Source organism: Scaptodrosophila lebanonensis, unplaced genomic scaffold, assembly GCF_003285725.1.
Source record: "Scaptodrosophila lebanonensis strain 11010-0011.00,11010-0021.00 unplaced genomic scaffold, SlebRS2 tig00000024-arrow-pilon, whole genome shotgun sequence".
NCBI lineage: Eukaryota > Metazoa > Arthropoda > Insecta > Diptera > Drosophilidae > Scaptodrosophila > Scaptodrosophila lebanonensis.
In genome coordinates, this window is record NW_022060538.1 from 16,585,061 (window position 1) to 16,726,722 (window position 141,662).

Below are 141,662 nucleotides of genomic sequence, written 5' to 3' on the forward strand. Positions count from 1 at the left end.
AACTACTTGGGCAGCAACTTTTGACTGTGCTTCAATCCCCCACTAAAGGTGCAGAACCCGCTCCCCACACTTTTTCTCATTGTTGCGGACGAACTTTAAAAAGTTCGAGTGCATTTGCCTTGCGCTTTACGCACGCACCAGCGCCCCTGCCAGAGTTAGAGTCAGGGAGTGCGATCCCCGCCCCGGACCGTCTGCCCAGAGCTTCAGAGTCAAGTTGACTTTGAGTGGCTTTTGGTGTCTTTAATCTACTTCAGTCTGTTTGTCCGTCGCGTCGGTCTGTCTGTACGCTAACTAGCTGGCTGCCTTGCTTCGCCTCGCCTCGACATAATCATTTTGCATACTCGACGTTGCTGAGTTAATAAGTGCTCAAGTTTATTCCCTTTTTATTTTCAGCTCTCCCTCCTCCTCTCTTTGCTGGGACTGGCTAAAAGCTTTAAGTGCGGAAATCGCCAACTGTACGCAAATTAAAGTTGGCTAGCTGACAGCCTGGCTGTGCTGTTTGCATTTTAAATATTGCACATTTGTGTCCCGTTCTCTCAACTTTGTATTTTGTGAGCCTTTGGCAGACTACAGAATATGCAATTAGGGACTTATGCATGGCTCTGTACTTGTAAACATAACCAGACTAAGATAGAATTACAGATTTGCCGACCTATTTGGTACCAAAATAATTATCAGGCAAGTAGTAGGTTGACCCGAAATGCGTTGAAACAAATTGATTTAGATATCTTGCAATTGTCACATTCATTTCATTTTATTTCAGCTTTAATAACAATTGTGTATTGATTTTCATGAAATTGGAAAAGCGTCAAATGTCAGACGGGCATTGAGTATTGAGTCTCGTAAATGCTGTGCTAGCAGATAATTCCCATTTGTATTTGCTGTGCAATGTGTGATGGCTCAAGTGGATACAGCATTAAAAAGAACATGGGCTAGCGTCTCCATAACTGAAGATATAAAAGCTAATTGTCCATAGGGAGCCATAAAACCTCAGACAGGCACATTTGTGTCAATTAAATTATATGGTCGCAAATTATGAACAAAACAAGATTATCAGTTTCATATTCGAAATAATCTGCCCAGCTGTTGTGCTCCCTAATCGTACTTAAATAATTTTTCGGATGTGAATTTTTGGCCTTAGACCCTCAATAAAATTTTCTACAAGTCCCACTTAATCTTTAACTTGTCTCCGTTGAACTCTAGAAACTTAATGATTTGAACTCTGTACACCACATGTGATGTTTGCTTTTGACATTTTAACTGTGGGAGACGTATTAATTGACTGCCTCAGGGGGAATTGTCACGACCGCCATATATACGTACGAGTATGTACAAGTATATATGCGAATGGCATGAGGTAGCCACAAGGCGGAGTGTGTTGCATTTGGGGCGTGGGCGCTCTCATATAACGACAGTCGAAGAAGGTCAAGCAAGAGTTTAATTTGAATGATGCTTATCGGAGAACAAGCGTTTCTCATACGCAGTCTCTTATCTTGGCCGTATCACACATACGCTCGTTCTGCAGCTGGCAGTATAGGTAAAAACCTAATTAAAAGCCCTTTTGTTAAACATAAAAGTAGCTCAATAAGAACTGAAAACACTATGTAGAAATTAGAATTTTAATGTTGTGTAAAATGATAAAAACAACGGCAACAAATGCAGGGATTACAGCAAATACAGCACACTAGCAATGCTGAGTAATCAAATATTTATGACATTTTCGCAACAAAGAATATCTAACTGATGCAAATAAATACTTGCAGGCATGAACATATTATGAAATGCAATCGAAGCGTTCAGACACATATAGACACACACGGCAACGTACACACGTGTACCTGCACGTGATGGCCCAGAGGACAATGCGAACGGGCAGGCAAGGCCAACGAAATGAAGACTCCGACATTGTCCTTAGATATTTACCTGTGATATTCTAGAAAATGCCGAAGGAAAACAAAACTTCGCCATAGTTTGGTCACCAGAGAGGCACACGGGGGAACATACACACACACACATACACACTCTGATACACATGTGTACTCTTACGTATACTCGTATACTATATAAGAGGGATTATGGGTCCCAGGGGTTATGCAAGCAAGCTTCCGTTGTAAATTGATTTTGTAACGTACGTGTGCAGGCCGGACATAACGAGGCACACTCACACAGGTACATAAATTGAAAAGCATTTTATCAACTTATTGTTGAAGGGTCGATGGTTACACACAACCGCACACACCTGAAGGAACTGCACATGCCTAGAGACAGATATACTCATATATATATATGTGTGTGGGTGTGTGTGTGTGGCTGCTTAGTTTACACAAAAGCTAACGAATTTTATGTATGTCAGCAGCTGACATGTTTTTGCCGCTCATTGCCTTTTGGGCAACACAGCTGGAATTGCTTTGAAAATAACTAACGACAACTGACGTAGTTGTGAATCCAGAATATATATATATACACACACATACGTCTCTATACACAAAGATTTTCATGTGTATTTAGCTGGACAATATGGGTGGCTTCCGGCACTGCCTCTTATTGAAGCATAAAAATATTTCTAATTTCGCACAAAGCCTTGGTTTTCATTCCGATTTTGATTTGTCAACAGCAATGAAGCCTGCATAAACAATCGAAGCGTAAAAAAGGATAAGCAAGTTCGGTTATCTGTTCCTTTTTTCTGAATGATTTGCATGTGGCGCCTCAACAGGCTCCCTTTTTGATGACCAGACCCAGCAGCAGCCACACAGCATCTGACAATCTTCCGCTTTGTTCATTTGACATTTGCTTGCTGGCTGGCTGGACACAACTTCTACTCCCCCCACTCCTCTCCACCATCACCACCAGAATACAGAGTCCGCAATCTAGTAGCCGTATTCGCCTGCGATTGATATTGATGGCCTTTGAAGTGTTTGCAATTAGTTTGCATTTCGTTTGTCTCTGCTGTATTTTTTCCTCCATTCGGGCTGCTTCCTGGTAAAAAGTCTATAAAATGCAGCAAATGGTCGACTTGCTGACGGCATATTAATAAAACCTGATACATGTTAGCCGGCAATCGTGCCAGCCTGTTCCCAGTCATTTGGGCAGGAACTGTTGTTGACATAGCGTCAGCTGCTAATTGAACATACGGCCGCTGTTCCGACTCACTTGGGCCCGAAATGAGCGCAAAATGGATGTGATACCAAGAATGGAAAGCTAGAGTCATGCGAGCACGACCTTCGAAAACCCTATTCTCACTTAAAAGAAAAAGTTCATTAATTTCAACTAAATTGCTTAAACAACAATTTTATACATTTGCATAGGCGTTTGTGTCTAATATAAGGAGCAACGACTATAGCTGCTGGAACAGATGGACTGATGGGCATAGCTATATCGATTCATATCTTCATAGATTTCAAAAACATACTATATAGTCTGTGGGGTCTATCCCGTCTGTTTCTGAATGTCACAAACATTCGTACTAAAGTACCTTGCTACCGTTAGTGTACAGGGTATTAAAAGCAGTCGCATATTTAGACCAAATTGACATTTGCAGGTAGCTTAGCTGGGCAGCCGGCTAACAGCTATTTGCCGAGCGACATGCTGCCAGTGTTCGACATTAATCCCCAGCTTTTTGCATATGTCAGCAGCGCTTCACTTTCAGGAGAACAAAATGTGCACGAAGCTCTCAACCAATGCTTGTAAGGGATATTCAATATTTGTTTGGACTCATTTCCACTTGACACCAAATATTTATAACATCTAATTTCCAATTTTCTAGTTTACATCTCTCCCCAGATAGCTGCTGGCAGCAAGAAGGACAAGTCAAATAAATTGTCAACTAAACTTTCTGAGAAGTCTCACTTATACTCTTATGACACCATTCCAATCAAGATTAAAACTTAATTTAAGTAATAGCAACTATCGAATTTTTTTGCTGGCCAAACAGATCAACAATTTTTTTCTGGCAGGTGCTAAGAAAAGCTTTCACTTAGCCCTCAAATAAAAACTTGTCTATACTTTGGAAGGAGTGTATGTTTGCAACATATATATAGATAGATGGATATCACTAATTGGATTATTTTACCATTTTCCTTCAATTTTTATAAGATAGAAATAGAATTGAAGGGCTCTTTTCCTCTCCTTCTCTCAACGCGTCTGCTCGAACTGTTTATATACATTTTGTTTGTTTCCACAATTTCGTCCCTTAAATATGCCGAATATGTTTGATCTAATGGAAAGTGCAGAATGATAACGCAGAATGATACACTTAATACGTATTGGGGTAAGATTTGTTTTCAAATTTCTTTTCCAAACCAATAACAAATTATTAGGCATTTGAATTCGACTTGAACTCAAATCCACATTGCAAAATATAAATACTATCTTTTTGTATATTCCATCATATTCGGGGTTTACTTTAAAATGTTTACTCATCAATTTCAATGGAGTATTTTTCACCGGTGCAACGCACACATGGCGCATCCCAGAACACTGTTCATACACAGGAGATTTCCAGTAACAACAACGGATGCTTAACCCTTCGCAATAACAAAGGCACACACATATATATCCACATGCGCAGCAGTATAGAGTAAGTCTTTGCCTGTCAAATTAATATCGTACTTTATGCGCCGCGGGGTGTCTTCCTCTATGCTTAAAAAACGTTGCATGAAGCGCAGTATGGTGTCCTTTTTTTATGGAACTGGGACGTCCTGCCAAATTAAAGTAGCTGCATATTTTACGGCGAACAAGTTGTAGCCGCGACAAGCTGCCTACATCTATTCCCGGACATTATAATTCTACTCAACTGCAGTAAAATAACAACAACAACAACAATGGTATTTGTAAAGTAGCCCATGGTAACGGAGCCAAAAAGTTCACACAAAAAGTTGTTGGCGCGAAATTTGAATAAAGCGCGCAAATTGAATGAAAAGGCCACCACAGCTCAAGCAGAAAAAATGCCGGCCGTGATAAAATCATGATGGCTTTTTCTCTTTTTTCCCTTCTTCGCATTTTTCACGTTTGTGTTGTTCGTGTATGTATTGTTGTCGCTGTTTTTGTTGCTCCTCGCTTTGTTCGTATTTTGCGATCTATGGCCAAGTGGCGAGCGGATGGTCGGCTGCAATGCGGCTAGCTGAAAATAAATTTTTATTGCACGAACGATTTCAATAAGGGGCCGGGCGGCTTGGGAGCTTGAAGTATGGCGTACATTTCTTAATTAAACAACTTTTGGTTTCTGTTTTGCTTAGGCAATAAAGAAAAGTTTAAATAGGAGAGGCTCAGTGTTTGTTTATTTTAAAGCCAAGAGCAATCAGTTTTCCACCTCTCTGTGATATTGTTTTAGTTGCAATTGAACGTACACGAATAACTTCCTTAACGACATCTGAGTATTTACCGCAGTTTATATAAGCAAGCAAACATTCATAAATACATATTACTCATACGCACCATCTATACTGATTTCTATGCGCGTATTTTTATTAACAGCACGCCCAATCCAGTTTGGCTTATTTAATGCAATTTATGTAAATTTATGGCATCAATTGTAGCGTAAAAATTTCCAGCCGGCAAGCCACAGCCACCCAGGCAGCAACAAAAGCATTACATTAAATCAAATTTGAATGCATTGACCACACAACGCATTACGCAAACATAATGCGCCCGATAGAAGATTGTCTATGTATGAGTGTGTATGTGTACTATACCCATACAATGTAAGTATATGTATACATGCATGCTTTATCAATGAGAATTGAATTAAACTTTATGCATTTGCTGAATAAGGGCATAAATTATGATAAAAACATAAAATAAGTGGGCGTCGGAGCTAAAGCAAACTAAAACGGAAGTTCAAGTTAATTAAGCTGCATGGCCGAGCAGAGAAAACGGAACTGTGGAGTGAGGAGAAAGAAGCAGAACGATGCTGAGAATCGAGGCAGGCACAATTCACGCTACGCTGAACTATTTCTTTCCTTTTAACGAAGCCAAGCACCTTAAAGTCTCATCTGAGGCATCCAGATTCTCCTAGGTCAGAGCAAGGACGAATTTATTTTATTTTTTGGATAGTTGCGGAAATGTAAGACATATAGACTACAATTAGTTTTGCAAATAGTTCACATTCAAGATTTGTATTACTCTAGTGTAAAAGGGTATTATACTTATTTAAATACGCATGAATGTAATTATTGACTAGTGTCAAGACCGATCTCAGAAAGAATAAGAGCTAGATATGTCTGAGCAAAGTCGCTAAAAAGCGTAACAAAATTGGTTTTTGTAATGGTCGCTTGCATTAAAATTGAATTTTCTACATTTATCGCAGCTCGGTGCTACAAAATTTTAACCGTGGCTATAAAAAGGGCTAATATTTGTCCCAAAGCTTCAGGCCGTTATCAGCTGTATTACTCCGAAAGCTTTTGGTTGTACAACTCTGGCTTTTGGTTGGAATACAAAGCGCAACCGACTTTACGTATTTCCCTAGAATCAGACTATAAAAGGCCTGCTCGTGCTTCAAACTCCCTCTTTTGATCGACATACTTCAGGCCTATAACCACGCCGTATCCACGCCCGCAACCAAAATCAATTCCAATGGGAACCAACCTTCACTGCGGCTGGTCCTTCTATTTGCAACACGAGGTTCCAGCGCTGCGTATTCACAGAAGGCATCTGGGACTAAAATTTCTATATATATAACTTATAATTATATTTCAAGCATTATTAACTGATATGGTATAACTTTATATATATATACCTGCAATGTATATAAATATATTGTAAATTATATTTCCACATTGATTCGCTGATAGTTGCCAGTAAACTCTTTAAAATTTTTTTTTTTTTACGATCTTTTGCTAGTTGTATAAGCTCCGATATAAATAATACCCGTTATTAAATAGTTGGAATCCAGATTCTCCTAGGTCCGAGAAAGGACGAGTTTATTTCATTTTTTGGATCCTCCCCCTTATATTTTTATTACTAGTTTCATTACTGTTTTCTTCAGAAAAAATATTTTAGTATTATCTCCGAACTTTGATATATAGTATTTGTTTACTAAGGTACTTATAACGCCGGGAGTAATTTTGTTTATATTTGAAGGACTGTCCCTCATTGAACTGAAAAATTTTTGCTTTCAAAATAAATATGCTCTTTCAGTTCCCCTTTTCAAGTACATAGATAACACTAGTTAACAAAATTGTTCACAATAACTTAAGGGGTATACTAGACCCACTAAGTTCTCGAATATTCATGACCAGTCTGGCGAGATGCGATTTCTCCTGTTTCCGACAGAACACAACGATGTATAAATAAAGCCCACTCCGTAATTCTTTGAATTTCAACCTAAAAGTTTTAAAATATTTAAGAGTATTTTGTTTTTGTTGTGTTAGTTTATAATGACGTCCTGGCGACCATCACAGGGTGTTCAGCCGCGATGGAATACAGTCGCTTAGACTAGGTTCTAGGTTCTATCCAGGGCCACTGAAGGCCAACCACCATTAAAAATGCAACATTAAGACATAACTTCATTCTATTTCTTGAACCCAAACCTTTAATTTTGAAGCGACTCTGCCCGGCGAAAATACCCAGGCCAGAACTACGTTACAAGTTTGTAAGACCCAGAAGGTGGCCCACAGATATATCTATGATGGAAATGGCGAGTCCAAATCGCGCTTTTCGTCTTAATAAAAACTTCTCCCACCGTCTTTTTGGAAGCGGCCATGTCGTCTATACATTAGAGACAATGTGATTTTGAAATAGTTTTTATATGAAATCCATTTTGTTTTTCACGATATCAGAGAATGTGTTGTTAATAAATGTATTGCAGTGCATGGTGACCATTTGGTGACCAAATTCAAAGTAAATTTTAGAAAATGCTTTCTCCACCCACCAATAATAGTTATGACTGTACTCTAAAAAATTAATTGTAATTAATTAAATAAAAATATTAGATGAAGATTTGCCTGCTCGATAAGATAATTCATGCATACCCCTTAGGCATGGAGGGATGACGTTTTTATGGTAATGCACAGTGAAGAGTTTCAAGATTGGTAACTCCTCCAGGTGAGTAACTCCTTGCTCGTTTCACTTGTTTCATTGAAGAGAAAGTTTTTGTGAGCAGTCCTAGCAGTCCAACAGCAATGTTTTAAATATTTACAAAGTAGATTTCGATATAAATTTCAGTTAAAAAATCAATAGTGCACAATCTTTTGTTGTTATTTTCTATTTCCGTCCTCTTAGTCATGGCACTGATCTACTACGACTTAACCATTGGCAATGCCTACGAGCTCGTGCTTTCGGGTCTCCGTGAATCCAGCAAGGCCACCACAATTTTGGAACTGGGCCATTTTATTACCAACAAGACGGACTTTCCAGCTGGCGTCTGCTATAAAATCATCATGGAAGCTCTAGCCGAGGGTATAAAGCGCAAAACTATTCGGCAAGTGGGCGAACGCTATGCTGCAGTGCCGCCAAATCCAGTCAAATTGTCCAGAACTGTCAAATAAGTGGGCGAATGGCTGCGAGCTGCCATGTAATCTGATCTGGATGCGAGCACCCGGCTGTGATAATTAATTCATAACTCCAAGAGCAGCAGCAGCTTGAGTGTAGCAGAAGTGCAGCGCAAACACTTTATTAAAATTAAAATTTATATAAATTGCGGCGGCAAGCCATTTTGTCATCATACCATATACCGAGCACTTTAACAACTTCAGGCGACGCTAACGACGTCCACGTCCGCGTCGACAATGACAAAGGCGCATGATTTAAGCACAAAAGCTGAAGTAAAGTGACTGGGAGCGAGCAGCTTTTGTTGTTGTTGTTGTTGTTTTTGTTGAGGATGTTGATGTTGTTGCTGATACTCACCGCATCAAGTCTGACTGTCAGTCAGTCAGTCAGTCAAACGTCAGCATCTTCATCTTCATCTTCGTCTGCAGCTGCAGCAGCAACAGCAGCTGCCTTAGCGGCTTGTTGAGCGCTTTAGCATTGCTTAAGCACAAGAAATTGAAAGCTTGTCGCGCTTTGTGCCGCAGAGTGGCTTGTGAGAGGCACACACACACACACACACGCACACACACGAATATACAAACACATAAACAGACACCTGGAAAAATATAGAATGCAAAGGCGCATATTCAATGTGTCACTTTGATTTATTACTTTTGACAGCTCGTCTCCTTCTTCTCCTCCGCTTTCTTTTCTATGCTACTGCACTTCAATTTGCGCCACTGTGCATCTGGCATAAATCACACAATGTGCATCTGTCGAGAGTGTGTGAGTGTGTGTGTTGGGGAGTGCCTGCATGATAAGTGTGTGGTTAGCAGACATCAGACAGCCAAGCAACTCATGCACAATTTTTCATTTCCTTGGCATTTTTTTCGCCTTCCTTTGCCTGAGCACTTCACATTTTTATCTCATTTATTTATTTTACAATTAGACAAAGTGAAGTGCACTTGCAGGCAGCTTATGGGGCGCTCCATGCATCGACCGACAGCAGATGCAGCGCCAGAGGGTTGCACGCTTTCCATCGGGGTAGAGGCCTCAATGTGTGTGGCAAGCCAAGGACGAGGCATATTGAATAACAAAAAACTTTGCCACATCAAATGGTATAGCAGCTTTAAATCACAAGCTAAGACGTTTCCGCACTCAACATATTTGGGCCCGCAAAAATGCTTTAAATTACCATTAAGCAGCATTGAATACTAAGAATAGACGCCCACACACGCACACACACACACACACACACACACACACATACACACACAATCACAAAGATACCTAGGCAGGCTTAAAGGCAGCAATGGCACAAAGCAATAATCATAAAAGTAGCCTGCACGCTTGCACGTCCTGCTGTCTGGACCGCCTTTCACAGCCATTCGCCGCCCCTCTGATATCCTGCCACTGCTGCCTGCTGCTACCTTTGCCTTAAAAAGTTTTCACATTGCCTTCATGCTGGAATGTTGTGCCAAAACAAATGGCAAACGGCTCAGGCGAAAACACTTAAGCGCAAGGTAAGTGAAAACTCAAATAAAAAAGCTGAGCGCAGAAAACTTTTACAATGCGGACAACGACACGCTTTAAGTTTCAAAAGTAACTTGAAGGCTATCTTTTAAATTTGTATGTATGTGTGCATACGGTGGATCCTATTCCAAATGAAACAAATATGGCCTAACAGCTAAAATTCTAAAAGAATAACATATGATTAGAATTTATCTATATATGTATGTATTAAATTATACAAGTATCATAAATAGCTGTCAATTGTCAAATATTCTTGCCTGCTTCTTATGTACTTTAGGTGCCCCATAAGACCAGAAAGAGGACTGTGGCCTGGCACTTGCGCTTCTCAGTAACACATGTTTTGGCATTGAAACCATATACTTTACTTTTCCTTCAACCCAGGTTAAAGATCGTGAATGCTATAGTAAAATGTTTATCATCGAATATTAAAAGAAATGAATTGGCGACCTAAAAGGGTTCATAATGAGTTGATATATAATTTTTCAGTTCATTAAAAAACGATTATAAATATTAATTATAAAACAAGAAACTACCTCTAGCCCTAAACAAAATAAAGTCAATACTATTCTCCAGTATTTAATAAAATCAAATAAAAGGGCCCAAAAAATAAAAGTTCTCGAATTATCAAGACAGTTCTATAAAGTACCCAACACTAATAGTTAAAACAAGATTTTTAAGCCTAATAGCATTATTTTGGAAAAAAATATGTATAGGACATCTTAAGAAATTGAAATGAATTGTAAATATATCACTAAGGCTACAATTTATCATTCTAGTGGACTTAAGGGACTTATACTGTACGGATCCACTTCGTATCTGGAGTGACTGAGCAAAGTGTGAGAAAAATCTGCAATATCTAAATGAGAAAAAATTCAATAAATCGCAAAAACTTTTAAAGCAACCTCAGCATTACCATTACATCGTATTTAATTTCGATTCGCTTTGCGTTCAGCTTTGAACCGTTTGCTTGCGCCTGCGGGTATGCAGCGCATTTTTTCAGCTGCTGCTCTTTTAACTCGTTTGATGGTTTGCAAAAGCCACTGGCCTGCAGTTTGACAATTATTGTCTGCAGCTCGTTGCGCAATTAGAGTGCGGTGAACTGTAGAATCACTGAAAGGTTTTCCAGCTTTGTGCTCTGCCTTTAAATTGTTGGCATTTGCGACCATGAATGTAATAAACAAAATATTTATCATATGTAGTAGCTACACATTGGTTAGATTAGTTTCAGAATGGTATGCAAATAAAGTGTTTCAGTGGTCTAAATATTGCTAATGTGTGTGTGGGGACCTGCTACCTTGTTTGCGACCATATTTGTGAGCAGACGCATCTATTTACTTTCATAATTATATACAAAGAGCATGAACGTTAATACAATTCCATTGCATTATGCAGACACTAATTAGGTTTTCCCATGTCACAGAATGGCCCACCGAGAACGTTGACCAGGTATATGGTGTTCGAGCGTATTGGACAACAATGTGTTTATTAGGCACATGGTTGTGCTCGCTGTCCAGCTGCTCAACAACTCTTGGCCTTTAACTAACAGGCTCTAGTCCAGCTTAAAGTCCAAAATTTGGGTCAAGCCTGAAACAGAATGCAGCTCGACAACTTTTTCGCTGTCCGCCTCCATGCAAGCTTGAAATGTCAACGAAAAGTCACAAACAACAAGCTGACAAACAGAGACGTAACGGCGGGCTTGTGGATTGGCAACAGAGACAGTGGAATTTTTCTTCGTTACAGAAATCACATATCCTAGACAAAAAATAATGCATTGGGAATAAATTTTCCCCTGCTGGTAAATGGTTGAATTTATCAAAACCCCTATTTTTTAATTAGTTCAAATTAGTGTATAGTATTTATTATAAGAAACAATCGAAACTATTAATTTATAGAGAACTTATAGTTTTAAAACATACGCTCCTTAGTTTTAGAATAACCAAGCATTTTGTAGATGACATTTATTGATTGAATTAATGATATTTTGAAAGTTTTTTTTTATTATGAATATTAATTGGACTATTTATTTATAGAGAACATATAGTTTAAAAACATGCGCTCCTTAGTTTTAGAATAACCAAGCATTTTATAGATGACATTTATTGATTGAATTAATGATAATTTAAAAGTTTTTTTTCATTATGAATATTAATTGGACAGACCTATTTTACTCGGTAGCTTTAACTGGTGCTGACCAAATTTGTCGTAGCTTATTTATTATTATTATTAGTATTAGACGTTTTTGAATGCTTCCACCTGCTTTAACCAATTTAGTAGTAAAAAGTATAGCACTGAGCTGGAATACAATGAATTGTTTATCCTTCCCTTTCTTTTTCTCTTCATTCAGCTAGATTTTCTGCAATTAGCAATATGTGATCAACAATTTCGTTTCATCTTAAAGTGGTATGCGATTATTCGCAGTTTGAGGCAAAAAAATGTAGACATGGCTGACATTTCTAGAATCAGTTCAAACTGAGTCACTGTGCATTACTGCCGCCTGTCCAAAAATTTGAAATTCGACCCAATTTGCTCTGCAATCGTAACATGGCACATTTCGACACATATCTGCACCTACGGCACGACTGAAGGACTGGAAGCAGACATATTGCCGAGCTCGGCACATTCCACATATGCAATGTTGTCAGTCAGCCGTGCACAGAAGCCCCCTGTCCCTCTCTCCGTCCCGATACTCTGTTGGCCCAGTTAATCCTTCGTTGCTATAGGCCGACTAACCAATTTATGTGGAATGGGGGTATTTGCCATTTTTCAGCCTTGTCATCATTAGAGGCTTATTTGCTAATTAACAAGAGTCCGTTCCGGTTCTGCGTGGAACATTTTTTGTTGGTCGAGCTGCTAAATGAAGTTTATTGCTTTAATTGAGTGTCCAGCAATAGAGTGCATTAAAAAAGTAAACCGAATTGCATTTTTTTGTATTATTTAATTTTGTGGCATTATATAAATCGACACCATTTTGCATAAAAGTTTAAAAGCGGTTTATTTATTTTACAATTAAATCACAGTAAGCGTACAAAAAATGTCAGGGAATTGCCAACGTTGATGTTCAAAAATGTTCAATTGAAATAAAAAGCTGCTTTTGATATTTTTATTGATGCTCGCTTCCATGGTCGGTCCATTTAGCAATTCGTTTTCAAAAGAGTGTGAATGTTTGCGTATTCATTAACGCGTATTAAATAAAACTAGCAAGTGTAAAAATGTATACCATCTATGAATAAGCTGATAAACGTATCTATTACTACGAATACTCAAAGAGTCTCTGCACAATTTCAAATTGCTTTAAGCATATATATAATTTAAATTTAAAGCCTAAAGTATAGGTTTCTGTTATAGGCTTATATGCTTAAAGGTAAATAGTGACGAGATATATTTTAGACTTACGATATGTTGCAAAAATAATGTACATAAATACAAAAAGTTCTAACGCATGAGGAAACAAGTAAAAAAGCTAAAGTCGGGTGTCCCGACTTTGAAATACTCTGTACATATGTTTACAATAATTATAGAAAAAAAAAAGAAAATTTTAAAAAATTTGATCGATTTTACCTTTCTCAGTATTCGGTATACAAAGCAATCGCATTTGCGGGGGAGAGGGGGGAGGGAGGGAAATTCCAAAATATACATTTTCTGCGTATTCACACAAGGCATCTGGGACTAAAATTTTGTGTTCCTAGGTCTTATAGTCTCCGAGATATAGGCGATTATACGAATGGAAAATCGGGAAAACCCCCATAGGGGGGAAGTGGGGGGAAAATCAAAAAAATAAAACAAACTCGTATAGCGTACACACATAAGGCATCTTTGTGCAAAATTTGGTGTCTCTAGGTCTTATAGTCTCTGAGATCTAGGTGATCATACGGACGGACGGACAGACGGACAGACAGACAGACAGGGCTAAATCGATTCGTCTTGTCATGCTGATCAAGAATATATATACTTTGTGGGGTCTACCACGCCTCCTTCTGCCTGTTACATTTTTCAGCTCGCGCAAACCTAATATACTCTTGTACATTTCATGTACAGAGTATAAAAACCAATTACGTACTATACTTATGTACATTGTATGCTTCCGAAGAAGTTGTTTTATGAATTTTTAATACGTACGAATATTATCATAAATTTATAAAATTGAACACTTGCCAATATAACTTGAACAACAAATACAACCACACTGCAACCGATATGCCATTCATGCGGGAGGTGTAATTAAATAATAAACAAAAGCGTCATGTAGCTAAGTGTAATACTATTTAAATGAGTGGATGATAAATGGAGAGAGTGCACGGCAAAGTAAACGGCGGCATTAAGAGGATTTCTGTTGCATTGGCGTAGGTCTGGGTGTGAGTGCGAGTGTTGGAGTGGGCGAATGAGAGTGTGGATGAGGTGGATAAGTTGGGAGGTTCATGACCATATACATATATGTGCCCACAAAGCTGCCACTTAAGCTGCGCTACGTGAGCCAAGAATGCAGACAACAGATACTCAAACAAATGTACAGACAAACACACATATTCCTGCATATCTGCGGGGTAGCTTTTAATTATCTCGTTATTTTTTAATTTCCACCATTTTACTGATTTTTTCTTTTTAAAGGAAGTGACAGACAGGCAGGCGACAGGCGGCAGATGGTCGGGGAAAATGGCGATAGAGAATTAACCGACGACGCCTTTACGGCATAAAATGAACCGGCAAGATGAGACTTTAAGTTGCAACTAATTCTTGGCCAGCGATTGCATTGCGTTCTAATGACCCCAGAAGCGTCAAGATGTCTTTGAAAGCCCCACAAACGCACCGGTGTTAGGTTCAGTGAAAATCAATTAAGTTATTCAACAGTGGAAACACCCCGGCACATTAAGGTTAAGTTAGTTTAAGGATTAACACGCATTTACACCCCACCGGAAAATTCTTAATCCTGCGCTAAATTACGCATTCGACATGTTCTTTTTGTTATTGCCTTTGTCGGGGTTGTTGTTGTTCCAATTTAGTTTTGGGTGGGTGGCTTTGTTGCTGCCAGTGAGGCGTGAAAAAGGCTTAGAGCTACTAATTATGGGGCGCCTATTTTTGGCTCAATTTTAAATTAAATAGTTTATTATTAACAACTAATTGAGCAGAGGAGCGAACAGAGCGCTTTCTCTTAATTGATTTGCCTTTTTGATGATGATGGCTTTAAAACAACACTCATTGAGAATGTGACGCTTAAAGAGGGCATACGGCCATCCGTCCAAGCTCATGGAACGTGACTTGCAACAAAGTGCAAAGCTGGCTAAGCAATCTTATTGAATTCGTGTTATTTATTTAAATAATGTTCTGTCTGTTTAACTGCTTGAGCCACCTGGCAAAGTTTTGCGCTTCTACTGCTCACCAAATAGGCTTCATTATGCTTTTGGCATGTTTTCTGCTGCGATGCCATGGTCTTGCAGCTGAAATCAGTGACACAGAATTGATATTCTATTTCAAAATGTAATGCTTACGTGACTGAAATATGGGAGGACCGACCACAAATAAGACACGGACACTTTATTATATTTCTTACTCCAAAAGTAGAGAGGAATAAATTGTAGTTGATTGTTGGCATGTAATTTGTTTAAAAATAACACTCATTATTCATTGCTCAATCAAGAATTATTGGAAGTAAAAGTATCAGTGAGTACCTGTAGACCATTAATATACGTTATGGGGCTACGAATATTTCGTAAAAACTCTTTATCGCAAAGTATTTAAGTGATTATTGCGTACTTAACAATTTACGATTATTTTTTTTTAATTTTTTAATTGTAGGTAGAACTAAGTTTATTCAAAAAGTAACCACAAAGGAGATAACCTTTGACTGCAGCCTCTCTAAACAAAAGAATCACTGCATTGCTTGGATATAATTGCATTGTTTGGGAGCAAGCTTCAAATTGAAAGTAACCGGCACGGCTTAAAATAAAAGTTTCTGTCGAAAATACAAAATACAAATTGCAAAACTGTTCACTCCGAATGAAAGTTTTTTCGCCAACGCTATCGTTGCTCGCATTGATTTCGATATCGAAGTTTATTTGTCCATACTTTTAATGTGGTTTCAGTCCGGTATTGAAACAACACACTCACGAACTCCATTCAACGGCCAACGTGCCTCACTAACTTAAATTTAAACTTAACAGCGGTTTTCAGTAAAATATAAAAACGGATTTACGCGTTATTACATAATTTAACTGTTATGATGTTTTTTTTTGTTTCTTGAATTAGTTAACCGTAGTAGTTTAAACCATAATTTATTTTAATTAATTTTTGCTTTGCCGATATCACGGGAAAGAAATGTTGGTGGGGATGTAAGAACGCAACTGCAAAGTTAAGAGTGTCTGTTAAACATAAATATATCTAAACTCAAAATGAACTTGAAAGCATTTGTTTCAATTTATAAATCTCTTCTGATATTGTTAGAAAATAACACACACCTTAAATGTTTGAGGAATTTATAATCGAAATAAACAAGTAAATTTTTTCTTAACGATTTTAAAATTGTCAAAGCAAACCATTAACATGCACTACCTAGTGAGGGCTTTTTAAAAAAGCTTTGTACTAAAGCTCTCTTCAAAACACTGCCACATCGTTGCTTTTTGTAAAGTACTGCTTTTAGCTTAAAAAATTGAGAAAGCAGTTTAATCAAGCAGTGCAGACTGCAACTTTTAAAACCAGGTTTTGCAGTTGTGTATATTTTGTAAAATTTGTAAATAAAATCGTTTATTTCGTGTACCTAAACGGTAAGTATAAGAGGAATTGAATAATTAGAATACGAGTATTCTGACATAATTTAAAAAGTATGATCAATGTCTTTTTTACACGGTTTATTCTTACACGACTTTTTTGGGAACCAATCTACCGTAACAGAATTAGGTGTATATTCTTCTATTGTATTTTTTCGATTATCTGTCTGTATGAGTGTAAGGATCATCGAAAGAAAACCTCGTTAGGCAGGCTCCCCTGAGTCCGGGAAAGGACAAGTTAATTCTCTAATTATTGGAATTAAATTTTATTTGTTTTGTTTGTTTGTTTGTTTATTAATTCCTAGTACGACAAGAAGATTTCTTAACAGCACAACTGCAAAAGAAATCTTAATCCACAAAGTAATCTCTACCCATGCTTTGCCAGTCGCTCTTGTTGTTGTAATACAAGAAGGTTTAATGCAGTTGGTGAAGAGTGTGTAATATCCACGCTTCTGGAGTAGGGCAGCTCTGATGTGTATGTTATTGGTTTTTTGTTACCGAACTTAACAATTTTTGGATAAACAAAAAATTGTAGCTTGGTTCGGTAAAGACAACTCGGAGCACTGGTTGAATCAGAAACTACATTTCGCAAAACAAGGAATAAAGGACATGCCGGAGTACTAATTAACATATAAATTCGAACAGTTGTACCACAGTACCACAGTACATACTATATGTGCAGAATAGTCACACCAAACTCAACTCCTCTTGCGCTGGTCATGTGGTAACTTGATTTCCGCTTCAAATTTGTAATCTGAGCCAAAACGAACTCCAGAGTAAGGCCGCACACAAGGCGCAGTTAAACTGGATAAGTAACATAGCCTGCGTACCGCTGAGAAAATCACTTAAGAAAGTGCCACTGGTTCTGAACGGAAGTGAGTTTGGTTTATTCAATTAGGTGTCGCCGAGATACACGTAAAGTGATTAATTTGCACGCAAAACTCAACAGGCCGCTTGGCAACGCACATTTGTATAAATACAACAAGAACTTTGCAGTCCAACAACAGTCGCTCTAGAACCAGTTTTCAGCAAACAAACATCCACTGTCTTTGATTTGGCAGGCAGTAACCGCTCAAGACGTCCGCACCTTCGTCCTCGCCCACGCTATCGTCCACAGCGCCGCTCCAACTGTTGCTGAGAGCCATCAAGCCCAACTACCGGTAAGTCTCGAGTGCTTTTCATGTACGTCATCAAGTCACTTAACCAAACTCACAGACGCCACAAGTGGCACGCCCACAAATTTTTTGTGACGTATTCGCCCCGTAGTCCGCTTAAGGCACGTTACTCATTGGCGCGTGTTGGCAATTAGTTGAACGGTTTGTTTTTGCCATTTATTCGCTGATGCATAAAATTTACATAACTTTTGCATTTTCACACGCTTTGCAAACAGTTGACTTGTCATTGGTTTCTCGAACTTTATTGATATACTTCCATTTGATATAAAATGCAAACTCGTAAACTACTATGCATAATATTAGTTTTATTGAGGGTTTCAGCAAAGTGATTGTGCTTCATTGCAATTATAAGTCGGTCTGCAGTGGAAGTCAAAAATATATAAATTTTACATTTATTGTTTTAATTGCAATATTAAAAATATTTAAACACATGTTTTCTTACACTTAATTCAGCGCAATAGTCTGATTCGGGCGATTCTGACAGAATAATGATGAATTGCAGTACAGCCCTACTGTAATGAGTTTACGAGTTAATACAAAAGGAAATAGGTGAAAAGATAGGTCGAGCGAATATCTTATTTAATCTATAAAAACTTATACCTAAAGTTGTTTTTATACTCTCTACATTAAATGTTCAGAAGTATATTAGATTTGCGCGAGCTGAAAAATATAACAGGCAGAAGGAGGCGTGGCAGACCCCACAAAGTACATATATATATGTCTGTCTGTTTGTCCGTCTGTCAGTATGTCCGTCCATATGAACACCTGGATCTCACAGACTATAAGAGGTAGAGACACCAAACTTTGCACAAAGATGCCCTATGTATGTACGCTATGCAAGTTTGTTTTATTTTTTTCATTTTTCTTTCCCACTTCCCCCTTATGGGGGTTTTCCCGATTTTCCATTCATATAATCGCCTATATCTAGGAGACTGTAAGACTAAATTTTAGTCCCAGATGCCTTATGTGAATACGCAGAAAATGTATATTTTGGAATTTCCCTCCCTCCCCCCTCTCCCACGCAAATCGTAACTCCTGTAACTCTTGGAATTTCGAACTCAAATTTGGGAAATACCCCCGTTAATTATTATGTGTCCGTATGCCAATTTTCACTATGATAGACCGATTCAACAAGAAGTAATAGCCATAAATATATTTGCAGCTGCAGCGCTGCCCACAGCTGTTGTTGATGCTGGTGCTTTGGTTGACTGCAAACATGTTTTCACATACACGAATAGACGCGCACATACATACATACACTCAGATAGACGCAATTGCTTTGTATACATATGTGCAATTATACACCCTTTACGTGAGTTCGAATACCGAGAGAGGTCAAATCGATCCAAATTTTTTTTTAATTTTCTTAATTTTTTTATTTCTATAACTATTCTTAACATATGTACAGAGTATTTCAAAGTCGGGACATCCGACTTTAGCTTTTCACTTGTTTTTTTAATCCGTAATGAATAAAAATTCAAACTATTTTAAAACTTCAGAGCAAAATAACATAATTTCTTAAATTATTTTTGAAAATACGTCTCCGAACTAGACTGTTAAATCAGCCCAAACAATTTTTTGATCGACATATATTCGAGTCCGCTGCGAGAGGAAACTGGAAAATTGTTAAGCCAGTTTTAAACTGTAGCCATGCTGAAGGATAGCCGATTTTAACCAAAAACAAGATAGAACGCTACAGTCGAGCAAGCCCGACAGTAAAATAGCCTGGAGTCTCCACAAAAAGGAAAAATTAAAAAAAATTCAAAAACAATTAAATTATTTAAAAAAAATTAAATTAATTTATTAAATTAATTAAGAAAATTTATTTACATTCACATCACTTGTCTATGCTTGTTTACATACGTGTATATATAAGCAACAACAATAACAGCTGCGAGCAGCGCTGCAAGCAAAGCATGGGCAGCGATGTTATTTATGGCTATAACTTTCTTCAGAATTGACCTATCATGATGAAACTTGGCATACGGACACATAAGCACTAACTGGACGTAATTACTAAAACTGAATTGCGGGACTTATTGAAAAAAACACGAATTGCGGGGGAGTGGGGGGTGTATCAGAATAAAAAAATAAAGTTGACCTGCCTAGGGCTTAGGGGAATCTGGATACCAGGTTTGGTAATTCTAGCTCTTGTGCCTTCTGAGATCCTTGCTCTCATACAGACGGACAGACGGACATGGCTTCTGTGTGTTACATACATTCGCACAAAACTAGTATAGCCTTTCACCCTTTGGGGTGAACATATTAGACACATTGTTTTAAGACAGTCGGTTTCAGTAAGCTACCGATTCTGTCGGGTCTTTTTTATCCAAACTCCTTCGTTACTAGATGTAATGTAGACATGAAGAGACAGAAATATAGTACTATAGCTCGCGTATTCGTATCTAGCCTTTTTTCGAAGGGTATAACTAAGCAGCCAGACAAAGTGTAATTCGTAAACCAGTCACAAGCGTGCCGTGTCCGGCTTGAGGTTGTTCCAGACAAAAGAAAACCACGCGTTTTATTTCTGCTATTTGCGGGACTTGCCCCCCCAACTTTGTTTTACGCTTTACAATTTTGACTGCATTTATAGCGCCTTTTATTAATGACCGGCCGGCCGACACATTGCCGCATACAATTAACATTAATTATAATTTTGATACGATACTTCGGCAGCAGTTCGGCTGCGTCAGTTTTGTTTTGCTATGCATGTTCATTCACTCATTTACACGTATATATCTCATATATACTTCCTGCTGCTACTTTTGCGCGCCTTTTCCTAAAAAGCTTAATCAACTTTCTTCTCGTAGGCGGGGAGTTTTCGTCATGGAAAGATTTTGTGATCTTGGAACGCGGGGAATTTTTTCGTTACAATAAGAAAAAGTTGAAAAGTGTTCAGAAATAAGAAAATATTCACTATTTTATCCATTTTATACTGTTTTTATTATCATAAGAAATGCATTCTTTTTCTTTTGGAATTATTAAACTGGCTTAAGTAATACAGCAGCTAAAATTTAAAAATTGACACGAAGTAATTAGATTTTTTTAATTGATTAAAACTTTGACTTCCAATTCGCCTGCTGTATACCCTGTAGCTATTCAAAGAATAATTTGTATGCCACGTGCCATTTATTTCACCATAAATATCAGATGTTTCCTCAATGCAGATGGTAAGCCGATCAAAAAATTTGTTTGTTTATTACTCCAACATTTGAAATAATAAATTAATTAAATTAGAATATGTTGTGAGCTACTAGCACCCAAGTAGTCAAAATCCTTAATTTCCATATGAATTGAATTATCGGATCATTATCTGGTATTTATAAATTATTTATTTCTCTCTAATATATTCAAACAGTGTCTCACAGTTGTCAATATAAGCACCATAAAATCGTTCAACAAGATAATCATGCCAAACAAAATAAAGCAGCTAACACGACGCTCACTAATAATTGATTTCTGCGTTCCGCTCAATAAAAATAATTTGCATATCAACGGCGAATAAAACATTTTATTACGTTTATTGGTTTGCCGCGTTGCGCGCCTTTTCAGTTGAATCTCCCAGAGACCGGCTTTGGGTACTTTTTTTGTTGTTGTTCGCTGCTTCTTTCGCTTCGTTTTTTAGTTAAAGCTTTCGCATCTGGATTTTGGCGCGGTATATAATCAAGAGTCAAACGTGCGTGCTTAATTATTTTAGCCATACACTTGCCAACGGCGGACGTGCCGCCAGAGAGCCATAACCTTTACAAATATAATACCGGTATCCCTTTTTGCAGCCATGATGGTTACGCTTAAGCCTTTCTTGATCCTTGCGCTTATACTGAATGCGTTGGGCTTTTTGCAGTTCGGCCACGCCTTGCCATCCATCGGACACTATGGCAAGCGATTTGGTGAGTTTGTCGAAAATTATTTACCTCGCTCCCAGACTCATGTCAGCTCTCTGTGCATAATGCAGACCCAATAGCCGGCATTGACTTCATACAGATATGTCTGAACAATTGTGCGCAGTGCAAGCAAATGCTGGGCGACTACTTCCAGGGCCAAAGTTGCGCCGAGTCCTGCCTAAAGTTCAAAGGTAAAGCGATACCCGACTGCCAAGACATCGCCTCCATAGCGCCGTTCCTCAATGCACTCGAGTAGCGGCGGCACAGAAGCTAATAATATCCAAAGCCGAAGATGGTATTGATGGCGTGTGTATGTGTGTGTATGTATTTTTATGGCCTGTGACTCAGGCACGTACTCGTATTTGGGTCAATGCGATGCTCGACACGATCTTGGCAGACGCCGACGAAGATGCAGACGATGACAATGATGATGATGACGACCACGACCACAACGACTGTGAAATTGCCTTTTGCGATATAATTTTAATGCCTCCATATGAGATAAGCTTTGGGTTTCCAGCAAACCCATTTATCGTTTTGCTAACCGACTTATCCGTAGTGCTTTATAGCCAAAAATGTTCCTATAATATTTATGCGCGTACTTTAAGAAATATATAGAATAAACATCAGCTTCGATATAACTTTGTATTTTTTTGTTTTTATTTTATTTAAAAAATAGTTGCATATACAAAACTTACTACAAAATATATTAAAACCTTTTTAGTTTCCATTTGTTGTTTTGTTTACGGCTTTTGTTTGTTTCATTTTTAACTTACGCGCTGTATTTTTGCTATTAAATAATAATATGTACACGAAATTTTAGAATGATGCATGAAAATGTAAAAATCGTTGGAAAACTGCGGTGAAAACTTTGTAGCAAAAATGGCAGTGTCAGAACTAATGACTGGCTTTTCGAGCTAACGAAGGCACTGTGGCAGAGTACGAGTAAGAGGGAAATAGACTAGTAAAAGAGACTATAGAGCAGTGGGGGAAAAGAGGAAAATGCAAAGCTTAAATATGTTTGTGTGCGGACGACGACTTCTTGTAGCTGAAACTCCAAAGAACACGAGTAGGTATGCGTACCAGTTAAGCAATACAAAATGGCAATTACTTTCTAAAGTTGAGCAGTGTGTCGGGAATTTCATTAATGTAGTTCTGCGAAAAGTAAATTAATTTGTAGTTACAGTTCAAGTATAGTGTATAGTGTGCCGAATACTTACGAAGGCCGACGAGTCCAAGCCATGGCCGCCGAAGTCCGCCCATTTGCTCAAATCAATGGAGGGTATTACGCCGCTCTTGCAAGGAACGCGTGGATTTCTAGAATCAAATAAAGGTATGGTTAGAATAGAGTGCTTATAGAGTATGTACCCATCAATCGACTTACATTTCGTGATCGGGCAGGACCATGGGATAGATTTGTACGGTATCGATCAAATCGGTATTGTCGCATATCAGACGCGATAATTTCGCCTTTCGTATCTCCTGCAGCTGCTCGGGTGTAAAGGACGATGGCTGATTGGGCAACTCATACCAGAAGCGGTCGCCGCGACGCAAGTAGCTCATCTGTGTGGCAATAACGCAAGCGAAAGTGGGTCCCAGCATGGATCCAGGCAACGACTTTTCCGAAACTCCGCCAGACCACAAATCAATATCGGCAGGATGTCTGTAAGAATTTATAAAATGAAAATGAATAATCCGGTGGGATAAAGATATTTAAATGACTTGCAATATGCGAACACATTGTTGAATCCTCCATATTATTCAGCTATTTATATATTTTCTAGATTGAAATCTTTAAGGAGTCTGATTAGGTTACTGTTAATAGCGATTGAAAAACAGCCCAAAGGAGGATCAAATGGTAAATGAGTGATGAGAATGTAGGAAAAATATATTTGCTATTCAAATACAGAAAAAATGTTAACTATCATTGCTATTTCTTTATTAGAAACCAGGAATTCCGATTTGTAACTTCAATTCATGTGGCTGAAGACACTAAATGAATTTAAAAAATCCTTTAAATCCTCCTTTAAATCGGTCCAGTAGTTTTGAAGCGTTTTCAATTCAAATAAACAAACAAACAATCAAATCTTTCCTATTTATAGTATTAGTATAGATACATTTTATAGCTAGGAAGGATCCACCAAACGTACTTAATTCTTCCTAATCTATTTAAAAACTTTTTACAAAAACTGTTATGAAATTCATAATAGTTTTACAATCTTTCCTTACTCGAATATACTGCCATATCGCAATACTGTCTCATTCGGCATAGAGCCATACATCTCATCCCATGTGTTTGAGGTTGGCAGGCCACAGAATTTACGGAACTCCATGTAGCCGGGTATGCCGAATTCGCGACCCCTCTGCATATTGAAGGAGACCAGGTCCATGCCAAAGCGCGCACCCTCCTTCTTGAACAAGTGATTGGTGACTTCCTGCGTGATTGAGTCGTCCATAGCCTGTGCGACCTGATTCATCAGACCCATAAAGTATTCATCTAGTACACCAGCGCGATACAGATCGTAGGGGCGACGAATCAAGTCAGACAAACGCTTCGAGGCAATGAACTTATGCGCCTTGGACCAGCGTTCCACGGCCGTGGGCAGCAGCGAGTGACCAAAACGGAATGCAGCGCCAGCAAAAGAGTCAATGATGCCAGGATTCACATTCGAGTCGTAGCCATCCCAATAGCCATCCTTTTGCAGCACCAAACCGAATTTCTCCATAACCTCCTTACCCAGCAGTATGGGCAGGAACTCGTTGAAGGTTACGTGTTGCACAATGGCGATGTTGATGCGACGTGCTTCCTGGAACAACGTCTCATCATCCCAGTGTTTGTTAATGTGTGCCAGGCCCGTGGCCAGTCGATTGTGCTCTCGTGCCAGCAACGTATGCATGCAGGTCAGCACCAACTGCTCGTTGACTCGAATTTCGCCGGCTTCGAAGCAGTACATGCTTTTGTTGGGGCGCGTGCAGCCCTCGTCCGGAATGTCCAACTTAAGCGGTAGCAGGTCCTTTAGGCCGTACTCCTGGAAAACTGGATTCATCCGCAACAATCCTCCATAGCCGGTACGCAGTTTGCGTGAGAAGCCTTCCTTTACACCGTACACAGTATTGGCATCAATAACTCCCGTCAGCGTGTTGAATTGTTGTCTCGAACCTGCAAGACGAGTGGGAGAAGTCTGTCAATTTTATTGTTATAGAATCGGAAATATAGTATAGTATATATAGTTTGCCTAGGTCTATTTTATATTCAGGATGGGGTTGCCAAAAATTAAATACAAGATATATCTGTTGGGGAGATCAATGGGGTGCGATTTTCTCAGCCTCCTCACCAACCTGACAGTTTTACTGTTATACAATCTGCAATATAGTACAGTATACTTGTAGTATCTCTATGTATTTACGGGTATGTGTGCCGTACAGAATTGCAACAAAGCAGCAAAAACAAAACCATGTACTGGAGAGATTGGCCATTTATGGCTATAATTTCATTTAATGTTGATTAGTGTGTCAGACTAAGTTTGGTTTTCGTAGCTCTTCATGCAGATGGCACAAACGCTTAACCCTTTATATCCCAACTGCTCGGATTTAAATAAGCTTAATTTTTGTGACACCAGTCTAAACCCTAAACTCATGAGTAGGCTAGATTGTAGAAGATAAAAATTTGAATTCAGACGAGAAAAATAAATTCAACAAACGTTCTTTTACTTGTATGTCAGCCTGTGATAAGGTCATTGGCTTCTTTGTCTAAGCTGGTGAGTTATGTGCTTAAGCTACTGATATTGTTTTTATCTCAAGACCATCTTCACGGGACATAGTCGTGGAATCAATCAGATGCAACTGAAACCGTCTGCGTCGCTCAGATTTCAGATGCTGGCGACTGACAACAGTTGGTGTTAACTCACCCAAGCGACAACCAGGCCGAGGCGATGGGAAACCACGCACGAAATCGATGCACTTGACATTAAAGAGGCGGTAGAAGTAATCGTCATCGGGCACCCGAATCTCATTGCAGTATGGATGCTTCAGATGCAAAGGCCGCTTGCAGCACTCCTCCGGATCGTTGCGGTTGACGGGGTCTTTAGGAAGATATCAGTATATTAGACAACAGTAGACACCAAAAAGGTCGTCCAATGCTTACCCAGTGGCGTGCCTGTCAACGTGAAATCGTGATCCATGAACTGACCCCAAGCGATGACCATAACAGTGCCGGCATGATCGTGATAGCCGTCGTCGGGATGCATGGTGCGTGAGACGACACGTGAGAAGGGCAAGTCGCGACCGGTAACAGAAATGCGAGGCGCATTAATTCCATCGGCATAGAGTGGTCCAATCAGGCGCTGGAAAGGTGAGTTCGCCGCACCCCACGTCGGATGCTCAATGTTGTTGCATAGACCGTCAAAGCGGCGGTACTTGCCCGGCCGGCACTCGACGCCCGCAAAGAAGGGCGGACATATCTCTCGTATCAAAGTCTTTGAGGTGTCAATGGTGGGCAGACCCTTTTCGATTTCCTCATACGACAGCCCATATCTGTAAAAAGAGAACAAGCATGAGCATGTTTTAAGTCACATTCGTGTATATTCAAGTATTGACCAAAACCAGTCTTGTCTGAGGCATTGCGATTAGACACGCTCACAACCAGCGGATATCGCTCAACTTGGCGTTTTCCTGTCTGTCAACGTCTCAATTCTTACTTAAATGATATTTTCTCATTTTAAGAAATTACCAACTGCACGAATTAGTCCAAGCGATTAGATCTGTGTGAGTGTGTGACGTGTTGCCAACATGTGCGGGCCGAGCAATAGCGTGTTGCCATTTTCTTGGCCGGGCCGGAGCTACCTTTCCTTTTCCATTTTCGCTGCTTGCAACGATAAGTTTTTGTGTTTATGGTTATGCAGCTGCCTTCAAGCCAGAAAATATTGCCACTGTGCTGTGGGCTACGTCATAAATTTAAGTTGGCACTTCCTCAAGTGCACAAGGGAAAGGAAAAGGGCGACGAAAAGTGCTTTGACTTGGGCGCAACAATTGCGAGAGCCGTGAAGATGGTGCGATAGTGCACAAAAAACTCGTGGCTTTCGACTAAAAAACTTCACAGTCAATTGAGCTAATGTGAAAGAGGTCACGTGACTGGGGCTTGTGTCAGCCAGAGGCAACAATATGGGAGGCATGACTGTTATTGATCTACTATTTATATACTATTGACCACATGCTAAGCCATGGTACATTGAACATTACCTCCAGCTTCATATTTTCTGTTAAATAAAATGAGAGAAGGAAAAATAGGTCTTCAAGAAAATCAAGAATACACACAACTGGGTGCACATTTAAAGTTTGTTGGTGAAAGGCTGACATGCATTTTTATTATTTTTGGTTTCCTTGGGAGCGTCTACTCCAACTATTTACAATATATGTATACATACAAGTATGTAATAAAAAGCATTTCTACAGATTATCAGAATTTTATTTTTGCAACTTCTAATACTTTCATTTAATTTCATTTTTTCAATTAGGAGTTCATGAAAATGCCAAGTTGATATTTGTTGGTGAAAGGCTGACATGCATTTTTAATAATTTTGGTTTTCTTGGATGTGTCTTCTTAAACTACAAGTATGTACAATATGTACGAGTTTGTCTAACAACAAAAATTATTGGATATCAGAATTTAAAATTTAAATATGTCTAGTATTTTTGAACACCATTTCTTTTTTTGAACGTTAATTTTCAATGAACCAACAAGCTGCCTTCATCCAGGTGCATTACCACCTAAATCTAATTTATTAATACTTTATACTAAGCTTAAACCTTTTAGCGAAGCTGCAGAAAAGCAGACATGACGGGTAATTCAAGAAATGAAGTCCATAAGCAATAAGTTTTTTTTAATTATTTCGAAGTACGTGTTTGCTGGTCATAGTACTCGTATGACACTATTGTGAGGTAATACATGCAATTGTTACCAAATGGTTCTCAATTCCATACCGATTTGAAATGTCATTGCTTAAGTATTTTTGTTATTTCCAACCCAAAGCCTGATAGAGGTTAATACTCAAATGCAATTTTGAACCCGCTCTGAGAAAAATAATGAAACAGAGATAAATATGCCATCAATCTAAATATGTGCAATTAACTAACTTGACAAATAGGCAATATTGATTTGAGGATGGCCGGATTGCAAAAATGTCTTCAATGAGCTGGAAGTTTTTTTGTTGTAATGATATTTGCTTCGTTTTATAATGGCTCTATTAGCTTATAAGATTTTATTTTAGCATTTCTAATTTATCAACTATGTATGTACTTATCAACTCATGTTATCATGAAACAAAAAACAAAGTCGGCGTCTCAGCTAATTATCCAAACATTTGATTTTAATTTAAAATACTTCCGAAATATTAAACAAAGTTAATTGAAACGTTGTGTTTTCTCTTGTCTTCTAATGCATTACGATTGCCAGTTTTTCGTGAAATATTGCATTTTGTATTTGTTTTAAGACTATCATTTAAATTTATAATATCAAACATTAAATTAATCATTACGTTTTAATCTAAAAACTATTCAGAAGAAATTTGAAAACATTTCATATTAAATGTTCATAAAAGTATGATGGTATATACCTAGTTGTCGGTGTGTAAGATTTCAGAAATACTTATAGCAAAGAAAGGCAGACCAAAGATGGGTAATTTAATGTAAAAGTTAAGAAACAAATAACAAACATTCTGGTGTTGAACAAATCTAAGTGTGGCATTTAAATTTGTACCTGTGGCTTTTTCAGGCAATTCATGAGACTTTTATCTGGAAATTTGCTTAAATTTGTGAGTCGCTACATATTTAAGAAACCCCTCTAACTGACCTACCGGTACATATTTATGTGTGTGATATTCAAAACCCGTTCACTGTTTTACAGAATGCCATAAAAGAAACTCAAATTTGCATGGCATAAAACTTTAACAACTATAATTATCATTCGTAAAGACGGTCGCAATTCAGCGATTATACAACTGTAATCGAGGCCCGCGCAGCTCTCGGCCGGCAGCTGTTTCCAAGGCTTGCATTAGATGAGCAGACGCAGAAGTGTGCCGCAAGTGAAAGTCGTGCAGAGGATGGTAAGCTTTTAAGCACAGGCTGGCCAAGTGACTCGACAACCCGCTTACCCACATTTTGATTCAACCACCCTGGGCAGCCCCCCTCCTTGCGGATCAGTCGCATCAGTTGCAACAAACCACCCAGTTGGCCAACCACACTGCACTGCACGCAACCACAAGAAACTGGAAATGTTGTGTGGCTGAGCAGCATCCTCGGCAACAAGTTGCATCTTTTTAGCGGCGCTGTTGCCAATGTTGGCAATGTTGTTGCTGCCGTTGCTGCCGTTGCTGCTGCTGTTGTTGTTTTGGTTGCTATTTTTTGTTGCTGCTATTGAAGGGGGCAGGAACGCGTCACGCGCACTCTCACTGACTGTCTGAGCGGCGATTGCATAATGCATTTGTTTACATTTTGCACTGCGAGCTCAACAAATATTGTGGCTCTGCATTTGACTGCTTAACATCGGATGGCTTCACCAAAAATGCCGTCTTGCCAGTTTGCAAGAAGCGCCAACAACAATTCCAGCTCTCCGAACAGCAGTCCCTCCACCTTCCCTCCACCTTCCCACCAGCACCACCACCAGCACCACCACCTGCTCCACCGCCTGTCATGTCAAAGTGATTTCGACTGCTAGACATCACTCACAGCCAGCGGCAAATTTTGCGTTGCAATTAGCATTTGCATGTGCCAAACTTTCAAATCCATACATAGATACAGCTACAGATACAGATACATGCACTCTTTCTATACCAAAAACTGACACATAGAACCTTGAAGGCACAATCTACTGCATCTCATATGCACTCGTACCGCTACATACTCGTACATACTCGTAAGTAGTAATGGCTGCAGGCGTCTGGCACGACTTCAGCGCCATGTCATGCGTTATTTGGCAATTCGATTTTTTGAGCGGTGGGCGTGCCTTGGCAACTTTCAAATGCGTTTAACATAAATTTCGGCAACGTTTACTTACGTCCGCGCCAGCTGAATGGATATGTCGAGCAATAGTTCGCCAACGGTGGCCAGCTCCTCAGGCTTCCAGTCCGACTTTGGTTGGGCCACATCTGCAAACAATACAACATCAATATAGACATGCGGAGACAATTCTTAACTACGAAATGTCGCTGATGAAATTATACAAATTATCATCGACATTAAAGAAAATTTATTTACTTGAAGCCCAATATTGTGTTTCAGGTGAAATCTTTTTAGGTGCATAAGAATATATTTAATTCTGAATATGTTAAAAAGACGGACTGGATTGACTGACAAAGAAGTCGGTAAGAACCTGTACAGCCTATTTGTACCTTCATCTTCACCACCATCTTTTAACAGCCAATAAACTATATTACAATTTTTACTCTCCACCCTTAAAAAAATATAAATACAGAAAACGACACAGAACTCCTCCTTGCTAGTTGAATGTGCTGTGATTCCTCTAACTAAAAATATATACTACTATTTTGTAGATGTGCTTGAACAATAGGTTCAGCTCTTTTTTTTTTGTTTTATATTTTAAACATTTATAGTATAGTATAGTATTAGTATAGGTAGGGCAAGGAACAGTTGGCGAATAAATTTGTTTGTTTTCTCAGTATCGCAGTTCTTACTTGTGCCCATAATTATATTTATTTTGTATTTAATTTAAAGATTACTTTAAAACCTGTTGTCTACATGGTTGAAGACCTGTAAAAGCAACGAACATTTCAAGAATAAGAAAAGTTGTTAGGATGTTCAGAGAGGTAGATTGACGAAGTTTAGGACGCATAGAAACTTTATGCAGTGTTCAATCAAAACCTTAGTAGATATTATACTTATTTTTAATTGGGAAATATACTGGAACGCACTTTATATTTCTCTAAAAAGCATTACTGCTGGTATTTTTAAAGTAAGCATATTCAACTAAGTTTATCATAGATTCAGATATTTACGATTTCATATTGTCTACATTTCTTCGACAAACCTGCACTCTTTATTTATTTTTTATTATTTAGTAGCCAGCTCCCAACTCAACGAAAAAAAGACTTACGTATACGCTTGCGAGCATCCAAATAGGCCGCATTGATGGCATCATAGGTAATGCAAGTGCTGGAGCCGCTGTTGTAGGGGTTTCTGCAAACAGATGGAAACAAAGAAGTGTTGAAAGAGTGTAATAGAAATTGGCAATAACAAGCAATTTGTCGCTTATCACATGCGTCCCACGCAACAGCCTGCGCACATAAGGATAATCAAATTATTGCCAGGCGAACGCTTAAGGCGCCACAGCAGCCCGAGCAGCTCGAGCCAAAGCTTGTCCTGAACCAGGGCACAGTTAATGGAAGAACGTTGAGCTGGAAACATGGAAGAGGCACGCAGCAGGCTAACCAAAATATTGAAAGGTCAGAAAATAAGCTGCATGGATAAGGCACGTGAATTGGTGGCTAAAAACTGCAGCAGTTGGCAGAAAATGCAAAAGTTTGCAAAATGGATCAAAGTCCTATTGCTAGCCATTGCCGTTCTATATGCACTATATTTTTACTACGAGGAGCTCCAAAGTCAAGTGAGTTTAAACAAAATTTCTATAACTACAAATGAGAATAAAATGTAAAATGACAAAATAATATTTTGAAGCCAATAAAATATTACATCAGTGAGTATTTAATTCAACTTTGTATCTTAAGCCAAAAAGGTACATTGATTCTGATTTAAAGAATACATTGAAATATAATCATATTCGCAATGATTTTCGGTAAAATATTGATTTTTAGTTCGACCTCGAAATTGTATACTCTAAACATGTCTTAGTTTAGTCAATTTGCTGAAACCGATTTCAGACTTTTAGAAATTAAACAATAACAAATATTCACTGGCATAATTTTTGTAATCCATAATTTGTAACAAGATGCTTACTATTTGCACAAAAAAAGTGCTTATCCAAATTATTATAATTTTAAATACAAAGTACAGCAATGGTAAAGTAGGAGCTAAACAAAATCTTTTGCCGTTATGTTTTATTTCAATAACACACATGGAAGAATATTATATGATCAGTCATCACGTTCCCCGCACTCTTGTTTTCCACAAGCTCAGAGCTATCGCTTTGAAACTTAAAAACGAAGAAATTTTTTAAGATACCGATAATACATGAGAGAAGCTGTATGATTCATAAAGGGATTTTTTCGAAAATATATATTTGTTTATTTATAAAGGTATTGGAAACAATTGTGTTGCATTATTCTTGTGTCCCAAATGGTGAACATAGGAAACTCAATGTAAAATAAGTAAAAAAGCTTTCTTCTAAATAAATTCTATGAACGGGTACCGGAATATAAAACGCGATCTTCACCATTTAAAAATGTTGATGGACATTATGAGACATAAAACCAATATTTTTCGAGTAAGGTTTCGATTTTATCCAATCCGACTGTAATTAAAAATAAAAATAGCATTTGCTTAGTTAGTTTTTTTTAGTTACTTTTATTCTTAAAACATTCAGACGGGCGAGAGCTAAATAATCCAATTCATTTTTTCCAAGCGCTGTGCTCTGACCCTGCCACGCCCCCTGCGTTATGCAATGCGCCCGCCGGAGCGTTGCGACTTCTGCGCAAAGATCAACGAAGTGCCACGCCTTCGAGACATTAGTCCCGCCGACTTCGAGGCCAAGTATGCGTACAGTGGCGCGCCCATCATTGTCAGCGATGCTACACAAAATTGGACAGCTCCGACAGTAAGTCCGCACCGGTGGTCGTATAACTCATTGGACTCATTCTTGTGCCTTTGTGGCAGCTTTTCAACTACTGGTATTTTCGCAATGTGTATCACAAAGCTAAGCACAAGGAGCGGATACGTGACTGTCAGTTTCTGCCATATAAAACGGGGTTCCGCGACATTTACGAGGCACTGGACATGTCTGTGGAGCGAGTCGAGTTAAAGGAGGGCTCGTCGCCCTGGTACTTTGGCTGGAGCAACTGTCATGCCGAAACGGCTGAGGAGTTTCGGCGCCACTATGGCAGACCCTACTTCCTGCCTGAGAGCTCTGAAAACAATGCAGTGGATTGGTTCTTCATTGGCACTGCCGGACTGGGTGCTCAAATGCATGTGAGTAGGGACAGAATGGGAGCTGCATGTGTCGACTGATGTCAGCTTATCAATATAATCGTAGATTGACAATGTTCGGTTGCCATCATGGCAAGCCCAGCTAGCGGGCAGTAAACGCTGGCTCTTGGTACCACCCCCAGAATGCTACTTTCGTTGCAGGAGACTTGATGTTGTTGTACAACAGGGCGATATCAGTAAGTAGAAGCACATTAATGATAATCAATTAAGAACCTATTAAACTGTTAAATGGCCTATATTTAAAAGGGATTATCAAGTTTCTAATCATCAAGTCGCAAAAAAGGGTTCCAAAATATTGCTTTATAGTTATAATTAAAATTAATAAACTACAAATTTTTGTAGTAGTGGTTGAAGTATATTGGAAACACCATATACGGTGTATTTATTGTATTCATCTACAATATGATCGGTTTGATGTATTTAGAAATTTTATATATCTAAGACATTTATGGAAATATGAATTGATTTATACGTTACTCTTGTTGTTTTTAAAGTTTTATTCAATTTTATTTTAAGCCTGTTTACTCAGTACCCAAAGAAACTTCCAACGCTATGTATAAAAAAGAAGATTAATAAAATTGAGAAAAAGATAAGCACGTGTTGCCTAGAAATTAGGAGAGTCTACATAAAAGTTAGGTCAATTGGGATTCAATCGTTTCCGAAATCCAGGAGTTCATCTATGTTGGTCATCATGTGATCAATCAAATATACTTTATCGGGTGGGAGATGCTTTCTTTTTTCTATTAGCGTACTATATGTACGCTTTCACAGTTCTAATATTGCTTTATACTTACAGTATTTGATAATTTAGTTGATCCTACTACTCTCATCTTAAAAATCTTCTTTCAGTTGTCTTGGACACAAACAAGTGGTATCATCAAACATTTGTGCAGCCTGGCGTCGTGAGTCTGACGATTGGCGCGGAATATGACTAATCAGAGCTATAGCTATCTGAAAAGTTGGCGAATCTACAACAGGAAATCGCTGACTGCTGCATTAGGCAGGCTGCGACTTTAATTTAACATTGCATTTTGTAGCCGGTTGTTTAATTAAAAAAAGCCCAAAGCACTCAAATGTTTGTTGTTGTTTTGATGCAGCTGGGGGGGGGCTAGGAAGGAAAAAATGGTGTCTCCCAAAAAAGGGGGGCGTACTTAGCTGACACGCAACTGCAACTTCCTCAAATGGCTTGGCGTTTTGGCGTGGCATGTAAACGGGTGTCAGGCGACAACGACGCATGTTAACAATGCGTAAGTATTAAGTAATTACAACAAAACAAGAGCAGCAGTAATTACAACAACAACAGCAGCAGCAGCTGCTGCAACACGTTGCCAAGCACGCAACGCCAACGACAATATGTGAGCGACATTTTTCACGAACTTGCGCGTTGCGATTTCAATTTTTCTATTTATTTAATACATTTTTCGCTCGTCGGTATTTGTTTTGTTGGAAAATTTGTCAAATGCAAAATTGCGGAGCATATTGCCCGCATTTGGCATTCGAGGCATTAACTGGTCTGCCGATTTATATCGCTTTATTTATTGCGTGTGGAAAGTTCAATGTGCGCATAGCTGCTGCGTGGACCCGATTCAACGTCGCCTTCGACTATATTTTGAGGCAGGGACTCGAGTCAAGTTCAACTAGAAAGTGGCTCGACAGACGTTTGCATGCGGCACGCACTGCCGGCAATGGCTATGGCATCGACAGCGACGACAACAACGACTTGTTATCCTGATTGCCGCGCCAAGTACTTGTGTTGTGGGTAAGTAAAAAATAATGTTATGAAGTTGCATCGAAATCGATACATGCGTGGCACAAGTGCCCAACGCCAACACTTCCTGAAGCTGCTGCTCTTACTGCTGCTGTTACTGTTACTGGTACTGTTACTGCCGTTGCTACTGCTGGCAGAAAAGTGAAACTGTATTAAGTTGCTGCATGGCGTATGCGCAATATTTCAACTTTGTGTGTGAATAATTGCAAAAGCGTGTCGTAAATTCAGACAAGTATTCAAATAACACTTATCTATGCGTATATGAAATTGTCTGCCCCATGGCATAAGCGATTGTACACTCAGAAAAATTCAAGTAATACTTTTTACATTTTTAGTGTAATGGTTGGGATAGTACAAAATAATAAGCTTCGAGGAACAACATGTTTTCTTTAACAAAGAAAATACAATATTTTAACTCTTCCAATATCTCTTTATAAACTTTTAAGCAAAACGGCATAAAGCTTTGTTTAATGTTTCCCTGAGTGTAGACTGCGGACAGCGAAGTCAAAGCTGCCGCTCCCCTGGCTACTTCGCTACGCACAAGTCAAAATTCCAGTTGAAAGTAAAACTGCAAACCTGTATTTATCTTTTAAGTAGGCTGGAGTTGATTTATTTTTACATTCAAATTTGTTGGCCACAAAGTTCAATAGCCAAATATTTGCGAAGTTGCTCACGATTCTTTTATTGCTGCTGCACTTGGGTCAGTCCACCACTACTGCTGGCATTCTGCCATTCTGGCGGCCACAGAAATTACTTAAACTTTTGGTGACCCCCACCAAAATTTGTATGCCACATTTTTTCAATGGCTGCTGGCGGCTGCCGGCTTGCGGCCGGCTGCTTGGATGGCGTGTGACATTTGAAAATTTATCTGACAGATATGCAACTGCCTTTGCCGAAGTTCAGGCATTGTGTCTGGCAACAATGTTTCAAAGTCACTTTTCGAAATCATTTCAAAACAAAAGTTTGCCATCAATAGCAAAAGGCAATCGGAGCTGCCAGCTTTCCGTTGGCAGTTGGTTGCTCAGGTGTCTTTTTTTTCACGCTGCATGTGTTGTAATGCTATTTGTTTGCCTTTTTGTAAATGCACTTGTTATTGCTGTTGTTGTTGTTGTGGTTGTCGCTGCTGATGTGGCTTTTTGTGTGTGGTTAGCATTGCTTGCAGTATTTATGCCATACACAACGTTTTTATAAAAATAAATCGAAAAAGTTAGTCATGTGACGAGTCGTGGTAGTTATTGTTGTTGTTGTTGCTATTGCTGTTTATGTTGTTTTGGCTGTTTTTGTCGTCTGCACCTCAAGTTGACGTTGACTCCATCAAGCCGCATCACATGACGCCGCCAGCCGCCAGCCGGCAACCACCAAACGTCACCAACCTCCGTTAATCGCCGAGGCCAGAATCCACATGCTGATTGCTGCTAACGAGCCGCGCGTCAACGTGCCACACATTGTGGCAAGCAGCAAGTGAAGCGTTAAATTTAGACATCGTGCCTTTGTTTAATGCACTTCTTATAATATGAATTAAATCTTTATTAGGCAGCACACACAAAAGGCGGCCAGCGCTGTCAAGCAGTCGTTGAAACACATGTTTTGATTCCATTCAATGCCTTCAGCAGTTGGCGATGATAAAAGATCGTCATGTGTGACCCATTAAACGATTCTGACACCGATGCCTATAAAAGCCGCACCCGGAACCTATTGCGCCCACACCCACTATCCCAGTCGCGTCGCCAACATGAAGTCTCTCACTGTTCTGCTCATTGTTGTCCTCGCCTTCTGCGCCATTAGCGAAGCCAATCGTGCTCCTCGCTGCCGAAGGGCTTGCAATAGAGCGTACATACCAGTCTGTGGCGAATTAATTCGGGGCAAAGCAATTCGATGCACGTTCTCTAACAAATGCATCCTGGAAGTTACAGCTTGTGTAAACAGACAAGGTATATATAGCGAGAAATCATTGCTGTAGATCACTGATATAAACCTTTTAATTACTTGCAGATTGGCGAATAGTCCGTGAGGAGGCATGTAAGAATCCTTCCCCCCGCTGCTCAGAACTATTACGCCTTTAGAAATGAGGAAATGCTTTCACAAATGCTGCCTTTTTATGTATGTGTACTTCTTATATATTAATTATTCCACACAAAAATGCAAAAATAAAATCTATATAATTATAATCCATACCTTATTTATCCTGGTATGACAAAACTATAGTAATTCAATTGGTGTAATATAGGCTGTGGTTATTTAAGTATATGTATCAAGAGCTTTATCCGCTGCTTTGTGAGTTCCGCTCGCTTCAAGTTTCTCAAACAAGACACTATTTGCTGCGATTGGGCGAAATGGATAAGAAATCATTTTCCGACAGCCTGTGTAGCAGTGTTGGATGATTTCCGTTTCACTTTAGCCAGGAAAAACGGTTTTTATTTAGCGCATTTTTCGCTTACTTTAGCACATTTTTATTAGCGATTGCGCCAGAAAATATAATGGGTTTTCCAATAGAAATATCAGAAATATTAAAAACTCAGCTGATCACTGACCTGCTGGCTGTGAGATTGACGATTTCCTAACGGGAACCCATTAGTGAAAATTAGAGTGAAACCGCAACAGGACAGGAAAACAAATGTACCAATATGTATCATAAATAAATGTAAGTTTTTCGTTTTGGGTATGGAAAGATAAGTTTTGACTGGGGACTTTTATACCCCAACTCCCATGGCTTTGTGAAAAACAACATGTAAAAGAATAGTGTCCGACCTAACATTACCACACGAAGCAAGGTGTGGTATTCAATAGATATAATTATTTAGATTACAATTATTTTTTTTTTTCTAACAAAAAGAACAGCATCTCTCCCAGTAAAATTGCTTGAATATCCCCATTCGATAAATAAATTTTCATTCACATTCTTAAAATTACATTTTAAATACTCCCATTTTTTAAGGGGCCATTGGCCCCCCTACAAAAATGTTGCCATATAAAGTCGACCACACGTTCATTATTATGACGCACTATTTCGCCGTAAAATGGTTCTGAGTTTGATTTGTTGAAGTTTTTTCATTGATCATATGCATAACCAAATTTTAATTTTTTGGTCCCCCCTTTGGTAAAAGCTGCCTACGCCGTTGTTTTCTTAGGTCTGAGAAAGGATGATTTTATTTATTCTTTGGAATTTTCCCCCTGTCCACAAGCTACATAAACCAAACTTTGCACACTCAATCTATTGAATAGATTATATATTCGCTGAAAAGGGAAGGGCTCAGTAGGAGTAAAGTAAAAGACAATAGTCGCGGACCGCCGTGCGTCTGTTCGCTTTAGAGTTTTATTGGAGACTGACACTTTTGCTATACATATTCTTTATGCTTACATTCGTATGCAACAGTGACAGATAACTTGTAGATAACATAAGATTATTATCTGCTTATATTAACATGCGTGCATTGGTACTTATGTTTGTATTGATTTTCAACACCCTTCCTCAATGCAAACATGTTTTACAAAAATTTTCAAATCAAATTTAACAGCTTTGTAAAATGAACATGCTTCGCTTTAGGGAGATTTTTCGTTAAAATATCAGCTATCATTTCATTGGTTGATGTATACTGTAAAACAATTTGTTCTTCGTTTACAACCTGTCTTGCAAAATGATATCTAATATCAATATGCTTTGTTCTTTCATGGTGTACAGGATTCTTAGCTAATTGTTGAGCACTTAAATTATCGCCATGAAGAATAGTTGGAGTACTCGAGTCACCGCAGCCAATCTCCACTATAAGACGCCGTAGGTATATGGCCTCCTTACACGCAGTTGAAAGAGCCATATACTCCGCCTCCGTGCTGCTAAGTGCCACGCTGCGTTGCTTTTCAGATCGCCAGGATATGGGTCCTCCAGCCAAGTAGTATACATAGCCAGTATACGACTTGCGATCGATGCGGTCGCCACCCCAGTCTGCATCCACATAGCCGGTAAGGGGTTGTCCACACTCTTTGTAGTGCAACTTCAGGTCCACAGTTGACGCCAGGTATCGAAGCACATGTTTTACACCCACTAGGTGCTCTGCATGCGGATCTTGATTCCGTTGAGCTAACTTGGCAACGGAATGCAATATGTCTGGCCTTGTTGTAAGCGCCAGCCACATTAACTCGCCAATTGAAGACTGGTAGGATGCAATGTCAACCTTTTGACAATGCCCGCTGGTACATATCACTTGGAAACCAGCATCCAGTGGGGTCGCTGTAGGTCTACAGGTCTCGCATCCATGTTCACGCAATATGTCTTTGATGTATTGCGAATTGCTTAGCGAAATTTCGCCAAGCTCACCGTCGCGCTGCACTTCCATGCCAAGGAACAAATGCAGCTCTCCCTTGTCAACACATTCAAACGATGTTGTAATGGCTGACTTGATGTTGGCCAAGTCCTCTTTTGATCGGCATGCTATAATTATATCATCAACATAAACAAGGATTAATGATAAGTCACCTCTTCCGTTCCTTTTGTAAAGACACGGTTCATTTTCACATGCTACAAAATCTATGCCTTGTAGTACACAATCGAGCTTGGAGTTCCACTCGCGCCCCGACTGCTTCAATCCATATATTGCCTTTTTAAGCAATAAAGCCTTACTTGGATTATTGGGATCTGTGTATCCCTGTGGCTGCTTCATATAAACAGTTTCATGCAGGTCGCTATTCAAATAGGCGGTACACACATCTATCTGGTGAAGGTACAGCTTCAATTCCGCTGCTAACGCCAAAATAAACCGCACGGTTTCCAATCTGCAAACGGGTGAGAACGTCTCTACATAGTTCACGCCATACTTCTGGGAGCACCCTTTAGCAACGAGTCGTGCCTTGAAACGTTCGACTTTTCCATCAGAGTCACGTTTCAGGCTGTATACCCACTTGCAACCAACTGCTCGCTGATCTTTTGGTAAATCAGCCATCTGCCAGGTTTCGTTTGATTGTAGTGCCTGATATTCCTTTTGCATCGCCTCTTGCCAGAATACTGCATGTGTGCTACCAACGGCCTGATCATAGGATGTCGGAACCATTACGTCACTAGCAACCAATGCTCCAAGCACATTGTATTGCTTTCTTGGACGACCAGGTTTACCATTTCGAACAATTTTAGGCCGGCCTGGCCCAATCTTCACAGTATCCTCGTCAGAGTCTTCTTTTTCGACTGCACTCTCATATGCGTTGGAGCTGCTGTCGTCAGAACTGTGCTCACTGTCATCGTCGTCGATGCTTCTGTCACCATCCGTGTGAGTGACATGCTCTTGAACCTCGCATGCAGGAAAATCTACCGTAACGGTATCTTCATTGGTATGACCACCACAACGCTCATCAAATAGAATGTCTCGTTTTTCGACAATCGTCCTCGTCTCTGGGTCGTATAACCGATAGCCTTTGGCTGCTACCGAATACCCAACCATACGGTACTCATGCCCTTTGGGTTTGAATTTGCCTTTACGGGGACCCTTTGCAAGTGCAACTGCAATGGAACCAAAAACTTTTAGATGGCTAACACAGGGTTTCTTACCTGTCCACGCTTCCATTGGAGTCAGGTTGTTCAGTGCACTGGTAGGTGATCTGTTTCTTATGTATACTGCTGTGTTGACTGCTTCGGCCCACAAAGACTCGCCTAGGCCCGACTGCACCAATAAGCATCTGGACATCTCCGTTAATGTCCGGTTTGCTCTTTCCGCCACGCCGTTCTGCTGCGGAGTATAAGCCACGGTCAATTGCCTTGCAATACCATGGTGTTTCAGGAAACCGTTGAATGTTGTGTTGACAAACTCGCCTCCATTGTCGGTTCGAATACATTTGAGCTTTTTATCTGTTTGCCGTTCAACCAAGTTTTTAAATTCGACGAACTTACTGAACACTTCATCTTTCTTCCGCAAAAAATAAACAAATATACGCCTGGACTTGTCATCGATGAAGGTCAGAAAGTATTTGGATCCAGCAAGTGACTTCGTGTCGAATGGGCCGCATACATCAGCATGAACCAGTTCCAACAGCTCTTCGGCACGGTTAGTGCTTACCTTTGGGAATGGCTGTACATGTATTTTGCTTAGCATACACGTTTTGCAATTCAAGTTGTCTGGGAAAAAAACCTTTCCAATACCACGCACTAGCTCTTTGCTGATCACTTCCTTCAGACTGGTAAAATTTAAATGGCCATAACGCTTATGCCACAATGTACCATCTGATTCAGTTGCGGAATAACACCTATTTTGTTTGCCTTGAAACATATAAAGGTTCCCAACTTTATTCGCTTTCAGTATACACTCGCCGTTTTGTATAACTTTAGCAAAATGTGGCCCAAAATGTATAACATTGTTCTTTTGCACTGACCGGCTGACGGACATAAAGTTGCCATTCATTTTCGGTACATACAGTACATCTGACAACACCAAGGTACAAAGTTCTGTCTGTAACTTCACCTCTCCTCTGCCTTCGGCCTTCAGGAAACCAGCGTCAGCTAAACCGATCATTTCAGTGTGCGCAATAAATTTTGAAAATAACGTCTTATCGCAACACATATGGCTTGTTGCTCCGCTGTCCAGACACCACATGTTGTTCTCTATCTTTCCAACGTCCAACGCATTTAACAAGCTGCTCTGCTTTTCCATCTCTTTCTTTGTCGATTGCTTTTTCCCTTCACCGCGAATTTTCTCACGCTTGCACTGTGCCTTGTAGTGCCCTTTTTCGCCGCAGTTGTAGCAAACGACGATTTTTGAATTCCTTTTTGAATTCGCTTTGGAATGCGCGACGATCTGCTGCGTAGCTATAAATGCTCTTGCATTCTCGCTCTCTCCATCTGCATTGCCTCTGCGCTCTCCCTCTTCCATCAGCTTGATACATAACACATCAAATGACGGTAAATTGTCACGCGTCTCAATGGCGACGACAAAATTTTCGTATGGTTCGGGCAAGCTTGACAACAACACGATTGTTTTTAACTCATCATTTAATTCGATGCCAACTGTACACAAACCATCCAGAATTTCGTTAAATTCGTGTATGTAACTTGAAATGCTTTGGCCTTGAAACATGCGTTTGCCTAGCAATTTCTTGTACAGCGACACTTTCCGTACAGGTCCACTCGGCTGATGAACGTCCTTTAACTTTTTCCATGCCTCGTACGAAGTGTTGCAATTTTTAATGAAGCCCAATTGTGAAGCTTTTACACTTAGCGTTATAATTGCTAATGCCTTTTCATCTTTTGGCCTTGAACTCTCAGTATTACTAGGTTCAGCACCTGATGCCACACTCCACAATTCCGCGTGCACTAAGACAGATCGCATCTGTATGCTCCATGAGTCATAGTTATGCTCTTCCAATTTGTCTATTTGATATAGCGCACTCATTTTTTAAATGTTATATTTCTTGAGTCACCAAACGATTACTATTTCACAATACTTTGAACTTCTCCTATGAGCCTATATGCCCTGGGCCCATAACCTATTGAATAGATTATATATTCGCTGAAAAGGGAAGGGCTCAGTAGGAGTAAAGTAAAAGACAATAGTCGCGGACCGCCGTGCGTCTGTTCGCTTTAGAGTTTTATTGGAGACTGACACTTTTGCTATACATATTCTTTATGCTTACATTCGTATGCAACAGTGACAGATAACTTGTAGATAACATAAGATTATTATCTGCTTATATTAACATGCGTGCATTGGTACTTATGTTTGTATTGATTTTCAACACAATCTATGTATGTTACCTACTTTAGTTTAAAATCTTATACAATTCGGTCAATTCTAAGAAAAGTTATTAGCGAAGCAAATTCTCTCCAGTTGTACTGGAGCACCAAGTACGCTCTTCTTCCTTCTCTTTTTGCTTCTGCTATGGGCGCATATAACTCAGTGACGGAAGTTTGTCTGTCGGGCTTGCTCGAATTTAGCGTTCTCTCTTGTTTTTATAAATTTTTAATATGCATAAGATATGTATATCTTTTGTTTACTCTCTCCTTCCCTAGAATTTACATGTATGCAAGACTCCATAGCATTAACGATATAACATCGTCAGAGACCAACGTCCTATTCACAACATATTTCATCTAAAACTATTGATTACAATATTGGCCAGCTGTTCAGAACTGGATAAAATCGATAAAATAGATGCACGTGTTTTGAAAAGGGCATATGTGACCTATATAAGTAGTATGAGTAAGCAGCAGGGTATATAAGGTAAATTTTTATTTAACTTTTTCTTATTCCCGGACAATGAAATCGGTGTATATTCCATTTATTATTGCTATTGCCGTCATCGCAATCAGTGACTTCGTTTCGTGTCAGCGCATTCCTATTTGTCCCAGATGCAGCAGAGTCCTTGCCCCCATCTGTGCCGAACTAAATGTAGCAAGAAGAAGGACCCGTTGCACGTTCACCAACAGATGCCTTTTACGATTTACTAATTGCGCCAATGCCCAAGGTAAGTACTTAATGTTGACTTCCGGTAAAATATTGATTCTTATTGCCTAAAAAATATTATTAACTCATTTCAGATTGGCGTGAAATTCATCCAGTTGCCTGCAAGCTTCCCTCAACCCGATGCAGAGCACTGCAACGAACTTAATAAAATGCAGACAACTAATCGAAATGGTTTCTAATTAGGAATCAGATTAAATCGAAAATAAACATATACATATGTAAACACAAATTTATTAAAAATTAAGATTTTGTTGTTTTTATATTTGCAAGGTTTTGACAATTTACTAATGTAATATTTTAAAGGTAGTAGTAGGTAGGTATGTAGGTAATATACCTACCTGTTTTCTTCAATCTCTAGTTAAGGAATAAAATAATTAATTTCTTCAGTACTTAATTCACTTATACTTAAATCCATGTGACTACTGATGCTATTGGTTACATATTATAAAGGCTTTCGTCAATTTCTGATATATTCTTGAATATGATTTGGAAAGCAAACAAGTACATTGATATCCTAGATTTAAAATGGTTTGTAAAGCAAAATTAATATTACCTATAATGTTCTCTCTAGGGACCATCTTACTTCATTTTATTTTTTGATATACTTGACGCTGAGCGATGGAAGAACACTTTAAAAGAAAACTTATCAGTTAAGTAATTGAAGATCAACAACAACAAACAAATCTTAAGAATCGGATTTGTTGAGTGAATTTATTTATGCCCGATAAACAGATAGCAATATTACTATATTTTATAAAATATACATTATTATTTCCATAAGCTTATTTCTGACGAGATAATGTCAGCTTTATCGACTATATGCAGTTTTCGCTTGGTATCTCGCAATTACTTTCTTACGAATGCATTGTCATTGCAATTTGAAAGGAAGGCCTCATTACTTTCTGAATGCCACCCCCTTGTACCATTCCTGTCTCATATGATCTTGACACATTTTTTAGACATTCTTCGCCAGCAAAACCCTATTCAAAAGATTTCACTTGCTACCGAACTGTGTCAGGTGTTTTCTACGTATTTTCTAACCAAACTCTGTCCAACTATACAAGTAGACACCTTTCACGCATGCGTAAATGTTTGAGGTACCCCACTCCTATGTTCTCACAAAACCACAGCTTCGTCAAGAGGTAATGACACATCCGTTACTTGCGGCTGCGTTGTCAGCTGCCAAGTACCAAAGCCAACAGCTTTGCCCCCCTTTGCCAATTTAGCAGCGACAACATTTCAAGCGTAGCACCGCGTCGCATGTATGTCTTTTGTTGCCGGGGCTAATGATTAGCTCAAAGTTGTGCTGTCGTAGGTGTAGAGAATCGGCAGGCGGCGCATGTTGCCACTGCCACAACAGCAACGATGAAGATTTATGGCTGTCAGCATGCAGTTACGAGTATTGACAGCGAATGCTGCAGCACGCTGTCGACTGGCAAATATTTGCGGGCACACATAACCCAGTCAGCTATGTGCTCGTAAATGGTATCTATGTCAGCTTCCTTTGCATATTTTCTATTTGTACTTACAGCGTGCCACGGAACAGATTCACATTGTAGTCGTAGACGGATGAGCGACCCGGTCCGGCGAGCAGCAGCGCGCAGTCCGACCCATGAGACGTCTGAAGCTGCTCCCCAAAGTGATGATACTGGGCCTGTGCCTGCGCCTGCGAGGCGATCAGAATGGCCAGCAGAAATATTCTGTGAATGAAGCAAAGAATGAGAAACTGTTGAATTAAATGTTCGGCTTTTTTATCCATGCGAGTGTGGTAGACAACACGCCTTTGTGAGTGAAGTAAATACGCCTCGAGGCGCGCATGCGCGCATTAATCAAAAGCTGGCCCCCGGCCAGGGTAGACATCAGCGCTGCTACAACAACTACGGCAGCAGCAGCTGCTGTCGAATAGCTCCTGATTGAATGTTTCAACTGCATTGAGTTTGAGTTTTTTCTTTGCTTTGTTTTCGTTTTGTATTTATTGGTTTGGTCTGTCTGGTCGGGTCCATTGTCTTTGCTGGCTGCTCTTACATGACAGCTGGCAACCTTGCTTTTATTTTCGCCTTAAATGCCCACAAATTTATGAGTCTTGTGGCCGTGTTAATCGCTTGTTAGCTTTTGTCGCCTGCCACTCTTTTTGTTTTTTGGCCTGCCAGCACCAAGTCGCTCAAAATATAAAAACGAACTCGTATTTTGTTCGATCTTTTGTTTGTGGCTTTATTGAGCTTTTAATAATTATTTATTGTTATTGATTTTCTATGGCGCACAGTGAAAGTGTTTTCCTTTTGTTGCAATATCTTTTCAGTTGTGCTTGTGTTTGCCTTTACCTTGACGGTTTCTTCCTACACTTTATTTATGGCTTGCATTGTTACTTTTGATTAAAGAGCTTTTCGCGTAGACCCAAAGGGCAATGCTACCAGGGCGCTTATGTAAATCCTTTCACTTTCAGCCTGACATTCAACAATTCGCTAAGGGCCTTTGTAGCTACAGACAGACTTTCTTTCTTCAAATGCGATACATAGTCCGCTCATATCGTATTACACAGTTGCAAGAGTGCACTCTCGTCTTACATGCTCGAAGTAGAGCTGCGATATTAGCTTCACACTTCAGGTCGCGGCCAATGCAGTGCTTAAAATTTAACGGCCCCTTAAAAGTAACGACCCCTTCTCAGTTGCCAAAAACAACTGACAAATGCATGTGGTTCAAGGTTGTGCATAAATTTTGTTTGCAACTAAGTTATGAGCTGACCATTTAACGGCAATTGCGTAAATCAAACAAAGCGTGCGACTCGCTTGATTGAAACGCTAACAAAGTGCACGCTTAGTTCATTAGATCAGTCGCATATAGCGAGTGACGCCCATGACAAGGCAATTAGAACGCATGCGCCCACACTTCGTATGCAACACGCACGGGGGCCAGAGCCCAGTGGCCGAACGTCCAAGTGTCCACGAATTGGTATTTCAAGTGCCTTGCCAAGTGGCTTGGACTTTTAATTCGCTTTCGACAAAGCGACCACGCCTTTGGCATGCGCGCATACAAAACGAACTCAAGCCCAAGACAAGCAGCGTGGCCAAATTGAATGTGGGCCAATATCTGGTGCGGCCTATAGAGCCGTATAGGCCGTATAGCAGTACATATATTCGTATTAGCCACGCTCGGTTGCTGGGGCTGCGCTGTGACTGCTGCGTATGTCAATTAATTGTTGCTCGCCTTTGGGGCGACAACTTTGTGAAAGGCAGCAGCCATGCGTCCTTCTGGCCGCAGGCAGTGCCAAAACAATTTATGCACGCAGTCGACGATATACACGCAAAGCTTTACACCTGTCTGCAAGAGCCAATTAATTTTTGCAAACTACTTTTACATAAAGCTGGGCCTCTGAGCGCTTGGCTTATCAAATGCAAAGGAATTTGCATGACATCAAGATCTTGAGGTTGCTGCTTTGACTGTTTGTGGCTTCGCAAGAGATACCTTTATTTTGCAGATTGGTATTTTTATTATATAATGAAAGCAATTAAATTTGAACAATAATTACTTATGTATTTAAGAGATTTGTGTTGCCAAAAATAAGGAAGAGAATAAATATCTCATTCATAAAACAAGTAGAGAAGCTAAAGTAAGACGGGTACCCCGACTTTGGAATACTCTTTACATATGTGTAGAATAATGATGCATGTATGTGTGTGTTTGTGTGTGTCTGTGTATGTCTCCTGTGCCTGAGCAGAGCAAAAACAACAACAACAGCTGCGGGCACTTCTTGGTCTTATGTACATATATGGCTATAACTTCCTGTTAAATCGGCCTATCATTTTGAAACTGGGCCTTTGGACTTATGTATAATGACAAACTGGAGGTATTTGCCAAGTTTGAGTTCGAAATTCCTAGAATTACGGGAGTTGCGATTTGCGGAGGAGAGGGGGGGAGGAAGAGAATTTCCTACGTATTCACAAAAGGCATCTGGGACTAAAATTTTGTGTCCATAGGTCTTATAGTCTCCGACCTATAGGCGATAATACGAATGGAAAATCGGGAAAATGCCCATAGGGGGGAGGGGGGGGGGGGGGGGGGGAATGGTGGAAAATCCAAAAAATAAAACAAACTCTTTGTGCAAAATTTGGTGTCTCTATCTCTTATAGTCTCTGAGATCCAGGTGTTCATACGGACAGACGGACGGACAGACGGACGGACAGACTGACAGACGGACGGACAGACGGGGCTAGATCGAGTCGTCTTGTCACGCTGATCAAGAATATATATACTTTGTGGGGTCTGCCACGCCCCGTTCTGCCTGTTACATTTTTCAGCTCGCGCAAACCTAACATACTTGTACTATTGTACATTTCATGTACAGAATATAAATAGGATATTTCTGGAATGAAGAATGAATATTGTCAAAAAACAACAATAATATGTGTCTTTAGATTTTTTAAGTCCCCTCACAGCATCCTATTACTAAGATATTAATTTTCCAAGTTCTTTTCCAAATACTTAATAAGCCAACATGCTTATTATGATTATTATACGCAACTCAATTTATATAAACCTTATATATTCGTTTGATTTATACAAAATCTTGGTTGTGTGTTAAGTAATAAAAAACTGCAGGAAGACTAGAATAACTAAACGTTTCTTTGCATCTTGTGGCCCACAGTAATATTCACGTTTTTACATTTATTTTAAATTGATTTTCATACGGTATCTCTTTATGGAGAATCAATTATTTAGTTAATAATAAAAAGCTAACACCGGCTATTAATCGAACACAATGATGACACACAAAAGCACGACTGCCGAGCACTGCACACATTTGGTAATTGGGTGAGTTTATTTTAATATGATTTGGCTTACAATGCCGTCAAAAAATATTCGACATACATGCTGTATGCACACCCAGCAGCCAGACCTTTTGGTCGTGCCGGGCCATGCATAACTAACGAACTGCGACCACAATCCATAAACAATATCTTTGGACCCACTTCTGGCAAGTTGCGGCGCCCTGCCGTGCAGCCGTCGCAGAGCAGACGCTCAAATTGCATATTTGGCTTTCAACATGGTCGAGATAAGTCCAATTATAACTGCGGAATATACGGCTATTTCTCGTGGCATGGCTCTGGTTGCCTTTGTGCAATGCGAAGTGATGCCACTTCACTCGACACGACGCTTCGGTGAAATTTGGCGGCTAATTTGGGCATCTGGTATTAAAAGCGCGTTGACATTTGCTTGGAACATAATCTTAAAGACTATACGACATGCAGTTGCTTTTGTTCATTGTTTGGCGACGAGGCATAAAGCTGCTGATTTGTATCGCCAGCCAGCTAGCTACTTATGTCATCTGCCTGTCTGCCTACCCTGTAATACTGTAGAGAAGGGCGTGCCAAGTGCATAGGACGACTATTGTTCAGTTTGTGTTTTTTCCCCTTTTTGCTGACGCTGTTTGCCACATCGCTCGCATTGTCTGCAACAGTTCATTTCATATACATAGGTGGTGGCATGTAAATAGCTTTTCTTGGATGGCTGACTGGTCGTTGCGCTTCTTTGTAAACAGCCTCATCAGCATCGACGTCATCAAATCCATAGTGTTGAAATATATCGGGCCATGCAGTGCACTTAATTAATATGAATTTATGAGTTAGGCATTTCAGTTTTAATATGCCTTGCAAAATCGACGAAGCTTCGCATCATGCTCTAAGGTCATTATATAGTATACCTGAATACACTCAGCAGAAAATGTGAACTTATTAAGTTATTCCAAATTAATTTCAAATATAACATACATTTTATTGCTGCAGATGCATTCATTTCCAAACAGCTTAGTTTTTTAAAATATTAAATAAATAAACCCAAAACATAGTGTAGTAAAAAGTGCAAGCATCGTTAGCTCAAATCTCGCAACATCGACGTTTTCTGTTGTAGCGATATACGATATGACGTCATATTAGCATTTATGCACTTTGTTGTTTTCCAAGTGTGTACAAAACACATTAGTGCCTGCTTGCTGTTTTAATTGTCGTACAACTGAACGATTAGTTTTTCACAATTTTCGCCGGCTCGCCGTACCTGGCAATGTTTAATTGATTCTCGCTTTAAGTAGTAGCGATTCAAAGGCAGCCGGAGACAGAGCACCTGTCTTAACATCCGCTTGGCATTTGAAATGTGGTCAGAAGCTGTTACACTTACAGCCCACTGGCAACTGCCAGTGCCGAGCAGTTGCAACATCGCACGGCATCAAGTGCATAAACGTACGCAAGAGACGAAAATCAAATCAATAGCGCACACTCGGCGTATGCTTAATAATTCGAAACGATTGCCACATAGTGTGGCACAAATGTGTATTTATGTGGCATTAATGTTGTTTTTATGGAGCCATAAATTGGGCCCCATTTGGGCCGCATTTACGAGGAGCAGCGGCTATGATAAGCTGCAGCAGCCAAATGCTCATACTTGTAGAAATACTTATATCGCGCAAACATCTACAAGATACATCTAGCATGTGAAGGGTTGATGTTGATATATCACCCATAGTCCCATAGCCGCAATACACGCGACTGGCAATGTGCAAGCAACTGGCTGGCAGGTGCATGCCAACGAGCCTAAGTGTTGGCGCGATAAGCATCGGACAAGGCTTTCGTGCATTTTATAAGCAAAGGCGTCTAGGGTATCCACCGACTGTGCTGAATGAAATAGAATGCGAGCAGCTGCCAGGCTTCACATGTGACCCAGTCGCGCTGATTTTTATCGCCGACTAGGCACGGAGACAGGCACGCATTCAATCTTAGTCGCGTTGCGCATACGCCGTGTGGTGCGTGATAAGTGCACGAAAAATAGTTCTCACATTTTTTGCCGCCTTAACGGCTTATTAATGAAGGCGGCAACAATTTGCTGCCCACTAGCCGTTGATTTATATTAGCCGAGTGGCTACTAATTGCATACAAATTGAAACGCCAACCGCTGCAGTTTCAATGCCATATTATTAGCCAAAATGATTGGGCATCATGAAAAGCGGCAAGTGCAGCTTTTGGCCAGTCTCAGTCCCAGCCTCTGCCGAATATTGCATGCATATACAGATAAATCAAATTTAGCGGCAAAGCAACTTTGCGCTCGATGCTGATTTTTATTTTGATTTGTTTTTTCTTCTATTCAAGATTTCAACAACCGAACTGCCTTGACTTTCTTGGCCAAGCAGCAAGCAAAATCCGACAGATAGCCAGCCAACGAATCAACAAGTCAGAAAGACAGCCAGCCAAGCTGTCGGCTTCTGGGTCCCACAAAGTATCCTCTCCACTTCTGCGCACATCAGCGACTTTGTGCACAAGTCGATGGTCGATTGCTGATTACTTACGACGACACCTTTCACGAAAAGCTGCGTGTTTTCTTCGCGCATTTGCCCGCTTTTTTATTCCCAATTCAAAAATGCCAAATTGTTTGGTGTTTGCTTTGCACGCGCAACATTAGATGACCACTGTTGGCACATCGTCGAGTATTCGATGATGCAATCGCCACTCCACTTGCCTACAAATGAGCGAGTGATTATCGACTCTTGCGTAGGCTAGTTATAACTCAGTGCAGTTGGCACACTTTATTTAAATAGTTTTCCAAAAATTGTCTGTTGCATGAGTCTAGTTGTATTGCACTTGCTGCGGCAGCGGCAGCGGCAGCTTATGTGTCCCTGCTTATGTCTACAACATGCTACATAGTTTTGCTCTTAGTTGCTGCAACAGCCTCAGACCACATAATTTTGACGAGCGCGCATAAAAAACAGACTGCACGCTATTTGGGTTAGTGTGGCTCTCACGATTTATTGCTGTTGTTGTTGCTCGGCGTCGCTTCATTCACTTTGTTGTTATAGTTGTTGCTGTTGTTACTTTTGTTGACTGACTGCCGACAACTTCTGCATTTTAATTAAGCCTTCAGGCTAAGTTTGCGTACAAAAAAAAAACAATTTCACTTTCTCACGCTTATAGGAACAGCAAAGGTTCAGGTTTACTAACACATATCCATATCGATGTAGGTGGATATCGAAAGAGTTTATTGTCGCTCATTCAATTAAAAGCCGACTCGGCAATCAGGTAAAATACGTTAATCTATTAGACTGAGATAGGCAAATTATTTGCACGTGGAAAAATGTCAAGTCTATTGCAATAGAAAACAATCCTTTTGTACAAAAAAGTTGAAGGTTAAATGACTGTTTCCTTAGCTAGTTAACAAGAAGGCCTTATTTATTAGAACCTTTAGTAGAACACTGTACAAATTAACTTAGTTAAATCAAGCTGCACACTTTTATTTAAAACAAAATTTTTTCAAACAAATCGAACATTGGCAAAGCAACAGGTTCATCATTATTTCCTATTGAATTTTCCGATCACAATTAATAAACTAAAATGTATAGAGGTACTAATAGCTCTTTTTCTTCCGCAAAGTTTACATCCTGCATTTAGACCCAGCTATGTGCTCATCCAATAAATTATTAATTAAATTATCAAACACTTGTAAGATATTTGCGAATCGTATTATTCTTATTTGAAAAATCCACACCAGACTCCTAATCCAACGGGTTTGCTAAGCTGATCAACAGAAATCAAAGAATAGGAGTGCTTAGACGATTCTATATATTTTTTTACAATATATACATACGTGTTAAATTAGCAATAAAACTTGAGATCAAAAAGAATGGTTTTATTTCAAATTTATAGTTTGAAATTTATATCTCACACATAGTTCCTTATTTAATTAGTCGGTTGCTCCTGTCTATTATTAGAAGCTTTAATAACTTTCCTTAATTAAATGTAACAATGTTATCATTGTCTTCATAAATCTTCAACAAAAACACAATCTCAGGCACGTATTTTTGGGAAAATTTAGCAAACAGTCCTTAACGAAGCAAAACATACAATTATAAAAGTGATGTAAAATGCAAGGTACCTATTATCTTTTTTAAAAGTGAATTTGTTCCGCAAACTGTTGTTGTGGTATAGTAGTCGTACTCATGAATATGCAATTTGTGGTTGATAACTCATTGAAAAGTAACAAATGAATGCATTCACACTACACCAATTGTGAACATCTTCCCATTAGCGCTTATTGTAATGTAATGTATGTTGGCTGTTGGTTGCCGTTGGCCCTCAGCCTCAGGCCAGCTAAGCCTCGAAAAGGGCAAATAATTCATTAGACAGGCATGCGAAAATGTGTTCAATTACTCAATCATCTGGCCAACCAACTGACAGACCGGCCATTTATTGAGGACTTATTATGATCCATGCTTGTTCAACTTTCTTTTGTTACCAAATAAATTCAATGATGTACAAAAAACGCGCAAAATTTAAAAAAAAAAAAACTAATTAAAGAAAAATAGAAAACAAATTCGGACCAAAAAAAAACGGGGTCGTGGGTAGCTGACGTATTGCTGTTGTTGTTTTTTTGTTTTGCTTTTTTTTTTTTTAAAGTGAAACGATTTAAAGTAATTTGACTTTATGTAGCACATTATGGCGCATCATCTTTGAGAAACTGTTGGCGCATCGCACAGATAAGCGCAAAGCCCAAAAGTGAATGTTGTGTATTGACCAACGTTCACTTTGTGAAAAAATTTAAAAATCGAGCAGCCAGACAAGTACTTCAAGTTGTTACAATAATGAAAAATAAATTGTTTTAATATATAGGTACATACATATATATTTGTTGTTTTTTTTTTTTATTTTGTGCCACCGTCGTTAAATAAGAAACCGTCACGTGGTTTGTTGCCTAAGTCTTTTGATTTGCGGCTGCTGCTGCAAGATTACATGTAATTGTAGCAAACACATTGAGCGCGCATTATGTAGACAGAAATAGACGTACGTATGACCAAAAACAACAAAATCCACAATACTGCCACAATTCATGGCTGTCGTCTTATGTCTGTGAATTAATCACGTGAACCTTGTAAGACATTTTATATAACAGAAAGCGAAGCGAAGTGGCGTCTTTTCGCTGTCAGGCAGTCTTTGTTTTAGTTACCTGCGAATCCAATCCAGCTCATATAAGTATGTACATATACAAAATAAATGATATTTACAAATCACACAAGCAAACACACATACAATACTTACTCGTATATTGTCAATCCTATATGGCTCGCATTCAAAGTAGTTGCCTCATTAATAGGCTATACAGCTCGCTCGGCGTATTCGCATTCAACTTATCGGTACCCCTCGATCTGCACTCACGATCGCCCCAAAATGTGCGTGCCCGCTTTCCAATTTTGCACCCGACAATCGACAGACTTTACTGATTTACGAGGTACGACCAATGTAAGGTGCAACGAGGAGTACAAAGCGCATGCAAATTGGCAGCAGAGACAGTACCACCAATCTGATGTGCCACAGCAGCACCACCACTAGCAGTGGCAGCAGAGGCAGTGGCAGCCTTGACACAAATTCACGCTGCTCAGTCACCACCATCTAGATGTCTTCCGCCTTGCTGGCCAAAAGTTGTTCAGCCCGTTGCCATTTCACTCGCAATCCACAACTACAATTATGTCTTCATTTTATAACATTTACCCAAACCGGATTTCTAGCGTCTGTCCAGACAATCGAGGCGGTCCAGTCCAGTCTGCCGGTCACGCGGCAGATGCAGCCAAAGGCGGCACGGCCAAATGCTTGGGGCACACTCACATCAACAACTGGAGCTAAGCTCAGGCTCTGGCAGTGGCAATTGTAGCAGGAAATCAACAAAAGTCAACTTGTTATTTCTGTTTTGCTTGTCGTCTTCTACTTTTAAGGAGAAAGTAAAATACCCAGACAATTGTACTCGTACATGGCCACAACTGCAGCCGGTTGAACATGAAGTTCAATTCAAACAGGCATCACCAGAGCCAAACATTTTCAGCAATTATGTAACAGACGAAATGAACTGCATTGGGCACGAAATGTTAATGACCTCGTTAACACCCCTCCAAGTTCTCAATTGCTCACTCGTTCTCTGCACAGCTTATAACTTTATTTTATGACAGACTAACAAAACAAATCAGCGAATGGGCGACCCCATAGACCTCACACAACTAACAACTAAGCGGTAGTTTCAGACCCGCAGCTATCGGTTGGCCGATCGACGATTGCTGACTTCCATGTTTATGCTTATTGCATCCGTTATTGAGGTGTGAATGCTGCCGTCTACCGCTAAAAGCTTTCAGCAACAGACAAAGTTGCTTTTGTTGTTAGCAGAACAACCAGTTCGCCAATTGCCATAAACCTGGCCTGTACTCGTAAATCAACCGACCCAGCCCAGGACAGGCTAGTTAATAGTTAAGCAGTCTGCCCGGAATTGTCATGATTCGACATCGCTGCAACGCCCCACGCCCCTGGCCTTGAACAACTGCAAAGCTGCCGCAGATCTGCTTAGCAATTATGCCAAAGCCACATCATTGTCAATACCGAGCACCGTGACGATCCTAGGCAGTGCATTGTTGCTTCTGATTTAGTTTTGGGTGCGAAGCAAAATCTAAACAAAGCAGAGTTCCTGGTTTCCAAAGTTTCCGTTCACAACATTTTCTTTTATACGCTCTATTGCTTTTGGTTAAACACGCGATGCTAATTTGTACTATACAAGTATATTGCCGAAAAATAAAAGCAGTTTTCCTTCATATATTATAAATAATAAACAAGTAGAACATGAGAGTCGCGCGAGCCCAACTTTTTATACTCTGTACCTGCTTCTGTCTTCCTCAACCAGGGTCAATTAATATTCTAAGACTTGCTGCATCATCCGATTACAATAAAACTTTGGACAATAGTAAACTAAGAAATCTTAATAAACAAAAATGCTTATAGCGAATGTTCCTATGTAGATGGGCTTGAAAACAAAGAAATTTCAGTTCATCCACTGCATCGGCATCTCAACCAAACCTTTATAATGGAAATCTTTATCAGTATTATTTGGTTCATATTTTTGTTAATCCACACATTAATATGTGTTCGGGATCCAAATCGATTCAGTAGATATTGGTGCTCCATACATTTTCTAAGAATTTATGGAATTGACTTTATGTTGTTGCTCGGAAGAATTGTATTAAACAAAAATCTATGTTTTCTCAAAGTGTACACATTAATTGCAATCCCTTTCGCTTTAAGGCTTTGGCACTTTTCTTCTCCGATCAATTTAAGCAATCGTCTCTACCATAACCTAATGGAATTTTTTTGTAGCTTATTTCAAAGTACACAGCTGTGCAAGTCTTGAGCAGTTGCATCAAATGCTAATTGATTATTCATAATTAAAAGCAGCACTCTTTTCATTCTGACTTCCGCAAATGTTAGATAACATCACATAAAACTAAGTTTCATTGTTTAATGAGCTTGTTATAATATCGTTATTATTAATTTCAATCATGAAATAGAATTAAATGTTGTAATAAATACTCATTAAAGCGAACACAGCATAAATTTAATAACTTAGCGTTTTCCGGGCTAAGCTCACTACAAATTTTTTCTTGCTTCTTAAAAGATTAAAGAAAGAATTTAAAAACTTAATTGACTTTGAAAACGAAACTAGCGTCAGTTTTAAAATCTATTTGGGGTGTGAATGTTTGAGATTTGGACGTTTATAAATCAAGCGCCGGAAGCTGTGATAAGCTGCTTAAGCACACGCCAAGAGCGTGACCTAAACGCTCATTAATACTGCCACTGAACTACGAGCCTGCTGAGCAAAGCTTAGGCTTAGACGGCAACACAGATTGCGGCTATAAGCTGTCTTAGCTTGCCTTCGATGATTTGCTTTGCAGTTAATTATAGACAGTAACACGATCGTTAACATTTGTTTGTCTTGGCCAGAGGCCAGCACGTGGCCAGAGAAAGTGGCAAGATGTGTTTATAGACAATTATAAAGAGTTGCATGCGATTGCCCAATGCCTTTGCAGGAAGGCCATAAAAGCGCAGCAAAGAAATGTTTAGTATGTGGCAACATGCTACGGCAATTTCTAGCTAAATACAACCTGAATATAAATTAAATAATCAAGCCACAAATATGGCGCAGAAGAGCCGTACAATAAAAAAACAAGCACGGTCAGTGGAAAAGAACGCACAAAAATTTCTGTGTCAGCGCACACCTTTTAGGCAGACGCCAAGTCAGAGTCCAAGAAGTACGAGTCACGATACATACACAAAAATTGGTGAAATGCCAACAGAAAGTTGTCATAACGTGAAGAACCAAGAACCCAGATAGAAATTACATAAACCAACAAGAACCAGTTGGTAGCGTTTTATGGCACCTGCCACAAACCCACACACACACATGCATGCATGTTGTGTCAATAAAGCTGAAATTCAACGGGTGGGCTTAAATTAACTTAAAAAATGTAAAGACATAGCGGCACTTTGTGCACAAAGAGACCAAAATCATTTGTCGCCGGACCAAAAAATAGGCAGTGGGCAAAAATGAAAACGAAAATGAAAATGCAGCTCATTAGCGTGGCTGAGAAATGAACAAATGTACAAAAAAAACAAATGGAATGAGCAAAATTGCCAAGCAACATACCTTATAATCATTTTGTTGACGTTGCACGTTGCCACTTGAACGTTGGCCGCTGCAATCGTTTTGGCTGCTGAGTCTCTGGCAGTGTTAATGACTTCTTTAAATGCGTTTTTGCGAATATTTTCGCGCGCACACACTAACACACACTCTCGGATAAACACACAGACAAACAGGCACTAACAGCCACAAATTAATCCAATTATGGCCGTTCCAAAGTAGAGCAAAACAGCGCGACTTCGAATTTGTCGGCTTCTTCGTCTGCGGCGTGGGTTAATGGCCCGAAAAGTCGGACGATGACAGCAACCGTAACTTGTTGTTAGTTTTAATGATAATTTTCAACTTGGCCTCAATTATTGCGGCCTGTCAACTGGCCAGAGTGCAACAGTAAGGTAGCTCAAGAGTTCATAGAAGTCACGTCGAGCCCGCTGCCTGAGTCTTTCGTATTGGAACGCTCCTTCTGCACTTCACTTTTTCATTGCTTTCCCGATATTTTTGAAATTTGTAGAAAATAAATGTAAAATTTCACTCTTTGTCACTTTACTTAAATCGAATTTTTTGTCAACTCTTTACTGCACTTGTTGGCAGTGACGCTTCCTGCTTCACACAGACACATGAACACAAAGGCTATTATCTTTCAAGTAAACACTCGGTGTACTAGTACCGTTAGCCGCATGCACAACCGCCTCGGAGTGTGTCCAACAATTAACTGAACACTGCGACTCAATGCTGCCACAGAAAAACCAAAAAACTTGCCGGCTTTACAGCTGCGACGCAGCAGCGCCAGTCTCCCATTTAGCTCGTTCTCAACGGCTTTGGTTATCAGTACGGTGGCCACTAACGGCACCGACCTGGCTGAGCCGAGAAGCGAAGAGGAGAAGGTGTTTAATGTTGAGTATGCTTTGCGTGATCATCGGGTTTCGAGTAAAACTTTGAGTGCCTTTTGCATTGGATTCGAGTGGTTGTGGTGAGGTGCGCTTGCTACTGGTGTGGTGAGTAATGACAGGTTTGTGTCTTAAGTCTTTTGTTTGGCCCTGTTCACAGCTATTTAAGAAATCCGATTGCAATTTAGGATAAACAAATATTAAAGCGAAATGCTTAATGTAAGTGTATTTTCTTACGATTTAAATGTTGACAATTTCATAAAAATTTTACTGAGAGTTGGAAGCGAAAATCACATACATAGCATAAACTAATTAAATAGATAATTTGTTCACTTTAAAAATCACCCTTTATTATAATTCAAGAAAATTAATTCTAGTTTTGAGAAAGCTTCTTTCTAAAAACAAGTGTTATTTGTTTATTAAGTACAGCCCCCCTGGGAAATAAGAAAGCATTTTCTAAATTTTTTAAGAATAATTATTAATTATCGATGTTTCCAGACTGAAGTTATTGAAAATATTGTACTAGTATTAAAATAGTATACCATATGTATGTATATGAATTGTAACTACTTTCTCTGTTAATAAATAAGCCTTCTTTGTCCCCTGGTTTTGGACTTTCTATTATATATTACATATCTCGCATCCAAGATTTAAAACGATCTATGGCATGAATCAATCGCAGAACAATTATACATATTTTATAAGTTTTAAATTTGTTTTTTACAGAATGGCTTATAGAATGAATTATTTTATTAAAAGGGCTCATATTATAAAATATAAGCCTCTTTAAAAGTAGGGCTCGTTGCAAGGGCAAAGGTAGGGGTGGGCAGGGGGGCCGTTGCCGCCCCTTCAAAAAAATGTTCCATACAAAGTCGACCACACGTTCATTATTATAACGCACTATTTCGCCTTAGTATGGAACTGAGTTGGATTTGTTAAAGTTTCTTCATTGATCATATGCATAAAATATTTTTCAAATTATTCAATCAAAATTTTAATTTTTTTTTTACATTCTACATATATACTCCAATTTTGTTCAAAAATCTATATTAATGATCGATATATAGATTTAAGACTCGTATTTATCTGCAAGAAGAGACAAATTTGATCGCAAAATAAGATTAAAATGTAATACACTGTCCCGCAAGATAAACACACACCAATTACACACTTGTACATAATTACTAATATCTTGGCCATTTACTTTAGGCCAGATAAGTCACACATTTGCTTGGGCCATGTCCACGTCCGTGGTTAGCAGAGCAAAATATCACATTAAACCAATTAATTTAATTTGTCAAGCCGCGCACAGCTCTGCAGGCCAGATCCAAGTGCCCACTGGCATAAACCAAAATGCACACTATAAAAATAAAATGAAAAAACTGAAAAAAAATTGCTTGCAAAAAGTCAAAAAGCATTGGAATAGAAATTAATTTTATTTAAGCACCAACGCAAATGATTTTGCTGCCTTATTTTCCATATCGATTTGTTGGCCTTTGGCTTTGTTGGGCTTGACAATCGGAGCACTGAATGCCGAAGTTGCAACGCATAAAGTTGTGCAACCGCTAAGCTCGGCTCCGTAGCAACAACAGCAAAAAAAAGCAGCAACAACAGCCGTTTCGATAACTACAATATATGACAACGACGGCCACGCATTTTGAAAAGTTGTCTTGTTGCGTTTATGTTCTTTTATTTAAGCCACAAATCTGGCCGATGTTGTTTCTGTTTTTTTTTTTCCTTTTTTTGCAGCACTACCAAAAACTTTGTTTATCAACCAGTCCAAGTCTGACATTAGCGCAACGCATTGACGTTTTGCTCCTTTTTGCTCGGTTTCTTGAACAAGCTATTAATTTTTAATGGCGTGTGACATTTTTGTTTACGCATTGCTCCAATGTAGAGCAAAACATTAGCATGGTGCGTATTAAATTTAATTTTTTACTTGTCATTGAGCCTCTTGATGGTGCTTTAATTGATATTTACCGCAAAGAATTTCGTTTTAATGGAGCAGCGAGGCGAGCGTAATAAAGTCATAAAGCCATGTACCTAACAAAAAGCTGACTGATTTGCAAGCGAGCAATTTTTTAATTGCGAACGCGCCTACAACTCGAGGGGGCACTAACCACTTGATTAGACCAACTAAGCTAACTAAGCCACAAATGGCTGAGAGACGCATAAAGGCAATTTAATTAAGTAAGAGACTGCATACAGCTGCTCTGAGGCCTGTTGCATAGCTCGTTGTTGCTGTTGCCGTTACCATCGCAGACAACCTTGCCAGCATTCTTTACATGTTCAAGATTTTTAGCAACGCACTGTATGTGGGACTTGTTGTTGCAGGCACTGCCGTTGTTGTTGCTGCTGCTGCTGTTGACTTCAAAGCGCTCACCTTTCAAAATCTTGCGAAACGTCAATTTTTAGCACAAAGTTATTTGTTATTGATTGAAGCGATTGAGCAATTGCTTGATATGTATTGATTTGCTGGCTACACAATTGTCAAATAGGTGCTCAAAATTATGGACCAAAAAAAAGTAAAAAAAAAACGGCCATAAGCATTTTTAATTAAAATTAAAACGCCTTAGATCGAATCGACAGCAGCCACTACGTCGCATGTCTGGCGCGAATTGCTAACACGCTTGTTGTCTGCCAGCTGGGCATTATCGTACAGACATATATGCATGAGTCACGGTGCCCATGGGGCGTATACGTCACGTGTTCGTGCACTTGGTTAAGGCGCTTAAGATCCGAGTAACTCAATAAAATGCGTACACCCAAAGAAAAGTATCATATATTAAAATAAAATGATTATAGTAATGACTATTATTATTTTGATGGTAAAGGTACTTACATATATGATCATTATGATAAAGACAAGTTTCTATGTGACCGAGAGCTCTTGATAATAACTAGGGTCAGCAAATCTTCAGAGTTTTCTTATTACCCTCATTTACCCTCATTATTTTATATATGAACATCGTTTTCATACTCTGTACATGAAATGTACAGAAGTATATTAGGTTTGCGGGAGCTGAAAAATGTAACAGGCAGAAGGAGGCGTGGCAGACCCCACAAAGTATATATATTCTTGATCAGCGTGACAAGACGAGTCGATTTAGCCCTGTCTGTCTGTCTGTCCGTCCGTATGAACACCTGGATCTCAGAGACTATAAGAGATAGAGACACCAAATTTTGCACAAAGATGCCTTATGTGTGTATTCTATACCACTTCTCCCCTATGGGGGTTTTCCCGATTTTCCATTCTTATAATCGCCTATATCTCAGAGACTATAAGACCTAAGAACACCAAATTTTAGTCCAAGATGCCTTATGTGAATACGCAGAAAATGTGTATTTTGGAATTTACGTCTCTCCCCCCTCTCCCCCGCAAATCGTAACTCCCGTAATTCTTGGAATTTTGAACTCAAACAAATACCTCCATTTAGTTATTATAAGTCCAAATGCCAAGTTTCATCATGATAGGCCGATTAAACAGGAAGTTATAGAAGTTGTTACTGCTTTGCTCAGGCACACGAGACATACACACACAAATACACACATCCACTCATAATTATTCTACACATATGTACAGAGTATTTCAAAGTCGGGATACCCGACTTTAGCTTCTCTACTTGTTTTTTTTTTTAATTTTTTTATTTTCTACTTGTATAATTATTGTAAACATATGTACAGAGTATTTCAAAGTCGGGACACCCGACTTTAGCTTTTTTACTTGTTTGTTTATTTTTCTTGAGAACATTTTCATTTATAAACTTTGCAAATTGCCTCACCATACCCTAAAGTTATATCATAACACCATAGGGACGATCTATGCGAAAATCAATCGTAATAAACGTTTCTGTTTATTTCCGTACCGTAACTATTCGGTACTTTACGATTAAGTTTTTATTTTAGCCTCAAACAATGTTTTTTTAGTAAATGACTGTAGCGTTCGTTCTTCACGTTTTATCATTTTTATTATTGTAATTACAGTTCGTTTTTTTTTTCTTTAAGTGTATTCATTTGAAATCAGTCACACTTACAGCATTTACTTTTTATTTTTACGCAATTTTTGGGGCGTGTAGGAACAATTTGATATTTGTTTACCTAATTTTGGCGCGTCATGATATTGCACTTATCGAAGTGCCATTCGCTTGGCTATTTCTTGGACAATTGAAATTGTAATTTGCGTTTATTGTTGCATGTGGCCAAGCAAAACGTGACCCTGAGCCATATCGAGGTGGTTTTTTCTTTTCTTTTTTCGCACGGAGGTCGCCTGATAATTGGCTCATAACCACACATTTCGTGGCTTTTATATTTTTCTTTTAATTTTTGATTAGGTACCCGGCACCAAAACTCTCACACAGATATCGCCTAATGAAGTCTTCTATATGCCAATTAAGGCATAGGCGACTAGTAATGAGACTTATAATCCATATCTATATTTAAAGAGGTACGGCTACTTATGGCACCAAAGAGCGTAGTGGTCAGACCCACTCATGTTTAATGCAGTAACTTTTGACCAAATCTTTAGACATTTTTCGTTTGAATCGTGCTTTAAGTCATAACATGGCATTATAACAAGAAATGACATGAGCGAAAAGTTCATTAAGAAAACCATTGTTGTACCAACAACAAATGCAACCAAAAGACTTTACAAGACAACCAAAATACGACGTGTTATGAATCCGGCGTTGAACCGGCCAGTACGCGAATTAAGTTCAAGCTGGTTTTTGCGGTATACGAGTATAGTAATGTATTATAGTTCTGCTTTACAATTTTCATCATATATTAATAACATTCCTCTTTCTAAGTCAAAACATTGCAAATTAATATGAATTTATGCGCGAGAGTAGTGGGTCAACATTCACAATTCCAAACAATTTAGTGGACACCAATGGGGTTGAGGATCTGGGCCTTAAGGTGATGGCAATGCTGAGCTGTGGTCGGCTCGAGAGCTGCAAGTATAGAAAGATTAGCGAAGAGTTGCCAAGGGCGAGTTTGCTTTACTTACACAGCTGGTTACGGCTACGACGGCGGCAGTTTTCCTTATTCAAGCTGCATTGTCCATTGAGCTGGAAGCACTGGCGGCCATCCGTAGCAAGAAAGTTGTGCCGAGAGAGCGGGCAATGGATGGCATTGCAGTCTGCCACATTCTGACCAGGCGACAGGGTGGCACCTGATGAGATAAGCCGTGCTGGTTGGCGCCGAGCCTGATTGCCGAGAAGCTGACGACCTGGTTGATTTAGGACAACCTGATGTCTTGGCTGGTTAACCACAACTTGGTGGCTCGGCTGGTTCAGTACAATCTGGTTATTCGGTTTGTTGAGTACGATCTGCTGACCGGGGCGATTATTCACAAGCTGCTGATCAGCAATTCCAACTGACGAGATGACACGACCAGGCTGCGACTCCACAGCTCCAACGACACCACCAACATACTGTTGTCCATTGTTATAAGGCACGCCTGGATTCGCCACAGCACCATAAACGAGACAACTGAGGACGACAAAATATTTCACAGCCATTTTCAAAATCTCCTAATGAATATTTGGTATGGTTATTTGAGAAAATGTGTGTAAGTTGTTCGGGAGACAACTGATGTTGATTCTGGCAAAACCATTTACTTTTATAGTCGCATATTTGGGGTTTGCTCCAACTTGTAATTACTGAGATGAATATGCACAGTTCATAGCCCTGTGCCCAACCGACCAATGTAATTATAATCGAATGCATTAAGCAATCATTATAATTAGGTCGTGAGTATTGCGAGTTTGACATTAACATGAACATGCTTATGTGCGGAATATTCCAGTTTATCCAAAAGTTCATCATACTTCAGTTACGTAAACTTTGAACTTTGTTTTGACCTAGTACAATAATAATTATATCTCATGGAAGAGAATAAAAAATGCACTGCGATAATATGTGGTCCCCCATTTACTTCTCCCTACACAACCACCTTAGCGACTATGTATCAGAGTAGCAATTTTTCCATGTCCTATGATCTGGGATTTAAGGGTTGAATTTATTTATCAAGTTAAGTACCACAGATTTCTTAGAATCAGCTTAATTGTGTAATGTCGGTCACAAAAATTTCGGCTGAAGCACTTGAAATGCTGCAGAGTTCAAATATCCTTGTTTTATCAACTCACAATACAATTTGAGTTTGTTTTTGCTTTACTTTACTTTTGATATGTTTTTTACTGAGGCTGTATGCTTTGTATTATGCATCATTAGCCATGAAACGTTTGGGATGTCAAAAGAATATTTGAATTGCAGGTATAAAAGAGATGCGCATTGCTTCAGTTAGAACCAGATGGTGTGTAAGAAACAACAAATCTGTGAAAATATATTTAAATTAATTCAAATCATACCCACAATGGCAAATTAATAGTGCTCAATTGCCTTGCATACGGCATTGTAGCCGAATCGCTATTGGGCCCCTTTAATATGGTGTAATCCCCCCCAGAGGCCGACCGATCGCTGGCCTGCATGGGCTGCATGCTGGCATCCCGGTATATGCTCATCAGCCTGGTCATCATGTCGTTTTAATGGACAACACGTTGTTGTCAATCAGTCAGGCCATCTGGTAGCTGTACCTTCCGGTCAGCCTGTGGCCCATGGCCATGCCACTTGCAATGCCATACACTGCCCAATAGCTACACAGTACATTTGGGCCACCAGTTCAATGGACACTGCAACTTAAATAAGGAGAACTGCCGTCTTCGCAGCATTAGCCAGCTCTGTAAGTCTCACTGAATAATTGGTTTTCGTGCTTTTTGTATAAACGACTTTGTTTTTAGTACTCCAACAAACCATCCGTCGTGTTCGTCAACACCAGAAGTCTTACACCATCGGTGGTATTGGACCTTATTGAAAATATAAGAATGAGAATGGCAAAACCAAAATCTACTATCTGACATATACCATATATATCAATGCGAAACATGTTTCAGTTTTGTGCTCCAAACGAATAAATATTTGTAGATTATTTTAAAAAAAATTTTCAATGTATAATGAAATAATAACTAATAAAATATTTACTCAATATGTTTAATATCAAACAAATATTAGACACGTTCAGTAGGTTTCTGGTTACCAACTAATATTCGATTTAAATCGCATTGGTGAGTTTTTGCAATAAACAAGTACATATATACAGAGTATTTATAAAAGCAATTCTAAATAAAATACTTGCAGTATGGTTAAGTCCCGTTAAAACCGGTTATTAGCACCAACAGTAAAATATTACAATATTCTATAATTGTCGCATAGCTTTGGTACACACCTTACTATATATTCGTTCGTATGGAGCCACAATCAAACAAGTGGAGAAGCTAACGCCGGGTGCTCCGACTTTGAAATACTCTGTACATATGTGTAGAACAAATATGAGTGTATGTGTGTGTTTGTGTGTGTTTGTGTGCGGGCTGCGGGCACTGCTTGGTCATACATACATATATGGATATAACTTCCTGTTAAATCGGCCTATCATTATTAAACTTTGCATACGGCCTCATAGTTGCTATCTGGATATATTTTCTGAATTTTATTGAAAAACTTCCAAGAAATACGGGAGTTATGGAAAATTGCTCATTTCGTGGGAGAGGGAGGGAAATTCCAAAACACCTTTTGTGTCCCTAGGTCTTATAGTCTCCGAGATATAGGCGATTATACGAATGGAAAATCGGGAAAACCCACATAGGGGGGAAGCGGGGGGAAAATCAAAAAAATATAACAAACTTGCACAGCGTACACACATCTTTGTGCAATATTTGGTGTCTCTAGCTTTTATAGTCTCTGAGATCCAGGTGTTCATACGGACAGACTGACAGACAGACAGACAGACAGACGGACAGACAGACAGGGCTAGATCGACTGTTCTTTTTATGCTGATCAAGAATATATACACTTTGTGGGGTCTGCCACGCCTCCTTCTGCCTGTTACATTTTCAGCTCCCGCAAACCTAATATACTCTTGTACATTTCATGTACAGAGTATTAAAAGCATTTGTCATTAAAATAACCCATAGGCAAGCTTTGAAGCTCGGAATATAAGCTCATCACATCAAACAGCCGTATCAGTTTGCAGGGAAGCGTTGCGCTAACGAGTCCAGTGTTTGTTATCTATTGAATATTTTATGATAATGAAAGCAGTTCTTATCAGTGGTATTGTGTTGAGCTTGGCCATAACTCAGATCAGTGCTTGTCCGGATACAGAAGATGTGGTTTGGGCCCTAGATGAAAGAATGTGCAAGGTGTTTCGTAACGAATGCTATTACACGAAGGAAAATCTGACGCGCAAACCAGGTAAGGGCTCAATGAAACTTTATATTAAATAGGTGATCTAATGAGCAATGTTACCAGCAATGGAAATCGTCTCCAAGGATGTTTGTCAGTTGAGATGTCCTGAATATTGTATACAAATATATCAGCCAGTTTCAGGAACATATTTGGGAGAGACTAGGACCTTTGGAAATTTATGTGAATTGATGGTGCATTCGTGTAAAACTGGAAAGAGTACGCTTATTCATTAGTATTATATATTAGAATTATTAATTGATTTATATTTATTTGCAGCTTTTGTTTAAAACGATCCCTCCTCTGGCTTTTGAAATATCTTGCTTCCATCTAATATTTTAATATCTTTAATATTAATATAATAATAAAATGAGAGCAACCACAAGTGGTCTGTATTATTTATCGGCTTATTTTAAAAAAATAATATGCATTCACATTTTATGGCATATTGCTTATTTTGTATTCAAGTGCAAAACCAGATAGAATCAGACAAAAGATCTGCTTTAATTGTTCCATTACAACAAGTTAACAACAATTTCTTTAAATGAGGAAGTATATTTATTTATATTAAAGGTTTTCTTCTTTCCAGGCCGAAGAGTCAGTTTGTATATAAAAAGAAAACTCATTGGTAGTCAATATCATTCGAAAGCTGAAACTTTGAGCCATCAACGTACTTAATAACTCTCAAGTAAAGAATCTTAAAATGAAATTCGTGACTATTTGCACATTGCTCATTGTTTGCTTGGTCTGCTTTGCTTTAGTGGAAGCAAGGACTCCGCGCCAGTGTAGTCCCTGCCCTAAAATCCGCGGGACACCTGTTTGTGCCCAACGCTGTGGACAAAATGCTCGATGCACCTTCCCTAGCGCCTGCGAGGCACGTAGACAACGTTGCCTCAACAATGAAAGTAAGTACCACTAGACAATATCCTCATCTGTAGACTCATATAATCCGCTTCTTGCAGCCTGGAACGTTGTACATGTGGGCGAGTGCAGAAAGGAATCACCTGAGTGCAGGCGCAGAACAAGTGTTTAAGCTAATTCCTGCATTATATATATATATATATATAATTAATTAATAATACAAAAATTAGAAAACGTTATTCCTTTGTTTTAATGGTTTAATTGGGACTGTTTAAAGGTAACACGCCAACCGAAGCCTTATCTTTGATTTTGCAGCAAAGTCAAAAATAATTGCCGAGCATTGTCCGCAAGTGCTAATTAAAATAAAGCTATTCATCAAAATCATATAAAAGTGGACTACGTATAACCAGAATTTAAAACTTCTCAAATCACACCGAGTGTTAGTTACCTTTTAATTAGATTCACGTACAAAATGTTTAAGTCTATTAAGCTTGCTTCAACTTTAGTTTCCATCGTGGTCGTTTTGAATTCCCAAGCATCTCGCATATATCATCCTTGCAATGTAGCACCCACTTGTTCCGATACTAAAAACCTTGCCTGGGCAATGGATGAACTCCGATGTCATGTATTTTACAATCCGTGCTTACAATTAACAGAAGAGTGCAGTCGCCAAAATCGGGGTGAAGGGCTCTTTACCGCAGTAGACAAGGAAAAGTGCCAACTACATTGCGATAATATTTGTGAGGAATCGTATGAACCGGTTTGTGCGCAGTTTTTTAATGATTTTCAAAGAACCTTCAATAATAGGTGTGAACTTTACAAATTTGCATGTGTGGAGGAAAAGCGTAAGTATTTCTTTATGCTTTAGATAGAATGAATAACTCACACAGAGAATAGATTTTTGAATGATTAATTTTTACGGTTCTATACTTAACAGCTTATTCATTTATTGCTCCCGGCTTATGCGCGGAAATTGAAACAATGAGTTTTGATATGGCGGTAAAAGATGAAATTGATGAAGAATCGGTCGAGACATAAAAACCACAGTACTTCTATAAAAAGAATATTTTCAGGCATGTATATGTACATAAATAAATAAAAAGTGCTATACAAGCTCAAGGTATTTTTATTTAAGCAACAACTGTCAGATAAACAAATATAGTAGAACATGTGTCATTTATTGACAATATAAGCAATAATGTTGCCCTTTTCGCATGGGTTGCCCCATTATTCTACTGTTTTGTGCTATGTGCGGAGAGATAGATAGATAGAGAGAGAGAGAGAGAGAGGAAAGTTAAAAAAAAGACAAAAACCAATTCTGGGAACAATTGCAGTGCCTCTGAATTCGGAGTAGCCATAGAGCATGCACGTGTACGAATCATTAATTAAAAGCTTATCTTTTAATTAAACATTTTGTTTAGTCATCCGACTTGTGTTTACTTGCATGGCCCGTATTTTACACTTGACAGCCAGATGCTAAGCAGATGATGATTAACTCTACTTTTATACCAGTCTAGTGCATAATATTTCTTTTATGTGAATTACTTTCAATAATGCTGGCATATCTAACCCCAAGTAGGTATAAAAATATTTCACTTCAGTAGGAAAGCATCAGTTGACTCTTAAGCCGAAAGTCTCAAACAGCAACTATACAAGTAGATTGGCTATCATGATCGCCAGCTTTTTAGCTCTGCTAAGTCTTTTTATTTATAGTAGTGCCCAGTCGCTATTGGTTTTCCAATCGCGTCAAGAACTTCAGTACTTACCACCATGCAGGGTCGGATTTGTGCAGTCCAGGCCTATTCAAGCTTTCATCGCAGTTGAAGAAAACTTTACAGATGATATGGGAGACTTACAGCCAGACGAAACCAACCTTCTTAATAACAATCTAAGCCAAGTTTCAATCACTGAAAACAGTGCTGAAATATTCTCAAATGCGAACCAGCTGCCTCTAGAAACAGTAAGTCAAAATAGTATTGGACACAGAAACTGTAACACTATACGTTGTCCAGCGACCCAGCAAAAAATGTGGGCTACTAATGGCCGCATATGCTATCGTTTTAATGGATTTTGTCACATGATCAAGGAGAATTGCCGTCGTCGTAACCGCAATCAGCGCAGTAAGTTGCTAAGATTTCGTATCACTCTTCCTTATTACCATTTCTCTACAGTTCTTCAGCCAAGTACGCGTCGTATTTGCCGTCATCAGAAATCTCAACTGTCTAAATCTGAAAACTTGAGTTCGAACTAACCAATATATTATGAAATAGCAAAATATAATTGAAGTTAGAAATTGGGTATTTTGAAAGATATGCTTAAAACTATAAACGCCAAAATATTTGTTAACGTATTGTATTTATTTAATTAATAAAATATTTTTTTATTGGAAGTCAAGAAATATTTAGCTTCAGTGAGAATAACAGAAATATTTAAAAAAGTGTTTATTATTTAACTATTAAGGCTTCTCCAAGTATTTCAATCTTCAGGGACAGCTTCCAGTTTCTGATCATCACTCATTCTTTTCAGTAGGGGTCAACTGCTTCGACTCTATGAGACTTCTGGTGTTGACAAAGTCGACGGGTGGTTGGTTGGAGCACTAAAAACAAAGTCGTTTATACAAAAAGCAGGAAAACCAATTATTCAGTGAGACTTACAGAGCTGGTTAATGCTGCGACGACGGCAGTTCTCCTTATTTAAGTTGCAGTGTCCATTGAACTGGAAGCATTGGCGACCATCGGTGGCCCAAATGTTCTGTGTAGCTATTGGGCAGTGTATGGCATTGCAAGTGGCATGGCCATGGGCCACAGGCTGACCAGAAGGTACAGCTACCAGATGGCCTGACTGATTGACAACAACCTGTTGTCCATTCCCATTTAAAACGACATGACGACCAGGCTGATGAGCATATATCGGGATGCCAGCATGCGGTCCGACTGGTGAGATAACCCGGCCAGACTGCTCATGAACAGATCCAACGACTATTGGTCGGCCTCCATAGTGAGATCCTTGACCAGGAAACGAGCCCAGTAGCGACTCAGCTACAATGCCGTATACAAGGCAACTGAACACAATTAATTTAGCTGCCATTGTTGATATTTATTGGAATTGAAATATATTTTTGGAAATTGAGAAGTTTTTCCTTTACTGTTTAGGAATCAACTGATGCTTTTCCCATAAAACGTGGTTCTCTTATATACTCCTTATTATTAAATATAGCCGTGTCCGATAAAGGGCAGACTTTCAAAGTGAGCTACAAAAGTACATCGACTTTTTGGTAATTACAGTTTGAAATTAATTAATCAAATTTTAATTAGAACGCAAATAAGCACTTTACAAAAGATACCTAAAATAAAGCAGACAATGCCTTTTCAAAAGTATGTTTGCTGTTTAGAGTTAATTGCATGCGGTTGTCTTAATTGCATGAAAAGAAAAAATATACTTTAGAAAACCTAAGAGAGAGTATCCAAAGCTCTAAATTTCAGCATGGATAATTTACTGTTGGAATTTGAATTTATAAGCTTAGCTAATAGGTTTTCACAAACCATAACTATCCTAGGCAATAATGTATTTGTATGGCCAAAAATTTATGTGTTTCAAACAACTGAACATTAGAAATTCATTTAATAATACAATATTGCCTTTCGTGTTTACCGTATTATTCTTAGCTCTTTTGATTAAATATATATACTTATATGCAAGTGCTGTTATGTCAATACTTATAGATTAATATATTGCCGACTGACTGGCTTTACAGGGCTTTAGACTCTTTGCTGACCTGTCCTCTGCCTGGGTCTATTGTCCATCTGTTTTGTGGCAGTCTGCTTGTATCGCGCCTAAGTTAGTAATCGTTTTAGTAGTTGCAGTATGAGCATATAAATTGTACTGTCACAGCTAGCCATAGCCATATATTATCAAAAAATATAAAAATATCTGGAAAGTACAAATGTTCTTATTTCCTTAAAACTCAGGTCAACAAGCTATTTTTGGCCGATAAGTTTTTATTGTTTGATTAACATTACAATTTTTTGAATCTGTCTTCAATAAAAGTACATTTATGTATTTAAATATTCTACACATTAAGAAATGTGTACATGCGAACGTGACGATCGCCTAGGCAGTTCATCCAAAATATTCTGAATTTTGAAGCACTTTTCGAAGGAAAGAATTTTAAATACAAACTTTTATAGACAAAGATTTCTCAAAGTTACCAGCCTAGTGACATCAATAAACAACTACATATACATAATCATTAAAGATCATTAAGGATTACAAAGAATTTAGAACGTATATTCATAAGGTTCAAGATTCCTGGTTTTGAAGAAATTAGATATTACAATTAATTTTACTTGTTGTAGCCTTAAAAAAAAAACTACAAATAATTTGCACACAAGCTGGTGTAGATATTAGCCTAGGATTATTAGCCTTAGGTGGCGGAATATAGTGTATAAAACTAAAATACGACCCTTTACCCAGCAGAAATGATAATACGAGCGATTGGAAATATTTCATACATTTATGAAAAATACAACTTTATTGCATTTTGACTGGCAAATATGCTGAAAATATAGATAAGAAGTTATCAGTAATAAGCATAACATTTTGTTCCATGACTTACTCTCTCCAGTTGTACAAACGTGCACATTTAATAGACATTCATTGCTAAATTCCTTGACAGTGCCATTATAGGAAGCCCAAACTGGTATGTAAATTTTCGTACAGACCTCATTGCATTTTTTCTGGCATTGCTTTTTAGTAACAATGTTCAAGCCTTAAGGAAAATTGTAATATTTTCAATATGCCTGCATTTAGGCAATTCTTAATACTAACCTGGATCCCGACCAAGATTCGCCCGGTTGAAATAACATTTGTTGCGGAAAGCATTACATCGACCATTTGCGGGTTCCAAGGCCCAAACAACCTCCTCAGTACTTGGACACCTAGCAAAACAAAAGCCAGCATGTACATGGGCTATGCTCATGGCTAGTAAAACACAAAGTACGTATATGGGCTGCATTATTTAGTACTCGACCAACTGTAGCAAAGCAGAATTAAATACTAAAGCTTAAGTGTCGAGTGCTACCCTTTTATACAAAATATTAATATGTATTATTACAGCCCGATTTCGGCACTGGCACTTACGTGTGTCTATCAATGTGAATTTTTGCAATGAACATGCGAACGTGACGATCGCCTAGGCAGTTCATCCAAAATATTCTGAATTTTGAAGCACTTTTCGAAGAAAATAATTTTAAATACAAACTTTTATAGACAAAGATTCTTCAAAGTTACCAGCCTAGTGACACCAATAAACAACCACATATACATAATCATTAAAGATCATTAAAGATTACAAAGAATATAGAACGTATGTTCATAAGGTCAAAGATTCCTGGTTTTGAAGATATTAAATATTACAATTAATTATAATTAATATTACTTCGTGGACAGTTCGATAGCAAATATCCCAAGACTATACAATTCTAAAAAAAAAAAAAAAAAAAAAAAAAAAAAAAAACGAATGACATAGCATAAAATCATCTGACTTTCAGGGCGCCGCAAAAATACCAGCGTTGCACAAAAATTGTTATATTTGTATTTTTATCCCTTTGTCTATATTCTATCAAAATACTAAGAGATTTTTTCTACATTTTAAAATTTTACCTTTTTATTTTATTCCCAAATTTTTGGTCTTTTGGCCAGTGAAGTTGTTAAACACCCACTGCCAACCATTTTTGTATTACTAGAAGCGTTGAAATACTTAGTTAGTGCATAACTTAATTTTAATTATAAAATAAATTACATGATTTTGTAATAATTTTTTATTTCGAGGGTTTTTTTTTGCATACGTTAATTAAAAGTTATACCTTACTTTTTAGAGTATGCATTTTATTTCACATGTAGAACTAGTGTTCTTTAATTGCTGTAATAGTGTTTATAAATGCTACTGATAGAGCTAAAACTTTTTCTTTTACTTTGGTTTTATTTTCAGGTTTTAGGATTTCACCTAATGACTAAAAGAAAGTTGTTTGATAGAATTGAGAACTAGACAAAAATGAACATTCAAATTCATTCATTAACCATAATTTTTATTATTTCTTAGAATCTAAATAAATCACTTCAAAACTACGAGTTTGACAATATAAGAAATTAAGAAACTGTTGAAAAGAAAACATAGTTTCACATGGTTTACAAGATGCATTCATTTATTGAAATCAATACGGCTCCTCAAGAGTACCTTAAAGGCAAATATGCTATAAAAAAATGTAAAAATATTTCTTTACGACAATATGTATAATTTATTTTTAATTCCAACTCACTCTTGCCAGTTGTGCACACATGGGCGCCCATCATGCAAGCATTTCCAAATTGTTTGACTTTGCCATTGTACGTTCCCCAAACAGGATCAAAAACTTGTGGACATATGGTAGGACAGCTGGGCTGACATTCTTCTTTAGAAACAATAGTCAAGGCTACAAAACATCCAATTAGTTATTAGGTATGTATTAGTATTTGAAATCACCATTTGCATACGTGTATCACTAGTACGGTTCGCCTGATTGAAATAGCATTTGTTTCGGAACACATTGCATAAGTTTCCCAATGCCCAGACCACATCTTCGGTATTTGGACATCTAACCCGACAATAGCCAGCGCTTAGATGAACCATACTTAGGCCCACTACGAAACAACACACAGCTATAAGTTTCATTTTTGTATACCTTTAGAGGAAGCGAATGCTAACTACACACTGAAATTGCCGATGATATTAATGAGCTTTTATACAAAAAATAAATTGCATTCATACATTTGTAATTGTTTATCACAGCTGCTTACAACATTCCATGTCGGCAGAAAGTAAGCCCGGCAAGAACTTTTTGTTTCTCTATAAATATTTTGGGTATTTTTTTAGGCTTGTAAATGCAGTGAATATACGAGTAGCAGCCCTATGCTTACAGACAAACGTGTCTTTGTCGACAGGTGCTATCATCCAATTTCGGGCATTGCGAATATTTTGTAAAAATTTATAGAAATTTTGCAAGACTAAATAAGTAATTATGTTAGTACATTACATGTGTATACAAATTTTGTTATAGCCTGAGTTGTAACATTTGTGAATCGGTGGTAAAATTGAATTAGCAATATTAACAGGAATGGCTCCATTCACTAATTGACTGAAATGGCATTATTACGCACCGACCAGTTACTATACAAGTATACGACTATATTAACAAAGATTTAAGATACGCCTGAACAAATCCATAACATCTTAGCCTAATTGCTACAGAAGCTTGGAAACTATATAAATTAGATACTTGGATTATTGCTAAGACAATATTTGTTATTTTAAAGCAAATGTCTGTCTGTGGAATGAATATTAAACGTTATGTCGAAAAAGCTGTGGGGAGCAGTAAAAAAATTACTCGCTCAAAACTAATCAATTGGATCAAACATATAGTAAGTATAATGAGCAACTTTTGTTGTTCCATAGCGGCAACGCAATTAAAAAGAAACATTTGTTTGTCCACAGTGGAACCACAACACAAAAGTCCGAAACAATTGCCCACCACACCTTCAAGACCTTCAGCAGTTGACCGATCATTTTAATGGCCCATATATTTATAGCCAAGCTAAATAAGGCGATCGATCTCGTTATGCGCTGCTACTTCATGGGCATATTATTTGCCTAGAACAGCATCATTTTAAACTGTTTGAGGCGCGTCAAGGTCAGGACTATAATCAGGTAAGTAACTTGCCAGTAGACCGCCTACAGAGGTAATCAACACTGAACTTACTGAACAAGCGACTGTTTCGACTAAAGCTTGGAATTGGCATAAACAAATAATAAGGTGTATAGCCCTTTGGCTGTATTTTAAATGTAAATAACGACTGGCAGTTCGATCTCATGTACAAACTACATTGCGATTTATAGGAGTGTGCCAATGGAATTATTTTAGCACAACCTAATAAACAATTCTAAAACAGCTACAGTGAAGAATTTTTAGTGAAGTGAAACATCAAACATTTATGTCATTATATTTTTCCAGAAAAACGACATTGGTCTGTCTTTGACAAACAAAACCATTGCTTTCTAAAATCTAAATAAATTTAAGAAGTGAATGTACATTTGTGCCATCAGTAAGTTATATTCAATTTAACTGTTGAATAACAAAAATGAAAAATTACAATTATTTACAATATTACATTTCAAATTGAAAAGTGTTTAAAATTGTGATTTGTATAAATTGTCTCAGGGGCGAAACTTTTTATTAAGAAAAAAGAAAACTATTTCTTGGACGGTTTGAGAGCTGCTTTAAATAATATATATTATTATATAAAACATAATTACAATAAAAAGCTAAATTCTACATTATTCAACTTAATCATATATAGTATGATTTAGAAACCAAATTGAATTTATTGTAGCTATGAATGAATAAAGTAGTAGTTCCCTTCGATTTTAGTATTAAGCTTACTTTTATATTGAAAGAAATTAAACAAATATCCGACTTATAATATTTTACGTTACCTAAATAAAAATACATATTTTTATACCCTGTACCCGTAGGGTAAAAAGGGTATATTAGGTTTGTGCAAAGTATGTAACATACAGAAGGAAGCGTCTCCGACCCCATAAAGTATATATATTCTTGATCAGCATGACGAGAGAAATCGATCTAGACATGTCCGTCCGTCTGTCCGTCTGGATGAACGCGAGGATCTCAGAAACTATAAAAGCTAGAATAACCAAAGTTGGCATCCAGATTCTCCTAGATCCGAGTAAGGACTAGTTTATTATTTTTTTTTAAGTTACCCCCCCCCCCCCCCCCACCCCTTCCCCCGCTGCAGAATTTCGTCAATAGCTTCCACATTTCAAATGCTACCTAAACCAAACTTTGCACACATAATTTATAAAGAAATATCTACTGTTGTTGAAAATTTAATTTAATTCTGTCGATTCTAAGAAAAGTTATTAGCGAAACAAATTCTCGCCAGTACAACCCCCACAAACTGCAGCAACAAGTTCGCTCTTCTTCTTCCTCTTTTTGCTGCTGCTTTGGGCGCATATAACTCAGTGACGGAAGTTTACCTGGGTACAGGGTATTTCACTGTCGGGCTTGCTCGACTGTAGCGTTCTCTCTTGTTTTCAATTAGTTCACAACCACTGTGCTCGGTTAGTCCTGAACTGCCGTAGCGAAGCCAATGCGCAGTTTCTCTCTATCATAAACGCTGTAATATCGGCCCAGAAATACGTCGCCTAACACCCAATAGCTTAAATCAATTGGTATGATACCACTGACGCATATCATCCTGCCAGATTTGGTTTGCTTTTCGAGCAAATAATCTGTCGGACTGAGCACAAACTTAACTCCGCCGATGACCAGCACAATATCTGGTAACTTTTCGAACACACAAGCTTGGGCAAGGCTGCTGGACAGACCATGGGGATCAATGGTCGACACGAGAGTCTGATAAAAAGATATTGGCACCAACATCAACGATGTGCCTGTGTCGACAATCGTGCTTACCGTGCCCGCAATTTTCCTCTGTCCCACATAGACGCCATCCATCTCAAATTGCCAATAGCCCGTATCGGATAATGGCACATATTGCAGTGCTCCTGTGAAGCGTGAGGTATCTATGCCCCCTAAAATCAGTTCACCTCCTTGCACCTCTCCCTCCTCCCGGCGCAAGAAGACCGAAAAGATGCAAGACGGCAGCAGTTGTTGTTGGCAGAGTTGAGTGAGGAAGGGCGTTGTGTTATGCCAGGCTATTCGATCCATGCCCAGGCCGACAATGCCATCGAAGGTTACGCTAGCGAATATTTCCTGCTGATGATATACCACCTCGCCGAACACCAGATTTGGTAGCTGTACTCCGCCCACGTTCAGAGTGTCCTGCGACAAGAAGCCACTGACTGTGCCCGCGCCATATCTGAGCAAAAAACTCTGACCCTGCCTTACGTGGCTTTTCGACTTGGCTGCTTCATAACGAGTGTGTTGGTGACATGCTTTATTGGAGCGTGGACAGTTGCTCGAGGGAAGCCACGTATTGGCCGATCCTGTGTCGAAGAGAACCTTGAATGTCTGCGGAGGTGTGCCCATTCCTACGCTGCCATAGTACTCCAAATTTTCACGATTATTCAGCAACAGGGTCTGCGTTGAACTGTTCGACGAAAGAAAGCTTTCAAAGGAACTCTGTCTTTGCTGGACTTGAAGCGGTATGCGCAGAACTCGTGATATGCCGGAGGAAAAGCCGAGCAAGCAGTGGATCACCCACATCGACCGCAACATCTTTGTTCAGATTTAACTTAGAACTGAGGTTGCCTCCGACTGTTGGCAGAGCAGTTGCGAGCGTTGCATGCGTAAGCGCAGGTGTTACCTCTAATTACTCTAGACTAAGGCAATATACAAGTAGTCGTAAGTTTCGTTTCTGTTACACCTGTACTTTATGCAATATATTAAAATATAGTACATACATAAGTTCGTATCTAATGAATAATCCGCATTTGCCATGAATATGGTGAGCCCAATAAAACTTTAATCTCAACAGATATCCCGACAATTAATTCTTGTGTTCTTTTGGCTGAGAGAAAAAAGCTTTGGCTTTTCTACAAATTGGTTGATAAATTGATATCAATGTTTTTACCAGGTGCATTATATTCGTTTGTGTAAATATTTAAGCCAGATAGTAGTATTACCAACATTCTTTCAATAATCAAAAATGCACTAACTTCAGTGAGTAAAAAAAATTTCACTGTCCTCGCAATTTGTTTATTAAAAACACATTTTTAAAGACATGCGGTGATATTTGTTTAATATATACCACGTACTTATTATTCAAGTTAATTTAGTCTTATTAATAACCATGTTTAACGAAGCAAGCTTAAACAAGCGAGAGACGTGTTCCGACAATGCCGATGGGTGCGTCTGCGCCAACCTAAGAGAGTATTTAGTATTATTTTAAAATTTCTTAAAGGTTAGGAAACTCACTCAAATTATTCAGGCACCGACTTCGTCGCATTTCACAAAAATTATTAAATATACAGTTAAGAGTCTGCTGCCCTCGCTTCGCCTCCCCACAAACGGGCTCTAAGTTATAGGGACATGCAAAATTACAGCGTTTGCCCCTCAAATTGTTTGCCAGCCCCCATTGGCAGCAGCTCAGAAGAATTAAGAAAGCAATAAAAACTTTCATTGCGCGATTATTTACTTGTATATGTGAGAAATTGGATCCGAACGTGAGGAGATATTGCTTGTGTTATGTCCCAACCACTTGTTGATGAGCTTATATAGTTGATGCCCAACATTTTAAATACAGAAATAATGCCAGATTGTTAAAGAACAGCTGTTCATTTTATGCATATATTACGACAAAAAATTACAAAAGTTTTCCTGAATATTAAACGTGTGCAAGATATGTACATATGCTCTTTAAAAATTCTTGATGCAATCAATTTCTTTACAATTATTGTAAACTCAATGTGAAAGCAGAAAAGCACAGTTCAACCCGAGGTAATTTTTGTATTTTAATTCCCTAATAGCTTAACACAATGGACTACCATACTTGTAGTAAAGAAAATCAACATTATTTCTTTCTTTTGTCAATTTGGAAGCGCTAATCAAATCAAATAGCAACTAAGTTATTTAAAACAGACATAAAGAGTTTTTATTAAACCATGTCTTAAATTAAATTAAAAACTTTTCAAAATTTAATTGTGCTTGCGGAGTTGGGTTTCCCCAATATTCAAAAAAGCAATTGGCACTAGGAGCATTTAATTAGCTGTATAATGCAAATCAGATTCAACATAGCTCCATATAAATGGTGTACGAGTGTTAAGGGCGAACCTCGACAGTGTATGGAGCGATAACAATTATTCATACCAATAGTTTCATGGCACGAATCAATTCGATAACCCTTTAAAGACAGACGGGAATGGGCACAACGCCATTTTGCTAGACGTTGTCCAAGGGGCAATGTTAGCCATATAGTACAGCATGGTGGTGCCTCACTACCCGCTCTACAGAGCAGTGTCGCAACAATAAGGGGTCGGCCAGCGCTTGCCACAAATACCGTAATCCGATCTTCTATTGCATCTTCAATTAGAGCAGCTAAAGAAATATCTGTCATTACGTGTTTTCCGTCTACAGCGGAAGATAAAATTGGATGGCAACAAGCCCACAAAGCAACTTTATCGATTTGTTGATGCCAGCACGGGTCGCAAGCCAAAAATTTGCTTTACGAAACAAGAGGCAGAAGAAATGTGTTCCAAGGGAAGACCACAAACACAACAGCCTCCTCGACAAAGACCGAAACAAATTACCGAACGCATACATTACATTTACTAATTACATCATTAATAATTATTGAAAGCCACCGTTTCTTGCCTGCAGCTAACCCTAAATAAATAAACATGAAGCAGCAAGAAAAGAAAACACATTAATCTCATTCGCGCGTTGTTGATTGTCCAAGCCCAGTGTACAACGAGTGGGCGTCTCAGACGGCCCAAAACCATACAAATGTCGCCCAAATGACTGACAGACAGACACATGGACAGGGACAGACAGTTGAACGGGGAAGGCAGCGATCGTACCTGTATCTGGGAAAGATTTATGGCAGCAACACTTGCGGATTTTGATTTCGGTCCAAAGTGTAGCACTTTCAAGCGGCAAAGTCAATCAAAAATAAACATAGTTATGCGTAGATTTTACTTTCGAAATGTGAACAGCAAAGCCAAAGATAAAAAAGAAGACAAAAAAAAAACAAGAAAAAGCAAAACAGGAAACCTGCGTAACAACACTCAATGACTTTCAAAAAGCTTCAGGCTTTGCATCGATTAACGCACTCAAGAAGATCTTTCTCCGCTTTTAGCCACAACAAGTGGCCAATTGGCCAAGTGCAATGGAGCCCACACACCTCAATGCTCTGGAAACTGGTACGATTCAACAGTGGTTCGCTTTCAATTAATCGCAAGGTGAAATGGATAATCAACAATTTAATGGTTTAGGTGCAGGGTATAATACAACATTTTCTGGCACTAATTAATTCAAGGAATAAGTGGAAAAAGTACATCTACGTGTATTTCTTCTCTAGTTTGTGTTGAGTAACTCTCCAAAATGCAACTTAGTGTACTTTTGTATTGTGCTATAGTGTATCTGAACCTTATGTTTTTGGCCTTTGACTGTGATGCTCGTCGGGTCAAGCGCCACCTTCTCGACACGCCTCGAAAATGTGGCAACAATCAACTGCTGACTGCAAATAATCGTTGCAGAAAGTTAAGTTATAATAATTACTCCCACAGATGTAAAGAGCATAATTATAAAAATTTGCGGTTTGCGGTTGTTGTCTTAGCACTGCAGTCTGCTTATTTAAGAGACAAGTTATAGCTTTTAGTTCCGATTTTATTAAAGATGTAAGCTGTCTCGTGTTTTCATATTATTATTATTACTTATTATTATTTATTATTATTTATTTTAAACAAATCAAATAGTTCATTTCGTTTTCCTCGAAAGATGTTACAATAATCTTCATGTTGTTTTAAAAATATACATTCTGCAAACTGGTGAAATCATGTGAGATAGAATTTTGTTTATTTTGCTACAAAATCAAGCAGCGCGTTACGTTCCAATTAAAAAGATATAGAATATTAAAGAATTGTTATCTTCATCATCTGCACAAACACAAAACATTTTAGAAACTTAATTTCAAAAGCATTAAATTCAAATGTTTATATGTTTTCAATTCCTTTCAATAGAAAGCGTAATTGTGGCTCGAATCTATATGAATCGAATCTATTTCTTGTATGCATGAAGAAATTATTGAAATTGTCAGCAGAGTATGATCAGATAAAGGTGCGTAAGCTACAAAGCTATCATCTGTTAAATGATCTTAAATAAAAACATCTACATTTATATATAGTTGGCCTATATTTCAGATTATGTACTTTTGTTTGAACTTGAAGAAAGCTGAAATTAATACACTACCTGTGGACTAAGAAACTGTCTTGAAACCCCACAAGTGAGTCAAAAGCAATTTGTTTTAAGTAGTTTTAATATGTTAATCGTATTTAAGATTAATATAAGCAAATTCCATATATTAGTTTCAATTAGAACAGTTTTTGATGGTACGCTCCATTGATCGATGTAGCAATAAATAAAGAGAAAATACACATCCAAAAGCAAAGATAGAAAGCTATGGAAGATGTTACAATAGTTATAATATGCAACAAATGTCATGTCCATACTTACTTAATATTGAATAAAGATAGAATTGCCAGGAGTTGGTACTTCAAAAAGATTGGAAATTGTATAACACAATATCCCAATTATGCAAATTGGAAAATGATTACAAGATACTTAAAATGATTATTTCGTATTCTATAGTTGGAATAAATTAAAATTAAGTCGATAAACAATTTTTATACATACCTCAGAGAGAAAGAATATAAAAACAATATTTTTGATATGAGGAAAGAATGTTATCTAGTAGCTATCCAAGGAAACTCAATAACACATTGGCACATGATAATATATTTGTTTGAAATTGGGATTAGATTAACGATCACGAATGAATTTGTATACCTTCGAGAAGTATAGCGCGCATAACCAGCCGAGTTAAACATCGGCTTTGGAAATCTGTCCTAGCCTATTCTTCCTACAATATGCGTACCTTAGTAGCTCAAACAATCAAGAAACCATGATTTAACTCACATTGAAAATAATGAAAATCGGAGAGCAAAATAGAAAACATTTCATATTACAAGAGCAGTCAATTGAAGACTGATGGAGAACATGTAGAACGTGTGTAGTATTTTTTAGAACTGACTGAAAACTTTTTCTAAGCTGTTACAAATAGAGTAGCTTACTTCGAAATAAAATCTGTACGTTTTCATGGCAGTATACTCGAATCTATTTAGTTTCCAATTCTTAATTGCATGATTTTTACGTCAAAACTATTCATCAAACTTAAGCTTTTGGAGCTACTAGCATGATTTGGTATAAGGTAAATAATTATAAGTTTATTTTTTTATGTCTTTAATCTTTAAGAACTTTAAAATTTCAATATTACTCCTGTGGAGCAAACTCTCAATATTCCTGCTAGCTAGTTGATCGTTGCCAGGCCTCATAAATTTATTGAAGTTTTTTTTGAAAACAGCAGAAAGTTTCGTTTTAAAAACCAGTGTTCCTTGCAATGATTGAATATTGTTCCATTGGAAAATATTTTTGTAAAGTATAAATGCATTTAATTGAAAGTATTGAAATTTTCTAATCTTTAAGATGGGGCCGGCGACTCCACCTACACTACTCGACCTACCACTGATCTATGCGGTTTAATTTACAATTGCTCCAATGACACCAATATGCAATATTGATATTGATACATATTAATGAATTAGCAAACATAACTCGCACACACATACAACAATTCCCATTGTTCGCTATTACTTCGGCATACTCGTAGCCCGGTATAATCGGGTTAATTCGTACATTCAGAGCAATCGTATTTTGTTATGAAAACAATATTAAAATACTGCGCAAATATATAAAAACACACACGCAACGATCACAGATAAGAACACGTTTGCATGATTACTGGAAACCCCCATTTAGGTCAATAGCCTTAGTTTTTGCAAAAGTGGTTGACTTTTTCCAGTTTCCTTAATTCTTAATGTAAGACAAGAGACAACGCCACAGTCGAGCAAGCCGACAGTGAAATACACTGTACACAAAAAAAAATAAAATAAAATTTAAAAAAATTATTTAAAAAAATTATTTAAAAAAATTAAATTTATTAATTAAATAAAAAATATTGAATCCATACATACAAAAATGAAGACATGCTTATATACAGTTTCAACAGCATACATTTACATCATGGTGTCTATGAGTATCTACATATATGCGTGTATATATGCAGTACAGGAATAAGTCAAAGCAGCAGCAACAACAACAGCTGCGGGCAGAGTTTCGGCAGAGAATATATTAAGGCTATAACTTTTTCATAATTAACCAATCGTAATGAAATACGGACTCATTATACTTGCGTGTGTCCGTCCGTCTGTCCGTCCGTCTGTATGAACCCAAGAATCTCAGAAAGTGTAAGAACTAGATTCTCCTAAGTCCGAGAAAGGCCGAGTTATGTGTTTTTTTTCTTATGCACACCCACTCGCCCGCAATTAATGATTTTCTGTAACTCCCGTTATTCTTGGAATTTTGATTTCAAATTTGGCAAATTTGGTCCGTATGACAAATCATGATAAGTCAATTATAAAGAAATTTGTAGCCATGCATTTAATCTCTGCCCAGGCTCTGCCCGCAGCTTTTGTTGTTGCTGCTTTGACTTATTTATGTAATGCATACCTACACGCATATAAACATGCATAGACACGATTCTGATGTAAATTATTCGGATGATGAAACTGTACATTTATGTATTGAATATTTTTTATTTAATTAAATTAATTAATTCATACAGGGTATTTTACTGTCGGGCTTGTTCGATTTTCTAAAACCTAGAAAATGTATTATTTTATGTTAAAATGCATACAATTTATATTCAAATATTAGCCCTAAATATTTGAAAAGTGTGCCACTATTTAGATGCCCATCTGTGCACAGATGTGGGAAGTTTTTCGTAAATGGCGGGTGTTTTCCAAAACGTAGTTATTCAAATTTAATTAAATCATGTATATATGAATAATCAGCCATACGGCCACAACACTGTTTAAAACAAAACCAATTTATATCACGTTTCTGGTCAAATGAAATACTTTCGCAACATCTGCGTACTTTATGAATAGCACGGGCTCTGTGGATTGTTTGGACTAGACACGCTATAAAAATGCCGTACTGCTCGACTATATTTTTAATCGCGCACTATCGACACCCCAGTATGTGGAAGCTCCCGCTTTTTATTGGCCTGCTTTGCAGCATATGCCTGTCGACTCAAGCTACACCGTCAGACTGTTCTGACAACTGCCTTTTGCGATTCCGTTGCAATCCGTACTACAAGGACTATGTGTGGAGCATTGTGGACGAGAAGTGTCGTGTATTCCAGAATGGCTGCATCTTTGCCTCCGAAAATTGCACACGTGTGAACCGCTGCCTGCCTGGTGAGTGACGTCTTATTTGGATTCCTGATTCGTTCAATTATCTTGCGATTGCCTGTAGAAATGGTGGCCACCACCCAGGAACAATGTCAGGAGCGTTGCAGTGACATCTGTACGTTCATATATCAGCCAGTGTGTGCCGCATTCCCTTATACGAATGATACTGAAGGCAGCTCTGATATTCGCTACCGCACTTTTTCAAACCGCTGCGTATTGGACAGCTATGCATGTAAAAGGGGACACGGTATAAAGTAATCCATAAGCCTTGAGTATTTTTTTAATTAACGTAAATTTCCTTTTCCAGCTTATGTGGGAGAACCTCAAGCTGGCGCCTGCAATGCAACTACTGTTTGATGTCATTTAAAATCTACTTTTCATGCCTAGACTAAGCCTTCATTGAATTTATTTTTAATTAAATATTCAGACTAATATTAATGCTCTGCAAAAATGAAAACTAAATGAGGCTATTTATTTATTTATTTATTATTTAAATTGCTACTTTTCTAGTTTTTTCTTTAGTCTCTTCCATCGACATTCAGAAACCTCACAAGGTAGTGCTACAAAAGGGGACTAATTTTTTTGAATGCAGCAAACTTGTCAAAGAAGAAAGATATATATTATTATAACACCATTTACATCTACTATAATCTATAGGCATATAAGACTATTTTGTAAGCTAGCTTGGAACAATTACTTAATTTTTCTCGCAGTAAAATAAGCATGCATTGCAACACTTGAGTAAATAATTGTTATAGTATTATTGTATTAAGACATATGCTAATATGACGCATCACTTCAACAGGTAAGCTAAAAAGTTAAAACCATCATAAGTGAAAATATAAGTATTGTATCAAAACAGAGTTTAAAAACACGCATCAAGACAGCATATGCTGTCTCTTAGAATGAACAATCGGTTCATGGAAAGGGAATTACTACTATCTCCACAGAGAATATAAGAAACAAGTTATTTGGATTGGCTATACCTTGTAACGGCAGGATCGTATTTTGTATATTTTTTCTTATAAAGCATTTTACAAGTAACGTTTAATTAAAATATTCATATTGACACTCCATCAGTTGAGATTCAACTAAGGCCTTTACAATTCACAATTTTTTTTTTGTTTTTTGTTTTTTTTGTTTGCCTTCCCCGATTATTTTGAAGAACCTTTTAAATCCGTCTGTGTTTGAACAGCTTTTCCCATGGAAAAGGTTCAGCAAAAAACAATCTTTATCTTAATCAAAAAGTTTTTTATTTTTTATTAATGACAAGTAAAACAAACTAAAGTCGGGTGTCCCGTCTTTGAAATACTCTGTGTTTACAATAATTCTACAAAATTAAAATAATTAAGAAAATTAAAAAAAAAATTTTACCTCTCTCGCACATATACAAAGCAATTGCATCTATGTGAGTGTATGAATGCCTATGCGCATCTATTCGTGTCTGTGTAAACATGTTTGCAGTCAACCAAAGCACCAACATCAACAACAGCTGGGGGCAGCGCTGCAGCAGCAAATATTTTTATGGATATAACTTCTTGTTAAATCGGTCTATCATGATGAAACTTGGCATACGGATTAGGGGTATTTCCCAAGTTTGAGTTCGAAATTCCAAGAATTACGGGAGTTACGATTTGAGGGGGAGAGAGGGGAGGGAGGGAAATTCCAAAATACACCTTTTCTGCGTATTCATATAGTATAAGGACATTTTATGTACAGAGTATAAAAATATGTTCATCAATTATGTTATTGTTATTTAATCGTTTTAAGGTTATTGCCTTTCGGAGGCATTACAAAAGCGACTATTAAAGCAGAGCACAGCTTTAGTTGCAAGATTTAAGCAGTTTCTACTATATATTAAAACGTCAAGTGTCCCGGAACTCATATTACGTGCTCTTTCTCCAAAATGAATTTGCTCGCCGGCTTACTAGTACTTCTGACTTTTAGCGGAATAGTTTTGGGTCAGCAATGCAATACCATTTGTACCACGGAAATAAACATCGTCTGTGGTAACACACGCCGCCAGGGAATGGACATATTCTGCAACTTTAGAAACAAGTGCGAATTGGACCTACATGCGTGTAGAAGGCGAGAAGGTAAGTACTTGTTGTTTATAAGAATGGAGTCGAGTGTCGGTGAATTAGTATAGGATTAAGAACTCCACAAAGTTAACTGCGTGAGTCACTCGTCTAGCAGCGAGTCTTTCTCCTTATCTTTAGATTATCTAAAAGGTATGCACAATTGTTCCCTTTATCCAAAGGATATTTAGACTTCTTGGAACAACTAAATATTTAACAAAAACCACGAAAATAGCCATCCAAACAGCTATTAATAAAAAAGAATTTTGTAAGGTATTATATCCGTTTTGCAAGCATTTTTCAAATAAAATTCAATTCAACAACTATGCTGGATAAAATTAACGAAGTTAAAATGAAATTGTTTAAAGCGAGCAATAAGTTTAATTACGAAACCACTATCTCTCTCTATGGACCTATGAATAAGATGGTTAAGAAAGCAATTCATATATTAGCCATTCACCTAATGACCCAAAGCCTCATTTAGAAGTAGTAATTTATGGTTATGCTGAGGTAGAATAATTCTGATCAAAAATATTATAAATTTCTTAAAATAGCTATTGGAAAACTAGGATATATGACTTAATCCTTCTTATTGTTGAATCATTACTTATGTGCCAGAGCGTATATCCACAAAGAACTTGTATTATGTTTATCTACATTACTTTTAGAAACTTTCCACATTTTTCACTGCTTCACACTAAGAAATTTTGAATGTTTTTTTCTCAGTTTGGCGACATCGTGTAGGCCGCTGTGCGCGACCTGCTCCTGCTGTGCTATGCAGGTAGGTCCACATCCAGGAACATGTGTCGCTATAAATACGATACTGATGCACATGGTACGGGAATATTATATAAGTTCAGTGACAGTTCGATGCTTAATATCAACAAAATCGGGCCCGTGTCGACATTCACACAATCATTTTCGCTTGGTATATATTTGTATGCACTCGTATACTTGTATATTTACTCAACTACCTTGTATACATGTTGACACAATTTTTGTAAGCAAATAAAAACTGAACGGAGAAACAAATGAAATATATTTTGAAAACTGAGTTTCGATTTTAATATAGCTTATAGCATCGAACCAACAGAATGACATCCTGGAGCTTCCTCCAAGGCAACAATGCAGGAATCAGTCTACTTCTACTCATAGCTGCCATCAGTCCCACCTGTGGTCAGTTGCATGCCTGGCAGGGTGCGTGAAATTGTGAACAAATTATTTTTGACCCTCAAATAACACTCTACACAATTTTCTGGCAGGGCCCAAAAAGTGTCCTGACGTCTGTCCCTCGTACTACAATGTGGTCTGTGCCATATACCACGGCTCCCTGCGCACCTTTGCGAGCAGCTGCGTTATGCACATCTATAACTGCAAGTACCAGACGGGTAAGTACGCACTAAACCATGCTGATTCCTGGATCCCCGATCTCACCAATTCGCTCTACACAGCCTACCGGATTATAGCACGGCGGGCTTGTGAGTTCATAACCGACGACCAGCTCCAGCAGATGGAACTGTGGCCCAACAGCTGCGGATTCAAGCAAAATGGCTGAACGGCCGCCAGATGGCGCTCGTATGCTTTTAGGCGCATGTGTCAAACTTCGTAGGAGTCCGTAGCTTGCCAGGATATATAGCTGCTTGTGTATTTATGTGTAACCCAACTCTCTGGCTCAACTGTTGTAACATCACGTCAATACCGTAACAAAAAGTATATATTTTTTTGCAATTCGCTGAATTTTAATCTGTCCCCTTCGTGTGCGAATTTTTGTAGCGCGGAAGCATAATATCAAAAAATAAATAAAAATTGTAAAATATCAGTGAAGTCTTGTGAAAGTAAAGAACGTATCTTGAACGTCCCCGAAGGTTGCAAATTCCCAGACAACAGCGACGACAGAAAGCGCAGGCAAGCAGTTAAGAAAAGTGCTAAACATTTACCAAAAATCAAGGGCAACGAAAGCCTCCCGCGCTGCAAAGTTAAAGCAGGTTTGTTCTTCATTAATCACATCCATCTTTCCAATCAAATATTGACATTGCATTCTGCATTGTGGGTGCAAAGTGCGCAACATAAATTATGTATAACAATTTAATGTAAATATGTATATACATACATATTATGTGCTTAGTGTCTGTCTGTGTGTGTGTGCGAGTGTCTGCATGCTGCGGTGCCCGTGCGTGTGTGTGACGGATTGTGGCTAAGTTTTGTAGCATACATTGCGGCGATTTGTAGATTGTAGGACATTTTTATAAAACATCTAAAAATTTAGTTGCTTGTGTGGGATTCTGCGGTGTCGTTGCCAGTCACTGGAAATTCTTGACGACCTACACCACGCAGACCTTAAATGTCGCCATTTGAACAGTTAGTACGACAGTTGCTTGCCCCGCTTCCACTTCTCACTCTATACAATTACTGCAGTGAACGTTGTGGCTGGAATCGACATCATGTTCTACCTTTTTCGTGCATACATGCTAGACATTTACAGTTTAATTTGCATTGCAAATTGCTAAACTCGAACGTCAAGTGCAGGTGCACTTGATTCCCTGTACACCAACCAGTATTCGTGACAGTAACCCACCTGCATCGATGTGGCAACTCTTCTTAGGCTGTCGGTCACTTGGCGCGCGTTCATTTTTACAAAAGTAATGTTCGGTCACACTTGAACATCGCAGTAATCATAAAACATTTGTTGTTCTGAGCAACAACAAGAGCAGTGTGAAGTAATTTGTCATTAAATTGTCGTTAAAGTGCAGCATGCTGAAGCAACCGAGGACATATTAAGGTGCTAGTTACGAAATAATAGTTAAGATAAGCAATGAGTGCCAGTCGTATAGTGTGTGTGTGCGTGTGTGTATTGTGTGTTTGCGCAAAAATAAAATGAAGAATAGATAAACACCAGTTGCAAAATTTCAGCAATCACAATCAATTGTATGCTTTTATTGAAATTTGTTGTAAGAAATGCAGTCCTACCCTACCCTACAATGTGTACATAAGTATGTAAGTACAAATATGTATGTTTGTGTGTGGGCGTCTTTTTCTTTGCATTCATATGAATGTACATACATATGTAGGTGTGTGCGTGCATTCGCTTTGTTTCCTCTTTTAGCGGACAGCCACAACAACAACAACCAGAACCAAATTTATGCGACCGACTGACAACAACAACAACAGTAATGCGCCATAATTATCAAACAAAAGTAAAGTAAAGAATGGGCAATGGGAATTTGAATGAATCAGCATCAGAATCAGGCACTGCCTCCTTTTGTTGATCACTTGACTTTTTTGTGGCTGTATCGTTCAATGGAGAAGTAGAAGAGGGGCGCAGAAGTTTCCCAAGCATTGCACGCGGCATATGTACGTTTTTTTCCATTGACCTCCAAGGCCGTGGGCTGACTTCGACGACGCATCTTCCACTTCAACGACCTTTTAATTAGTTTCGATGTACTTGAAATTTGAGCTGGAGACCAAGTGTCTTGTTAAATTTGATTAAAAATCAGTGTGCGGTCCGATTCAAGGCGTTAGCGGTCTGTGCAATCAAGTGTTATGCCTCAATTGGTCGCTCTGTTGGTTGCTGTTATTGTAATTGTCGTTTTTTCTGCTGCTGCCCATGACTGCACCTTTAACCTTTTTTCGTGGCTATTCCTGGAATTGGCTGCCATGGCAGACTGACCTTGACATTTGCTTCGACACGCTGGGCCCAGACGAGGGTGGCGAGTGGGCGTTTGATGGACATGCTGTTACGGTCGAAATTAATAAACGCTTTAAGCATAAATAAGTATGTAGCAACAATTTTGACAACAGACGTTGTACATACATACATACATATGTATATATACTTATGTGTATGGGCATACATACATACATATGTATGTATATATCGGATAGATTGGTGCGTGTCTTATCTACTTATATTTGCGTCTGCATGTTTGGGTAATTATTGATTTGCGCGTAGAGTTTGAAAATGTTTATGGGCAACTTGTTGTGTCGCATTTTAATCAGACAACGCCGAACAAAAGCAAAAGTAAGACAGTCAAGCCTCTCTGTGACGAACAACGCTTAATAAAGTGACGGGTATTCCTGGTTGCTGATTAAAGTTTGATTTCGCTTCAAACCATGCATTGTGACGAACAAATTTCCGGGCACACAAATTGCTTAGTAGCGTGAGTAAGAGTGATAGAGTGACCGCATTCTTTACAGTAAATAATTTGGTCACCATTGCTTTCTTCGCATTCAACATTTAACTTGAGTTCCAATAGCAGCATGGATAGCGAGGTGTGTTTTTACGGTTTACTTGTGTTAAGTTCGTTTCACTCAAAAGTCTGCATAATTAAAAGTTAAAAGTGGTCGGTTCGTTTTCTGACTTTGAAATCATTTTGTTAATTCAATTTAATTGTTAGCAAGATTTTCAAGAAACCATCGCCTTTACTTATTTATATCGAAAACCATCCGACCAATGTGAATACAAATATTTGTAAAATTCAAAACAATTAAGTGTGTATGAGTGCCATAAGATTTATCGTCGTATATGGATAATTTTGTGCAAATGGGCAATTTAATCAATTTTAAATATGTAATTTAAAAATTTGAAACGTCACATGCTTCCTCCACAATTATTTTCCTAACATAAACTTTAAAATATGAACCTATTCTATTCAATTAATCCACAAAATAGTTTTTTATTATTTTCAAAAAGAGTACATTTTTGAACTTATTTTTACGCAGAAATTCTTAAATAAGTGAGAACACTTCCATACTTTTTAGAAACTTGCTGCTCAGTTCACAACTATGTGAATGTACATACATTTATGTGTGTTTGATGATTTTCAAAATACTCCGAACTACTATCATATCGAATCTAAAATCTATTTAGTTGAGCGCCACTCTATATTCACATGTACATATGTATGTATGTATGTATATGTATGCAGGCAGTTATGTATTAATTTGATCAGCATAGAAAGTCCCCATAATTTCTTGTATAACAAGTTAGATAGTACTGGCGCAGTATAGTATAGTATGCTCGTATAATTCTATGCTCATGACAATGCAGGAATACTATTTTCTTGTAAGCGAGGGTGATGGGTAAATAGCTCAAGCGTTAGTAAGTTAGGCGTGTTAAACGTGTGTTTTATTTTTATTAAACAACGCCCTTTTCAAACTTGATCAACAAATGTTTAGATTTTATGGATCGTGTGTGATTAATGCCCCTTCATTAAACTGACTAAGCAATCGCGTTTGCCATTATTGGTGACGAAATGTATTTTAAACAAATACCGTATGTACCGCCTGCCAAATGCTGGTATGTTTGTTAAGCCCGCCTGTTGAGCAAATAGCGATGACGTGCTTTGTGGTGTGTCGGGCAAGTGACGCATATAACTGTCCAATCATTCAGCGCCCACCCAACTGACCACGGCAGTTAGAATGCGTCCCATTGATGCCTTTAGTGGCCATCAGACTTAATGCATTTAATATCGCCCTCTTTCACTTTCTTCCTGCAGGCAGCAGCTACGTTTTCTTTTGGCTGTTGTTGTTTTGGTAAACTTCTGGGCAACATATTGTCGCCGCCGACCGCAACACTGGGCAAAATTATGAACTTGTGTTCCTCGGCGGGTGCAACGGCATCGACCACATCATTATCGTCCACAGGGCAAGGGGAAAGCAACGGCGGAGGCGGCGTTACAGAAGCACTAACCACAAATTGCTTTGGCGGCGGAGGACACTCTGAGGCATCGGCGTACAACGGCAGCAACGGTCAACAGAGTAACGGGCACCATAATCAGCCACACAACAACGACAACAATTGCAGCAGCAGCGGCAGCAACAACATGCCGCCCGAGACGCGTCCCAAAATGGTGACAGTGAAGCATCCGGAATCGAACAAGCCGAAGCCGACCACCAAGAAGAGCAAACCCATACAGGCGGATCAGGATGTGATCAAAGCGTTGCAACGCTGTCGAGACGAAGGTGCGTATCAATATTGCACCTTATTGGGTCCACTTAGCTATGAGCTAATACTAATAATTGTTTAGTTAAATGTAACTAAAATTATGGGAAAAATTTAGTTCTTATTATTTGCATAAGATGATGAATTACGGCCTTTACCAGGTTGTCGAAAAGCCTGTTGTTTGCGTTTAAGAGTAGCTTACTATAAAATATATTATTACCTGCCAAATAGTTATAAACAAATCCCGTTTGTGGTATATTGCAGGTATTAAACGACTGGACTTGAGCAAATCCTCCATAACAGTCATTCCCAATACGGTTAAGGAGTGCGTGCACCTCACCGAGCTATATTTATACAGCAACAAAATTGGCCAGCTGCCGACAGAAATTGGCTGTTTGGTGAATTTGCGCAATTTGGCATTGAATGAGAACTCGTTGACGTCGCTGCCCGAGAGTCTCCAGCACTGCACACAACTTAAGGTGCTGGATCTGCGCCACAACAAGTTGGCCGAGATTCCGCCGGTCATATACAGACTGCGCTCGCTGACAACGCTATATCTGCGCTTCAATCGCATTACGGCTGTGGCGGACGAGCTCCGTAATCTGGTCAACCTTACAATGCTGAGCCTGCGCGAGAACAAAATTCGGGAACTGGGCAGTGCTATTGGCGCATTGGTAAACCTAACCACGCTCGATGTATCGCATAATCATCTGGAGCATTTGCCGGAGGATATTGGGAACTGCGTCAATTTGAGCGCCCTGGACCTGCAGCATAACGAGCTGCTGGACATACCCGAGAGCATTGGCAACCTGAAGTCATTGGTGCGGCTGGGCATGCGCTACAATCGGCTGACCAGCGTGCCAGCCTCGCTGAAGAACTGCAAGTGCATGGACGAGTTCAACGTGGAGGGCAATGGTATCACTCAGCTGCCAGATGGTATGCTGGCGAGCCTCAGCTCACTGACTACTATCACGCTGTCGCGCAATCAGTTCACCAGCTATCCAACTGGCGGACCGGCACAGTTCACGAACGTGTACAGCATTAATTTGGAGCACAATCGCATTGATAAGATACCGTATGGTATATTCTCACGCGCCAAGGGCCTGACCAAACTGAACATGAAGGAGAACATGCTGACGGCGCTGCCTCTGGACGTGGGCACGTGGGTTAATATGGTGGAGCTTAATCTGGCCACCAATGCGTTGCAAAAGCTGCCAGATGACATAATGAATCTGCAAAATCTTGAGATACTCATACTGTCCAATAACATGCTCAAGAAAATACCCAATACCATTGGTAATTTGCGCAAGCTGCGCATTCTCGACCTCGAGGAGAATCGTATCGAAGTGCTGCCCAACGAGATCGGACTGCTTCACGAGCTTCAGCGACTAATTCTGCAGACGAACCAGATTACCATACTGCCGCGCAGCATTGGCCATCTCAGCAACCTAACGCATCTCTCCGTAAGCGAGAATAACCTGCAGTTCCTGCCTGAGGAGATAGGCTCGCTCGAGAGCCTTGAGAATTTGTATATCAATCAGAATCCGGGCCTGGAGAAACTGCCCTATGAACTGGCCCTCTGCCAGAATCTCAAGTATTTGAACATCGACAAGTGCCCGCTTGGCACAATTCCGCCCGAGATACAGGCCGGCGGCCCCTCCCTGGTGCTGCAGTGGCTCAAGATGCACTCCCCTTATCGGCAAATGTGAGATGTGGATGGCGTCTGGCGCACTGTCTATGTGGGCAACGACTGCTACTATCAGTACGAGCTTCAGACGGTGCAACAGGCGCAGGGAAAGCAGGCGGGTGGCGCCAGTGGCAGCAACGAGCGACGCTAACACTTGCTGCGCTACACATGCGCGCTGAGCTGAGCCGCAGTCGATGAGGAAGGACGGGACTCTGCGTAATGGCTGGCAAATTATAGCTTTAAAATGTTATACCAATGCACGACGGGTGGGTGTGCAACCGCCTCTTCTGTTCGAGAGTCTTTTTGATGTCATTTGAACTGCCCTTATTTACACTTTTCCTAAGTTTAATTTTAGTTGAACCTTTCCATGGCACAAATCCATTTATTTGGTCATTTGTCACACTTGCTTCCAAGCTAGTCAAGAATTCAGAAACGATATAATTAATGTGCACAGTTTTCAATTCATTCTAAATTTGTTTTATGGCAAAAAACAAGTAACAACCCGAAAGTTATGAAAATTGATGTTGTAAAAACCTCACGAATATCTAAATTTAATGTTGAAAACGAGATCACTCATGCGCCAAGGAATTGTTTAAAAAATATTAATATTATATACATATAAAAATTAGACATACTTTGATTAAGCAGCAAATACGCAAGAGGTAATGCAAAGTATTAAACACAATTGTTCAACATCAACGTAACTATAAACAAAAACACAAAAAAAACTGAAAGCCTAAAATTGAAAAAAAAAAAAAAATGGTTTGTCTTTTGTGTTTGGCTCCATTAACGAACTTGTTCCACAAGGAATCATTTTACGTATGTATTAGCCATAGAGCAAAATTATAATAGTATAGTAACATACCATATATATATTGTTTCCAAATGTGAAAAACTACCTTCAGTGTTAGTGGCAGCGAAAAAATTGCAATTGCCAATAAATGTAAGAATAAATAACATGCATGTGTATTAAATATAATTTAATTGCATTTAGCTACTATAATCAACGATATTTGTATGGCAAACTGAAATTTTTATAAAAACCATAAATAACACTTATATATATGTATATGTGTGTGTATGTATCAAAGGCAGTTTCTGGGTGGATTTGTATGCAGAAAGCAAGAGACAGTACTTAGAAAGGGCAAACTAAATCAAGAAATTAAAATAATGCAAGCACATACTTATCAATGTTGTAGAACTACTTCTGGAAACAAATAAGCTACTTGAACAGCTCAAAACATTGTCTATTAAATACATTTCTAGTTTATTTTTGTAACTGAAACTTAGAGTTTTTAAAACCAAACTGCGGAACTGCAAAGCGTAACAAGTTTTATATGAACCGCTCTATGTTGCGCATTGCAACGATAACTTTGTTGAAATTTAAAGCCCTTTTGCATAAAAGGGCTTTAAATTTCAACAAAGTGAATAAATCAACGAAACATTCAAACTTAACTACATGAATCGATATATTTTTCAAATATCTAACTGTAAGCAGTTGCATTAAACAGAAAATGGCAAAAGTAATTTAATTACAAACCAAACAAATAGTACGAAATTTACAAACGGTACAAAATCGTAACAAAATACAAATACAATAACAATTGTTAAAAACGTCCGCACACCTGAAATGCAGACGCCAAAGAATAAAAACGAAATATTTAAAATAATACCAATACCTATTTAAAGTAAATTGTCTGAAAACTTAAAAGCAAACAAAAATTTAAGTCGCATCCTTTGAGTAAACTGAGAATAAGGAAAACAATAATTGTTTAATGTCGATGAAACATAAATGTGCAGGTTATTAAAAGTAAAATCAAATGTCAAGTTAAATGTAAAGCTATTCCTAAAGAAACAAACATATTCGAAGAATAAATAATAAAGTGTTAATTTATGAATCCATACCATTTTCAAATGCTAGTACATAGCAGCCACCTTTCGTTCGCGGACTTGATATAATCTGCGCTTACACTGACAACTAGCTGGCAACGCTAAATGCCCAGCTATTGAACATGCCTCTGTTTGTCGTGTTCCAAATGAACTGGTGTCTGGTATTACAGATCTAAAACTAATGCTGCGAAAATGCCATTCTAACGGAAGGTATAACTGTTGGTTGGAAAGGAACCAGTTACTCACTTTTGGAACCAGTTTTCATAACTGCCGGGGATATGCGCATTTGTTTTGTATGCAAAAAACAGCTGTAACCGTCTCTTTGTGTGACGCTCGCTTAGGCGGCGATAACAGCAAGCGAGGCGCACGTCGGCCAGTCAGTTTGGAGGTAAAATACGACAGACCAAGAACTCAGCCAGTCAACGCACAATATATAGGTAAGACCCCACAAAAGGAACAGTGCCGAAGGTCAATGTAAGAAACAAAGCGGGCGGATTGTGAGATCATACATACAGACATACATATGTAGGTACCTATAAGTGGTTTGCTTGTTCTTTGTTTGTGTTAGAAATCATGGGACTGAATAGATACGAGTAGAAAGCATTAGTAACACAACCTTTGGTAAGAATTTACATAAAAACTTTAAAGTTAATGTATCTAATACATACATACATATGTATGTACATATGTATGTATGTACATGTATGATTTGAATGGGGTTTGTGACGCTTCCATCCATTGCAATCATGATAAGACAGTTAAGATTATATGTATGGTATGTATGTACTATGTAAATATGTATGTATATGTATGCATGCGATTATGATACTGGACCGACCAGTCTAGCTTATAAAAAATTTGAGGTCGAAGAATAAATAGCAGTCCATCTGATGCCGCTGTTTTGAATTTTGTTATTATTATAATTAGCTTTCTTATGAACACATATTCGACAATCAGCCATTATTAATAGTCTTATTGGAAATAGGTAAAATCGAAGGAGTATATAAAGCAGGGAGTATGATAGTCCCTTTGCCCTATTATAGTAATAAGATAAAAGTTAAAAACCCCCTTTGATTGGATTGTATACAATGTGAATATATACATAAGTTGTATGTATGTATAGTATGTATGTATGTTTATTTGATAAGTCATTCTCATTGTATTTATTTTCCACTCAAAGCGCAGTTCCTTCGCACAGAAATCTTTTTAAAACCTTATTCATTGGCAAAATGCCTCTCAGTCGGCATTAAACAGCTGCTTCTAAAGTACTTCTACTTTTAATAAAATACTTTTTTGTGGTCCAGCATTATGTACACCAGCCAAACACTGTTGCTGATTTTCGCATTTATCAGCGCTGCCGTTACCAGCACCTATGGTTACTCTGCGCTGCAGGACGCACGAATAATAGCCCAGTTTAGGCGCGATCAGGAACTGAATCATGCAAAGATAGCACGCCAACTGGTGCATCAGGCCAATTGGGCGTCGGTAGGAAGTATTTCAACAAACGCGATTGTGGAAAACTATCCTATGGTCAATATTATATCCGTGGACGATAATGACGCATCTGGCAAATCCACTGGTAAAATACACTTCCTCTTAACCGATCTAGATTTTACGGGACCGGACTGGCAGCGCAACAATAAAGTTACTTTTTTGTTTACGGACGAACAAACTCTAAACTGTAAGAATAACAACAAAGATCCTATGGAGCCCACTTGTGCGCGTATTATGATTAGTGGACAGGTTAGAAAGGTATGTTTTACGCTTTAAAACCAAAGTATAATTTTCTAATTTTAAAATATTATTCATGTACATACGAGTAGATCTCAACAAGTGCTGCTGACTACAAAAATGCGCTGGCGACGTTTGAGAAGCGTCATCCAGCGGCAATCAATTGGATGAAAGGTAAAGAAATGCATTTATTGGTCTCCTACTTTATCTAACTTAATTTTTATTTAAGCGCACCATTTTTATCTCTGCGAGTTGGACATTCAGAATATATTCGTGCTGGACTTCTATGGCGGTCCACATAACGTAAAATCGGCTGACTACTATTCCGTGCAGCTTTAACGACGCAATTCTTGCCGACATTGCAAATGATGGGACTACATTGAATGGTCGACTCGAACTCGGAAACTCTGGTCTTTGTCTTGTTTTTTATAGCAATAATGCAAATAAATTGATAAGGAAATTATCTGTACATACATTATACATGAACTCCATCCCTTGTTCCTCTGTGTATGCGAATTATCAGTCTGACCTGCGCTCCATCGCGGTGAGAAACGAAGAGTGTGCTGTTTTGTTTCTCTGTCTCAGCAACATCGTTCAAGTTTTACCAATATTGCAAAAGAAATCAAGTGTTCTTACCACTGCATTATACAAACAGTTGACTACAAACATGAACATGCATAAATTTCATATGAATGTGCGAAACAATATTTTTTCTCGGGTAGAAAAAAAAACATTGCCATAAAGATTTAATAAATTCTCATAATATTTAAGTTTTTATTTGTACGCTACATTTGGTACCAATTGATATAAAATAATTTATCTTTGCGTTTGGGAATATTTTAAAAAATCTGGTTTAGATAGCATATTTAAATTCAATCTCAAAGTAAATGCTAAGAGTTGTGCTTAATTCCGTTCGTGGTCTGTTCACTTTTTATAGAAACGTTTCGGAACAGAACATGAACATACTATGTTTGAACTCTTGAAAACTGAGAGCAGAAATTTCAAAACAGCTCTGTTCGATTTGTGCAATTGCCTCTTTGTGTCGGCACTAACACTCACGCGACCACCTCTAGGTTGCTGAAACAGCTGTTTGGAAATGTGATGCTCGGCAGTCAAACGCGTGCACTGGCAATTTTTACAAATTCAGCGATTGTTTAAATAAAATCAGTGAGCAATGCAATGAGGTAGCGAAGATTGTTTTTGCAGAATATCATTCCGTATTGACGTCGCCCTGACGTGTTTTTCCCGACTTTCCAATCAATTTAATCTGCCTACGAAAGCAGCTTAAACGCTAGGTGCATATCATGTCTACGGGTCTCAAGTGCCGCAACTGCGGCTCTAATGAGATAGAGGAGGACAGTGCACGAGGAGATCGGGGTATGTTGGCAAAACCCCATTCAGTTTCCGCGATGTTCAATTCATTTTATTGCCCTGGCTAGTGTGCATGAACTGCGGATCTGTTCTGGAGGATTCGCTTATTGTCTCTGAAGTACAATTCGAGGAACTGGGCCACGGTGCCGCCGCCATTGGCCAGTTTGTTTCGGCCGAGTCATCGGGAGGCGCCACCAATTACGGCTATGGAAAGTTTCAAGTCGGTTCGGGCACAGAGTCGCGTGAGGTGACAATAAAAAAGGCCAAGAAGGACATAACGCTCCTGTGCCAGCAGCTGCAACTGTCGCAGCATTGCGCGGACACGGCCGTCAACTTTTTCAAATTGGCTTTGAATCGAAATCTGACCCGTGGCCGGAGGAGCACCCACATCTATGCGGCCTGTGTCTATATGACCTGTCGTACGCAAGGCACGTCCCGTAAGTCTGCCACTAAAGTGTTCGCATAAAGCTGCATTGTGTAATGCCTTTGTTATTATTATCTTGCAGACCTGCTCATTGATATTAGCGATGTGCAGCAAATCTGCTCGTACGAGCTCGGTCGTACCTACTTGAAGCTATCGCACGCCTTGTGCATCAACATACCATCTGTCGGTGAGTACCTAAATAAAGATTACATTCCTTTTGGGGGTCTGTATGTATAATTCTGCAGGAGCAGTACATGTTCGATTGCAAGACGTATGTGTTCGATTATTTAAAAGAATTCTATGTTTGATTTTAAAGACTTCTTTCTCTATGGAATTTATTGTCGACGTGCGATGGAAAGCCGAAATCATTAAGCTCACTTACATAGACAATAAAACGGATATGTGTTAAGCTTCGAATAGGATTCGGGTTTGATCCCATTTTAGTATGAAGGTATTATATAGGACTGAATAGAATTTGTAGTCAAAAGGTTGGTCGCTCATACCAAAATATACATACATATAAAATAAATAGGCTTACCGAATGCCGTATAGCTCGATTCTGAACTCTGTAGTACGCATATTTTGTTTAATTTTGTTTGTTCGATATAGTACAGTGGGGGAGGTTGATATATTTACTAACAGGATATTTTATTATTGAAAAGCATGCAGATTCCTATCAGGACCAGGATACCACCCTTAATCCGTTAAATATTTATTTTGTGAGAGCTCACAGAATGCCGTATGGTTCGATTCTGAACTCTGTAGTACAGATATTTTGTTTAATTTTATTTGTTCGACAGTTGGGAAGCATTCAGAATCCTATCAGGACCAGAATACCACCTTTAATCCCTTGAATGTCTACTTTGTTAGAGCTTTTCCACATCCAATTTTTCTCAACTGTTTTCGCATTTACATTCACAAAAATCGAATAATAAAGTTTATTGGTTATTGACAAATACATAATTATTGTTTAATATAGGATAACATTTGTCTCGTATATATAAAAACAGGTTTATCTTTATCCCAAAAGCAAAATCAGTACAATTTCCATAGAATGAAATACTTAAACATAAATGTATTGTGGCGCATAGCAGCCTCGAGGGAATGAGTAGTGCAAAGCAAAAGGGCGTGTTTTTATCAGTAGTGGGCGTATACAGTATGTTAGAAGATATACTCAAGATTAAAGTTACGACTATATACTTGACTACGTATTAGATAATTGAGAACATATACGAAGTGTGTATAGTATATAATGAGAATATCGCACATATTTTGAGCACTGCTCGAGTTCCCGTGCATTTTCAAACCCGTTAATAATATGTTTAACTTTGCTTTCAAATTCGTATGCTACTTTCAACTTGGCTATATATGTATATAAATGTTTGTTATATCGTTTATATTTATATATTTGTTTTTAAACGTGTATATATGGTGGCGAAAAATATGTATTTTGTGTCTGGTCACGTATAATATAACTTTCTAGTATTTATTGCATTCAATATCCTTTAAAATATATGTGTATATATCCCTTAGCTTGACTGATTGCCCGATTTTCACTTGCTTATTGATTATATGCCGGTTGCCCTCATATCTTTATCTGTTGGTCTGCTGCAACGTCTCAAGTTGTGGAACGTATAAGTTTGAGTCTACTGTATTATTTGTATATGCATATGCACTGAATTTGTATGAGTACCAACAGGCCTAAATGCACTGTTTATATGTATTGGCATTGAGGACTACTATGAGAACTAGAGCTGGCTACTATATCATTAATTATAACTGCTACATAATGCTAATATCGCTTCTCCTAAAATTCCAATTTACTTTGTTGCGTTGTATTGAAAACCCATGAGTTTCTTTGTGTTTGTGGTTGCTGCTGCGGCTGCTGTTGTGTCGATTGCTTCTGTTGGGCATGCTGTTGGGTCGATCTCTTCTGCTGCTGCTGCGTCTGTTGCTGGTGCTGTTGCTGCTGACGAAAGTAACAGGCGCCCTGCCACTCGGCGCAGTACAGCTGTGCGCATCAGGTGCTGCTGCTGTCGCTGCCTGCGGCGGCTACCAACAAATCTTCACTGGCATTAGCATTGTTGGTGGCATTGGTGGCGCCGGTACCGCCAGTAGCATTTGCTGCCCCTATTGTGCCACCAATGGGCGTAGCACAAATTGAGTTTGTGGGCGAGTTCAAAGCTGTTACTGTAGTCGGTCCGTAGAAAATCAGCTCAGGTATTTGGCCTCCTTGAACTCCCGTACCGTTTGTGCTCTCCGAAGAGCATTGGAATTGGAATGTAACGTTGCCCATAAGCACCTCCGACATACCCTCCTGGCCAAAAAAGCTCAGCTCGTTTCCGTCGAGTATGACGGAGGCCGTGTAGTAGCATTCAGGCTCGATCTGTATGGGATTCTCGAAGAAGACGTGAAAGGTGTTGCTTGAGCCATCCGAGAAAAACTTGGTATCGTTCTCGGCAAGTGTCCGTCCCAGGCGTTTCAGTTCAATTTTCACATTGTAGTTGGCTGCGCCAGTCGAAGAGCCGTATAGTCCAAATCCCACTATAAAAATTCTGTTAAAAGAGCGAAAAATGTATTATATTATTTGCAATGAGAAGGCTTTAAAGCCTTGATCCGTCCGGAATGGAATTTTCTAAATTATTGCTCACCTGCGATCCACTGAGAACTGTATGGAGTCACAGCGTCCACGATAGCGCCATTGATTTGATCGATAGGCACACGATTGGAAGCGATGACACACCTGGGTTTTGAGACCGGCACGCGAGCGTGTTGGGAAGCTCAGGCTAGGCTTGATTTTGGCTGTAAAGTGCAAAAACATGTCAATGGTCTCCTGCGACGTCAAAATGCCGGTCTGGGCAACTCCGTTAGCAAACTCTTCCAACGTCATTGTGGGTATGCGGATCAGGTGTAGGGCCTGGCCCAGAAGACGTCGTTTGTTCTGGGGGGTATCATCGATGCTCATTTTTTCGCAAGCGTTTAGTGCCCAGTTAAGTGCTGCCTCGAACAAATGTATCTCTTTGCAGTTGAGAGTTTCCCGCGACAATATCGACTCAAATGTCTTGAGGTCAATATCCACAAAGTCTTCAGACTTAACCGCCATCTCGGCCTGTGCATCGATAACTTCCCAGCAACGCTGCATCAATTCGGGCTCCTCGAAGAGACGCGATTGACTGAGAAGTAGACAGGCGTTTTTTGCAGTTAGCTGCACTTCCAAAAAGTTAACACAGGCACGCGCTAGATGTGGCACAATGTACTTCTTGGCGGCGTACAAAGTGGCTAGAATGTGTTCAGGTTCCAGTTTGATTTCATCACAATAGAGATACCTGCAACGAAGATAAGTTAGATAAGTTTGGCCAATTTATGTTGTCTTTGATAGCATTTGAGGTGAGTTTAATGCCAACTAGTATTTACCTTAACAGTGTTAGAAAAGCTGTTGGCTCGACATCAGGCACTTTGATTTCCTGTTTGTTTTCAGCTAAGCCGCCATAGAACATGGCATAGAAGACCGAACTGCCTGTGGCGAGAATATATTTGTGCGCGGGAATGGTTTGTACGGTTTCGATATCTATAGAAAAGACGTTATCAGACTTGAGTTAAGAGTGTTTGTCATTATCGCTTGACCTACCGAACTCGCCACCTACAATAAACTTGACGTCGGACATTAGCTCGTTGTTGAACATGGCCGCATTGCGCTCCAGCACAGTCGCCTTGCTGGCCTGCCAGTTTGGATCGGCAGTGTCGATTGCATTCGAAGCGCCCACTGCTGCAAACGTACCACTACTCCCACCGGTGCAAACATAGGACCCACTGCCGCTGCTTGGAGTTGTGTTTGCAGCAGCGGCGGCGGCAGCAGCTGCAGCAATGGCGGCAGCAGCTGAGCTGGATGGCAGGCAGAAGGTCGTAGCACTGCTGCTGCTATTTAGAGCACCGGGGGAGGCGAGTGGTGAGGAGGGAGCGCTGATGGGTTGCGTTATTTGAATGTTGTGATCCACGCCACTGCTGGTGGCGCCTGCGGGTGGTGAAAGCGCCAAGCCACGTTGTTGTTGTTGCTGCTGTTGCTGGAGGTTGTGCGGCGGGGAGTGCAGCAAGCCGTTGCCATTATTGAGCGTCTCCGCTGAAATAAAAAGCAAAATAACAAAATATTAGTTATGACTCCAAGCGTTTTCAAAAAACTTCTAACCGAACTGCGTTATAGCCACCCAAATACCGCGCCACATTTGTGGTGCACATATAAATATAAAAATCGTGTCGATCTAAATAGCAGCGGTTGTGAATGTGTCTGGCAGCGACGGAGTCACTTCCGTTGCTACCGCACGCGTCTAATAAATAAAAACGAAAGCTGTCCCTCTCGAGCGAGCAGCTGCGGCCCCCTTTTTTAAGTTTTAATAAAAATAAAAACGCATACGAGACGCCAAAGTCGAGCATCCAAAAATAGCGGCGCATTTTGTTTTGCCGCTAAATCCGCAACGCGCGACATTTAGCACGAGCTACAGCTGTGCCCTCCCCTTGGGCCCCAAGCATCATTTTCGTTTAGTGTATTCGACGCGCTTTGTGTGAAAAATCAATAAAACACAGACAATGGTTGGATACGGCGCACCTGCCGCTGCCTATGTATGAGTCTTTGCGTATGTGTGTTGTGTGTGGCCCCATTCTTACCATTTATCCAACCCCCATTTACCAACTGGGAGTGCGACATGGATTCCTGATTGCGTTTAGTTGCTGATTTTAAGGATAGTCGGCTAGATGCATTGTTGTTATTGTTGCCACTGTTATTATTGCCATGATTATTGCTGCTGCTGGCCATGACTGCGGCCGCTACTGCGATTACAGACGAGATTTGTTTACAGACAATGAAAACTGAAAACGGCGCCGCAAAGGTCAGCAGCGAATGTTTTTCGATTCGCTTGCTTTTACTAATTGCAAATGAAATGCACTGCAAACATTTATTCTCAACTCGCAGTTTTACGTTAGTTTATAGTCTGTTTTTTGTAAGCTTGACTTTTGTGCAGGTTGGCAGCACTGCACAGCGTTGCATTCATTTACGCTGCTACTTTTTCTGATGCGTGCCATAACTGTCAGCTTTGTTTGCGTACCATGTGAGCGCGCATGATTTGAATGTAAATGAACCGAAGATGATGCATGACATGGTGGCCGTGCCTTTTGCGGCAGCTTTCGTAAGCGCAAATTGCATGGATTATATCATGGGTCTGAGCCAACATTTCCGTGATATCAATTTTAGACGCCGTGCGCACACTTTGCGCCCATTAAAATACGTCAATGCGTACGTGCAAACCGTGGGTCACTCCAGCAGTTACGACTCCGCTGTAGTATGCTGCCCAACCTTGCCATGCGCCACTAGCCGCTTGTCTTTAGTATTTGCATATGTTTAATTTTAAACTTGACTTGTATTTGGTTCTTCGTACAACTATTATTTATTGTTTGTCTTCGGCTTCTTTGGATTTTGGTTTTCGGTTTTCAACGTTGCGCATGTTGAATATGGTCACAAAATTTGAACTTGAAATTGATTTGACTTTTTTTGTCATCGCTATGCCTGAAGGTTTGTTTATTTCTTAGCACATATACACAAATTTGTCGTTTTTAACACACACACACACACACACATACTATTATCAAGAAAACCAGTTTTAATTTTGGTTGCTGCCGATGCAGCCGGCAGCGCTATTTGTCTTATTTATTTTTGTGTGTAAGTATGTTGTTGACCTTTGTGCAAACTTTTTTTTTTGAGTTTGGTGCTGTTTCCTAGTTACTTCTTTTGAAATATTTGAAAAAAAGAACTAGAGCGAAAGTGGGAAGTTAAGAAAAGAAGAGCGAACACTCTACTGCAAAAATGAAGTTGTTTCGATAATTGCTCGTCTTAGGACACCTCAATTTAGATGAAATTTAAAGTAAATGTAGGGAAACGTTATGCCCCAGTTAATGTAAAATATTCAAAATGATCAACTCTGTTCCTACCGATTTGTTTTACTACTTGGCCGGAACTTTGGAGCTTTGGATTTACAAAAAATCATTCATTCCTCATTCATTGAGTGGAGGACACCATACTAGAAAACTTATATTTTATTATAGATCCTACTTACTGTTGCGATAGCCGTGACGTAGCACCTGTTGATGCTGCGGCTGTTCGGGAGGCGGAAGTTCTTCGTTTTCGAGGACACGCGCAGCGTACTCTGGTTCGTAATTGTGGGCATAGGCGCTGCCCCAATGGCCCGCAAAGTCTTCCTCCTCGAGTGTCAGCAAATGGTCCAGCACCTGCACGCCCCTTTCGAGGGGGCCGTGGAATTTGTTAATCAGCTCGGAGAGACGCAGGTTGAGGCCGTAGTTGCCGCTGCCAATTCTAGCTGACCCTGTGGTATCGATGGCCCAGTAAAAGAGATGACGTCCCAGATGACTGCTCAGGTGATTTGCAAACGCCTCAATCATCTTTGTAGCACCATTGCCGCTTGTGGCATGTCTTCTTTGCTTGCTCCTCAATAGTCTGTGCTGGCTGCCTGCTGCAACTAATCAAAAGACGAGAGCGAGATTTTTATTATCAGATTATGCAACTTTTGCTGCACGCCACTGAACCCGATATTCTCCACCTGCCTCCCTCTCTCTATCTCACTATGCTCCTGCTTCAAAACGCTAACCTCAAATTTGCCATTTGCGGTGGCGGCGGTTGTCGCTGCCGTTTCATGCACTTTCACTTCCACACGCATTTGTTGCTTTTTATTAGTTACAGGAAGTACATTAAATTACACCAGCATATGTTTATGTGTGTGTTTGAGCTTTGTTTTGGGGCTGCCTCAAAGCATTTGAAGCTGCGTGTAATCGGACCGCGACTGGGCTTCAATGTAATTTGCTTTCATTTTCTCAACACGCGGTCATTTGTCAAGCAGAACCCACAAGTTAGACCCAAAGCGCAGTCTTTGTGGCCCAGTTGCCTCATCTCGTGTGTATGTGTATGTGTTTGAGTGTGGGGGACTGTGTGCGGATGCGAACCTTACCCGAGCTGCGAAAATTATGCAAGCGGCGGTTTTTAATTGGCAAAAATGCGAAGCCCGTAACCAAAACAAAACCGCGACACCGACACCGCCAGCAAACAGCCAGACAACGAATTTTTATAACGTCATGGCTTTGACGTTCGATCTCAGGCGGAGTCCGCGGGCAGCATCCACGTCGAAAACACTTTTTGTGACTCTTCAATGTGGGGTTCAAAGTGAGTTTGTCACGCCCCCAAACAAAACAATAAATACAACTATATTTGTTGTTTAGTTGAGGCAATGCGCGTTCATTTTTAGTAGATACCCAACAGTTTTGTCGATATTGAAAGCTTCCGGTATTGGTATATACGTCGTTATGTTTGGATGTAGAGTTACAGTGAATTCGAACAAAAAGATGTCTAGCGTTAGACAAGTTGCTCACGTTTCAATTAAAGGACAATATGCAATGCCTAATGGGGAACATTACAGCCCTTTATGCTGTCAGTAAGTCGAAGTATGAGCCATTGGTATAATATAATGAAGATATCAATTAAAAATACAAATCAATTTCCACTACAAGTATGTTGAAATCAATAGTGTGGTTTATAAATTTTATTAAATGCATCCCATTATTATTCAACAACTGTTGAAGATACAAATTGCTTGATGCCCTCTTACATTTGGGATTGAAGCTTTGGATAAGCCGAAGCTGTAGGTTTTGTCTCCATAAGATATAAACGGTGTCTAAATCATGCGATTTTTTTTAAAGGCTAAATTGTCAACAAAAACCATCTCTCTCACGCATTTTGCGTTGTTATACTCTGTACGTTAAGTGCAAAAGGGTTTAGTACGAATTATAGTTCCACACAATAAAAAAAATGTTCTTGGTATTAAGCTTGTTTGAACGTTGTAGCAGCTTAACGATAAAGTGCTTTATATTTGATCAAACTACAAGTTGTCACGAGACACTATTCAAAATCTTAAATATCAGTTTTACTTAAGAATCTTGTTATGCCATTCTTAAACATCTTTTTCTGCTTACATACATTTCGCGCTAAGGCTTTCTTTGATTTTTCATTGACTCTTCATGCTTAGGATATACAAGTAAAATGGATTATTTGTAGACTAAAAGGAAAGCAAAATCAAGGTGAAATTAAAATCACTTGGTCTTACCAGTCGGAAATGTATGCGGACTTATACATTTGCCTTATCTTTTGAAATTTAATTTTTTGATTGAGGAATGCTTAAAAGCATATGTAACAACCGAAATGGGAACGTAACTTTTGCAGAAGTTGCAGAAAGTAGAGCAATGCCATGTACGAGAAATGAATGGAAACCGGAAGAACTAGTTAATTGAGATTCGTGATATTAAGTCGAATTCGGAAACCGGAACAGGGCCGTTCGAGCATATTTTTAGCCGGAACAGACGCTTGCTTGTGCGTTGTCAAGAATGGAATGAGCAGTGCTAGATGAGCTGGCACTCATCTGCCTTATGGGCACAAGATATGCAAGTAAAATATATTATAGTAGTAGGGTATTGACGACACACGCACTAGCACTGCAACTGAAATATGCAATTTATGCTAAATTCGTTTCATGGCTTAACAACCAAGTCACGTTTATTATTCATCAGGTGGAGAGGCTTTGTTTTTCTTGCATGCGCATTTCATTCAACGCGTACACATATTTGCATTTAGGTTCAGTTTATATTTTGTTTTTCATGTTGGGATTTATTTTTGCGGCTCTCTGCACTTCAAATTTGCCGCTTGCATTAACATCACGCGCCCTTTTCCTAATTTATTATTGTTTCTTTTGGCTTTGGGCTTTGGGCTTTGGGCTCGCGCTTTGCTTCATGCTGCTGCTTCTCATTTCATTGCCTCTTTAATTACAAATCGCGACCCACTTTGGTCGCGGTGTTGTTGTTGGGCGGCGACGGGTCAGACGAGAGACCCAAGAGCGACGCCCGCGTAACACTTTCGATTTTTATTTCCTCATTAAACGCGCGCAAAAAAAGTGAAGAGTTGTCGCTTTTTAGTTGGTTTCTTGTATTTTTTTTTGTCTTTTTTGCTGGGTTATTTGTTGGCTTGAAGTGGTGTCTTTTATTTTCTCATTATTTTCGTTGGTTACTATAGTTTATGGGCTACTTGAAGTTTTGCGGCATTTTCATTTTCATTTGTAAGCAAATTTCGCAACTGCTAAATGTGTCATAAAGCGTAGAGTACGATGAACGCCCAGTGGACAATGAATTCAAAATCGAACAATAAGCCATCCAAACACATCTAGCCAGGTCTGCATGGAAACAGAAACAGAAACAGCAACGACCCCAAGACCTCCAAACGTTGCTTTTTCGTGCTTAGGCTCTTGAGCTGCTGTTGCTGTAGCTGTAGCTGCCGTTTCTGTTGATTTGTCGATTTGGCGCTTTAATTATGCCCGCTTGTCTGATTTTTTAGGTAAGGTGTTTTCAAATAAGTTTATTGCTTGCTTCGAGTGCCCTTAGGTTGTTTCGCAATTATTGAGACAAGTCGGGCAGGCGGCGCGTTAGACGCTTTAATTTGCAGATAATTTTATAGACATTAACGTGCAGTTTTTCACAGTCACTTTTCATATTTCTTTTTTACAAGTATGTCTCGTCTCTTCACCTTTTTTCGTCAGTCATGCTGCAGTTTGTCTAATGACTTGTCGACTTTTGAAAAAACCTAAACATTTTTTTTTTGAATGAAGTATTTCACAACACCTATGTAATAAGGTAGCTCCCGCACTAAACTCAAATTATGCATTTTTAATTCTATTCGTATTCTTGTGTGTGTGTGTGTGTTTTTTTTTGTTTACTATTACTACTTGCGATCACATCATGATTCGCACATTTTGGCGTGTTTCTTACGACACTATATTGACATGCACTGCACAATTTTTTGGAGAAAAATTCAAACCATTGATTTGCATTATTTGCTTATTTTTAACAGAAACCAGTTTACAATTTGTATGTTTATTTGTTCAGTTATTTTTTGTGATTCTACAACAAATTGCTCAGTTTTCTGTCCGCTGAAAAAGCTTCGTTATGCTTCTTTTTTTTGGGGGGCTCTTTAAATATTTATGTCTCCACGCGATCGTTTCTTGTACGGAATCTTAATGAGTCTAGCACTTTGGATAGAAAGCCATTTTGTGTTCTCTGTAAGTTTTGCGAGTTCGATGACAAGTTGCGGGGCGTGTTTGTGCCGTGTTAATAAAAACAACAACAACCACAAATAATTTGTTTGTCTACGAAATCGCAACGCTGCGCCGGTCTGTGATGATCTTTGCTCGCCTTACCTCACCACACTCCACACACCGCATAGTGAAAAGTTCTAGTATGTAGATAGTATTGTGGATAGGGGGAAGTTCTTTAAGTTCTATTTAGAGGCTCAACGTTTAACGCGCTTCGATCACCATAAGCATATAGTATATTGCGCAATTCCTATCTTTGTCTTAGTTCAAGTTATATGAAATGCTCGCTGTGTAGTTGTTGTTGCGGGCTTTTGGACATTACAAAAACAACAACACCTTAGCAAATTATATGGTAATGTGAGGGGCGCGCTGGGAACTTCAACAAAATTATATGTGCACGCTTTGTGTTAATCAAATTGATTTGCTTGATTAAAACACCTTTGGTGGAAATTAAAAAGAAATTATATAGCTTAATACAATGTTTCAACAAACTTTGTTATTTCGGCATAAAAATGAATTCAGAAAATTAGTCAATTATTGAATCAAGTTTTGGAAGGAATTGGATCACCTGAAATAATTCCATCTAACGGAATTCGTAGGATGTAGTTGAACAAGTCTTTGTGAAATCTTGAATAGTTAATTATGAATAGGTTGATGAATGGGTTGAATGATAATGTCGTAGGGCTGTGACATATTCTTTCAAGTTGTTGCTTGTTTCAATATTTGTATGTCAATATTGATACAGATTCTTGAACTTGGCACCCGTCACTGCCCTTTCAGAGAACATATATTGGTAGAGTCGCTCATCGACATTGATTTTCCCATGCACACACTTTTTGGACATACAAATAACTAGAATAATGCGGCCGTTTTCATTGTTAATTAATTTTTACATCGTTGGCATTGAAGCATAACCAACAATACTAATCCGACAGTATCGACACCTGTGAAGGCACACTATACAAGTATATTGCTATGTCGTAGTGATAGAGATTGGGAGAGAAAGAAGAGCAGCATTTTAAATATTTTCGATGAGCTGCCGTCTAACTTGATGCTAAAAATGTATTTTGGTTGTCATTCCACTTTTTAAAGCTTGCTGTATTCTGCACACTTCACTTGTTTTTTGTGCGTTTTGCTTAACGCACTTTACCGGCATTTTCGCAGCATTAAAAACAAAGCCTTAGCACACAAATTAAAACGTCAACAAAAGAACATGCAAGCGTCGTAAATATTGTAGTGATTTACACAAATTTCCAAATAAAACAAAACCAGCATTTACATTTGAGCTTGTTGTGCGCACGCGCGTCGACCGCCACTTCTGACGAGTTTGCCGTGTTGTCGAGTCAACGAACGAATTCGTAATGAAACAATGGCCGGCCGATCGAATCAGCGGGCCACCACCGATCGCCGATCACCGAGCACTGCTGATGCTGATGCTGTCGGTGGCGGTCGCTCTTGAGAGCCACCCAACGACGACGACGACGACGTCATCGTGGCTACGATCGCCACAAAACCAGCAGCTGTTGCTCAGCTCAGGTGTTGACGTTGACGCTTACCTTGAGTCCATGGCGCGTGGTGTGCAGCTACGAGTATCGCATGCGATTTTTGCTGGATCGTCTGGGAACATTTTTAGAGGAGTGCGAACGATTTTATTTGGCATTTTAATTGTTGTACTCATCGCCCTTTTATGCATTATAAATGAGCATAAAATAGTTCCCCTGTCACAAGCCTTTATATCTAGATACAAACTGAATAATTACAATTAGCAGTCCGTGTGACTTTACGATCAAACTAAAACATTATGTATATATAATCGTTATTGTTTGGCTTGGATTTGTCGTTTCGTCTTTGTTACCTAGTTTTTCTAGATTTGCTTACTCACTTTGTTCAAGAGGAACAAGGCGACTAGTAAGTACACACTGCCTCGAAAGAAATAATAAAATTTTCTTAAGAGTAACAAGTGGGCTGAAAAGTCGAAAAAAACATTTTTTTTATAAATTTTAATTTAATATTCAATCTTGCCTCAGAGAGCGAACGACGAATTTAGATACTTTTTTTTATAGTACAATTTGTCTTTGGCCTCAAAATAGGCTTCAGATTTAATGATTACCTCTTCACGGGGTCAACATTTCTCTCCAGCGAGAATTCTCTTGAGGTCTTGAGAACAGGAAAGCCGCTGGGGGCCAGAGAAAGCAATGAATCGGTGCATTGTCTTGTTAAAACAGCACTTTCTTTTTCTTAAAATGGAACCCTATTTCGCGATTCTGTCCTCCTTCCTTGAACTGTTCCAAACAATGTTCTCTTGAAGTCTGAGAACAGGAAAGGCGCTGGGGGCCAGAGAAAGCAATGAATAGGACCATTGTCTTGTTTAAACAGCACTTTCTTTTTCTTAAAATGGAACCCTTTTTCGCGATTCTGTCCTCCTTCCTTGAACTGTTCCAAACAATGTTCAGAATAATCAATTCGTTGGTGTTTTCGTTCGATTGTAAGCTCGCGGGGCAACCACAAGAAATGTCCAACACGTTCCTTTGATATATTTAGGGCCCCAGCTACCTCAATCAATTTCACTTTATGGTTATTCGAAATTATTTTGATGTTTTCGTCGATAACTTCCGCTTTGGGGCGTCCACTTAAATTTAGCAAACCACTTCTCAATGGTTGATTTTCCCAGTGCAAAGTCCGAATAATGTTCATCAAGACAAGCCTTGGCTTTAATAGTATTTTTATTCGCCAAAAAGCAATCCTTTATTAATACACGACATTTCTTTTATCCAATTTTTTGAAACTAACAAAAGTTGCTTCCCTCAAAATCCTATAACTCACAAACTAATTGTGCGACAGCTATCAAATTTAGGTGTAACTATAAATGATATGGATTTCAATACTAGTATGTAGGGTCTTGTATGTGCCAGCCAATGAATTTTTCAGCCCAGCTGTCTCTACGTTTTTATTGCTAACCTAATCCATAAATGAGTCGATTTATCCGAGAAGCGATCTACAACTTTTTCACTTCCGTACATTTAAAAATGTACTGAAATCTCCATTGAAACCAATCGAGTAAATAGAAAAGATTAAAGTATTATAAACCAAGTCTGTCGAATGCTAAATTACGAATGTGAGTATTTTTTAACATAAAAACTTTTAAGTTGAAACGATCTCCATCCATGGTCGTATGTCCCAGGGGCCCTGGTATCCGAAATTGGGATATTGGCTGAGCATTCAATATTATTTTTCGAAAAGCTAGAGTCGTCTTATTAGCTGCAATCTGTTTATTTAGCATACCAGTGTTTTACTTTTAGTGACGCTTTACGATGCTCTTATAATTGTTATTTAAATTTTTTAATACAATTTGTTTTCTTTTGTTAGTTTTTATTTTGATTTTTATTTTTGCTGTATGGGGGCAGCTGTTTCTCACCCCTCTAGCTTAGGTCAGGAAGATTCACAGTTGTTAAGTGGAGTTTGATTTATTTGTTTTGTTTTTGAGCGATTGTTGCTAATTTGTTACGACAAGCGCTGTGTTTTAAAGGCATTGAAAATGTCACTGGATTGTTTTTACTGACATGTGACGAATTGATCGACACAGTTCGGACAGACTTCAAGCACAAGCAAGGCTAAGCATGCTAGATTTGTTTTGAAATCCAGTGTAAGACAATAACAATGGCATAACATATATAAAATTGTCTAACCTATTGCCAGAAAATGTTTCATAGTTACGAAACAATTAAAACCAAGCACAGCGACAAACAACCAACTTTAGTTAATTACCAAAATTGCTGCCAATTTTGTGGCATTTTACAAGACATAAAACGAAAAGTAATCAGCGCGAAGGGATCGTGATCGGGCGGTGGGGAAGGGGGCGGCGTCTGGGTCTGGGTCCAATGCCGGACTTTGTGGGGAAGGGCGCGTGATATGGGCCCAGAATGATAATAATGATAATTGCTGTCATGACAATTGCAAAAAGAGTTGAAATTAAACTTGTATTTTTTTGTGCTTGCTTGTTGCCAAAGTAAATAATAATTATTTCACTTGCTTCTACTGCGGCCAAAACTACTGAGGTCAGCGCTGCTGCCACTGAAGCTGCACTGAGTGGCTCTGGCGGCATTCGGTCAAACATTAAGAAACCATTAGCAGCAGCCGCTCCCACCCGCTCACAACTCAAAAAACTGCGCCCGACACTCCGGCAACTGTAGCTGTAACAGCTGCTGTGGATGAGTGGGCGCTGCGTTGAAGGGTCAATGCAGCGGCTCAGCCAACGGCAGTGGCATCATTTTTCAAGTGGAACACTCAGCGGCAGCCACAGCAGCAAATAAGAGCAGGCGGTGCAGACCTAGACCCCCCAACCACATCTAGAGCGGGCCTGCCTTGGAGGAGGAGGAGGAGGAGCGGCGGCTGCTACTGCCTCGAATGTGCGCATTCATTTCAGTTTAATACATTTTTTCAGCAATTCGAGCGAATTTGACAAGCTAAGTACTAGGGGTTGCAGTCTCGTTCTTGCCACCAGCTAACATGTCATGTGGCATGAGCTGCCTGCGCTACTGTGCCGAGTTAGGCGGCAGTTGCAATTGGCGTTAGAGGTGCGCGAGCGGTCCCAAACATCTTGAAAAGATCACGATCCACGTTTGCGCTATGTCGATAACAATTAACGAAACTACACATTCATTAAGTCATTTAGGTAATCACAGAAAGTAAGGGCAGCAGAAAACACAGCTTTTACATATACATGAAAAATTTGTAGAAAAGCAATTCCGATTGGGAAACACAAAAGGCATATATATTGTCGCACAGCGTGTTTAATACTTAGTTTATTTCGTACTTTTTGGACTGTACTTTGCTGTTTTATGTGAGAAAGAATTTCGGAACGAATCATACGTTGCCCATTTGATCGTGGTTTAGTCTCCGCTAGATTGTTAGCAAGTATGCGAGATTCTTCCAAGTTTGTGAAAGGGAGAGAGATTCTCACTCAAACGTTCTAAAAATGCAATTCTATACATGCATATAAGAGGTCTGTTCAAAAGAAAAGGCGAATGTTGAATTTTGAATTTTCGCGGGCTCGATTTTTTTTATGTTATTACGTTTGTATGTATGTAGGTAGATGGCCAGAAGCATATATTTATTATTATTATTATTAATTCCTAGTGCTACAAGAATGATTTTTATAAATTAGTGCACAAGTCACAACAATTAAATTTCCTTAGTGATTTGATTTCAAGTGATTTGATTAGCCTATTTATATTAGATACATTTTAGTTATACATAAATTTAAAATGTTTAGGTTTTTTTAATTTTTATTATTATTATTATTAATAATAATATTATAATCAGTACAAAAGTGTTGCCTACTGAGTGTAAATGTATTTGTGTTAGTATTGTGCTCTTTACTTTATTTACATTTAGGTATTTCCTTCAAAGTGCGCATGAATTCTATTTCTAAAATGCGTTTCATTGCTGATTGTTTTTAAGCTATGTGGTAGCTCGTTCCACAGACGAACAGCAAATATATCATCTTGATGAGGTAAACGAGATTTTGTCACGACTTTTTCCTATTCCCAAAACTGATAAGACCAATGAAAGGAAAGCGTTTTGCACAATTTATGAGATAAAATCAAAATCGAAGAACGAGCTGATGGCCATACCGAAAAGCGCAATTCAGAAGTGCTTCGAGGATTGGAAGGCATAAGTGCATTATGGGGGATTACTTGAAAGGGGACAAAATTGATATTGATGAACAAATACTTTTCAAAAAAAATCAAAATTCACCTCTACTAAAAAAAGAATAATATTATGTGTATATGTAATGTTATGGTTTTTTTTAAACTCTGTACGCACGTATGTAAATGAAAATTTACTAAGCCGGCCCACTGGCCAGCGGTCAGAGTCACAATCACGTTGTGCTCTTGTTTGCCGCTCAATATCGAGGCGGCCTACCTCAATTTTCGGAGTAGTTGCAATTACAATTCAATAATCAACATTAATGTTATGCGAATTTTAAACTTGCTCTTGCGCGCAGTTGAGGGTCAGTTGCAGCGTATTCCCCGAGCCCGTCATGCCATCCATGCGTCGTACGCTCATTTGTGCGTCTCAGGTGATGGGAAGGTCGTTCGACTGTTTGATTTTGTGTGCTCTTTGCTTTTTGCACAACATTTGATTTTCCCCCCCAACTAGTATTTTCTGCAATGTTTTATTTGCCATACTCTAATGGACCTTTGACGAAGCCTTTGCTGTAGTCGCCACTGCCGCGTCGTCTGCTTTTTGTCACGGCATGAACTTGCTTAGCCAAGCGCTAATTAACGTGCGTTATGGTTGCCGTGTTGTTGTTGTTGTTGTTGGTGTTGTAGTTAGTGCCTCTGTTGTGGTTTGTTATTCACAGGTTTCCTTGGTTGAGTAATCTTTGATCTAGTCCAAATAGAACTAATTACCTTAGTTAATAGGCAAATGGATGATGAATGGCAAGCGCTGAACAATAACACAGAATACGCAAAGTAGGGCAGTTGCGTTTTTTTTTTTTTAAATACATGACGTATGCGTAATGTGTACTTTATGCTACAAACTTTGCACGGCCATAAAAGCAAGATAAATGTGCAAATTATCTATCTATTATGTACTTGTATATGCATATAAGTTACGAGTACTCGGTAAGTTTTTGGCCGTAAAGAGTAAACAGCAGTTAAGGCATTTAAGTGAAAATAAAATCTCTTGCATGCGATATAAAAACGCTTTTTGTTGATATTTCTCTATCCTACCTAACTACTCGAACTCTCTGCGGTCTTTCAACACTTGTCTTGGACAAATTACAACGACGCCGACATTGATGTTACATCGGTTTCGTTTTTGTGTTTTTTCTTGTAAAAAGTTGAATGAATCGAACGTCGAGTAGTCGAGTTCGGGTTCAAGATTTTTTCGGCAACGGCCGTCGCTGTGCGGCCGGTTATCGGCTGTTTTCAATTTCGTTGGCCGCTCTTGGCTCGAGCTTGGACTGGATCCGCTTTCAAGGTCGTCAGACAGGTTCTTCTGCTCTTGGTATTTGATCAAATCACGTTGGCGTGCGATGCAATTAAAATGTATAGATTTGTTTTGTTGTTTTCTTGACTCAATCATTGCGTATTTTTGTTTTGTTTTTCAAGTTCCTTATTGCATATTCGGTAAACACTAATTAGACGAAATCTTGTGTAATTACAGATCCCTGCTTGTATATTATGCGCTTTGCAAATCGCCTGCAGTTGGGCTCCAAGACCCATGAGGTGTCCATGACGGCATTGCGGATTGTGCAGCGCATGAAGAAGGATTGTATGCATTCTGGCCGTCGACCCACGGGCCTTTGCGGTGCAGGTAAGTTCGTGGACCTTGCTTTTGGGAAGTAGAAGACTGGCTCAAGCTGAAATTGTATTTTCAGCCTTGCTAATTGCTGCTCGTATGCACGACTTCAATCGCACCATCGTCGATATAGTGGGTGTGGTCAAGATCCACGAGTCGACGCTACGGAAACGTCTTTCTGAGTTCGCAGAGACCCCTTCCAGCGGTCTCACGCTTGAGGAGTTCATGACGGTGGATCTGGAGCGTGAACAGGACCCTCCGTCGTTTAAGGCTGCGCGCAAAAAGGATCGGGAGCGCATCAAGGATGTAAGTCTACCATAACGCTCTGGTTTCGGAATAATTTCTGGGCAGAGACTCACGAATCTTTAGTGTTTAAGAACACTCATATATTGAACAAAAATATTTTTAAATACCTTGTGCTAAGTTTGTTTTATTAAACCCAACTTTGTTCTTATCGAACTTTTAAAATGGTTGTCAATGTGAATATCTTGGTTTCTGCTAAATAGTAAAGAGAACATAGGGATTGCCACTGTTATAAAATATATTTCCTGAAGTACTAGATCTCTAAAGAGCATACAGAAAAAACAAGAAGTCAAAATGGAAATGGGTGCACATTTTTCCGCACTTTTAGTATTAGCACTAAGCGCTGACACGTTTAACTGGCAGTATTTTTTATGATCCTTTTCATAGGGTTAATTTTCCATTATTTAAAATTTTCGCCCCTACTTAGAGATATTACTTCAATACTGTTTAAAATGAATACTTCTGCAATAATATTAAGCAACTTGCCTTTTTGTTTTGGAAAGATTGGAGAGTTTGAGCTGACGGAACTGCAGAGACAAATAGATGCGCACTTGGAAAAGGACCTGGAGAAAAATACTAACACTATGCTGCGAAAACTGACAAAGTTCACGGAAGTGGAAGCTACTGATAAGGGCTCAGTTGCCTCCAACCGAATCGCTGAAAACGAGATTGAACTTGAAGAGTCACGGCAATTCATCGAGCAATCAAATGCTGAGGTGATTCAGCATTTTATTGATAGCAACACGGAGCAGAAGACTGATGCAACGCACAACATGGTCGCTGCCAACATTGAGGGACTGCGACCCGACATTGAAGCTATATGTCGGGTAACACAAAGCGATTTGGAAGATGTGGAGCGTGCCAAGCAGTCGGAGGAAACTGAACTTTATGTGGAAGATCTAAATGATGACGAGTTGGATCAGTATGTGCTCACTGAGGAGGAGGCACTGACGAAAATGGACATGTGGAAGAATTTGAATGCGGAATATTTGCAAAAGCAGAAGGAGCGCGAGGAGCTCTTGGCCAAGGAGCGTGAGGAGGGTAAGCCGGAGAGAAAGAAGCGTAAGCCTCGTAGGAAACCTATTGGGCCATCCACTACGGCTGGAGAAGCCATTGAGAAAATGCTGCAGGAGAAGAAAATTTCGAACAAAATCAATTACGACATCCTTAAGACGTTGACCGAGGGCATGGGTGCCGCGGGCGAGCCGGTGGCGAGTGGCAGCGATGCAAACAGCAAACCGATTACATTAGACGAGCTGCAGCTCACGCCCATCATAGTGGAGGAGGGTCCGATAAAGACCAAGAGGGGTCGTATTAAACCTGCTTTCGACCTACCCGGGCCAAGTCGAAAACGTGGTCGTGCTGAGGCCAGTCTGCCTACGGCTGACTTGACGCCCAAACAGGCGGACACTGCGGAGCCAGCGGTGGTGTTGGAAGACCATGGTAAGCACACTACAAATTAAAGTACATACCTGTATGTTGTGTGCAATCATAAATTTCTTATTTGATTCACAGATGATGCCGAGTACGACGATGTGGACGAAGCGGACGATGTCCATGTCGAGCCTGAAGCAGAGCCAGAAGCCACCCTCCACGATATGCTTAACAAAGGAGCTGTTGGGGATGACGATGAGTACGGATACGGCTTTGAAGAGGAGGAGTATTAGCTTGTAGAGTTTGCATTTAGTATAAACTATTCTATAATTTTTGTATGGTATTTGTGTTTCTATGCACCTTAACTCATATTGTATTTAGACTAAGTGCTAGATTTAGTCCCAGATGGATAATTTATGAATTAATAACGGATACACATAATAATTACTCAATTAAAAAAATAAGATTTTATTGCAATGCTTTCGAACAACAAGATATTTCTTTATTAATTTTCGTGCGACCCATTTCAATCAAGACACTTCAGATCACCATAGCTAAAATATTATGATACGGACAGTCGGATCAAGATTTGACAGAGAAGAAGCTTCATATCTAAATATTTCTTATAGAAATATTGCTTATTATATGGCTTATTGGGAAACATTGCAAAGTTTTACCTTCTATTTTAGTAAATACCTATGTATCTAAATAAATAATATTAGTTTCTTCAATAAAAGGAATGCTCATAAATTTTAGAGTTAAGAGTCGACCAATTTGCATCGAGTGGAGCTTGCCACTGCACTTGTTGCACGATTGCCACGAGCTGCAGAGCCGCACATCCACATTCACTTCGTCTGTTTATTTTTTTCCTTCTGCTCCTTTTCTTGCGCATTAGGAGCCATTAAATCATCGCTCAGTTGGCCCCTGGGCCTTAGCCTGGCCATTTACATGTTTAAGCCGTGTTTCCCACTGTTCAAGCGCCACGTAGCCGTAGTCTGCGTCTAATTGTTGGCCGCTACCGTAGCACCAACGCCGACGCCGCGTCTCAAAATGTTGTAAATAAATATTTCACTCTTAATCATGTTTTGCACTTTGTACTTCGCCTTGCTTCTAGGCTACTTCCTATTTCTGTCGACTATGCCTCGTAGCGTTTTGCACCGCGGGCGGTTACAAGTCCAGCCAGCCCGCCGGACTAGACGTCGTTGAGTGGCAAGTGCAAGTGCCTGGCAATGAGCTGTTGAGTCTTTTGAGCACTTGTCTTTGGGATTTTATAGTTATTATGCTGTAATTAGTGTTAATTTAGTTTCGCCACTTGTGCGCCGGCCAAGTTTATTGTTGTTGAAGTGGAGCAGGAAAATGTTGCATACTTTCAGGCTGCTGTGCTTAAATGCGTTTGGCGGCAACTTTTTGGATGTGAAGAGTTATTTTATTTTCATTTGCCGTACCCGAAGGGTAAACGAGTATTAAGAAATCGTTTACGAAGAAACAAAAGAAGCAGGATTTATATGCTTGATCGGTGTGACAGAAAAAGTAGTCTGTTTTAATATCACATGCGTTCTAGCAGCTATATGTATGTACTTGTATATACTATGAATCGTAAATAAATATAATACATATATGCTAGTGAAATGCACAGATCAAATAGCAGACTTCTTCTGAACCTGCTTAGGGTATAAGTATATGAGAGGGACGTGCGGGACTGTAGCACTTGACTGATTCTAAGGACAAACATAGATATAATTCACCATAAATAACATTCTACATCTGGAAAAAAACTAGATGTCGATAACTTTTTTTTCATATTTGAAAAACATATGCTGAAATACAAAAAAATTAGGCAGAAATTTTGCAAGCAAGGTAGGATGTTGGTGTTGTCGGTTTGCATGCTACTAATAACTGGTAAAAAAAAAAACTCGCGTCGCCCAGGGATGAGGAAACTATTCTTATTTTTATTTCATACCAAGGTTAAACACTATTTGTTACTATATATTTACATTATTTTCTATATTGTCGGATTTAACGGCGAATTCTTAAGTGCTGGTTTTCTTAACGTTGGTAATATTTTCTTCCTTACTACAACTTTGCTGATTTAACGTACAGAGCTTTCTTGGCTTATACCTACCCTGTACCCAAACATTTTTATCGCTACAGCTTTTTAATTGAAATAAAATTTGTTGTTCTAATCACTCTTATGGCAGATAGATTTTTGATTCAGTTCTCCGACACAGGCTGGTCCTATAGAACCTAAATAAAATAATTGGGTTATATAGTACTAAGTACAAGTACACTAGTTTACAATTAACTTGCGTTTCGTTTGGAAGAGACAAGTCTGTTTACCAAGTTTGGAGCAATAAATGGTGCGGTGCTAAAAGAAATTCGTAGATGTATTTTGTATTGCTGCGCTTTAAATGCAGTCTAGAAATCGCACTTTTGCCAGTTTCGCTGCACCTTGTTGTTGTTATTGCCAAGCTAAATAATAGCATCTACACTCGCATACACAATGATATATGCGGCTGTTGTTGCTTTTTGCCGTGCATTGATAAACGACTTTATTTTGCATGCAGCCGCCATGCACTTTGCTCGTAAATATGGCAACCTTTTGCATTGAGTCCATGCCTGCATTTAATGCCGACGCTAATTTGCATATTATGCCAGCCAACTGGTGCGCTTAAAGCCCCGACTAATGTGATTAATAAAATCCACACGAACTGTGAACACTGAACACTTAAAACTTAGGCCGGCATGAGTCGCCGGGTGAGTGCGACTGGCTCTGCTGTCCTGTGCCAACTTAGGCCGCAACTTCAAATAATAACGTCAAATATATGCACATGTAAATCCACTAAATGTGACAGTAAAATGGCAATTAGTAGACAACTTGAAAGCGCCGACTGGGCCAAAGACGACCCCTCAAACAATCTGCATACAACCGCCCTATAATGGGAGGCAGCCACTTGTAAGTTTTGGCCAGAGAGCCGAAATGTCGTGTAATTAATTTATGCATTGTGGCATGTTAACGCCTCTAGTTTTGCAAACGGGGCGAATGAGGGAGAGCATTGGTGGTATCCGGAACTATGCGAATTCTGGCTGTTCAAGTAGCATTAAATTTGTAAAGCTTGAGAGTTTTCAGGGCATGCACTTTAAGGAGAAAGTGATGAGGAAAGTAGCTTGGAATAATATTAATAAAATAATAAAGCGATGCAATACAATAACACATAGAAACTAAGCCCCGACAGACAGTCACGATAAAATGTTTACTGGGATTATAGGCCTACACGTAATCAGCCAGATCATGTGTTATGGCAAAGCTCTTGGTTTGAATATTCGATATGTAATCGTTGTCATTCTGCCATATTATTTACTAACGTCGCCCAATATTTCATTAAAAAAACTAAGCAATAATCCAGCAATTACAAATATACACTTTTTCACCGATAATTTATTTGTATATATGCGATATTTATTTATATTTGCCATACATTGCTAGTTGGTACAATTCCAGTAAACAAATGAACAGTTCTTTCCATTCTATCATTATATTATTGGCTATAGTTATAAGCATGTGATGGCGAAACCACCAGAGTAACTATCTCAGAAATGTCGAAAGCTATAAGAAAGGCAGTTTACGACTAAAAACTAAGGTCTAGACCTTAGTCTAGGGAAATATCAACTGGCGTCGTTTGTAAAAGGAAAATGACAATAAGGTGTCTTATAAATCGGAAACGCACTGTATTTTAATTTAATTAAAAAATGCAATGCTTGACGGTGCTCTTACTGTTTTTATTTATTTATTTTTATCTGTGGGAGGTGTCATCATGTTGTGGGCGTTATTGTGGTTTCTCCAACCTCGTCACTGACGCCACAGAAAAAATTCAACATTTACACTTTATTTGCGGATTCGTCTGCTTTATTATTAAATACATCTGCAATGGTCGCTGGCGACAATTTTATAAGTTGATAAGAAAAAAATTTAATTAAAATACCTTTTATGGGTCACATGGATTTCTAGGTCAGCATTATATGCAAAAGTCGTTTAATGCGCTTTAAGTGCAGTACATTAAGGTGGGTAGTACGCCTGCATTTATGCATTGAACCGCCGAGCGTAATGCAATTTTTAATTTCCCACTGAACGGCCTAAAACTTAAAAGCCTTGTTTTTTCGGCCCGCAGCCCACAGACCCACAATTAAATGCACATTAAGCACTAAATGTGATTAATTAGGCACAACCGAAAGCAAATTAGTCACATAAAGTGCGCATTTGAAGTTCCGAATATGTGTGCGTGTTATGTGTTTATGTTTTGTGTTTGTGTGGTGCGGATACGGATACGAATGCGGGTGTGTATGTAAAGCTCTGCAAAGTATACAACATTTTAAAGCACTCATTTGATTTTAGGCAGCTCGACTTGATTTAAACGAGTGCGGTATCTAATTTATGCGCTAATTAGCCTGGGTATCTATGTGTGCGTGTGTGTGTGTATTTTCAGTTGTTCGATTATTTTGGCTCATGAATAATTTAAATGTTTTTGTAACTGCGCATTAATTAAGCAGCAAATTGTTTTCTGCGTCAATTTGTTCCGTCCAGGGGTTCTACAATAAATAGAGGGTCATATGAATTCCGCACATTGTGGCTAATGAAGTGTGGTTCTTAAAGCCAAATATTTATTAATAGATATCAGCCCATAAGAGTAGCGATATTAAGTAGCAAATAACAGAATCATTTAAGTTCAATGTGTTTGATATTGATTGCGGAGTAATAAAGATAATGAAAGGTCCTACTTTCAAATACTGTTTTGCGTATGAGATGTTTAATTTATTTAAATTCCTGAATTGTGAATACCAGGACAGTATATTCTTTATAGCCTTCACAATGTAAATTGCCTTTGGAAAGCTCTGCTGCTAAAGAAGAATTAAATAGGAAAAAAGTGAAAGGTAGGAAGCGAGTAGGTAAGAAAAAATAATTTAAACATATAACACGAAACGGAGTAGTCAGCATGTGAGGTACTTTAATTGATTTCTCCACAAACTGATTGCCGGTAGTGTCGATTCCCCTTTCCTATTAGGTCGACTCAGTTCCTTCTAGAACGACAAGAAATTATCTTCCCCTTTTCCTTAGTAGATGTACAACTGATTATGCATCACATAATTCTTTTCGGGTATTATGCGCAACTAATAATGAATATTTTCACCTGCTCTCAACCGAACTGTCTCTTCCTTTAATAAAAGCCTCTCTTTTCTTTTCTCTTTCTCCGGAATCTCTGACCAGGAATGGCTGTGAGACGGGGTATAGCTTGCCGGACTGGCTAATAAATCTTCCCCACCGGGTCTGCGATTCCACTTATTTTAATACCCTGTACCCAAAGGGTAAACTAGTTTAGTGCGAATGTATGTATCATACATACATATTGTAGCGTAAATCGCCCTTTGGCCGAGCGGTGACCGGCGATTCGCTACGCAAAACAATAGCAGGCAGGTGTGTAAAGCAGCAGGGACCGGCAGCGTGGCGGCTGGCGAAGTGGCTGCAGCAACAAATCTGTATAGGGGAGGCGCTCGTGGCGCTGGTCGACCCTTGTCAGAGAAGAATGAACAGCAGCGCCAAAGAAATAATTGCGCCGTTCAACTCAGCTTTCCTTTACTTCACTTTATTAGCATTCAATGGCGATCAAAACAGTCAGATGGCCCAAATACTTAAGGATTTAATTTACACATATGGAGATGCTTAAATGATCCGCATCAGCGGAGGACACAACAAGGTTGAAGCCTTGAAGTTGGCTGCGGCAGCAAGGATCTTGTAAGAACAGCTGTTGATAGGTGGCGCATGTGGGCGTATCAATAAGCGCAAATCGATACTTGAGCGCAAACCTCGCAGTTTGAACTATGCACTACCAATTTGCATTACAATATTATTGATCAGGATGACAAGCCGAGTAGATATAGCCATGTCCGTCTGTATGAACGCAAGGATCCCAGAAATTATAAAAGCTAGAATAACCAAACTTGGTATCCACGTTCTCCTAAGTCCGAGAAAGGACGAGTTTGTGTTGTTTTTCTGATACACCCCCTCACTCCATCGCATTTCGTGTTTTTCCATAAAATAATTATTTTTGGAAATAATAATTTTTGGAAATTTAGATTTGGCAAATACCTTCAGTAAGTGATTATGAGTCCGTATGCCAAGTTTCATTAAGATAGGTTAATTATGACGAAAGTTATAATATAAATATTTTCTCTACCGAAGCTCTGCCCGCAGGTTTTCTTTTGTTCAAATTTGACTATTGGGGAATCCAACCCTCATTACGCTGCAGAATCGGTTTTGAATATGTTTCTTGATAGGCAAAGAATACTATATCAAAATAGAATAATATAGAATAATAATAATATAATATAATCTTGCATTGGTTGCAGTTAAACATTAAAACGCTTTTCATGCCGTGACTCTAAAACGCCTCAAACGACTGAGCTGGCCCGATAACGGCCTCCCCTATTAACAGCAGCAGTACTATATGCTCCTGCGCTAAGTTTTGCCTAAGCGCGACGTGTACTTTACGCTTGGGTACATATATACGCACATACAAGTAGGTATGTGTGAACATAGATGCGGAAGCACATTTCACACTTGACGCACACAACCACACACAAAACAACCTTGGCCATAGCCGTTGCTTACGGCTGGACAATGGAAGTTAACAGATAATTTCTAGCTGACATACAAACACACACACTGACATATGTACACAGCTAGGCCACGCACATTTCGCTCTCCATGCAAATATGCAATAACAAAGTAAATAAACGCTTGCGAACTGCCATTATGCCCCAAGCCGATTAATGCACCCCTACGTGCACACATACACACACACACACATGGACACACACATTTGTAAGTATACATTCATTTCCGTTCCGCGTGAAATTTCTATTCACTTGAACAAAGCTCTAGCTGAAAATCCAAAAAAAAAATACAACACAGAACATTTTTAAAGCAATTTTTCATGGAAGTACGCAGAAAACCTTCAAGAAATCGTCTTGCAAATATATTTTTAACATTGACATTTCGAGAAAATTTCGATTTTTCATTTGGTTTTAAAAGGAAGATAGTTTTGCAAAATATATGAACTCTACAGGCATTTCGTTCTGCAAAAAAATGCTCCAACTACATGGAAGCAACCGACACTTAACCAAATAGTCAATAGAAATGTGATGAACATGCTCCGTTAGAATGCTTTACTATAAAGCCAATGCAAAAGTTCAATTTTTATTTAGAAAATCTAACGAGCTAAGAACATTTCTTCGTCTTATACGAAGCTAGTTTATGGACGAATTGCGTCTATGACAGCTATCTGATAAGTTGTGGTCTGATAGGGTTGAGCTTCATCAAATAAGGCCTATGTGGGCAGTTTCAACGCGATAGATCTACATCTGTGGGGGGAATAGTACTATATTTAAAATAGAGGTACAGACGAACAGGTGGAGATCGCTTCTCAGTAAAAGGAATAATGATAAATTGCACTTTAATTTTTCTTATCACAAACCGCGTATTGCCGCTTATTCAGGCTTTAATTAAAAAACGCTAAAATTGAAGAAATACCATGGACATAGAGTATTTGGTCTGTCTCGAATTTTTTGTCGACTACTGTTGAATTGCGTAGGCAATGTATGTATGTGTATATGGCTGCCACCGTATTGAACATGAAGTGCCAGGCAAACTATGCGCGTCGCTCTGATTGCAAAACATGAGTGCAATTACCTGCCTGGAAGGCAGGCAGCGGATAACACACTCATACATACATACACACATACACGCTGGCTCACACAAACAGGGGAGGACAACAGGCGAGAGGCCAATGCCGTTGGCTGGCGCCGCAAAGTAGGCAACGATAATGGCATAAATTCAATGAATAAACATAACCGGTCCATATTCGTACACACACACACACAAACACACACCTATACACGCATACAAACACATTCATAAACACGTTCTCATAAACAACATGTGTGGCATGAAAGAAGCGTAGTAGCAACAACAATCGCAAAATATTAGCCCAAGTTTACTAACAAAATTAATTATGCGAATTAAGCGTAGTAAAAGCACTTTAAGCAAGCAGCGTACCCCTTCCCCAATTCTCAACCCCCATCATACATTGCCGTGCACTGCCACATCCGGGCCCCCACTTCACCGTGGCCAACAATCGCAGGCGTAACATGTGGCGCGGTTTGTGCTTACCGTGTCGTAGCCCGCAGCCTCGTGTGTTTATTGGACCAGGCATTGTTCAATTTATGTGTGCGAGTGTGTGTGTACGGTCCCCTTGAAGACTTGTTGTTAGTGCCTTGTTTTTGTCAGTTAGCAGTTTGCGGTCCAAGCCTAAAGTAGGCCAGTGCTCAAGCACTAGAGCCGAGCTGCAGCACCAACCTCGCCTGGGCTGGATGTTGTTTATTTAAGTGTGAAATTTAAGTGCAGCACTGCGTAATGTGTGTGTAAACCCTAAGCATATTTAGCATTATAACCCAGCATGAGATAAGCGGCGACGAGAGCGACAACGTTGACATCGAGGACGTACAGCAGCATCCTGCTGCTGTGCGGGACGAAGCATAGACTTTAATAACTGTTGGTTCTTCTAGAGCATAAAAATAAATTGACTTGACTTGCTGCTGCCACCAAAGAAATAACGATGGCGGGAGGGCGAGTAACAGCACTAATAGATAATAAATATCATGGAGGCGCGTAATCTCATCCTTGCCACTTGCAATGGCCGCAAAAAATGTTTCACTTTTTCTTTTTTTGTTCGCTCATGCGGGTATTGTTGTGAGAGTATAACCAAAATTGGTGTTGTTGTCTCATTGGCGCCACTGGACGCCGCACCGATGACACGAAAAAAAAAGAGAATGCCATTGTCGCCGACAAAATAAAACAAAATGGCAGCGTCGCCAGTTGGCAGCTTCGTTGACGCCATGCCAAATTAGCTAAAAGTTGGGTCAGTCATTTAGTTAATTGCTGCACAAAAAGCGCTCCAACTGCCGTGCCACTAAATCAAGTCGCTGATACTTACTCACTGAGTGCGGCGTTTTAAATTGAAAACATAAATATATAAATAAATACATAAATAAAATAAACGGGGAAAAAATATCAGAGCGCGTTTTTACGAGTATGTGGGTCAACTCTACATGTGTGCGATGGAGTTTCTCAAAAAGTGTGGTATGCGTAATTGAAATGAAAAAAATCCAATAGCATTTTTCCTTCAATTTTCATTTAAGGTAACTTTGCTATTACTGTAACAAGTCGTTAATATGCCAGAAAGAGGCACAACAACTGACTATAGGTTGCAAAGTTAAATTACAATTTCAATGTGCAGTTAAGTTATTTTGTTTTTAAATTGTATGTCGATCATATTCCGAACTTTAAATATAAATTTAATGCTTAATGTTTGAAAACTATGCACATCAAAATAGGAGACGATATTTCACACATATAGTTTGTTATTTTGTTTATTAATAAAAAAGGCTACTATAGCAAATGAAAAAACAATACACAAATAACTTACACAGAAAACAGAAGGTTTGTATAAAATGAATTTATATACATAATTCAAATTGCGCCTAAACACTAAGAAAACAGAACTGATAAAATAGAGATATTTGTTCTTAATTCTACGAATTTTCTTAGTATTGCTATGTTGATGTGAGTCAAGCAGCTTGCTTGGTTTATGAAACTAACTGACTAGATGTTTTTTTCGATATCTTTAAAAAAAGTAAAAACTGCATCAAATTAAATTGCAATTAGATAAACATAAGCCACTTGCATTAGACAAGTAGTGTTCAATAGAAGTGATTTTTTACATCTAAGGAAATTTTGATTTTCTGAAGGGTAAATAAATACTATGTGAAGCTACCGAACACATGCAGTGTTCAGAAAAGTGAACATATTCTTAATCACCAGCGACTATTAATTTTTCCCTGTGCAAGATGGTTACAAAAGTGAACAAGAGCTCAGAAATTAGCATAGGCATAGGCATACTGCAATGCAGTATTTTATTGAATAAATCAAGAAAAAAATGTTGCTGGCGATACATTTTCAAGAACTATGATTTATATTATATTATAATATTATAAAATAAAATAAAGATATTTAATAATATAACGTTATACTTTCAACTTAAAAGATACGAAAGTCTAGAAAAACTATACAATAGCGTCTATTAATGCCTCCGACCCGTTGGGGAAATTTTATTTGCCTATGCCTCGAATCACAGCCATATGTGGTCAGAGGCATTATAGACCTAACAGGCTAAAAAAAGAGTAAGTAGAGAGAAAAAAATAATTATACTTAACAACTAATTAAGCATAAAGAGAAAGAGTAAAACGAGTAAAAGGGAAATTTCCAACCCGGTGGGGGAAAATAGCAGTAAGTGGTCAGAGATTTCCACGAAGATACCTACAAGTATAAAGGATACATTTTATAGAATAGAGAGTTCTATCGAAAGCAAATGTGAAAGATCATTGTAATTAAAACAAATGACCCGAAAACAATTCTGCACAGCGTAATCAGTTGTGCATCTAGATAGAATGAATGGTAGGTAGGCAGCCTAAAAATAGGCCATGCAATAGAGCAGCAGACCAACGCAAGAAATGTATATACTTGTACTTATGTACAAATAGGATCGCAATGCATTTGATAAGAAAGGCATAAAATACACAGATGGAGGGGAAAAACCTCTTGACACGTTTTAGGATAAGCTAAGACAAAAAATGTATAATTAGGAAAAACTAGTACATAAGTCAAAAATTGTATAAATACTGAAGCAATTTCCGAAATAAACTAGAATGAATTTGGAAATTTGAGCGATAATTTGTTTCCTTACTAGTTCTCCCAAAGGAGCTTTTACACAAAATTTAGTGTTAGCCTTTGGTAGTAAATAGTTGCAACCTCAACGACTTGTTGAATAGACTAATTTCAGTATATACAGTTTGTGATAAGGTTTTATAACCTGTACTTTTTATTATTAACTAATTATAGATACACACCAATTTATGAGCCAATTTATGTGAATAAATGAATGGAAATGAAAGATAGTTTGTGTATATAATTGAACATGGTGTGGTTATCTTTAAACGCTTAATGTCTTGTGAAAGTTTCTGCAATATGTAGCTCCGAAGAGAATAGACTGTGCTACTTTTTCGGTAGTTGATGCTCATATCAATGGCGACTGGTCAGTGACATCGAAATGCTAGGAAAATTATAAACATAACATGTATTAAGGACTTTAAAGCAAAGGAACATAAAAGTTTTCGCTGGTAATTGATTCGTTCGCTGCCTATTCATTTTTAACATCAGAAAATTTGTTCCAATGTCTACGGCCAGTTTCTGCCAGCCAATAGTTCATATTTCATTATGCAATTCTTTACGCTAATTAGCGGCAACTTAAATAAAAATCAGCAAAAATTGCACAATGCTGAAACGTGGCATATGCCAAGATAATTAATTAAGACTTGACTGATTGGTGAAATGGAGAGCTTGGCCAGCAATTAGCCATAGTCAGAGTGTACAGACATGCAGCCGAGTAGACGGTCGAACGGGTGGGTGAGGCAAACAATGGCCAGCACTCTGCCTGATTTTCATTTAGCCAACAAAGTGGCAAGTGAGTCCTCAGTCAGTTCCAGTAACAGAAAGAAAGTCGTGCTGGGCGTGGACTTTGTATAAAACGTTTTACTTCGGTCATGCCTCTTTAGGACTGTTGTGCCTTTTGCTCTGCACACTACATCTATACGAGTATATGTACATACATATGAACAATTTATATTTGTAAATATATTTGTTGTTGTTGTTGTTACTGGTGCTGCTTGTTAGTGAAGTTGTGTGCGCTTGTTTCTTGAAAAATAATGACTGCACATTAAGTATACTTCCCAACATGGTAGTAGTGGCAACAACAACATACACATACACAAACACACGCACACACACAATCGCATACTGATGACGTCGCTGTGACACAAAGCAAGTAGAATGTCAAAAAATGACAACAGAAATATGATGCAAATGGCTCATGTAAGTGGTTCTTGGCTGCTTACATTTATAAAAAGGAACAACTTACAATGCAGCAGAAACACAAACGGGCACATTAAGGATTGGAAGGAGTAGTGGGAGTGGCAGCCAGTCCTAACAAGCAGCCGCCGTCATGACGGTTTTTTTCTCTACATAGATGTCTGTCTCTATGTTGCTGTTGTTGTTGTAGTTGTTGCCAACAAGATATAAAGCTTAAAGTCTGTGTATTTTACTTTGCAATTTTTCATTGCGATGCCACGGCTATTTATTTGCAGACATCTCCTAGTCTTAAATGTTTGCAGCTACAAATCACACATACGCAGGGTTGTCAGCAATTAAAATGTTGAGTGAATGTGACTTCATATACACACTAAGTACATATAGTATGTGTGTGTGTGGCAGAATTGTTTGTTTTAGCAACTTGAAGCACTTAGGCCAACATGTCGCTTGCATCGCAAGTCATATTTGCTGCCACAGACAATTTGCCGACGACATTGAAACTTGTGTTGTCGTCTTAAAGCTCTACGGGGCCAAAACGAAATGAAATGTCTTTTGTTTGATTCCAGATGCCTCGTTTAGCCTTCAATTAAAAGCGCATTTAATATAAATTGTTCGCAAGCAACTGCACGACATGCCAATTGCGCATTTTCCTTTCAACTTTTTCTAGCCCTGCCACCACGAATGGGCAAAACAAAGCAGTCGCTGACAACTGGAATCGGTATGGCTGACAAATGTTGTTAATACCTTTGGCCAGAGCCTGGCATTTCGCGCACGATTGAATGCTATGAATGCCAGACAAATGGCTGAAAAGGCAGGCGGCAGGCATAAGGCGACAGGATCGAGTCGTGGTATGTGAAGGTTGTACAAGGAATACAGGTATGTGCTGAGATTTTGTCGTGCAATGCTTAGAGTATCTTGATAAACGCAAACCTAGCTCGCTTTAATTAGGCACAGTTGCCTACAGGTAGTTAGTTTTGTGTACAAATTGTTTGCATTACCTAAGCTGCAGATCGTTTAGCCCAACATAATCAGCATTTTGTGCGTAAAATCAGCAGCCACATCGACGTTATCATCAGTACAAGTATTTGCGCAAAGTAAAGCCAGATGCCTGCCAACCCACCACATTCTTACCGGACCACTATAATTTGGCAATTTGTGGCCAAGAGGACTGCAAAAGCTGCACTGGCTGAAGGCTGCCAGCCAGTCAGTAAGCCAGTTCGTCAACCAGTCAACCAGTCAGTCAGTCAGTCAGCCAGTCAGCCACTTTGCCGGCCAACCACATTGATATTCCACGCTCGATGCGCGCTGCTGTTGCCATTGGCCATTGAAACCGCTCGCCCGGTCGTCTGCCCACTAACGATATGTGTCCTTAAGCATACATTCACACACACTCACACACGCAAACAATGGACAGCGCTATAAAAAAATATTTATCTATATAGCAAAATACGAGTATGCCAGACCAAGGCGGGCAACTTTGACCAGCGCTGACCAAAAAATTTGTAGCAGCCTGGCGGCATGACTTGACCAAGTCCTGCGTATCTGAGCTTAGCCAGCGCAGTTTTGTTAACTTTTTACGTATAATGAAATCAATTCACAAGTCACGTTGTTGCTGGACAATAAATACATCAGAGTCTATTTAATAAAATCATGATGTGCACTTTGGGATGTTTGATATACACAACACAGCAGAAATACACCCACACAGCTACAATAAGTCATATGTACTCGTGTGTATGTGTAAGAGCTCTGTTCGCTCTATCGATTTGATATTGTAAATGATTTTCCTCCTACTCATTGGGATGCCGCATATGACCGGGCTCGGTCACATACTTACTTGTATCTGCTCCATCTTTGTATCAATATCAATTGCGCGATAAGTGCGGAAGCAACGCAAAAACTTAAATCAAAACCCACACAAGTAACGCCTCAACGTCGTTCTTGGCCAACTCCATCGTATTGATTTGTGCCACCGCTACTTGGTTGCCACTTGGTGGGTTGCAAGGTGGCAGCTGTTGCTGTTTCAGATAGCAGTTGCTTCGCCTTTTGCACATTCATTTCTGTTTTGACTGGGTTCATAAAAAGATATAGAAATTTGTTGCGGCCGCTTAATGGTGGGCTTCTAAATTTGAGCAACGACATTCGTTGCATAATAAATAAATTAATATTTTGTGCACACCAAATTGAGTGTGTATGTTAAATAATTTGTGTAACGCTACAGTACAGTGAGATCTGCTTGTGATGAATGCTTTGTCTATTACCGCTTTTTTTAATTAATGCGGTCTTACAATTTTTTTAAATTTTAGACAATTCTTATGAAGACAAGGCGGGAACTCCATTTATAGAATGCCAATTATTTTGGAATATTTATTTGTTATTTCTCTGATACCCACAAAAAGGAGTTGCAGACCAATAATAATAGAGTTTTTCTTGAATATATACATACAAACCTTTTATAAAGGGAATGTAAAACCGTCAGAGTCACAGAGAAAGTGGCAACGTAATAGACCAATTAGCTAGTCTAGTACACACTCAATTTTAAACTAAGCTCGAGATAACTGAGATTAAGGGTTTATCTCCTGCTGCCACTCACTGGCTTCCAGACGAAATAGTTTCTGACAAGTGCAATGCATTTACAGCCAACGAATCAAGTCAACAACCAGTTAAGCTTTAATCGACAGACCCGCCTGGGTCAGAAACTACTACTCTGTGGCCAAAATGGAAGATCGGTGTGGTTTCAAAACAAGCTGGGCCATATACCGTCCGCCTAAATGATGCACCAGTTGTTCGTTGGCATTAAAACCAGCTACTTTGAAGAAGATGCTTTACTGAGTTCCGATAATGTCCCATTACAATTTTTGTAATTGCGAACTGTACTATATTTATTCAAATTACTCTGCATATGATGTCTAAGTGTCAGGCTAATTTTAATAAAAGAAATTTTGAAACTTAAAATAAACGGGATTTTCTTTATTTTAGTATTTTTATTAATCGCTGGCTATCTTTTGGAAAAAATATGTTAAATATTATGGGATTGTTTTAATATGAAGTCGACATATTGCGCTTTTATTTTCATTGGAAAGATGTTATTCTATTCTTATGTCGTTGATAACGGTTGAAAAGTTTGCAGAACAACTATTTACCAGTATTTACGCGTGCATTTAATGGCGTCTGCGCAGTGCCCAGAATTGAAGCAACCAGCTGTTAAATTCAAAATATATAATGTTAATCAAAGCCTAAGTTACCATATTTTTATTTGCTTAACAAATATAATTATTTTATTTAAAAAATGAAAAATCAAAAATTTTTAAACACTTTCTGTGCGCAATTTCTTATAGTTGTATGATAAGGATTAAGTGCATATCTTTTGGCTGCAGCGCCGAAAACTGTGCTACAAACAGCTGGTTTGATTTCCACAGCGGCCGCTCTCTCTAGACCCACTCTCTTTAAACACAGGTGTCCACTCTTAACCATGACCACAGCTAACTTCGTTTGCTTTGCGACCTCTCGCAGCAAAATTCGAACACCTGCGCTCTCTCTCTCCACCCGACTTTAGCCGAAGCACTTACTTCGTTTCTTATTTTGTTATACATTTTCGCACAGCCGACGCCCGACAGTCGGACGATGGACTTTTGGGCGAAAACGAAGCGCGCAGCTTCGTGTGTGGCGACTGTGTGCGTGCAGCCTCCTCGCATATGTGGCGTGCGTTGAGCGAGTCAGTCAGTAGATGTGTGGCGAACGTTGAATTTAACGGTCGGTTTGGCAGTGATGCAAGTGAAGGTTCGATTTTTGTGAAATTTGTGCTGAAGCAGAGGTTTGTTTGCTCTGCCGCTGTAAAAACCAATCAAAGAATTTACAAACAAATGTGCGCGAATACTAGATGAAGTGAGAAAGAAAAATCGGCAAAAACCCGAATCAGTGTGAGTGCGTGCTAAAGCCAAAGAAGTTGCTGCGAATCGTATTCAATAGAACCGAATTGCTGGTAAATTCCATTTAAATGTTTTGTGTAGTCCTGTAAGAATAAATAAAATGCCTCAAAATATCGCCATTCAAGCAATTTAAACTTAGACCGCACAGTGCGTTCAAGTTTCTTGTACTTGTTGTTGCGACATTTTTCTATTTTTATTACAACGCGGGCCCACACTTCGTATACGCGATGAGACATACACACACACACACACACGCACACAATACGCGGCGTTGTATGTCTAACCTACATTTTTGGTAGTTGTTTTCGTTGGCCAGAAGGCAGCCTGTGAGTCGCCCAGCCAGCTGCTTGGTCCACGTTGCCTCGATTCGATGGCAAGTTAATTTTATAGTTTTTTTTGTGTATGTTTTGTTTACTTTGCTTAAACGCCAAGGCTAAGACAGAAGCTACAAGTTTAGGGTCAGCCCCACCACATAACACACACCGAAATATTTTTATTAATTTTTTATTACACTCCAGCCGTTGGGAAAAATAGTTTGGTCATTTCGCTTGTTTTGATCAAGTTCTGTTACAGCTGCCCGGAGCTTGGTACATGACTAAACGAGTGACCCACTCACTGACCATCTCCCTGTTAGTTCATCTGTCTTTCTGTCACTCTGGCTATCCTCCATTGGCCGTTTGCCTTCATCAACTTGCCAACTTTTCACAATGATTGTTGATTTTCTTTGATTTTCCCCCCTCGCTGATGCTTTATTGCTATCACTGTTGCTGTTGATTTTGTTGTTGTTGTTGTTGTTGTAGCTGTTGTTGCTGTTGCCGCTGCTGCTGATGTTGTTATTTGATTTTAGTACTTTGGCAAAGTCAACATTCGTTAGCAAAAATTTCGCTCACGTTCGTTTCGCTGTGTCCGAGCGAGTTCTCGATTTCATGAGCGCTTTTATTTGTTCCGCTGTCGTCTCTGTGTTTACTCTGTTTGTATTTCTCGCCTCATGCACTTAATAGTGTCCCTATCTGCGTACGTGTATGTGATAGACACTGTGTATTTGTGCGTGTGTGTGTGTGTGTGTGTATTTGCGCCTGTGTGACGATGGTGTATTATTGCGCTGCTGTCCTTAAGATTATTTATGTGGTGATTAGCTGCGCTGAATTATTGCGCAAATTATCAAGTGTGCTATAAAATTTCACTGCTATTTATTTGCACAACTTTTTGCCAAGGGGCCGCACGTAGCAGCGTTACAACAAACACCACCACCATCACAATCAACAACAACAAAAACAACAATGACGCCCGCTCCTTTCCCTCCACCTGCCACTGGGTCTCATGTGCATCATTGTGTTTGCTGCGTGTGAGTGTAACAAATTGCGTGAGTTTGATTTTTAAGTGTGAAAAATTGCACAATGAAATCTGATTAATTACAACGGGGTGCGGAAGCGTTCGGAGGTGCCCGTTAAAGATTTAGTAATCTTAGATTTAGAGACACTAATGCAGTTAAACATACATATTCTCTTTATTACCCACTCATTCTAACCAACTCACGCAAACCTTAAATCAGGAAATTAAATTTGCTTTATCTCTGCACACGTATCTTATTTCTAAATTTGTCTCTCATTTATATATTCTGTAGTCTTTTTCAAACAGCTGCTGATTGGCTTAACATTTTAAAAAAGTGTTAGGTTCCAAGTAACAGAAAAAGGGAACAGTTCCAATATCATCCTCCACACATAAATTTATTTTTATTAATCGAGCTTGTTTTGAAGCCGAATAAAATGCAGATTCATGTATTCCTTAGCTTTGGAAATCTTTTCTAGTTCTGAGAATCTGAATAAATTCTAAGCTTATTCTTTTGTGTAAGCAATCGATTGATCTTCATGTTTTATAAAAATATTGACTAATTCACACACTGATAACAAAATGCATAGTACAGATGAATATTTTCGTAGTCAATTTAATGTGCTACTATTTCATATTTAAATCAAATATAAACATAGTCAATGTTACTAAAAACATATTCAATTAGTAATTTTAATATGAATCATATTCAAAACAAAGTGTAAGACTTTGTTATTAAAGTGTGTCGTGATCAATTTAATTTTGGACCACAATTTTATTTAATATGCGTTCACTTCAAATAACAAATAGTTAAATTTACTATATTCCACAGTAAATTTTAATATTTTTCTCATCTTTAATTTGAAGTTTTTTGCAGTCGATTCAAATATACTAGAAATATATTAAAGTTTAAATGACTAGAATTCTCAAGTCGGTTTTCAGCAGTTGTGTGGTATAAACACGAAGTGTAACCCCTTGACATACGTATGTGTGAATTAAGTGTATTCAATCCGCTATTATTCACTTTTAATATTGATCTAAACTAAATATAATAGGCATAAAAGACGCCAAGTAATTAATTATCAATAATTAATAATCAAAAGAATTTGAAATTTCCTTTCCGCTAAAAATGGATGGTTATTTACAAAATATATATGCATGCATGGATATAAAATATGCATTATGAAAATGTCGTCATTATTGAAAAGAGTTAAATACAGTAGAGGAGTAGACAAGAAAGTGGAAGAAGTATTTTATAATTATGCTGGGTTGGACAATTATTGTATTTTATAAAAACTTGAAACTTCGATTATGCCTCTGCGACGAACAAAAAAAAAAAATAATAACACTAATTACACAAAGGGTGTATTAGGTTTGTGCAAAGTGCATGTTACACAGAAGGAAGCGTCTCTGACCCTATAAAGTATATATATTCTGAATCAGCATGACGAGAGAAATCGAAATTGTCTATCTGGCAAAGATATAATACCGCAGTCTTTTACCAAGACAAAATAAACTCCGTTAGTTTTATAAATCTCGTTTAATTGTTACCTTTAAATGAAAAATTTGCTGGCGCTTTTCTGACAGGTAGCATACAGTAAAAATAATAATTGAATTTTTAAGCAGCATTCCGAAATGAACTGCAATCTGAATTTGAATAGAATTTCACATATCTACATAAACTAATCACTTTTTCGATGTACTTAAGCTGTATATGCATAAGGTCTTTTAAATATTAGCTCTAAATAAACATAATCTCATTATTTAATCTGACATTGGCTATTATACATAGGCTTTCTGTTTTGATGTGTGAGCAAGTCATCTATATTATGATTTTCCATATTACTGAGCATTTAAATATTATGATTTTTGACAACAGCTCAACTAGTAATCTTATTGTCTATGTGTAATAGATTGCATTTAAATTAACTGAGATGGCAGCAAACCTACATAACCACATCACCGGAGAACATTTCAACTTAAGCAATAGCAACTAAGCTCTATTTATACTCACTTACCAGACTACTACTTGAAGGAGCTTATTTAAGCACACAACACGAGTTATAAATTTCTGTGAGTTTGCAGCAAAACAGAATCATTAACTTTTCTACTCAACGGCAACCAATGAAAGAGAACATGAACATGAGAATTTACTTTGTTGTGAGGTTCAGGAAAACAACATCAACAAAAACAACGAGACAGCAATAACCACTGCCTTGGCACAGACAATATTGAGGGGCTCTGACGCCCACACACCAACCGATTCAAGGTCTTTTGCACAAATTAGTATGATTTCGAAATAAATGAAACTTTAAGCTAAATTTAATGCACGGATTAGCGCAAACAGATACGGAATAGCTCCACAAGCCTGGGCGGAGCTTAAGCCCCTCCGCCTCCCCCTGCATATGGCAAATGCCTAATGATTTATGGCCGGGTACCAGTCAGCAAGTCTTCCTCATTCTCCTCCTCGTAGCCGTCGGAGTGTCGCCTAAGTGTGTTCAGTCAGAGTCAGTGTAGCCGGTGTTGTTTCCAATGAAAACCGAGCTGTTGAAAAGCGTGAAAAATTCCAGCCACATATTGTGGTGGGGTGGGGTTGGGGCTGTGGTTGGGGGTGACCATCGGAATAAATTCAATTTGGAGTTTTACAACTCAGCATGATTTCTATCAAAGTAGATGGCCGTCCTGGCTCACCGCAAGCTTTGATTGCTTTCGTCCAGGAGTCCCTTGTGGCTGTGCGCCCAAAAGTATGCAGCAAGCTCGGAAAAATATTCCCAAAACTTGCAGGCAGGCATGAAACGCTTGCTTAGCGCTGTGGGTCAGTTGGAGTTGAAGTTAAAGTTTTGAGTTCAGTTGAGTTGAGTTTAGCTGATTTTTGTTTTGCACTTTTATGTGCACGTGTATGTATTGGTGGGTTGCCTTTTGATGTGCTTGTTGTTCTTGTTTATTAGTTCAGCTGTTGCTGGCTGTTGTTATTGTTGTTGTTATCGGGCCAGATGAAAGTTAAAAGTTGTAAGTGAGCTGTACTGGGCAATCGGTAAATGGATTTGAAGTGCTTGTTCGAAAATATTTATGCAATTTTAATGAGCCGCTTGTGAATGTTTTTAATACAGGAAATTAATAAGTTAAGTAGCCGTTAGATGAGTAAGTGGAAAGTTTTTGGAGAGTTCACGGTCCGTTGCTCCCTTATGCATAGTTTGAAGTTAGCTCGCAAAGAGCACTGCCGGCGGAAGCATCTTAATGTGTTATTAAATGTTAATTAGAAGATTACTGCAAAATATTAGTTTTCCTTTAAATTAAAAATTCTAAATCAGTATTCGGTTATAACTAAATAAATTCACAACAATCTCTTTTGCATATTTAATATTAAATTGGCATTGATACATTTGTCCATTCTTAATACATAGCAAGTAATAGCGAATAAATGTGATTAAATAATTTAAATAACATAAGAGACATTTAATTTAGGGTACTTACATATTATAGATAATGCAAAGTATTAGTGTGTTGAAGCTAAAATCACTACATGTATTGGTTATTCAGCATTCTTCTAATATGCATTTATATATTGATTTATTGAACTTTTTTAAATATCCTATAAGTTTTGTCTTCCTCACTATCTATATCTTCTTATGTATATATGTAGGAAATTCTTACAATTGTTTAAATATTCGGTACAGCATGGAAAACTGGATTTAGTTCTTAACCTACCTAATGGCTACGACACTGATTACAAATTTTGTAAATCAGTTGATTATTTATCAACAGTTGGCATGACTTGCACAATGTTTTTATATCTGATTGTGATGCACGTTGAGGACAAATGTAAAATAATTAGGAAATACATTCTAATTAAGCTAACGACATATAACCAAACAACCTGAGAGGAATATAGATTTCTTTGAAGTACAAGCTTCTTATTTTTCCTCGTCCCCGGAAACCGCGCAAATGCTTGAGAAATATAACCGATGGGAAATATGGGACGACCTATGAAGTTTCGTTTTGGCTTACACTCTTCAATCAAGGGTATATTTATCATTCTGTGAAATCATATTTCTGTTTGTGATTATACATATCCAGCTTAAAACATATAAGTATTCGTCCCAGACAGATTTTTGAACACTCCTATTTGTTTTATAGCTCCAGTTGCTTAAGTCGCGTATTATTTTTCACTTCGAGAAATCGCAGCCAACTGTGAAAATATTGACAAAATTCAAACAGCACAAGCATTTGGCATAAATCCTTATTATCCTTTGTGCACAAATTGACATTGCACTTGTAAGGCGATTGCCAAGACGTTGGCACTTGTGCTGCCACAGCAGCAGAAATATTTTTACTGACAGTCTATCCAGTCCCACTTCACCATACTCTCTCTCCACGAGCCGTCCTTTACTTTTTTTTAAAATCTGTGGCATTGTTTTCCTTGCAACAATTGCTGAGTTGGGTTTCAGCTTTACTTATATTTTAGTCTGGGAGATGGGAGAAATTTTTAAAGCCATTGGCAGTGACTGATTCAGACTCCTGGAATTAAGGATGACTGTGGCTCTAGATGTCCGCATCTTTGCCTCTCTATAGTTAATACCGCCCAGCTGCGTGGCTCTAACATTTTTCACGTTGGCAGCTTAATTGACACACGGCTTAGGCCGCCGGCAAGTACACACAAACGCATACATACTAGTACATATGTATATATTCACATAAAATGCACAAAATTAAAATTCATAATGTTGACTTTAATGGAGTTAGCGCTGAAATATCAAATCTAGCGGCTTAGTCGACGTTCTTGAGCTGCCTGACTGCCTTGATGCCACGATGCCAGCACGTACCAAGGGCACGTCATAGATTAGCTCACATATTTGGGATGCTGAGGAAGCGAAGAGTGCGACGCTCCTCCAGACAGCTGTCGTGGCTGTCTTGTCTTGAATACGAGTATGGCTTTATTATGCGCTACGCAGCCACTTGGGCTACCTAAATGCCACAGTTTTCGAAATTCAGAGCTCATACTCATGGCTTGCTTGCCAACATTGACGTTATTAAATTATGCGGAGATTTGCGCACTTTTTGGGCTCTTGACGTTTTAATGATGGGCCTCGGCCAAAGTGCAATCGTGTTGTTCTTGATGTTGGCTTAAATTAAATTATTTTATTGCCGGAAAGCCAGGAAAATTCATTAAATCATGCTTTCGCGCAATTTTACGCGCATGCCAACCAACACATAATCCTGCCATACTCCGTTAGTAAGTGGTAAGTGGCTTGGTGTATCCATTCGCGTATTTTAACCTGGAATGACTTTCCCGTCAGATTATGTTTCTCGGCTGACTGGCTGCTCAATGTGTTCATTCTAGGTATTGTGCGTTGTTGATTTTATTTTAAAGTATTGCACTTAAGATATTTTTTATCACGGCATGTAATAACAATTTCTTTATACAAACTTGTACATATTATGTGAGTAGGCCAATCGCTATTTTTGGCAGCACTTTCTGCCATATACGAGTATGTACGTATTAGATATACTATATTCGTCTTAAAGCCATCGGATGATGGCAGACGGCTGTCATAAATTTTGAGCTTTAAACCTTTGCAACGACAACATAAAACCCAAAACTGCCATTGCCAGGCTTTATGCACAAAACAAGCGAAAATTTTATTTATGATTTGGCTGCTTCGGCTGTTTTTGCCTTAAAAGACACAGCGTCCATTGTTATGGGCTGGCCCTTTTTTGCGCTTAGTTGTGTGGCATGTTTTCTGTTGTCACCAAAAAAGCCAAAAGCCAAAAGCTGAAGCCAAAGCCAAAACCAAAACCAAAACAATCATCAAATAGAATCATAACAAGAGAGAACGCTACAGTCGAGCAAGCCCGACAGTGTAATACCCTGTACCCAGGTAAACTTCCGTCACTGAGTTATATGCGCCCATAGCAGCAGCAAAAAGAGGAAGAAGAAGAGCGAACTTGTTGCTGCAGTTTGTGGGGGTTGTACTGTAGAGAATTTGTTTCGCTAATAACTTTTCTTAGAATTGACCGAATTTGATAAAATTTTAAACAACAGTAGATAATTGTATAGAAATTATGTGTGCAAAGTTTGGTTTAGGTAGCTTTTGAAATGTGGACGCTATTGACGAAATTCTGTAGCGGGGGAAGGGGGGGAAAATTAAAAAAAAAAAAATAAACTCGTCCTTACTCGGACCTAGGAGAATCTGGATGCCAACTTTGGTTATTCTAGCTTTTATAGTTTCCGAGATCCTTGCGTTCATCCAGACGG

The 141,662-nt window shown here is 38.8% G+C and overlaps 16 protein-coding genes and 1 long non-coding RNA gene across 20 annotated transcripts; 11 read left to right on the forward strand and 6 right to left on the reverse strand.

The window, feature by feature from the left end:
• Positions 1–8,167: 8,167 nt before the first annotated feature.
• On the forward strand, positions 8,168–8,666 carry LOC115621612. The gene has a single exon (XM_030515305.1). The coding sequence runs from the start codon at positions 8,220–8,222 to the stop codon at positions 8,481–8,483; it is 264 nt and encodes an 87-aa protein (XP_030371165.1). The 5' UTR covers positions 8,168–8,219; the 3' UTR covers positions 8,484–8,666.
• A 13,044-nt stretch (positions 8,667–21,710) lies between these two features.
• LOC115620376 (eclosion hormone) lies at positions 21,711–22,069 on the forward strand. Its single transcript, XM_030513582.1, has 2 exons — positions 21,711–21,819; positions 21,885–22,069. The coding sequence occupies exons 1-2, from the start codon at positions 21,711–21,713 to the stop codon at positions 22,067–22,069; spliced, it is 294 nt and encodes a 97-aa protein (XP_030369442.1).
• Positions 22,070–22,920: 851 nt separating this feature from the next.
• LOC115620383 (peroxidase) lies at positions 22,921–62,086 on the reverse strand. Its single transcript, XM_030513591.1, has 10 exons — positions 62,046–62,086; positions 44,721–44,891; positions 30,920–31,002; positions 29,864–29,954; positions 25,958–26,346; positions 25,722–25,895; positions 24,043–24,973; positions 23,198–23,476; positions 23,034–23,130; positions 22,921–22,968 (listed from the first exon to the last, which is right to left on the reverse strand). The coding sequence occupies exons 1-10, from the start codon at positions 62,084–62,086 to the stop codon at positions 22,921–22,923; spliced, it is 2,304 nt and encodes a 767-aa protein (XP_030369451.1).
• On the forward strand, positions 31,205–33,920 carry LOC115621382. Its single transcript, XM_030515011.1, is given in 5 exon segments — positions 31,205–31,429; positions 32,405–32,596; positions 32,656–32,967; positions 33,032–33,161; positions 33,835–33,920. Coding segments are annotated over 5 exon segments (945 nt in total).
• Positions 62,087–65,648: 3,562 nt separating the features above from the next.
• On the forward strand, positions 65,649–66,237 carry LOC115621661. The gene is made up of 3 exons (XM_030515368.1): positions 65,649–65,861; positions 65,919–66,071; positions 66,132–66,237. Exons 1-3 carry the CDS (start codon positions 65,693–65,695, stop codon positions 66,140–66,142), a joined length of 333 nt encoding a protein of 110 aa, XP_030371228.1. The 5' UTR covers positions 65,649–65,692; the 3' UTR covers positions 66,143–66,237.
• A 318-nt stretch (positions 66,238–66,555) lies between these two features.
• LOC115620386 lies at positions 66,556–67,785 on the forward strand. The gene is made up of 3 exons (XM_030513594.1): positions 66,556–66,757; positions 67,220–67,558; positions 67,651–67,785. The coding sequence occupies exons 1-3, from the start codon at positions 66,556–66,558 to the stop codon at positions 67,749–67,751; spliced, it is 642 nt and encodes a 213-aa protein (XP_030369454.1). The 3' UTR covers positions 67,752–67,785.
• A 678-nt stretch (positions 67,786–68,463) lies between these two features.
• Positions 68,464–69,009, forward strand: LOC115621751. Its single transcript, XM_030515485.1, has 2 exons — positions 68,464–68,833; positions 68,885–69,009. The coding sequence occupies exons 1-2, from the start codon at positions 68,557–68,559 to the stop codon at positions 68,962–68,964; spliced, it is 357 nt and encodes a 118-aa protein (XP_030371345.1). The 5' UTR covers positions 68,464–68,556; the 3' UTR covers positions 68,965–69,009.
• A 1,176-nt stretch (positions 69,010–70,185) lies between these two features.
• Positions 70,186–71,744, reverse strand: LOC115621520. The gene is made up of 3 exons (XM_030515185.1): positions 71,541–71,744; positions 71,329–71,481; positions 70,186–71,269 (listed from the first exon to the last, which is right to left on the reverse strand). Exons 1-3 carry the CDS (start codon positions 71,725–71,727, stop codon positions 71,244–71,246), a joined length of 366 nt encoding a protein of 121 aa, XP_030371045.1. The 5' UTR covers positions 71,728–71,744; the 3' UTR covers positions 70,186–71,243.
• A 1,151-nt stretch (positions 71,745–72,895) lies between these two features.
• Positions 72,896–73,431, reverse strand: LOC115621657. The gene is made up of 3 exons (XM_030515363.1): positions 73,245–73,431; positions 73,031–73,183; positions 72,896–72,964 (listed from the first exon to the last, which is right to left on the reverse strand). The coding sequence occupies exons 1-3, from the start codon at positions 73,420–73,422 to the stop codon at positions 72,939–72,941; spliced, it is 357 nt and encodes a 118-aa protein (XP_030371223.1). The 5' UTR covers positions 73,423–73,431; the 3' UTR covers positions 72,896–72,938.
• A 2,313-nt stretch (positions 73,432–75,744) lies between these two features.
• LOC115620389 (aspartic proteinase oryzasin-1-like) lies at positions 75,745–77,005 on the reverse strand. The gene has a single exon (XM_030513596.1). It carries the CDS (start codon positions 77,003–77,005, stop codon positions 75,887–75,889), a length of 1,119 nt encoding a protein of 372 aa, XP_030369456.1. The 3' UTR covers positions 75,745–75,886.
• A 4,005-nt stretch (positions 77,006–81,010) lies between these two features.
• LOC115621477 lies at positions 81,011–81,463 on the reverse strand. Its single transcript, XR_003995266.1, has 3 exons — positions 81,422–81,463; positions 81,140–81,365; positions 81,011–81,088 (listed from the first exon to the last, which is right to left on the reverse strand). It is a non-coding gene; the product is annotated as an uncharacterized LOC115621477 (long non-coding RNA).
• A 2,048-nt stretch (positions 81,464–83,511) lies between these two features.
• On the forward strand, positions 83,512–84,279 carry LOC115621476. Its single transcript, XM_030515136.1, has 3 exons — positions 83,512–83,823; positions 83,882–84,064; positions 84,125–84,279. Exons 1-3 carry the CDS (start codon positions 83,553–83,555, stop codon positions 84,172–84,174), a joined length of 504 nt encoding a protein of 167 aa, XP_030370996.1. The 5' UTR covers positions 83,512–83,552; the 3' UTR covers positions 84,175–84,279.
• Positions 84,280–86,989: 2,710 nt separating this feature from the next.
• LOC115620390 lies at positions 86,990–87,450 on the forward strand. Its single transcript, XM_030513597.1, has 3 exons — positions 86,990–87,092; positions 87,158–87,283; positions 87,347–87,450. The coding sequence occupies exons 1-3, from the start codon at positions 86,990–86,992 to the stop codon at positions 87,448–87,450; spliced, it is 333 nt and encodes a 110-aa protein (XP_030369457.1).
• A 1,121-nt stretch (positions 87,451–88,571) lies between these two features.
• On the forward strand, positions 88,572–94,526 carry LOC115620457 (leucine-rich repeat protein soc-2 homolog). The gene is made up of 3 exons (XM_030513687.1): positions 88,572–88,674; positions 91,391–91,856; positions 92,101–94,526. The coding sequence occupies exons 2-3, from the start codon at positions 91,481–91,483 to the stop codon at positions 93,543–93,545; spliced, it is 1,821 nt and encodes a 606-aa protein (XP_030369547.1). The 5' UTR covers positions 88,572–88,674; positions 91,391–91,480; the 3' UTR covers positions 93,546–94,526.
• A 1,169-nt stretch (positions 94,527–95,695) lies between these two features.
• LOC115621109 (protein CREG1) lies at positions 95,696–97,630 on the forward strand. Its single transcript, XM_030514651.1, has 4 exons — positions 95,696–95,850; positions 96,718–97,165; positions 97,237–97,318; positions 97,374–97,630. The coding sequence occupies exons 2-4, from the start codon at positions 96,722–96,724 to the stop codon at positions 97,481–97,483; spliced, it is 636 nt and encodes a 211-aa protein (XP_030370511.1). The 5' UTR covers positions 95,696–95,850; positions 96,718–96,721; the 3' UTR covers positions 97,484–97,630.
• Positions 97,631–98,249: 619 nt separating this feature from the next.
• Positions 98,250–118,591, forward strand: LOC115620269 (transcription factor IIIB 90 kDa subunit). Of its 2 annotated transcripts, XM_030513430.1 has the most exons (7): positions 98,250–98,521; positions 98,584–98,952; positions 99,022–99,126; positions 116,303–116,452; positions 116,517–116,743; positions 117,244–118,183; positions 118,256–118,591. In XM_030513430.1, exons 1-7 carry the CDS (start codon positions 98,449–98,451, stop codon positions 118,405–118,407), a joined length of 2,016 nt encoding a protein of 671 aa, XP_030369290.1. In that variant the 5' UTR covers positions 98,250–98,448; the 3' UTR covers positions 118,408–118,591. The 2 variants fall into 2 exon arrangements, with proteins under 2 accessions (XP_030369290.1, XP_030369291.1); XM_030513431.1 differs by lacking the exons at positions 98,250–98,521; positions 98,584–98,952; positions 99,022–99,126 and adding an exon at positions 114,013–114,128.
• LOC115620268 (BTB/POZ domain-containing protein 6-B) lies at positions 99,864–110,487 on the reverse strand. 3 transcript variants are annotated; one of them, XM_030513427.1, is made up of 6 exons: positions 110,406–110,487; positions 105,041–105,460; positions 102,568–103,056; positions 102,354–102,507; positions 101,591–102,265; positions 99,864–101,494 (listed from the first exon to the last, which is right to left on the reverse strand). In XM_030513427.1, the coding sequence occupies exons 2-6, from the start codon at positions 105,381–105,383 to the stop codon at positions 100,960–100,962; spliced, it is 2,196 nt and encodes a 731-aa protein (XP_030369287.1). In that variant the 5' UTR covers positions 105,384–105,460; positions 110,406–110,487; the 3' UTR covers positions 99,864–100,959. The 3 variants fall into 3 exon arrangements, with proteins under 3 accessions (XP_030369287.1, XP_030369289.1, XP_030369288.1); XM_030513429.1 differs by lacking the exon at positions 110,406–110,487 and adding an exon at positions 107,096–107,386; XM_030513428.1 differs by lacking the exon at positions 110,406–110,487 and having other exon boundaries at positions 105,041–105,692.
• Positions 118,592–141,662: the final 23,071 nt, after the last annotated feature.

Bases quoted from the DNA above. Each gene is read 5' to 3' on its own strand.
- LOC115621612 (XM_030515305.1), top strand. From the start codon at position 8,220: ATGGCACTGATCTACTACGACTTAACCATTGGCAATGCCTACGAGCTC.
- LOC115620376 (XM_030513582.1), top strand. From the start codon at position 21,711: ATGGTTACGCTTAAGCCTTTCTTGATCCTTGCGCTTATACTGAATGCG. The intron at 21,820-21,884 runs GTGAGTTTGTCG...TGCATAATGCAG, and splicing joins ACACTATGGCAAGCGATTTG to ACCCAATAGCCGGCATTGAC.
- LOC115620383 (XM_030513591.1), bottom strand. From the start codon at position 62,086: ATGTCTAAAGATTTGGTCAAAAGTTACTGCATTAAACATGA. The intron at 26,347-29,863 runs GTAAGTAAACGT...CTCTTTTTACAG, and splicing joins TCCATTCAGCTGGCGCGGAC to ATATGGGCTGTCGTATGAGG. The intron at 25,896-25,957 runs GTAAGCATTGGA...ATCTTCCTAAAG, and splicing joins GTTGACAGGCACGCCACTGG to ACCCCGTCAACCGCAACGAT.
- LOC115621661 (XM_030515368.1), top strand. From the start codon at position 65,693: ATGATAATGAAAGCAGTTCTTATCAGTGGTATTGTGTTGAGCTTGGCC. The intron at 65,862-65,918 runs GTAAGGGCTCAA...CAATGTTACCAG, and splicing joins AAATCTGACGCGCAAACCAG to CAATGGAAATCGTCTCCAAG.
- LOC115620386 (XM_030513594.1), top strand. From the start codon at position 66,556: ATGAAATTCGTGACTATTTGCACATTGCTCATTGTTTGCTTGGTCTGC. The intron at 66,758-67,219 runs GTAAGTACCACT...CTTCAACTTTAG, and splicing joins ACGTTGCCTCAACAATGAAA to TTTCCATCGTGGTCGTTTTG. The intron at 67,559-67,650 runs GTAAGTATTTCT...TATACTTAACAG, and splicing joins TGCATGTGTGGAGGAAAAGC to CTTATTCATTTATTGCTCCC.
- LOC115621751 (XM_030515485.1), top strand. From the start codon at position 68,557: ATGGGAGACTTACAGCCAGACGAAACCAACCTTCTTAATAACAATCTA. The intron at 68,834-68,884 runs GTAAGTTGCTAA...ATTTCTCTACAG, and splicing joins TCGTAACCGCAATCAGCGCA to TTCTTCAGCCAAGTACGCGT.
- LOC115621520 (XM_030515185.1), bottom strand. From the start codon at position 71,727: ATGCAGCCCATATACGTACTTTGTGTTTTACTAGCCATGAGCATAGCC. The intron at 71,482-71,540 runs GTTAGTATTAAG...ATTTTCCTTAAG, and splicing joins GAATCTTGGTCGGGATCCAG to GCTTGAACATTGTTACTAAA. The intron at 71,270-71,328 runs GTAAGTCATGGA...CTATATTTTCAG, and splicing joins CGTTTGTACAACTGGAGAGA to CATATTTGCCAGTCAAAATG.
- LOC115621657 (XM_030515363.1), bottom strand. From the start codon at position 73,422: ATGAAACTTATAGCTGTGTGTTGTTTCGTAGTGGGCCTAAGTATGGTT. The intron at 73,184-73,244 runs GTATGCAAATGG...GATGTTTTGTAG, and splicing joins GAACCGTACTAGTGATACAC to CCTTGACTATTGTTTCTAAA. The intron at 72,965-73,030 runs GTGAGTTGGAAT...ATTTTTTTATAG, and splicing joins TGTGTGCACAACTGGCAAGA to CATATTTGCCTTTAAGGTAC.
- LOC115620389 (XM_030513596.1), bottom strand. From the start codon at position 77,005: ATGTTGCGGTCGATGTGGGTGATCCACTGCTTGCTCGGCTTTTCCTCC.
- LOC115621476 (XM_030515136.1), top strand. From the start codon at position 83,553: ATGCCGTACTGCTCGACTATATTTTTAATCGCGCACTATCGACACCCC. The intron at 83,824-83,881 runs GTGAGTGACGTC...GATTGCCTGTAG, and splicing joins TGTGAACCGCTGCCTGCCTG to AAATGGTGGCCACCACCCAG. The intron at 84,065-84,124 runs GTATAAAGTAAT...TTCCTTTTCCAG, and splicing joins TGCATGTAAAAGGGGACACG to CTTATGTGGGAGAACCTCAA.
- LOC115620390 (XM_030513597.1), top strand. From the start codon at position 86,990: ATGACATCCTGGAGCTTCCTCCAAGGCAACAATGCAGGAATCAGTCTA. The intron at 87,093-87,157 runs GTGCGTGAAATT...ATTTTCTGGCAG, and splicing joins TCAGTTGCATGCCTGGCAGG to GGCCCAAAAAGTGTCCTGAC. The intron at 87,284-87,346 runs GTAAGTACGCAC...CGCTCTACACAG, and splicing joins TAACTGCAAGTACCAGACGG to CCTACCGGATTATAGCACGG.
- LOC115620457 (XM_030513687.1), top strand. From the start codon at position 91,481: ATGAACTTGTGTTCCTCGGCGGGTGCAACGGCATCGACCACATCATTA. The intron at 91,857-92,100 runs GTGCGTATCAAT...GGTATATTGCAG, and splicing joins GCAACGCTGTCGAGACGAAG to GTATTAAACGACTGGACTTG.
- LOC115621109 (XM_030514651.1), top strand. From the start codon at position 96,722: ATGTACACCAGCCAAACACTGTTGCTGATTTTCGCATTTATCAGCGCT. The intron at 97,166-97,236 runs GTATGTTTTACG...ACATACGAGTAG, and splicing joins TTAGTGGACAGGTTAGAAAG to ATCTCAACAAGTGCTGCTGA. The intron at 97,319-97,373 runs GTAAAGAAATGC...TTTTTATTTAAG, and splicing joins GGCAATCAATTGGATGAAAG to CGCACCATTTTTATCTCTGC.
- LOC115620269 (XM_030513430.1), top strand. From the start codon at position 98,449: ATGTCTACGGGTCTCAAGTGCCGCAACTGCGGCTCTAATGAGATAGAG. The intron at 98,522-98,583 runs GTATGTTGGCAA...TGCCCTGGCTAG, and splicing joins CAGTGCACGAGGAGATCGGG to TGTGCATGAACTGCGGATCT. The intron at 99,127-116,302 runs GTGAGTACCTAA...GTGTAATTACAG, and splicing joins CATCAACATACCATCTGTCG to ATCCCTGCTTGTATATTATG.
- LOC115620268 (XM_030513427.1), bottom strand. From the start codon at position 105,383: ATGATTGAGGCGTTTGCAAATCACCTGAGCAGTCATCTGGGACGTCAT. The intron at 102,266-102,353 runs GTAAATACTAGT...TCTTCGTTGCAG, and splicing joins GCTTTTCTAACACTGTTAAG to GTATCTCTATTGTGATGAAA. The intron at 101,495-101,590 runs GTGAGCAATAAT...CTCTTTTAACAG, and splicing joins CAGTTCTCAGTGGATCGCAG to AATTTTTATAGTGGGATTTG.